Source organism: Thermobia domestica, chromosome 9, assembly GCF_964235325.1.
Source record: "Thermobia domestica chromosome 9, izTheDome1.hap1.1, whole genome shotgun sequence".
NCBI lineage: Eukaryota > Metazoa > Arthropoda > Insecta > Zygentoma > Lepismatidae > Thermobia > Thermobia domestica.
Genome location: NC_137462.1, coordinates 284,076,382 through 284,187,751, shown reverse-complemented (window position 1 = coordinate 284,187,751; position 111,370 = coordinate 284,076,382). Strand labels below are relative to the sequence as shown.

The window sequence follows — 111,370 nt, the reverse complement described above, 5'->3', positions numbered from 1 at the left end:
TGGAACCATTTAATAACTGATTCCGAGAAATTGTAATATTTCATTTTGGCCAGAAGGAGATCATGATTTACCAGATCGAGAGCCTTCGAAAGATCCAATAAGACCAAAACTGTTACCATTGAATTTTCTATTGAATTCAAAATTGAATCTCTAATTTCTAAAAGAGCTGTGGTTGTGCTATGTTCTTTACGGAAGCCGGATTGAGTAACAGGCAATATTTCATTTTTATTGATGTAAGTTGTTAATTGCTGAAATGCTACCTTTTCTAGTACTTTGGAGATAATTGGAAGTATACTGATGGGACGAAGTTCGTCAAGCGACTGTACAACTGTCTTCTTGGGCAGTGGAACCACCTTCGCTCGCTTCCACAATTCTGGAAAACAACCTTGAGTTAATGAGTAATTTACTATGTGAGTCAGTGGAGTTAAAATAAACGGAACAGACAGTCGAAGCAGTTTTCCTGTTATTCCATCAAGCGCACATGTGCTGGACTTAATACTGTGTATTGCAGTTTTAACTTCTGTTTCGTTTACAGTGTGAAACTTAAACATTTCAATATTGCTATTTAGTTTACGCGATGAAAACCAATGCTTTTGTTGATCAAGTACTTCAGTGCTTGTCTCAGACATTTTATAGACACTTGTGAAATGTGAATTTATAGCTTCAATGTCATTTACATCGTCCGGAAGAATCAAGCATGAATCGCTTTTACCTACACCAAGATCACGCAAAGTTCTCCATATGTTACGTGCATCATTGGTAGATCTAATACGTCTTTTCTTGTCGAACAACAGTAGTTGTGAAGTTACGCAAGCGTCTGTAATCCTCCCAATGCAAATGATTCTTCGTTCTTTTATATTTTCTGTAAGCACGGTCATGCAACTCAATTAAAAGTTTTGTGTTACTTAAGATAAAGTGAAGAGTGTTGTTAGATAGCCTTTTTGTTTTGAGCGGTGCATGGTTATCAAAAATATCGACTATACACTTTTGCAAAAATTCAACTTTATTATCTATTGTTTCCATTTGAATAATCTTATCCCAGTTGTAATTTTGTGCATCATGATAAAACGATTCGGTATTAAATGAAGCGTAAGTGCGACAGTGAATTACTCTACTGGGAGTTTTGGATATTGTATGAAGCTTGAGAGTGACGTGAATTACGCTGTGGTCTGATGTTCCAATGGGTGGACTAACTCCAAATGAGTGTATCTGTTCCGTGTTGTCAGTAATAATTAAATCTAGCAAAGACTCGGTAGTTTCAGTGACTCTCATGGGTTCATTTATTAACTGTGAAACCCAATATGTCAATAATAGATTTCAAGTAAATAGTTTCTTTTTTATCTGGAGAGAGTTGATCGCAATTGAAGTCACCAACAACGAATATTTGGTCAACTTGTGGATATAGATTCAATACGGCATCTTCGATCGCTGACAATTCCCTATACGGTATGTTGGGAGATCTATATACAGCAGTAATACCAATTGACAAGTGGTTCACATTAACAACAAGATTTAAAATTTCTATATCTTGATAAACATCGTTAGATTGAAAGTCAACAACTTTCACTTTAATATGTTTTAAGTAGTAAATCAGCATTCCTCCACCCCTCCCTTTGTCACTGCGAATGATTGAATATCCTGGAATCTCAATTTGCCTTGTACTTATAGAATCGTCCAACCCAGGTAAAACAAACCGGACCATGAACGTCTTTTTTTGGGGTTCGAATTTAAAATGACGTCTTTTGAAAATTTGGAACGTCTTTATCACGTACCAAAATGGTAGTAAAAATGACGTGTCAAACATGACCGAAATTGTACGTGTTTATCACATGCCAGAATGGTAGTAAAAATGACGTGTCAAACATGACGGAAATTGTATGTGTTTATCACGTGCCAGAATGGTTGAAAGAACTGACGTCTCAAACATCACCTAAAAAGGACGTCTTTTTGAGGTGCTAAAACCGCGGACGTTCTTAGAACAGTGCATGCTTGGAGTCGTGCTTGATAGAATCACATGATAGAATAGCGCGCGTCCATCATTTAGAAAGTCGCGTAGTGTTAATTTAATTTTTAGTAGTAAAAGTACTCGTTTTACAGCAAGATTGTCATAACAGACCACTGTGCTACTATACCGGAGGAGAAGGTAAATTATCTCATCTTATCTTTTCAGAACATTGCATTTAATTAGGGTGAAGAAGAACTATGTATTGTGTCATTGAGGAAGAACCGGAGATACAGTTGCCTGAAGGCAATTCAGTTATTATTGCCAACGAAATTTGGCTCACTCCACGAAAATGTGAACTTCTATGGCCTCCATATAAAGTGTCTACTCGTTTCGAACGCGCGCTTAAAACAGGGGAACAATCACAAGAAAATTAGCTTCCTGTGAAAATAAAAAAAACATCAGATTTAAGACAAGTGAGTATTTGCATTGAATTTCTCGTACAGGTTTACTTTTGGCACATGACTTGAAATAATTGTTGATAAATTATAAATCTTTCATTAGTTTCCTTCTTATTGTTTCCTAAAAGCTTTCCACTTTCGCATAGATACAATTCAAGGGTGCCACCGGAATTGTTTTAAAAATTACAATTAGATATATGTCTAGCAGAACAGGTACAACAATTTTTTCTAAGAAAAATGTTACAATTTTGGTGATTTCTTTTCACATTAGCTTAGGTTAGATTAGTTTGTTAGATTGTTACTTTAGGGTCCAGCATAATTTTCGAATAAATCATAGAATTTCACTTATTTCTGTTAATAATAGGTTTGGTTAGGGTTATGTGAGGTCTAAGTACTTGCATCAACCCATTTGTATAAATTTTATATTTTTTACGTACCTCTGGAACCCTTCTGCTAAACATACCCCAACGATTGTTTTACGATTTACTTATTAATGCGGCTTCTAGATGTGTAGCATAAAACTTTAAAACTAAACTAACCTTTGCTATGTTGCCACTAAGAAGCACGAATACTATCTAATCAAGTCAGGGCAGTGCGAACGCGCGGGAATGCGTCCGAAGGGAGCAGGCACGTCAGCGATTATGGGTATACGCGCTAGTAAGGGTAGTGGAAAGAAGTGGGTTTTTGGCAGTGATACGAGTTTTACTAGCACTGGTCATGGTTTCATAGGAACGCTCCAATTGTAAACTTAAAAACACAATTGGCATTACTTGAACACGCGGTTCTACCAAATTTTGACATCTCTCTTACATGATTACCAATGGGTACCAGGATAACCAAAAGGGTACCTCAAGTAGGTACCAGGATGACGTGATTGAGGTTAAAAAGATGACGTACCATGATGGTACCATATAGGTCATCAGTAGACGTCTACGGACGACGAAATCGAGGTGAAAGAAATGACGGTGCACAAATAGTCCTCTGTAGACGTCTACTGCACCTTACAGAAGACGTCGCAGATCACGTGATATTTGATGACATTATCACCAAAAAAATGACGTCATGTGATACCTTTTTAAAAACGTCTTCTGTTCCAATTTGTGTTACCTGGGAACCATGTTTCCGATATAATCAAAATGGAAAATTTCGTGGAGGCAGCGAGTAGCCGTACTTCGTCAATTTTAGGAAAAAGAGAACGGACATTTGCATGCATAATCTTAAAATTTGACGAAGCAGCAGATTGAGTAAGGATCTGAAACCCCGCATTGTTTATGTTTGTACTACCCATATTCAAATACAAAGGCTATAACTAAAATGTATGTAAAAAACACCATTAAAGTAGTAATTGAGCACTGAAGAAACTGAAAGCTTACACTGACACACATGATATGATGACTGCCTTTTCTACCAATAAATATAAAATAAAATACCATACAACATAGATGACTGAACTTACGGTAAAGAAGAAATAACAAGATGGGAAAAAATCGCCTTATAAATGCAGTTCTAACATAGGCGTTTTTGAATTTATCACTTAACGCACACTTAATAAAACAGTGCTTAAAATTTAGCATTTTCTGGCTTGTTAACTTCATCGTGTCCAGTTGAGATTTGTAACGTGATGAGTAACTTGCAACATTGGTACAATTTCAACTTTTATATCCACTAATATGTTACAAATTTGTCAACTCCGGCACGCAGATAACAAAAGAGCAAAATTGATTTCAACTTACCATAGTTGTCCTTTAAAGTATAAAATATATTTCTAACATAAAACAGAACAGATAACTGTAACATAACTACACTTTTGCACTACCTGCATGTTACATACTTTTGCACTACACACGAGGTCATCATTCTCACACTGTAGAGTGCAAACTTTACAGCTCCTGTAATTCAGAAGCGTTCGTAACGTAGTTCTTTTTGCCATTGATGATGCCAACGATTTTTCCGCCCCTTGTATACACATTCTTGGGGCCAAACTTCTTAAGTGCCTTTTGCAGTAGCTGTAATCGTGCACTACATAAATCTTCTCTTATCACAATTCCAGAGTTCTTTAGCTTCCGTTTCTGATTAAACACTTCAGCCCGTGAGCGATAACTAACAAATTTAACAATAATTGGCCGAGTACTATCAGGCTTCTTCTGTCCTACTCTATGAGAACGGCAAATGTCCGTTGTACTTAAATTTACACCCAGTCTCTTTTCAAAGATTTCCAGTGCGAGGTTGTCTGTGTTTTCATTTATTTTCTCAGGTACACCGAAGATCCTTAAGCTGTTTCTACGCTGATATTGTTCTAACTCATCTATATTTTCCTGCAGATCACTTATTTTCTTGTCTCTTTGTACCAACTCTTTCCGTAAGTCCTCAATCACTTCACTATTGAAATTCAGCGTTTCTTCCAAACGTTCTATCACAACACGCGTCACAGATTCAATTATTGAATCGACGATTAGTTTCATGACTTCAGGTGTCTGCACAGTACGTTTCACTTCATCACATATATCCTTTATAACAGGGGTGCCCATCCCCCCCAAAGCTGATGGCGCACTCCCCCCAAAACTAATAATATCTTCCCTCCTCAAAACTCAAGTCCTCTAAAAACAATTGCCCAGTGTAGCAGTAGTTTTTATAGTACTAGTAATTGTTATTTTAGTTGTTGTTTTTATTTCCTGTAGTAGTATTCTAGAATGCTTATAGTAGTAGAAGGAGCAGTAGTAATTATAAAAATGGCATTACTTTTATTAGTAGTCTTGGTAGTGTACAATACTAAATATATTCTATAAGGATATTGAAGGGTATAAAAACTTCTACACACTGTGTATGGCACAGGTATTCTTTTTTTTACAATTAGTAGTATTATTTTTTTTCTTTACAAAATATTGATATAATTCCCTTGTACATGAAAAGTAAAACGCAAGTTACAAGTTACTGAGTTTGATACCAAAAGAAAATGTTGTCCTCGAAATTAGCCTACAAAAAGAAGTGATATCCAACAAAAAACATTCCTGTAAAAGAGCCAAGTCCGAGTGGCCTTAAAAAGAATTGAAATCACAAAAATAGGCGCCAAGTTCTGGTGGACAACAGTTAAAAACACTCACTGGCTCACTTCAAATTTAGATTTGAAACTTGGCTGTTGTCTGTATGGTTACCACTAGCTCACAATTATGTCAAACTAGTTTATAATTTTCAACAGACAACATAGGCAAGTTTCAAATCTAAATTTGAAAGTGATTCCTTGAGTGTTTGTAACTGTTGTTCACCAGAACTTGGCGCCATCCTTTCATATAGCAACTTGCGCGGTACTTCATTCATAGAGTTTCTAAGCAAGGGGGAGGGGGATTCATTCTCGAGATTTAAAAAAAAATCTCATCGTGTTCCAATGTTATTCTGACGACAGCAAAATTTCTTCTTCGACATTAGAGTAAAATTCTTCCCCAATTTTTTTATTCCCCCCAATTTTTTTCTCGATGACACAACTTGCGCCATTCATCCCTCCTGTGGGCAGCAATTCTCTCTTAAAACGAACCAACCTTTCCTTTCATACGGCTACTTGCGCGGTACTTCATTCATCGAGTATCGAAGCAGGGGGTACGGGGGTTCACCCCGGAAAATTTTTGAAAATTAGCTTCTCAAAATCGTGTTTTAATGCTATTCCGACAGTAAAATTGCTAGTTCGAAAGTAGAGTAAAATCCCCCCCAAAATTTTTCTCAATGGCGCAGCTTGCGCCATACATCCCCCTTGTGGGCGGCCCTGCTTTATAATTTCTGACCTACTTGAAGCTGCCACCTATGACTTCAGTCCATTGTTTCTGCTGTTATAACGAGTGTTGTAGCCATTTTGCACAATAATTCTATTAAACTGATTATAATTACTAAGATTATATGTTCTGTGTGTTTCTTCTTGATTAAAACACTGACTAATTTTATTCACGCTACATTAGATGCGAATATATGAATATAAATAAATTATTTTACTGGAGACGATGATATCAAACTTTCACTACGCCGCCATCTTGATAGAAATAAAAGTCATAGTAAATACCTAGGTACATGATCACTATGAAGTTAAATAGTTGTTCCGAGTGGATATACATGAAAGTACACGTACGAACCATTGTAAGTGACATGAAAATCGAGGTGAAGAATGTTGCGAGCTTCGTGCTGAACGTGTAATATTCATGGTTGTGCAAAAGAAGAACGTTTTGAAGAGTGCGGGTTTAGTTTATGAAAATAAAGAAATTGATTAGTCTCACGTGAAGTCTTACCTTTTCGATTATCAACATAATAAGTCAATATGGTACTACAAATTTCGACTTGAATTCTTCTGGAGCAAGCCGAGACTTACACTTCTAGCTGTATGTCGCAGGCGGGAATTGATACCAAGTGTTGTAGATTAGAACTTGTTACAGATTCGGACAGCTTTTCATAGGAAGAGGAAAAGTGTGCACCTCTTCGTAGGATAACAGCTTCATAGGATGCACCTGTTAGCAGGATGTTATTTGTATTCTTGACAGCGTTTACCTTGGAGAGGAATTGGTTGTAATGAGCAGGATTGTTCAAATCGGCGTCTCTTCTTGAAAATGAAGATTTGTTTATGCAAAAGGTCGTTGATAGTATCCTGTGATGTTCTCAGAATTTGAACTATGTAATTTGGTCCCTGATTGTTCCAAATACCGATGCATTTTTAAAGGTGTATCCCACTTCAGGAACTTCAGCTTATACATCGTCAAGTGTTATAGATGGAGGGACCCCTCGTACTACTGTTGACATGGTATGTGGCTGAGGTTGCTAGTGTCGGATGTTATTGAGAGAAGTTAAAGTTGCAACCTTCCTGAACATTTCAAAACTGGATTGTCACGAATTATTTTGCGAAGTCTGCCGACTGTGATTTAATGATGAATCCATTTTTTGTTTCTACCATTTGCGAAATATCTTTACGTTGCCGATACTGGAGAAGTTACAGAAGTAAAACCTTCGAACTAAAGTACTTTGGATTGTAGTTTTGCTGTAGCAACTTGTAGACAGGCTGCAGAGGAGGATAAGCCGGTTGGAGTCAGAGTCGGAGCTCGAGATGCTAAGTGCATTTGTATGCTTCTTAAATAGTTTTGAACTCGTTGATGCTTGGTGGAAGCCACTGATTGGAGAACGAGAACTCTGAGAACTTGTTTCAATGTATGCTCTGTCTCGTCGATTTCTCCGCATCTCGTTTATCTTCAAATGAATACATGAAATGAAATTTTGAGTTTTACGTCCCACGGATATTCCGGCTAGGCTAAGGGAGACAGTGATGATGAAATTGTAGAATGAAGAAAGTGGGAGGAAACTGGAGAACTCTGAGGAAATCGACGCACACGGTGTTTGTCCACAACAAAGTTCACTTGGCGGGAGAAGAGTTTGTACCCGTGGCCCCATCCATCAGAGGTGAACGCTTTACAACTGAGCGACCCCGGCAATTTTATCTTCAAAGGATGTATGAAAGACTTTCCATCGTCAATTATCATATGCGATAAAATAACCAAACTGAAACAGTATCCAAAACTATGAGATGAGATCAGCATAAGAGTGAAAATGATCATAATGATGATCAAAAATTATACTACTTGTGTACTCCAGCTTGATTCCGCTCGTGAAATCTCTCAATTTCTTGCAAACTGTCGCCTGTTAATGAATTAGCATCACTGTGTGCCCACACGAGTGCAATAAACGTAGCCTAGACTTGGCAGCTACGCCTCACTACATGTGCGCCAGCTGGGAAAGTATGCGAATGCACTACTTTTTATCGGTCAGCCAAAGTAGCTAGCAACCTATGAGAAGGTTACGCCTCTGTAACGTGAGTGATGAAATGAATTTACGTACAAAATGTAAGTGGTGGTCTGTGCTCTATCGAAATTTTACAATTATACGGTATAACAACTAACAAAAAATAAAAAAAAGAAAAAATGGGCGTATGGAACTTTGATCCTAAGCATAATGAAGTAGGTAAACATATATACACACAACTTAATATAGACAGATTGTTTCAATAGAAATGCAATACAATTAGAGAAAATGAAAAATTTGTAAAGTGATAGCGAGGATGGAGAATGAGGGGAGGTGCGAAGCACAAGTTAACATATGGGTATTGTTAATCATACAAATGAATGCGTCTTCTGCGTAGGGTCATCTCTATCTGATGATGGGAACCGGGGAAGCCAAACCGAGCAGAAAGTGATTATTGTGCAGGATATGATGGATGAAAGAGTGGAAGATGCTAATGAATAACATAATCAGATATAACCTTCGGCCCCAAATTAGCCTTAATTCGTGACTTTTTTTATTTGTAAACAACTGCAACAAGAATTTTCTTAATTGGTATGTTAGCAACTTTGGATGAGACACTTGTCGGTTTCCGGGGAAGATGTGGATTTCGTATGTATATGCCCAAAAGACCTCCAAAATATGGAATTAAAATTTTTAGTCTTGTTGGGGAAGCATTATACTACAGAACAAATATGGAAGTATACATGGGGACCAGTGGCGTAGCAGCCTCCCCCCAACCCCGCGTTGCGGGGGGCCCCGAGGTCCTGCGATGAATAAAGATTTAAAGAAGTAGAGCTTCATTGAACCTTACTTCTGTCGGCTTTACAACTAGGGCTCCTTCCCTATACTTTTCGGGGGGGGGGGGGGGCGCAAAAGTGTGCTACGTCACTGATGGGGACCCAACCAGAAGGTCCGTTCCAGATAGATAACAAATGAGGAAGTAGTAAAGAGATTGTCAACCGATTTATGGTTCATTTCGCAAAGTGACCTTTGACGATAATCGGTTTACAAGCTGCAATTTGGTAAAATCAATGGAATGGGACAATAAGTTAACAATTATATGGACAAATCGTAAAAACAAGAAATAGTTGTCCTTGCGTTTGTGAATGCCAAAAGGAGGAAAGAATACAGTAGTGTATTTGTTTTTCATTAGAACTGTACCATTGTCTCCTACGCATCTAAGAAAAATTGGTGTTTAGTGCTGATCTCAAATATGTACAATCACATCAAATTAGATGAGAATACCGGAGATAACAGGAAGCCAGAGATCGTCACATTTTACAATGATACTAAAGGTGGGGTGGACACAGTAGACCAGATACGTACTGAATATGACGAAGACAGAAACAGTACACGATGGCCAATGACGTTATTTTATCACTTCTAAAATGTAGAACAGATGAATGGTAACGTTATACATTCAGCGAACACAGCGACTAAATTCCAACAGCGAAAATACGTAAAGTAACTGGGAAAAGTTGACTGAAACAGAGCACTGAATAAACGAAATCCCATAGAGCTTCGAAAATCGGAGGCAAAGTTGTTTGGATTGACTCGAGAAGAAGATGCTCCTGTACCTCCTCAAGTAGGAAAACGAGGACTATGTTACATGTATGAACACAGTAAGACCAGATATTTTGCCAAAAGTGTTCTAAGTGGATTTGCCTAAGTCACGCAAAAATGATGCCTGGAGACTGCTGCTGAATTGAAACGTGAATTTCCCTATGTGTAATATACGGCTATTACGAGAAATCCTGGTTTACTTCTTTCTAGTTGATAAATATTTTATTTTGAATGCCGGTTTTAACCAATTAAATAGTCACATAGGTATCGAACTTAATTATAACAAGAAAAATATTGCTTTAATAAAAATGAATGTACAGTTTCGCTTAAAGCGTATCCGCTGTCTGGTGTTTGTATTTACTATTGTAAATGTAATAAAAATTTAAATCCTAGTTCACATCTTATCAGGCAAAAGTTTTCCTGGATCCAGGAGGCAAAATTTTACCATTCATGAAATTTTCTTTCACGTTACCACTCTAGGGTTAAGAAAGATTAATCTCACGAGGTTAAAATGTAGTGACAGAGCGTAAACGTTAAGGACAAGGGGTATGCTGATAGCGATTTGGTGTGGGGTCTAAATTGAGGTACTATATATTGCATGAATAAAGGGTGATGAGTTTGCAAGCGTTTGCCGATATAGGTGAGATTTAGTTTTTCGGTATAGTACTGTAATATGGGGATATTTATGCGTTGGTATAGCTCCAGAGTGGGACTAGGTAATCGGACAAGGAAAGCTATGTTGAAAGCTTTTGGTTAGAGGAACAAATGCGGCAATCCAGGCCGTAAATCTGTATGTTGTAAGGTTGAATACATACACATACAACCGTGGTCCCGCGATTAACTTACCTACAGGTAAAAGACAAACCTTGCCTAACTACTAGACACAATTCCTCCCTTTACCTGCATACAAATCAATCACAAGCACACTTTGACGGGATAGCCGTTCCCCGATTCTTGTTTTGGCATGCAGAGTAAATTCACTGAAAAATAAAATCACTTTTTTTTCCTCGTAGCGATTAGGCTTAATTTTGGAACCAGGAAATACAGGTAAAACTCTCAAATTTCAACTGGAACAATTTATTACAAACCAAATATATATCCAACAATAACAATAAATATCCAAAACCCGAAGTAATTCGATTAAATTTCCCAACTTGTTCAAAAACTTTCAACTCGAAAGATTAACATTAATTTTCCAAATATTCAAGATATCTCCAAAATAGTAAAACATTAATTTACCCGAAAAGTATTATTACTTCCAAAGATTTAATTTTTCCCGTACACATTGACTTACTGATCCCAAATACTGAAATTAACCTCTTTACGGTACTCATTGACGAACTGTTTCCAAGTATTGAAAATTAACTTCTTTATCGTACTCATTGACAAACTGTTTCCAAATATTGAAAATTAACTATTTTCTTTCCCAAAACTTACAATATTTCTCTGGTAGGTTAGGAATTACCAGTAATACGTCCACTCTTGTATTAACTCGAATATTCATTTCTGTTAAATCCCAACATTATTAATGCGCTCTGAAAAAGGTTAAGCTCTACCATACTGAATGATTATTGGGATTCGAACCCACATGGGAAATCCGAACCAATATGATGTGATCCAAACCAAAGAATTGGGGATCTTATGCACTATAATGGAAAATAATGAGAGGGCGAATAAATTTCAAATCTCCTTCCACTGCCAAAAGAGGTTAAATAATTCGTCCTCCCTTCATTCCCCAACACAGTACCAAGTTCAAGCCCAATTCTTCAAATAGGTAGAATATAGCACTCTACTTACCAAACCAGCATAAAAAAGATCACACATAATCTATTCTTCAAAATATACTGTTAACACTATATTCAAAGCCACTAAATTCACATAACATTATGTCAATCATCAGATAATTCCAAAACGCGTTTTTCAAATAGAATTTCAATGTTAAACCCACGAAACAAAATTTAGATTAATTTCCATACTACTCTCTTATAACTATCCCTTACCTTTTCGAATCTTCAAGTGGCCGAGCCACCATCCGCTTCCACCTAGCAAGCTGCCGCTGGCTGCCATCTCTTGACATTCGAGGGAACTCCTCGTAACTAGCACTTATAACTGAAGTGGAAGGGCATCTAGCAAGTAGAAGCCGTATCACTTAACTCCTACCTTTACATTCAATATACAATATTTCAGTTCCATCACAAATCTCTTTTTTCTTTTTTTTCTTCGACGAAAACGCTAATATACGTTACATATAGATCCGTCTGCCCAAAAATTTAATTGACAACCTTCTAAATATATGCGTTCAGGAGAAGAACCCTGATCTTAATTATAATTACAAATTCCACGCTTTGCATGCTTATACAAAAAATTTTATAACTTACAGTCTCCATCCATCTATACCTTGAGGACATGCTCTATTACAAAGGCTAGATAAATCCGCGTACATATGTGTATCCAAATTCGGGTAAATGTTGGAAGATCGTGTAATCTCGTTCAATCGGACATACCCACAAAATACATTAGGACCAAGACCACGGACAGCTCTTGAGGGTACAAAAATTAAGCGACACAAACAATTCATACAAACATATCATATACACAAACAAAATAAAATAATCTTCCTTACATTTTTTTCCTTTACGGGTTATCTAACACATTAACCTTTAATCTCTAACTTGAATCACGGGTTGCGCATTTCTTGGCAAAATATAACTCTTACAATGCTGAACGCGTCTCTTTATCTTAACCTGGGGGTAGTCCACCTTCTCCAACCACAAGGTATTCATAGTCGGTTGACCAACTACAAAATAAGGACCCTCCCAAATTTCAGCAAGTTTAGGGTTAAAGTGTTTTTCCAATGATGCTTTCATAAACTTTTGATTAAAACTTGATCTCCAACCTTAAAGTTAACTGGCAAATGCCTCTTAGAGTAAGTTTTTTCACATCTTTTCCAGGCGTTCTCTAAATTTCTTTTTATGATTTCATACTTCGTATTCTTGTCTACTTCGTCGTCTAAAATTCCCAGATCTACTAGCCACTTGACATCAAGCGGGCTATACATGGTTCTTCCATAGTAGACCTCACATGGAGACACACCCGTAGTCTCATTAAGACACATTGATAGAGAAAGCGATTTTCGGTAATAATTGGTCCCAATTTATTTGATTCCTATCAATGTATGCCTTCAATATCCTTTCAAACTACGTATAGTTCTCTCACAGGTATTCGGTGATGGGTTATATAGCGAGGTTTTAATGGCTTGTATCCCTAGGCTATACAAGGAAATGTGTAAAATACCCTGATACGAAGTATGTCGCACAATCGTGAACCACCTTAGAGACAAACCCAGTTCTTAAAAATATATCCATCAATTCTTACATATAGCTTGACTAGATAGTTTCCTTAAAGGTTCTAGAAATACAAATTTACTACAGGCATCAACAACAACTAATACATACTCATACCCCTGACTACTTGGCCATTTTCCGGCAATATCAATAAAAAAGTGTTATTTGGGGCTTTTACATATCTTGTATAATAGTTCCCTTGAGGCAAGGTGTTCCTATCGCGTATCCTTTGGCATTTAGGACACGATCTTACAAATTCTTTGATATCTTTAAACATAGTCGGCCATGTCATACGTTTAGCTATGGCGGCCGTTGTCTTTCTTACCCCTCTATGTGTGCCACTAATCAATTGAGAATGGAAATAGCCAAGTATAGTTGGTACTAAACTCTGTGGAACTACTATTCTATAACCATCCCCAATCTGGCTCTTCGTTTTCTTTAATAAGATACCATCTGTTAAAATATAAGAGTACACTTTCTTTCTTTTTTATTTTACCTATGATTTTCTGAAGATCTTTATCTGATTGCTGATGAGATTTTAATGGTTCGTTTAACAACGGCAATTTCCAAAAAATTACAAAACTTAAGTTGACATTTTTACCATTATCCTTTATTACCTCAGCTGTATTAGGTCCATTTGTATAAAACTCCAGATGACTTCCTATACGTGACAGAAAATCTGCTGCTATGTTAGTACTCGTCCTAATATGCAGAATTTTGAAATTAACTGTGAAAATTTTTCCATTAATATAACATATTTCCTTTGGCGTTTGTGATTATGTAATAACCAAGATAAAGCCTTCGAATCAGTGTAAACTACAAAGAAATTATGCAAATAGTATTCAAAGCGTTCTAAAGCCAAAGATAAAGCCTTTGCCTCCAACTCATAAACATTCTTGCTCCAATCTGATGGTGGTATGGCCTTTGAAAACATGTGTACCGGCATTAATTCGCCGTCTTTATTATACTGAGACAATATAGCACTGTAGTTTTTCAAAGAAGAATCACAATGAATAACAAAACTCGAGTTCATATCAGGAACCTTAAGGATTTCCTTATCACAAAACGCATCTTTAGGTTTTTGAAAGGCATCATCGTGTTCTCTAGTCCATTTAAATGGAACCTTTCCGGAACGCATCTCCTGTAATGGTGCAATGAGTTCAGCAAAATTATGTACAAATTTAGTAAAGAACTGAAAAAACGCACACACCCTATTCAAGCCCTTTCTATTCTTAGGCTTTGGTAGTTTTTAATAGTTTCAAATCGGTCCTCATCTATGGTCATTGTCCCACGTTCGAATTGAAACCCTAGATATTTTATTTTGGTTTGAAACAAGAGTTTTTGAAGGTGATACAGTTAATCCAGCTTCCCGGAACCTACTTAGTACTTCCTCAACCAGTTTTTTATGTGATTCCAAATCAGGTGTAAATATTAACACGTCATCATAAAATATCTCTAAGTTATCCCCAATCAAGCCGTCTAATATTTTTGACATCAAATAACTCAAAGCATGTGGTGAAGTTGATAGACCCATCGGCAGGCGCCGAAATTGATACATTTTATTTTTAGTTACAAAAGCTGTTACCTTTTTACTATTCTCAGTGAGCAAGCACTGATAAAAACTTTTCTTGAGGTCAATTTTTGAAAATATATGGTTATTTGATATACTAGAGATAACATTTTCAAGATTGGGTGACGGAAAATTACGTGAAATTATTTTCTTATTCACAAATCCATAAGCCACAACTAATCTCTTACTGTGGTCTTTATTTTCTACTAAAAAACACGGGCTGGAAAATGGAGAGGCATTAATCTCTTCTACCGCCCCCTCTTCAATCAAATCTTGAATAAAATTATCCAATTCCTTTTCTTTATAGTTTGGTACACTATATGGTTGTAACTTAACAGGAGTATTTTCTACTAATTCAATTTGATAATAGAAACCCTTCACACACCTTAAACGATCCGTATTAACGTCTGAAAAAGAAGTTACTAAATTATTTACATAAGTTTGTAACTCAGGATCTTTATCTAAAAGTTCCGAAGAAACTTTATAATTACCTTCTGAAGATGCTGCATTCTGCTGGAATCAGTAACCTGGAGCACCTCATGATCGACATAGGTTTCCAATTCTGCAGCCAATTGTTGCTCTCCTAGCGCCTGCTGTCTTGATCTGCATGTCCGATTTTGCATGGTTCTAGGGAATCGAGCAGCCACCTCAACCCCATTCAAGCGTGCTGGAGTGGGATGGACTACGCTATCCCTAAAAGGTAAAAAGTTCGTCCGAGGAGTAGACTGTTGCAGGTTAGATGTGGGATTTATGGGAATTATTAACTTCCTAGATTGAATTTTGTAAAGTCTGTTGGACACATCTATCACTGCTTGATATTTTCGATGGAAACTATTTCCCAATAAAAGGTCAAACTCTGAAGATGGAACTATATAAAAGTTTTCAGAAAACTGTTCAAAACCCATACGAAAATATAAGCGGACACGTGATTTAACTGTCACTTGTTGTTCTCCAAGACCTACAACTTGTAAACTAACGTCTACTTCTCTGATTTTACACTGTTTTTGCAGATTTCTAAAGAATATCTCACTCACAAAGCAGGACTCACTCCCCGTATCTAGGATGGTGTTGACTAATATTTCTTTTATATATGCAGGCACGACTAGAAGATCTCTATTGTTTTTATTATATTGTGAAGAATTTACAGTTTGGAAACCAGATTTATTCCCCAGTGACCCATGTTCCGAATTTCTACCTGTTCCTTTTTTGAAAATGTTTATTTGAACCCGAAGAACTAGTCACAATATTTTTCCGAATGTCACCTGTTTTACCTTGAAATTGTTCACTACCTGATGACGTATGAGTATTGTCACTAGAAACTATTACATTTTGATTCAGTTCAGGATTTCCGTCTGAATATCTACTTTCTACCAAATTTACGGGTTTACAATTTATACTAGGTTGACTAATAACGTTACAAATAGCCGTTTTATTCGTTATTCCCTTATGGGGATTTTTATTTACACTACCCATTACCGATCCGACAGCATTCCGCAGTTTGTAATAATCATTACTATATCTATACATGTTACCAAAATGTAAAGCTGCGTTCTCAAGTTGTTCAAAAGTCATCGGTACCCCCTACAGTTGAAAAATTTATGAACTATTGGACTAACCATATTACAAATTAAATTACAAACAACTGGTTCCTCGAAATTCATATCCAAAACATGTATCAATGCTAATTTCTCTTCCACAAATTCATACAGTGTTTGATTTTCCCTCATAACTCGGTAAAATTCCAATCGCATAAACTGCGTTCAAGCCAAAGGTGAGATGAATTTAATAACAAGTTGTCTACAAATGTCTCCGCAAACTGAACCTGTACCAATCATTGACTGTAAAAGGTAATTAAATTCCCCTTTAGTACGCGCTAAACTAGCTATTAAAATTACATCACACGGTAAATCCTTACTTCCCACAATTTTATCTAGTTTCAAAATGAACTGGAATGACATCTCCGTATTTGTTCCGTCTACCAAAGGTAATTTATTAGTCTCAGCCAATAACAATTTATACACCCCTTCGGTTGCTAATTTATTAAAATCAAAATTTAAAGGCTCAGACCGCATATTATGTCTGTATACATTTCGTCTATCTAAGCCTGGAACAGAGGAAGAACGTATCCGTGGTCTCCCACGATTAGGTTCGACAAAGTTACCATCTAAATTTGATTCAAAATTCCGAAAACAGGGATTTTCAAAAGCTACATACCCTAGAAATCCTTCTTCACTGCTTGAACTACTACGTTCAAAATTATCATTATTTTCATAATTCTGCATATTATCCATCTTTCCTGTAGCCAGAATTCAAAATTATCCGTAAATTCTTCTCCTTTTACAAACAACAAAAAAATGCGCAACAACTCGTGCCAACTTATGCTAGATGCACCCTCAAAACTTTTTCTCTCTCAAATCTCGTTTCTTCCATATATTTCCTGTATATTACTCTGCGTTTTTTTTATTAACATTACATTCAAATTTAAACAAGTATATGGCCAAAACAAGTAGCACTTGAAGATTCGAAAGTTGTAACGTTGCATGCATACACACACAACCGTGGTCCCGCGATTAACTTACCTACAGGTAAAAGACAAACCTTGCCTAACTACTAGACACAATTCCTCCCTTTACCTGCATACAAATCAATCACAAGCACACTTTGACGGGATAGCCGTTCCCCGATTCTTGTTTTGGCATGCAGAGTAAATTCACTGAAAAATAAAATCACTTTTTTTTCCTCGTAGCGATTAGACTTAATTTTGGAACCAGGAAATACAGGTAAAACTCTCAAATTTCAACTGGAACAATTTATTACAAACCAAATATATATCCAACAATAACAATAAATATCCAAAACCCGAAGTAATTCGATTAAATTTCCCAACTTCTTCAAAAACTTTTAAACAAGTAATAACTCGAAAGATTAACATTAATTTTCCAAATATTCAAGATATCTCCAAAATAGTAAAACATTAATTTACCCGAAAAGTATTATTACTTCCAAAGATCCAATTTTTCCCGTACACATTGACTTACTGATCCCAAATACTGAAATTAACCTCTTTACGGTACTCATTGACGAACTGTTTCCAAGTATTGAAAATTAACTTCTTTATGGTACTTATTGACGAACTGTTTCCAAATATTGAAAATTAACTATTTTCTTTCCCAAAACTTACAATATTTCTCTGGTAGGTTAGGAATTACCAGTAATACGTCCACTCTTGTATTAACTCGAATATTCATTTCTGTTAAATCCCAACATTAAAAATGCGCTCTGAAAAAGGTTGGGCTCTACCATACTCAATGATTATTGGGATTCGAACCCACATGGGAAATCCGAACCAATATGATGTGATCCAAACCAAAGAATTGGGGATCTTATGCACTATAATGGAAAATAATGAGAGGGCGAATAAATTTCAAATCTCCTTCCACTGCCAAAAGAGGTTAAATAATTCGTCCTCCCTTCATTCCCCAACACAGTACCAAGTTCAAGCCCAATTCTTCAAATAGGTAGAATATAGCACTCTACTTACCAAACCAGCATAAAAAAAGATCACACATAATCTATTCTTCAAAATATACGGTTAACACTATATTCAAAGCCACTAAGTTCATATAACATTATGTCAATCATCAGATAATTCCAAAACGCGTTTTCCAAATAGAATTTCAATGTTAAACCCACGAAACAAAATTTAGATTAATTTCCATACTACTCTCTTATAACTATCCCTTACACTTTCGAATCTTCAAGTGGCCGAGCCACCATCCGCTTCCACCTAGCAAGCTGCCGCTGGCTGCCATCTCTTGACATTCGAGGGAACTCCTCGTAACTAGCACTTATAACTGAAGTGGAAGGGCATCTAGGGAGTAGAAGCCGTATTACTTAACTCCTACCTTTACATTCAATATACAATATTTCAGTTCCATCACAAATCTCTTTTTTCTTTTTTTTTCTTCTACGAAAACGCTAATATACGTTACAATGTTAAGTTTGGCAGTAATAAATCTTTGTATGTACTTAGGATCGTCTATGCATAAAGTTCAAAAATATGGCATCAAACCGTAGAAAAGTTAAAGTTCGTGCTCCTGCTTCGGGAAAAATATTGGTGCTATCTCTGTGCTTTATCATTTCCATTGTGAACCCAGTAGTAAGGTTGCGGCTAGAGTCTGCGTTCGATAGTATCTCCAGTTGGAAATGGAGTGAAATATCGTTATCATTTATTGCTATAGAACACTCAATTAATATAATTTCAATGTTCAACACAGATGGCAAGAAGTGAGTAAGAGTGATCCCACGCTAGAAATGTGTGCCAAATCAGGTGCTCCATACTCTGCGTTTAATGTGGTGATATACAGAAGAATGCTGCTCAAAAGTGCAGTGAACAGAAAACCTCCTTTAAACTATACTACCAAAATATGCAAAGCATTAAAAACAATTTTGCGGACTGTGCCGTAATTATGCCTGTTTAGTGGTGAGTGAAACATGTCTGAAAGTATCGGTAAGAAACAGTGGAATGGTTTCTCAACCAATTCTCTACATAGAAAAACGACCGCAAGACCATAGAGGCAGATTGTTTGTAGTATTAAAATAAATGGAGCGGCAGAGCACAGAATGATCTCGTACGTGACTGTGAAAGTATTTGAGCAGAGGTAAGTCTGTCCAAAAACAAGCTTCGTCGGGTGTTTCTGCAGACCATATAAGAACATTCCTCAAAGTTTACTTGAAACGTGCCACAAATTTTTTCCAGATGATGTCACAAGATGACAAAGTTGCTCATTTTGGTGACTATAACTTGGGCTTAGATATGGATCTACAGTAAAAATGGGATAACATCAGACGCAAATGACATCCCTTTGTCGAATATTCTACTCAAGCACTCGATGTGGGATAGTACAATTTTAATAACGCGCGTAAAATAATAGCTTAGATTTTGTCATCTCTATTTTTCCGACAGAATGCGTCATCTCATATAGAATTCCTTCTCCCAGACAGCGAGTTCACCGTTCTTTATCTTACTCCCAATTCCAGAAGCCAGCAATGCAACTCAAAAAGAAAGTTTGTACCTGACTGAAGGAAAGCCGCATTGTGTAAAATTTGTAAAATACAACAGGTGTTACAATGGACACTTTTACTAGATGGAACAATAGACCATGCATTGGATTCTTTCGCTCATGTTTTTAATGCAACAATAAATATTATGTACTGTTCAAAAAGGAAAAACAATGAAATTTAAAACAAGTCGCGGCGAACAGAGTCGCCACACATTACCAAATAAAAAAAAAGCTATGGGAACTATGGTGTACATTTCCAAATGAATACATATCTTAAAAGAATTTCTAATGTAGGACTTAATATTAAAAAAGCTTTTGAGATGCAGCAAATACCTAGACTAAATTTTAAGAAAACTCAGACACCAGCATCAACAAAAGTCTAAAACTTTTAGCATACCTCTTTTAAAGTACAATGATGTATCAGGTGCACAACTTGAGGAAAGAACAGAAAATTTTAATGAATTCTTTTGTAATAAATTCTCAACAACATAATCAACGTACTTCCCTGTTGAATGCGTTTACTGGTCCACTATATCTCATTTATCTATTACTCTTCCAGAGGATGATTAACTCTTATTTTCTCTCCGGCCTGAGAGCCTCTGGCCAGGACAAAATAAACTAGACCTTTCTGCGTTCAACATCATACATTATTTGTTTTCTACTTTCGCTCATTTTTAATAGATGTTTCAGGAAAACCTGTTTTCCTTGTTCTTAGAAAACAGCCCGTTTATCTCCCGCCTCTAAATGTGGATTAGAAAGTTATGTCATTTTAAAGCAACATCTCGCTACTCTGAAACATATCAATCCTCTGCGAGAAAATTATCAAACACATTACTTCCCGTTCAGTACAATCCCAAAGTTGGTAGTGTTGGGTGGACGGCCAATCTGCCGATAGAGGGAGCCAAAACGTGATTTTTTCTTGTTTCGCCTTTACATAAAAATGTAAATAAAAGTTTCATTATCTTTCAACTGCTGTTTCGTTTTTAACTGCCCTAACATCAAAAATAATTCAAGAAGACCATATCTGTCCGAGTTAGCATTAGAACTGTTAAATGAAAACCTGAAAGCTCCTCCTAAGATATCAACTTTGCAAAAAAATTGCTAGTGTGCTTGGCACAATACAGAAAACAAACTACCGATGATGAACCAGTCTAACCAATCTGAGGAGATATTTGCTACATCTGCGGGTAAATGGAAAACAACAGAACTCGCCTTGAATGTAATGATTGTGGAAAAAACGTGTTCAAAAAGCAGTCAACAATTACCACTACTTGCAATACATGCCAGCAATCTCAGAAAGAGGACAGTGACGTGGATGTTAATTAACTTTGAACCCACCTTGAGTTTACATATTGTGGAAAAACATATGCAAAAAGCACTCAATCATTACTGCCCCCTCAATAAGTAGCCTATCAGCATTATCACAAGCTCAGTAACATGGATGTTGATTAGGTTAGATGCTGTTTTTTTGTGTTTTGTTCAGTGTGTTCACTCATATTTAGCAGTGTTGCAATTTAATTTAAACGTATACTTTTGGTCAACAATGATTTGTCTTTACTAAACCTAAATGCTTCAAAACATACAATTTGCATCTTGCACAATGCCGGAAAATGTGAATAATCGATCACGGCCGAATTGCCGTCGTCGCGAGCGGAAACGTGAATTGGCAGTACGTGAGATTGATAGGAGATATTGAACGAATTATTTCGCACTTTTGACAACTAAGATGTTTAGCATTCGTATATTTTATCACGTGTGTAACTTGAATATAACTTTTTATGTACAAACATGAATTTTCAGTAACTAGTTTCACATATCTTACAATGTCTTTTCACTAACATAATATTGACTTCATGTAAACGCTTTTCACAATTATGCACAGCCATCTTTTACTTGTATGAGATAGCATGTTTCCTCAAAATTGAACTTCGATTATATCATTCTTCATAGTCTTGACACGAGCAGTTCCTCGCCATCTGTATTAAAATATCTGTTGCGAAATATAAACTTTAATTAAGTCCTTTCTACACACTTAGAACGCTTTAATTTGTTCCTTAGTATTTAATTATATTTTTTTCCCCTGTATGTTTTAACATGTGCATTGCAAAACGTGAGCTCCATATAAATCTTCTTTTCACTTGTGTGTTTTCATATGTGTGAGAGTTTCATCTGTGTATTAAAATGTCCTGCCAAACTTGAACATAGACCAAATACTTTTCCACAATCGTCGTATGTGTGAAGTTTTCCACTTGTGTATATTAATATTTGTCTTGCCAAGCTTGAACGCGAATCAAATGACACACTAGAATCGGAAGTTGCTAACTCATTATTGCTAGATTTTACAGGATCGCGCTTTTAATTTTATAGAAGTATTCAAATACCGATATATTAGTACAATGGTCTAAAATTTTGTATGCTGGTTCGTTTCGACAGGTGTGACGTTGTCTTACAGTACCAGATACTTATAACGTAAACAGTAGGTTTTTGAATAAAACTTAAAACCTGATTTAACAACTTTTCTTATAAAACGAGTGAAAAGTTGGTAAGTCAGTATACTCAACTTCTGAGCACACAATAAAGAATAGGTAAGGAATACGAAACATAAGTACGAACTTTATTTTTAACAACCCACATGCACATTCACTTTACATAATCATCCCGCGCTTCAGTAACGACTGTGAGCGAGAGGGAATAGAAGATAGTGTGTGACGAACTTTTGGTACACACCCTCTTTCCGAACATACAGCACGATTTCCGGTGATGTCACTAACACTTTGAATAAGAGTGCCATTATTGTCGCTTTGAAATCAAAGACGTCAACAACTGGTGTGCAATCATGTTCGCTATTATTAGTGAGTCATTTTTTGACACATACACCCTTAATACGATTTTAACCTAAAGTTTGTCTGATCAGCTTAACCGATTTGGAGGAGACGAAGACTTGATTTTTTGATCGCTTCTTATTTTCAATTTGTCCACAGTTGCTGTGAGTGAGCATGAAAGAATGTCATGGAAACGGGTAATATAAATATATAAGGTGAAAACAGAACTCCGCAACCATGCATCGGCCAGCAAGATGCAGCCAAAACGCAGATGGTCCAGAGTCCTAGTGTTGGAATAGACATGGAACAAGTTTTTCCGCTGGATCTACACTTGTAGCTCATAAGGAAGGTGCACCCTCATTCTCGATGTTCCTAACTCCCTTCCATATAAGAAGTCTCAGGAAGGGTAATATTCGGAGATTTTATCTTTAGATAAACATTCACTTGTGAAATCGTCAGTGGAATTTTCCTGGGCGTCAGCCATCTTTTCACTATGCAGCAAACCCTGTGGAGGAAAGCAGAAGCGCCGTTCGTAGGGTACATGCGGAACCAATTTCCCGTAACACCTGCCCCAAAAATACAAACTTAACAACTTGTCTTCCAAAACTCACATTCCATTACAAAGGGCAGGTAGGACATTTCAACAACTTAATGTAGTCTGATTCCTTTAACATTTAATTCTATTGTAGACGTCTTTAGCAAGGGTATTTATAGTGCACTTAGCATTCCTTTCAAAAATTGACTTAATAACCTGTGAGTGCGTCAAATTCTTTTGTGTTTACTATGCCTACTTACGTGTCTTACCAAAGCTGAATAGAAACTAAATCCTATTGAACACCCTATGCTTTACTTTTGTTATTGAACTGTGCTTCAACATGCGATTTGCGAAATGTGAACTACCAGCAAATGTCTTTGTACACTCTCAGCGCGTGAGATTTTTGTCCTCTGTAGATTAGCATTTAATTTGCTATATGTGAACGTTGAGTAAATACCATGCTACGCTCTTTGGTTTTTCACTTGTGTATTGAAATGCCTTGCAAGTTTTGAGCGTAGACTATATTCTTTGCTACATCATTCACGTGTGAGATTTTTGTCCTGTGTGGATCAACACGTTAGAACGTTGAATAAATTCCATTCCAGGTTCTTTGCAGGTGAGATTTTCTCCTGTGGATGTGTCCAGCCAAACTTGAACGTCGATTAAACGTCTTACCACACTCTTGGCATGTGTGTTTTTTTTTCTGCGTGGATTAACATGTGTTTAGCCAATGTTGAACGATGATTAAATGCCTTACCACACTCGTGGCAAGTGTGAGATTTCTCTCCTGAGTGGACTAACATGTGTGTGTTCAAACTTGAACGTCGATTAAATGCTTTACCACACTCTTGGCACGTGTGACGTTTCTCTCCTGAGTGGATTAAGATGTGTGTGGCCAAATATGAACGTCGAGTAAATGTTTTACCACACTCTTGGCATGTGTAAACCTTTTCTCTTGTGTGGATTAACATGTGTGTGTCCAAACTTGAACGGTGCCTATATGCCTTACCACACTCTTGGCAAGTGTAAGGTTTCTCTCCTGAGTGGTTTTGCATGTGTCCAGCCAAACTTGAACTTCGTTTAAATGCCTCACCACACTCTTGGCAAGTGTGAGGTTTTTCTCCTGTGTGGATTATCATGTGTGTGACCAAACCTGTACGTTGATTAAATGCCTTACCACACTCTTGGCATGTGTAACTTTTTTCTCCTGTGTGGAATAACATGTGTCTAGCCAAACTAGAACGGTGAATAAATGCCTTACCACACTCTTGGCACGTGTGAGTTTTCTCTCCTGAGTGGATTAAGATGTGTGTAGTCAAACTTGAACGTTGATTAAATGCCTTACCACACTCTTGGCACGTGTGAGGTTTCTCTCCTGAGTGGATTAAGATGTGTGTAGTCAAATTTGAACGTTGATTAAATGCCTTACCACACTCGTGGCAAATGTGAGGTTTTTCTCCTGTGTGGATTAACATGTGTGTGACCAAATTTGAACGTCGAGTAAATGCTTTACCACACTCTTGGCATGTGTAACTTTTTTCTCCTGTGTGGATTAACATGTGTGTGTCCAAACTTGAACGGCGCTTATATGCCTTACCACACTCTTGGCAAGTGTAAGGTTTCTCTCCTGAGTGGATTAAGGTGTGTCCAGCCAAATTTGAACTTCGTTTAAATGCCCTACCACTCTCTTGGCAAGTGTGAGGTTTTTCTCCTGTGTGGATTATCATGTGTTTAGCGAAAGTTGAACGTTTATTAAATGCCTTACCACACTCTTGGCATGAGTGCAATTTTCCTCCTGTATGAATTAACATGTGCGTAGCCAAACTTGAAAATACACTAAATTCCATTCCACATACTCCGCAGATGTGGGATTTTTCACCTATATGCATTAACTTACCGCTTGACAAAGTTGAACTTTGACTAAAGCGTTTATCACTCTTTTGGTACGTATCACGCTTTTCACTTTCCTGTGGCAGCATATGTCTTGACAAACGTGATGGGTGAAATCCTTTGCCAAACTGCATCGGAGTATGTGATTCCACATCTGAATGAGAAATTGTTCCCTTTAATGTAATAAACGTATCCTCTTCTCCGCGGAAAGCTAATACGTTAGAGTGCCTGTAACAAGTTCAACCAACAAGGAAATGTGAATGGAGATAATGATTAAGTAGCAACAAAAAAATATAATCATTCGCTATATTTCATGATAAGATTACACTTAATTTGTTTTATTACGTAAAATATTGTAGAAATATGAAATGGAGTACCACAGAGAAGTCTCCATATCTCTCTATTCCCAAAATAAGAGGCTGTAGTTCGTTTCACTATATCAAATTGAACCATCATTTATATCGTGCCGGTCATAAGTCTTTGACCAGGTAATGGCACCTGCTTTTAAACAAATGCGCAGTATGAGAAATAAATCTCTGTTATCTGTGTTTCACTTGGAGAAAATATAAACTTGCGATCCAAAGGTTTAAGAGCAAGTCAACTTACTAATATAAAGTATACCGAAGATCTTTCACTTATATCATCATAAGAGGAACATGAAAATCTTTTTGAAACGAAGAAAAAGAATAACATACAACATTCCAAGCTGAGGCAGAGAAACTTAACGTAACCAGACTAAAGACGAAACATTAACAGCGAATTGATCGTGGTTAAATGTTCTAGGCGGTTGACCAGCAATCTCGAGCATTTTTTTTTTTTTACTTTAGGAATTTTGATGGCGATTGATCGGAGATAACACACGCTTTATTACATTCAAATATCTGAATACTCGTTTGTTTCAACACTTGAACTATCAAATTTTCAGGAATAATACTAGTAATAATAACAATTATCTCGAACAATTAAAAACTTATTATCGCTCAGATCATACCATTACAAGCAGAAATGTGATATTAGGCAAAATAGATTTCGGTTTAGTGTAATGTTGCCCATGAAAAGACGATTTTCTCATCTCGATTCTAAAACAAACAAAACAAAATCGTGATGAGACGTAACATTTTAATGCTAGACGGGACAAGGTTAACTCACACTATCGTCACGCTTTGGAGATGAGAACCGAGACGTGACGAAAAATATCGTAAATATTTCTCGTCTTATCTCGATTCTCGAAATTGTGCTTCTTCAAGCAACAATTGCTATGTAGACTGAATCTTATATATTATTTTGTTACTTTGTATTTCAGAGCTCACTGAATTATGGTCTGTGTGTATATTTTCGTAGCAAAGCTTTTATAATTACATCTGCAAACTCCACAAGTTAGTTTATTACAAGCATTAGTGTTGAATTATATTCAGTTCTTTTTATTACAGTTAATTTCCTGAAAACGTACAGTATAATTTTTTCTACACGAAATATTAGAGGAAAATTTTGTTTAAATTTGAGTAGCTGTAGAGGTGTCTCAGGAAGGTACGGAACCCCTTCCACGAAGACCCTACGTTTAAGTAAGTTTTGACAAATTTTAGGGGAACTTAAACATTTTTAATATCATTATTATTATTACTGAAGTGTTTTAAATTTAATGGTACAACATGTTTCACCCTGCTCCCACCTAGTGGGCATTGTGCTGAAAAAATAACGTGTTCATAGGCTTTCTCCGTGTTGTGCCTCCTCCCACTTTCTTTATTCCAATATTTCTTTCATTCTCATCATCGACGTCTTCTGTAGGTTAGCCGCCAATACCATTACTTAAAAACAAATTTTCTTACGGCTCTTGTGAGTTCAGAATCCGTACTTTCTACACGAAATTTGCCTCGAAATGTTCAGTTATAACATTTAACTAGTTGTAGGGAAAATTTCCGTTATAGCATTTAGCTAGTTGTAGGGAAAAATTTCCGTCATAACATTTAGCTAGTTGTACGAACGTATGGAGAGGGTATGTGCCTTTGGTCCTGACACTCCTCTCCAATCCCGATTATTTTGTAACTTCTGGCTTACGCTACGGGTGATTTTTCAGGCTTTAATACAATGTCTCCTCATACGGAATTTGTTATCTATATTATTATTATTATTGTTATTACTGAATATTTGAGACCTCACTATTACGTCCTACTGCAATGCAACAAACATACTGATGTTACGAAAATGAAAATAAATTCTTTGGACCCTATATAAGGATGAATTGAGTTATGAGAGATACTTTGCAAAGAAAAGATAGGTAAAAGGTGTCAGCTATTCCATAATGTGAAAATCGAACCTTCGGATGCCTTAACAGAAGGTAAGTAGGATTTGTCTTCATCACAATACCCTTTCGAAGTAACACCATTTCTTTGGGTAAAAGGCATTGGACTATGTATGCGTTATATTGATATCTTCCCAAAATATAAAAACAGAATAATTATTATTAATCATTTTTTTCTTGAAGGAATATATGGAACGTGTTGTAAATGCCGAACGAAAACACTATTATTATTTCTAGTAAGAGTGGAAGAACAGTTAGCAACAATTACACAATGACGTTTCAGGCAAATTTATGGCTCATACTAGGCCTAAAGAATGACCCGTTTGTTTTCATGAATTGTTTGCGAAACAAGCGAACTTTACAGAGAGTAGAAATCGAGATTGTAGACTGTGAAGTCATGTAATTACTTTTTGAAGGAAGTCGTTTCAACTCTAACTTCTAAGAACTAGAGAAATTGACATTTCTTCATTTTATTATACACCAGAAATAAGATAATTCCAAAATATATTTTTTTCTGAATATACTTGGAGAATCGAACCGTGAACCCCTAACACACGAAGCGAATGTTCAAGCCACTACCCTAAGACCGCTCTTTTAAGTAAGAGTCAAGAATCACTCGTCTATATAGGAAATTGCAAACGTTTACGATTCCAATATTTTATTAACCATGAATCACTGATTTTGGTCATGAAAAAATAGTGCAGTCTAGAGAATTCAAGATTAAATTTTAAAAAAACGGGAAGTATATCTGTAACTTATCTCTATTAAATTTGGTTATTCTCGTTTTACAGGTAATTTAAATAACCTTGAACGACAGGGACACGAACAAAGATTCATCGAGGGCATTTTATATTTCAAAGGCTTATCCATCGGGAATCGAAAGTGAGACCCCGCCTACTAAACAATCTGATGGGTGTGGTGCCTGGTTCGTTCAAAAGGCAATTAAGGTTGAGACGGACAACATAGTGCTCGTGGGTTTTCTCGGGACACTTCCGATTCTTCATTCCACCAATTCGTCCATCATAATTCACTTGCTTCAATCATCGTCTTCCTTAACCTAACAGGTATAATCATTGGACATTAAGCGATTTCATTTTCAAGCTGTTAACCCAAAATAATCCGAATCGAAAAACAGTTGTATATTCTATTGATCATTAACGTTTTCTCACAAAACAATATGTAGAAAAAGTCATGGCCAATCATAATTGCATTCAGAAATGAAACAGCACACTAGAAATACTTTAACCTAGAATGTAACCATTACATATCATTTGGTACTCTGTACGGATATTCTGGAAGGAGCCACAATTAGAATCAGTCATTGAGTTGGTGGGTCAGTCGATCGTAAGTCAACAGCACGCGACCCACTGCGACCCACCAACACCATGACCCACTACGACTCACCACTCACCATGACCCACTGCGATCATGACCCAGAAGTATGTATCTTCTTCACACGAAACTACATATATGACAGATTTAATTATCATACTCTGCATTTTTTTCAAAGCAGTCGCCATTACCTGGTCAATGACTTATGTCCGTCACGATAAATACGATATCAAAGTTAACTCAGGTACATACAAAAATACTTATATTGTGCTATGTGGAATAAACATTTCATTATTATAAATGAAAATAGAAACCCGTTGTCACTAACATAATTTATATATCGTTACTTTTTGTGTCAGATAATTTAAAAATCGGAAGAACATTTTGCAATTGCAGCTACAACAAACTGTTACTATGATTACAAAGAAAAAAAAAGGGACGATATAACATCATTTAAAATTTTGCAGAAGATACGTGATTTCATTAAGTATACCAATTACTAGTTGCGATTTTATATAGTATGATACCTTGAGATAGTAAAATTTACGTATATTGATATGCAGCAACGTAGTTACATCTGATATATTCTAATAAAATAATTACTTTTGAGAAGCAGAGACTTTTTAATTTCTTGTAATCTTTATGTACTTACTTGAAATACATGATATAATGATTCCAGAATTTCACGTTAAGGTAATATGGACAACCATTAGCACCCTCGTTACTCTTAGATTATTACTAGTGCTTTTATATTTGTGCTCTCAACATAAAATTTATCATAACCTACTGTAATGCTCTATGCAGAAATCGAAATATATACTAGGTTTGGAATCCTGCTATTACAGGATTTTTGCAAACAATGCCCCACGAGTGTTATTAGCATCGTGAAACACTCTAGACATTACTGTTCTTTTACGCTAAAAGTAAAAAAGGCAGAAGATAAATGCTACACTCTGAATACCGAAAAACTGAAGAAATATGTTATGCATCACATTAGAAAATACAGGGAGCTGAACTGTTTGAAATATATAATTTAATATGTTGAGCGTGTTTATTTAAGGGGCATTTTATTACGTTACGTTCATTCAAATGGGTACCATAAAGACGGGAAAAGGATTAAAATTGTACGTCAAATATTATAATCTGAGTGCTCTCTTTTGTTAGAGAAAGGACAGCTGGAACACTAGCTTTTTTTGCTTTTAAAAAAGTCGCGTACAGCAGAGTTTTCGGAAATAAACATTCAAGGGAGAGAAGACGAACAATCTGCATACAATACCACAGTACAAAAAAATTTGACATCAACCTAATCTTGTATCAGCTACATAAATAGCTGAAACGATTGAAATTAAATTTTACCTGTCTGCAATTGGCCAGGCATGTATCTCATTTAGAGAACTTTTTATCTTTTATTACGTTACTGTCACTAAAATGAAGATCCTAAGAGTAAGAGAACAGATTTACATTTTACGCTAAAAGTTGTGAGTGGATTATCCTTAGCAGGTGTCTTTACGCTATACCAGTGAGCAAGTGATCTACGACTTACGAGATGAAAACGGGCATATTCCGCAGATTTCATAATACATAAATTTACCATATGATATAAAATTAATAGGCAATGTACAGAGCTTCATCACGCATTGCCTGATTCATTCAAGTGATCACAATTTTGCTAGCATAAAAATAATTATAGAAAACTACGTTTACAAGGGGATATTGTAAAACTAAGCTGTAAACTTCAAATCAACTTATAGACTTCTTTAGATCTTTTATCAATAGCTACGTCAAAAACAGCAATAGGCTTGTAGTATACGACTTAAAAAATTATTTGCTGGGAAACAGTATTTTCATCATTTCTGTTTCAAACAACGCCTTTATCCGTTCCGAACGTGCTTCTACTTATATGGAAAAATATATCTACGTACTTCTTGGGAAAAATATCGAAGAATCACTTTTTCTTCCTCCGTAATTCACATTAATATTATGTTTTATTGCCGCGATACTACAATACAATACGCAAGGAAGAACACTTACGGACACTCTTCACGAAGTATATCTACGTACCTTTAACGGAGGAATAAAATCACGTAATACTATATGTCTAATGTTGTAATGAACACTGGACACTTATAAACACTTACAACGTAAAAACTAGAAAATAATAATAATAATAATAATAATAATTAACATTTAAAATAAATTTTCAAGAAAATCTTTTTCCCGATTTTATCATCGCATTTCGAAGAAAGGATACATTTTATGTAATACTATTTCAGACAAACTGTATTTTCTTCGCATAGTTACGTCTTGAAACTAGTCCACATCTCATTAAAGTACGATCAAGATCCTGCACAAATTCTGAACCAGGGACAATAAGCATAAGCTTGGTCCTGGTTGTATTTACTGTACCATCTGTGAAATTTAAAAGTTGAAGTTAAGCATTGGTTTTCTGCACATTCCTTTCCACAGGTGTTTGTTTCCGTCGTGATCAGATGTTTGTTTCGCTGGTTACAAGGAAGTACAACATACTGAGCATACTTTCGCGAAATTGTGAATGAAGGCCGAAAGAGTCAATTAATTGCATTAAACGTGACATTCCTTTGAAGTTTTCATAGTAATTTTCACTGTGTAATTTTAGCAGCAAATATTAAAAGCTTAGAAACTAAAATATATACTTCACTTTAAACCTTAGTATACATTCAAGAATATACGAAACTCATTCACCCAGTGATTAACAAATCCCAAATCCAACACCTCATAAATTTAACTTCTGAACTGGATATCATCTTACGCTAAACCATGCCAACTTGGATTATTATTGCCCATTCTTAGAGTATTGTATTGTATAATATTATCTTATTGCTTTTGACACACCAACCTCTCACAAAAGTTTTATAGTTCACATGCATATTATTGACGCAAGCGACGTGACCCGCCTATGGTAGACAAATCGATGTCATTATTTGTGTAAAAATATGTGATGTCTTCCTAATGTAAATGCTAACTGTATATATAGCACGTAAACTTTCTTTCGTTCATCTCACGCTAAGTAAGATATTCAAAATTTAACGTCTTTTTGCTGATTGTTAAGCATTTTTAACCTTTTCAGCACCCATTCAGCCATGACTTAAAAAATTGTGCAGGTAGATAGAATCACCAATATATACAAAAAAGGCCGAACATGCACCTCCCTAAGTTGGCCACCTGCTTATCTTGGCCTAGTTCGTCTTGAACCTGTATTTTCCCACGACATTCGTCACTTACTACTCTGTAAGTTGGCCACCTGTCTATTTTGGAAGTTGGCCACACTGAAGCAATGTTTACCCTATGATGATAATGATAAATTTACCTGAGTATCTTGGCCACGCAAAATAGTTTTATTTTTCTTAACTCTTTCGAATTCCCATATGAGAGACAGATGTTCTGTATTTGTGACTGGACACAAAGAAGCATAGATTCGCACGATTTGTTTTTCGAGGTCATTGGCCAGAACACTGCCCTCATATAGGGGTGGTGAAGGAAGGTGTGAATAAGAAAAAGCACGTACAGGAATTCAGGAAATGGTTGTACGTATTTGTTTACCCTGTCTCTTTTGGTAAAACCATTAGCTATATCAACTCCTTTCGTCAGTGGAGAGCTTTAGTAATTCCGGAAAATTCTCAAGGTTAAAACTAACCATCTCAATTGTCAACTATTGGCACCTGTCAGCTTGTCGAAAGATAGCGGAGTGTTTGAGATATCAATTCCCTGACGATTTTCTTAAAACATCTTTTGTTCCTAGGGAAACACTTCTAGCTCATTAAGAAGAGGTAGTTAACTACAATATTAGAAATGAAATGAAATCTTTGAGTTTTACATCCCACGGTTATGCCGGTTAGGCTAAAGGAGACGGTGATGATGAGTAATGAATGAAATGGTGGAATGAAGAAAGTGGGAGGAAACGGGAGAACCACGAGAAAACCCACGCACACGTACAATATTAGAACGTGCATATCTGCCAAAAAGAATAAAACAAATACGTCTAGAGTGAACCACCATTCAGTAACTACTAAAAAGGTGTCATAAATTGCATGTGATTTTCTCAATTTATAACTTAGCTTTTCTTGTTTTCAATCAGTGTGCTATATCAATTTCAATAAACTGCGTACATACGCTTCTATTTCATGGTTGTTTGTGTTATTGTGTTTTCAATCCGAATAGTCCAATGTACCAGACTAGTTTTCAGGAAGAGAAAGGTATGCACATATGTTAAACATACTATAGTAATATTTTCTAGTACTGTATATTTTTGATTGCTCTATATACATTATTTATAAGTAGCTGTCGTGCCACTGCTTATTAAAATTTTACGATCAAAAATACTAGAAATCCTATTTTAACATACACAAATCTCACTTATTTTCTGTAACTTGGCCACCTGTGTAAGTTGGCCACTTTTCGATGAAACCGATGGTGGCCAACATAGACAGGTTTCACTTATCCGTTACTCTTTCACTTCTATAGAGATAAATGTTCAAAAAATTGTTAATTTGAAGCATTTCTAATTTGAATACAAAGTTAAGGAAAAAGGTGGAAGGTATCGTTGGGCCGCTGATCCGATTGTAGAAGAGCTGCTCGACATCTTATACACTTTTTCCCTATGAAAATTAAATAGCAGGATTATTAATCACTTACTAAACAACAGCTGCTACATACCTGTTACCATTTTCGTTTTGTAGCGATAAATGTTGAAACCGGAGACGGATAATTTTAACCACGTGCAGTTTGAATGTAATTTCAACGGAAAAAATAAACATACTATTTGAATGCAGAATCGATTACAGGAAACTACAACGTGATAGATTTTAGCATCCACCCCTACGAAAATAAGTATTGAAATTGGAAGTAATAGTAAATTTGAAGTACTTCCGTATTTGACGGTGTCGTGAATAGTCATTATATATTGTATACAGACGCTGAGTCGCGCGCAGAAAACAGATTCTGGTTATCTGCTTGTTCTATGGCAACGGAAGTTGAAAACTATATCGAATCGGATGTAAGAGTAAACCGTTCGTTTTTGGGAGAGCTCTGTGGTAATCACGATATGTATAATTTAAAAATTGAAATGTTTCCAGAAAGCCGCACTTCGCTGTCTGTTACCTTCTCAGTTCTGTAGGGATAAATGCTGAAATCAGAAATGGCTAATTTGAAACCCTCACGGTTTGAATAGAGGGTGGACGGAAGAGATGGACGTATTATTGAGAAGCTGAATCGATTGTACGAAACCGTATCTCGATATCTCTAATCGTCTTTACTCTACACAAATCAGTATTGAAATTACCAGTTTAGAAAATTTCAGTAACTTACGATTTCGTAACGTACTGTTGGTTATGATATGCCCACTACAGACCCTCAATCAGTTGCACAAACCATTTGTTAATGTCTGTTACGGTTTCCATCCTACAATGACAAATATCCACACCACAAATGGTTAATTTAAACCGCTCCGCCCTCAATAGGGCTTAGTGGAAAATGTGGAACCTTATCTTAGAACGCTCAGCTGATTGTAAAAACGCACCTGCATAACTCTTATCGCGATTGTCATATAGAAATAATTATTGAAACCAAAATTAATGTTGAATTTGAGCTATTTCTTCTTTTGGTAGAGTGTTGTAGTCATTTTATGCTCAAAGCTCAATTGTTTTTTGAAAGACGTCTCCTTGCTATGTTTCCGTACTCTGGCGATAAAATTTAAAATTGGAAGTGGCTAGTATAACCTGGTTTGGTTTGATTAAGAATTCAACGCAGAAGATGGAACCTATGCTTGTGATGCATCATCTCATGCAAATGTCGCTTCCTGATAGCTTTTACAGTGTTCTTTCTACGGAGATCAATTTTGAAACCAGTAGTACTAGTAATATCCAGGATAATAGCGATATGTTGTTTTGAGACGCTGAATTCTTGGCAGCAAACCGCTTCCACTTCCCTTTTACCGTCTTCGTTCTACAGCAATAAACGATGAAACCGGTACTGAAAGTGGGAGCAATACAGAATTTGGAAAATAGCCCATTTTGGCAGAGGGTCTACTCAGTCATTATGTGTTGTGTATAGACACAGGATCATTTGGAAGAATCACTTCTCGTTTTCGTTTACCGTTCCGTTCTATGGTTTCGTTAGCTAAGTCTGAAACTAACGGCTAGTCTGAAGAAAATTCGGTTTGAGTATACGGTTAACCGAGAAAATTGATTCTACCCGAGGGACGCTGAAATATTTATAAGAAAAAACATCATGAAAGCTTTTACCGTTTATTCTACACAAAAATTACTTTTGAGATTGGATGCAATAGTAAATTTGCACCATGTTCGTTCTCGAAAAGGTACATTGGATAGTAGTGAAATTGTGTTAAGACGCTGAATGGTTTGCAAACAAATTATTCTCGCTATCTTGCAATATTCACTGTACAGCGATAAACGCTGAAATTCGAAATGGTTAACTTGAACCAATTGCAAGAAACGTTTCTCTATATTTTCTAACCATCTTGCTCTGATATTCGTTGACAGACGCATGGACGAGCAAATTCGTTCTAGAAGATTGCCGTCACACAGCATAGTTTCAGTCTAAAAACCTTTGTTTGTATTCATGTACATTATGAACAATAGTACACCACTGAGATTTATGTATATAGTTAAAATATAGTCGTGATATTACGCCAGACTCGACACCAGTTTTGGAATGAATGTTTTAAAAGATAGTGTAAAAATGTATGCGTGTTCAAATAAAACCAATACAATTTTAACACATATACTTTATATTTTTTTATCAGAATAATAATCTATGGATCATTTTTGAAGAAAAAGAACTATTTGACAATGCGTGTACGTCCGAAAAACTGATACCACCGGCACTAACAGTGAGTGGAAGGCATAGCACACACTCGCAGTAACTTTATGAATAAAGGAAAAATAACGCATAGCTGTGTAAAAAAGTGTGCTTTGGCATCGTTCTATATTTTCTGCAAACATATCCTTACCTAATCACCGCTAACTTATGAACACTAAAATTGAAATATATAAATAACTATTAACAAATGTGAACATATAGAAATCCATTTTGAAGAAAAGATAGAAAACTGTAAGTATATATAACGAAACCTGAACGCATGACCTAAGATAACATACGTGAAACGCAAGAAAAGAAATATTAATATTATATGTGAATATATGGAAACATATTTAGAATGAAAAAAGTTAAAACTGCTCTGACTTGAACCCACGACCAGTTATTCCAGACATCAACGCGTTAACCATCTGACTACCGAATCAACCTTGGGAGTATTGGTTTGTCCGTTTTATTTACTGTGCAAAAATGCGAAATTACATCAAAATGTAAATTGTTTCGTACAAAATTTAAGTACTATACACAGCATAACCCCTTAAGGAAAACGTTTCGGCTATCACCGACCTGAGGCTCGTTTTTTTGAATTTAAAAATAGGACAACTTTAATTTTAAACTTTATTAACCAAGCCTCGTATAGGGGGAAGCAATCTTGAATCTTTTTCCAGCAGTTTGGTTTTTTGTATACACGAATCCAAAAGTGCATTACCACCTGCAATTCTCCTTTTCCTGCAATAGCAGGCGACCCAAAAAGCTCGGCGCTTCGGTTGGCTGCGAATTCAAAAGGCGTTGGACCAAACCTCAATTTTGTAATAATTATATCAGTGTAGCAAACTGCAAATAAGAGAATAAAACAAATTGTTAAAAATGACAAATTTATTATTGTGACGGAGTTGGATGACATGTTGGATGAAAAGTTACAAAATGATCTTACTTAAGCAGTTCGAACAAGATGAACGGCAAGAGACAGATATCAGAGGAAACCGTTTCTCTCCTTCCATCCTGGAAGATAAGTTTCATAAAAAAGAAAAAATACATAATGTAAAGGTTTAATATTAAAGCCAATCCCAAAATTTTCAAAGCTGACACCCGAAAGGCAAGAACAACTGAACCAAAGTAAATGAAACTGTGCAGAGATATTGCAGACGTAAAATGACGGAATCCGGGTTTCGAATTTTAACGGAGAAAACGGTTGGTTGGGGCACGGACTCCTCCAAACATTTGATCACGAAATATCAAACATGCGAGGAACAGTATGTAAGATGTGTGTAAAGGACATGAAGAATTGCAACGAAACTTTATGTATGGACAATACGCAAAAATAAACGAATACGTTTTTTTTATTTTCTCCGGAAAAAGTTTTAGGGGCAAAAGGCCCAACCAAAAATTTAGAAAGTTGACGTCCGGAAGGCGAATACAAGTAAATCGAAATCAATGAAATTGTGCACAGATATTGTCAACGTAAAATGAGGCAATACGGGTTTCGAATATTTCTGAAAAGACCGGTTGGGTGGGGAAAGGACCCGTCCAAAACTTTGATCACGAAATATCAAAAGTGCTTGTAACAGTATATCAGATGCGTGTACAGGACATAAAGATTGCAACATGACTTAGTGTATGGACAATACGCAAAAAATAAAAGAAAACGGTTTTCTTATGTTTTGCGGAGGCACGGTTTTAGGGGGCAAAAGCCCCAATCCAAAGTTTTGAAAGTTGACGCTCGAAAGGCAAGAAGTGAACCGAAGTAATGAAATTGAGCACAGATATTTTAGACATAAAATGAGGATACGGGTTTCGTATTTTCCTGGAAAAAGGGTTCGGTGGGGCAGGGACCCCTCCAAACCTTTGATCAAGGAATATCAAAAGTGCTAGTAACATTATGTCATATGTGTGTAAAGGACATGAAGAGTTGCAACATAGCTTTGTGTATGAACAAGACGCCAAAAAAATAAACGAATACTGGTTTTTTATGTTCTGCGGAAAAACTGTTTTAGAGGGCAAAATCCCACTCCCAAAATTTTGAAAATTGGTGAGCGAAATGCAAAAAGAAATGAACCGAAATGAGTGAAATTGTGCACAGATACTGTAGACAAAAAGGAGGGAATGCGGGTTTCTTATTTTAATCAGTTAGGTGGTCCACCGACCCCTCAAAACCTTTGATTACGAAAAATCAAAAATGCTGGTAACAGTGTCACATGTGTGTAAAGGACATGAAGAATTGCAACGAAACTTTGTGTATGGGCAATGCGCAAAAAATTAACTAATACTGATTTTTATTTTCTGCGGAAAAAACTGTTTAGGGGCAAAAAAGCTCCTATCCAAAATTTTGAAAATTGACGCCCGAAAGGCAAAATGAAGTGAACCGAAGTGAATAAAATTCAGCGCAGATATTGTAGAGATAAAATTGGGGAATAAGGGTTTCGCATTTTCCTGAAAAAAAAAAATGGTTGGGTGGTCCTCGGACCTCTCCAAACCTTTGATCACGAAAAATTAAACGTGCCAGTAACAGTATGTCAGATGTGTGTAAAGGGCATGAAGAATTGCAACATAACTTTGCGTATGGACAATACGAAAAGAAATAAACAAATACGGGTTTTTTTATGTTCTGCATAAGAACGGTTTTAGGTTTGAAAAGCCCACACCCAAAATTTTGAAATTTGACGCCCGAAAGGCAAGAAGATATGAACCCAAGTGGATGAAATTGTCCACAGATACTGCAGACGTCAAATGAGGATACCGGTTTGATGTTTTCCTGGAGAAAACGGTTGGGTGAGGCACCGACCTCTCCAAACTTTTGATCACGAAAAATCAAAAGTGCTAGTAACAGTATGTCAGATGTGTGTAAAGGACATGTAGAATTGCAACATAACTTTGTGTATTAACAATAGGCAAAAAAAAAACGAATAGGCGTTTTTTATTTTAGGGGGGAAAACGCTTTTTAGGGAAAAAGCCCCCGTCCAAAATTTTGGAATTTGACCCCGAAAGGCAAAATGAAGTGGACCGAAGTGCATGAAATGTGCACAAATATTGTAGAGATAAGATGAGGGAATACGTGTTTCGTATTTTCCTCAAAGAAAAAAAAACTGTTGAGTGGACAGAGGCGTTGAGTGGCGTGAGGAGTAAACCGAAGCGAATGAAGTTGTATGTAGATATTGGATATGTAAGATATTGCCTTTCGTGTTTCGCAAGTGTCGTGTCTTCATACGATTTCTTCAAATTTAGCAGATCACCTATACGCACAAACATTATAGCGTATTTTATAGTATTTCAGGAGGCACGTTTAACCCTTAGAATGTTTATGCGCATAAACAAAAAGGCGTGACGATTTATTTCCAGTTTGCTCCTGTCATGAAGTTGTATGTAGATATTGGATATGTAAGATATTGCCTTTCGTGTTTCGCAAGTGTCGTGTCTTCATACGATTTCTTCAAATTTAGCAGATCACCTATACGCACAAACATTATAGCGTATTTTATAGTATTTCAGGAGGCACGTTTAACCCTTAGAATGTTTATGCGCATAAACAAAAAGGCGTGACGATTTATTTCCAGTTTGCTCCTGTCTGTCAAATTTGAAGCAAAACTGATAGGGTTACTTCAGAAAGACGAAAGGGCTTATTTTACATAGGGTCTATACAGGGCGGTCGTGCATCAATGACGGAAAATTCGGGAGATGAATCTACAGGTAAAAGCAAGCAAAAAATGTATGAACATTGGGTGAATGGGGCTTCGTTTGGAAACTAGAGGTGTCTGAAATGTCGCCTTCCGAGGCGGCAATTTGCAATATCATAAGAAATTCAATAGAGAAAAATACGAATGTCGGGTCAAAAGATATCAAAGGAAACCCTATCCGAAGAATCCAATTATGCACAAATGATAGCGAAAAAGTGGCGGCGCTAGAGGGGGGCACAAAGAAAGTGAATGTAACATGGAGAAAAGTGAGCAATTTACACTGAAAAATTGTAGGAGGGAATGTTACTTGAAACATGCAGCAACAAATGTTAGTGAACAAAGGCAACAATTTCTACGCTGTAGGGACTCTATGGAAGGCGGAATATAGGAATAAAGTATCTTTGTAACGGAGAGAAATAAGAATGTCGGGTCAAAAGATATCAAAGGAAACCCCATCTGAAGGATCCAATTATGCGCACGTACTGCGGAACAGTGGCGGCGCATGGGAGCCACAAAGAAACTGTTACACACCCTTAGTGTTCATACGTGCAAATCGTACAAAACTCGTACGGAAGATGAGGCCCAGTGTACTCTAAAAACAAGAGGTATTGTACTTACCGTGGTCAACATAATGCTGTCTTAAAGAAGGTGTTCAATATGTCCTCCTTGTTCTTCGAGACAGACAGTTACACGATGGCGTAAGGATTCTCTGACTTTTGGCAATAACGCTGGAGTTTTCTGTAGTGTAGCAAATGCAGTTCATACGCGCTAGCGAAGATTTTCAATGCCAAGCACGAGCCATGTATACACAAGACTCTTCATGTAACCCCACAGGTAAAAAGTCTAGGGTAATCAGGTCTGGTGAACGTGGGGGCCATACTCCTTTGCTTCCACGATCTATCTACCTGCGTTTAATTTTTTCGTTCAGATATGCACGAATAGTGGGACATGAATGGAAAGAACGCCACCATGCATAAACTACATATACTGCCGTGTCCTCACTGGCACATCTTTAACTAGAATAGTTAGGCCCTAGGTTAAAAACTAGAGATACGATATTGCATGCGTTCAATCGCTGTGGTAAGAAGTGTTGTTTCACGTCGTCATCAATAATACCAACCAAAACACGGAATTGGAAACGCTGATGATGCTTTGTTTCTACAATTGCATGCGGGTTGTTGGATGTCCATCGATGGTCATGGCGGACATTTGTGATGCCACCCCATATGAATGCCTCATTCGAGAACATCTGTGGTAGAACTTTTCTCAGCGTTTCATTCACTTTCCTTGTGCTCCTTGGGCCACCACTGCTTTGCCATTACTTTTGCATAATTGGATTCTTCGGATGGGTATTCCTTTGAAATCTTCTTACCCGACATTCCTATTTCTCTCCGTTGTACAGATACTGCATTCCCACATTCCGCCTTCCATAATGTCCCTATAGCGTACCAATGTTGCCTTTGTTCACTAACATTTGTTGCTGCATGTTCCACGTAATATCCCCTCCTAAAGTTTGTCAGTGTAAATTGTTCAGTTTTCTCCGCGTTGCATTCACTTCGTTTGTGCCACCTGGCGCCGCCACTGTTCCGCCATAACTTATGCATAACTGAATTCTTTGAACGGGGTTTCCTTTGCCAACTTTTGACCCGACATTCCTATTTCTTTCCATTACAAAGATACTGTATTCTACATTCCGCCTCCCATAGTGTCCCTACAGCGTAGCCATTGTTGCCTTCGTTCATTAACATTTGTTGTTGCATGTTACAAGTAACATCCCCTCCTACAATTTGTCAGTGTAAATTGTTCACTTTTCTCCATGTTACATTCACTTTCTTTGTGCCCCCTCTAACGCCGCCACTCTTTCGCCATCACTTATGCATAATTGGATTCATCGGATGGGGTTTCCTTTGATATCTTTTGACTCGACATTCGTATTTCTTTCCGTTCTTGTGATATTACAAATTGCCGCCTTGGAAGGTGACATTTCAGACGCCTATAGCGTCCAAATGAAGCCGCATTTACCCACTGTTCATATGACATTTTTTGCTTGTTTTTCCCTGTAGATTCATCTCCCGAATTTTCCGTCATTGATGCACGACCACCCTGCATAATATCTACACAAAATCATTTCCTTCGGTCCACTCCTTCCTTCGCTATTACGGTATTATTAATTCTTTTTTCGGATGGGGCTAGACCCCAACATTGTTTTTCCGCAAAAATTAAAACACGATTTATTTATTGTTTTGCAAATAGTCCCAATACGAAGTTTCGTTGCAATTTTCCATATTGTTTAGGGACTTCTGACGTATGCGTATTTTTATCCTCGTCACCAAAAGTACCGTTACATCGCCGTGACGGGTATATGACCGCGCGGTACTCCAAGGAAGGAATAGTTGTATAAGAATTTATGATTAATTTTGAAGAGTTTTTATTTTGACTAGGGAATTACCATAGGTATAGGGAGTAAAGACACAAATTTGAAGCATCAGTGCACTGTCATCTCTGTAAAGATTCGTATTCTCAGCTTTTCTATTTATTGTTTTATATGTTAAGTTAAACACCACAACATGTATCACTGATATCGTAGATCGTATGGTTTTTTTTGTAAATCTTGTCTGTAACGTGTTGTCAAAACATTTATCTCCAGACATGTAGAGAGAAGAGAAAGAGATACATCTGCAATATATGTATATGTGATTTATTAAATAAGTGTAGGAATTACGTAGTTAAAAGACACGTAAGACAGCGAAAAGGAGATATAGAAGTCTGAACTTTTAGAAACGTCCTAGATAGGTGAAAATATTGTTAACAATTCCAAAGATATCACGTAATTTATCTTTCTTTTCTTATATTCTAGTATCTTTTTTCACATCCAAACATCTCTATCCAGAATTACGAGATAAAAGTAAATAGAGAAACATTTCCATCTGAAGGATTAAATCAGAAAAAAATCTTTTCACTCGGAATAGTTTCGAACTCACAACCCTTGAATATATGAGTCAGCGCTCTAGCGATTGAGCTAACAACTGTTGTAAAAGACTCATTTCTACAACTACCCGTTGATGAATGGTGTGTATTAACCAAATTGGCCGAAATGAAATCTTTGAGTTTTACGTCCCGCGGTTATGCCGGTTAGGATAAAGGAGACGGAGATGATGATGAGTAATGAATTAAATGGTGGAATGAAGAAAGTGGAAGGAAACGGGGAACCCCGAGAAAACCCACGCACACGGTGTTTGTCAACCACAAAGTTCACTTGGCGGGGTTGGGATCGAACCCGGGACCCCAAGCACCAGAGGTGAACGCTCTACCACTGAGCCACCGCGGCCAAACCAAGTTGGCCGAGATAATTGCTTCATATAGCTATTGCTATAATAATAATAATAATAATAATAATAATAATAATAATAATAATAATAATAAGAAGAAGAAGAAGAAGAAGAAGTACAGAATTTTAAAAGGCGCATTTGTTAAAAGTTTGTATTGCGGAGTAAGTCCTAATATGACATTTTAATAAATATAAATGTAAGTGTGGTTTATCCGTGCGTATTGCTCAAACTGCGCAACTCACTACCATAGTCCCATAGGGGTTGTGCGCGTATGATACAGCAGCCTTGCATATTCCTCCATTTGGAGGGAAATGTATTGCTATCTGAGAGTATCACTTAGAGAAACAACCACGAGATAAATCTGCAGAAATTTCATTCACTTTAAGTCCTAAGAGAGAGAAATTAATGCAAAGAAAACGAAAATAATAATACGCATCATGCAGAGACCGAAAAAGTGTACAAAGCTAAACAAAATTGGAAAAAAGGAAAGAGGGAAAAGAAAAAGACATGGGAATAAATTAAATTTTAACATACAGTCTGCGTCTTTCCCCCTGCCCCTGCACCTGTCTTGGGTTTTCTTCCTTCATAGGATAAATCTCTTTCAGCACCGAACGCGAACATCATTTATAGTGTTTAATTCCTTGAAAGGAAATGTAATTCACTCTAGGGTGCGACTCGAACACAGAATTTTTACAACAACTGTTACACACGCTACTCACTTATCTACAGGTATACACGCTATATCAACTCCGTATAAATCAGCTATTACACGCGCTGTTATCAAACGTGTTAAATCAGTCATTGTCAGTGAGTTGGTGGGGTATGACACACGATGTTCTCCACCACAAAGTTCACTGCGAGGGGGCTGGGATCGAACCAGGGACCCCAAGCACCAGAGGAGAACGCTCTACCACTGAGCCACCGCGGCTCCAGCTGTATTTAGAGGCTAACGCCTTTGAAAGAATCACCATTCATCTCAGCGACCGTGAAAACTAGGGATTTGACACGAATATAGGTCATTTTGGATTTTTTTTACGTGTTTCGGTACCCCCACTCACCGGTGACCCCGGCCCGCAAACAATGGTAGCCGATTTTGAGTTATTGCTAATGGAGGTATCACCATTGATTTCAGCGATCGTGAAAACTATGGATTTGACACAAAATCGGCCATTTTCTAATGTCATTACATGTCCTGGTAAATGCACTCCTCCCCTGAGAACCGTGGTTCGAATTTAAAAAAAAAACGCTTCGTCCTAGTCTGGGGCCTGGACAAAAGTATCCGTGATCAAAATTTAGTAACTTTATGTCAACTCATCTGATCCCCAGGACGCACACAGACAGACATACAAGCAAACTCGTGCTTCATACACACAACAGATAGAACTAACAGCGTTCTTTTGCATAGAACGTTGCTATGTTGCTTCCACCCAGCTAAGCCTTCTACTAAGTGCCGGAGGGCATTAGTCTTTTATACGTAAATACGTTTGTTGAATTTGCCTCTTCTATGGAATAAAGGGTCGCGTGTACTCTTAGTATTAGCAATTTTGTTGTTATTGACCTTGAAGAAGCAACAAATGGTTTTTCTTGAAGACACAAGTCGCTTTGGTCCGTGATGTTGATATACAGTAGAAATGACCTATGCATTACTCACCCGTTGTGAAAGAGAAAGATTATGTTAATTTTATCTGAACATCCACAAATCTGTTATAGCAAGAGGCCTTTCCACAACTACTTCCAATCTGGATTAAATTTCTCGGCTAACTTTTTGAATTATACACAAGAGTATCATTGATATGTTAGTGTTAATAATATTTATGGGACCATGGACAGGTTTTAAACTTCCAAACTATGCTGTGCGTAAAATTAGGAATAGTTCCAGAGCCCTGTGAACCCAGGCCCAAAGACCAGCCCGGCCCGACCCGGCCCGGCCCGGCCTGGATGGATCTATATTCAGTGCCCGGCTCGACCCGACCCGGCCCGGCCCGAATCTCGAGCCGGGCCCAAACGGGCCGGAAACTAAACTGGCCGGGAACGAAAGAGCCGGGCATAACCGGCCTGGGAACAACCATGTTGATAAGTTAAGTCAATCCTTCAATATGCAATGGGAAATGAGAAATGTGTCGTCATATTATTGCAATGTCTATTTGTTTTCGAATAGGAAAATCGTGTGAAAAGTTACCCAAGGTTTTCTTTCTATGTCCCTATTCTGTCTGTATATTTGTTATCTGTGCTTGCTCTGTCCAGCCATGTTTATTATACAATAATACAGCTCATGAACGTAAAAGTCTTATACTACGCTCATTAGTGCATTACGAATAACAGAGAAGATATGTAAAACTGTTACACAGTATGTCATACTAATACTACAACTACTACAGCTGATACTACTATTACTATTACGATTACGAATGCTAGTGTTAATTGCACTATTGCTGCCACTGCTACACTATTAATACTATCACTACTGTTACTACTCATTACTATACTAATGCGACAGCGAATACCACTACTGCTATTACTAGTAATATGAAAACAAAACAATGAAAACGAAATCTTTGAGTTTTACGTCCCACAGTTATGCCGGCTAGGCTAAAGGAGGCGGTGATGATGAGAAATAAATGAAATGGTGGGATGAATAAAGTGGGAGGAAACGGGAGAACGCCGAGGAATCCCCCACACGGTGTTTGTCCACCACAAAGTTCACTTGGCGAGAGCTGGCATCGAGCCAGGGACCCTATCAACTAGAGATGAACGTTCAACCACTGAGCCACCATTCCAGGAACACCTAATCGACCCTGGCATCTTGGTGATTTATTTGATCATTATATTTTGTTATATTTGTAGTATCATACCATAAACAATACAGAAAGATGTAACACTATTTGAGATTCGCCTTGCTAATTGAACATTACTACAAATTGTACTGATGTTATGAGCGAGCCAGTTCACGGTTTTGGCCTCCGTGGTCTTATGGTAGTGTACCAAATTCTACTTAGTAGGTCAAGTACTTAACTTTGTTATACGTTCTTTAGGTAACTACGGCTCAGGCCGTATGGATGATGATGGGATGAATTGGTGGAATGAAAACAGTGGGAGGAAGCGGGACCACCCCGGAAACTCCCAAGCACACGGTGTTTGTCCACCACAAAGCTCACATAGCACAAGCAGTGATTGATCCGACTACCTCTAGCACCTGATGTGAGTGTTTTTCCTACTGAGCCAGCGTTGTCCCTCGTAGATCAAGCATCGGTTCACATTCTACGCAGACCGGCCATAATAACTAGCATTTCTCCATTTTATTCTGTACTTAGGTAAATTCGGTACCACCAAATATGTCAACTCTGACGCGAAGTCGTAGCAGTTGTAGCAGTATTAGCAGTGGCCCTAGTAATAATAGTAAAATAGTAGTAGTAGAAGTAGTAATAGTGGTAGTATTACAGTACTTTGCAGTATTGAATAAAGAGTCAGCTTCCCAAACACATTACGATTAGCATAGACTGACAGTAAGACCGTACGATCACGGCAAAGGCAGGGGTAGTGGAGGACATTTAAGAAAAAGGCTGACAAGATTAGTTTCCGATCCGTCTTTCAGAGTGGCCGGGCCCGGTTCGGCCCTATAGCATTTGTGCTCGGCCGGGAATGTGCCTGATCCGGTTCGGCCCGGAATATGTCTGGCCCGGTTCGGCCCGGTTAGGGTCCGGTCCAGTTTGATATTATTTGAAACGGGCAGGCAGGGCCGGGACGGGCATACTCTGTTCCGAACCAGGCGCTCCCGGCCCGTGCAGGGTTCTGCTGTCGACAGATACCAGAGCAAAGACAGTAATATAGAGAAATGGTTTTCTGCTATTGATTCTGCATCCAACGAAGAGGTTCCATCTTATCCGTTAACTCTATATTCAAGCCAGAAGTGGTTCAAATTTGCAGCTTGCGGTTCTAACATTTAACGGCAACACACAGAGAGAAGACTTTTTTGTAAACTATTGCGCATCTAGAGGCAACATATCATGGTCATCCACAATACTTTACTAAAATTGAAAAGGATTTAAATTTATTATTACTTCCGGTTTCAACAACAGTTTCAACTTTTATCGTCATAGCATGAAACGGTAACATAGCGAGAACTGATTTTTGAAAACGAGTTACCATCTAGAGCCAATATCAAGAGTATCCAATATATTCTACCGAAACCACAAATGGTTGAAATTTACTATCATTTCCGGTTTCAATCTCTAATTTCCGCCTAGTAGAAATAGTAAATTCTTCAAGGTGTGGTCTTTTGCAATTAATTCAGTGTCCAAAGAATAGATTTTATTTCCTTCGTTAACCTTCTACTCAAACCGGAATTGGTTCAAATTAGCAATTTCCGGTTTGAACGTTTGTCAATATATAAAGAAGATGATAACGGATATTGAGAAGTGGTTTCTGCAAATGATTTAGAGTCTAAAGAGACATATCATGACTATCTACAATACTCCAATAAATTCGGCTGTAGTTAGAAGTTACTATAGCTGGTTTCAATAACGGTTTTAACGTTTATCGCTATAGAACGAAAACGGCAGCAGAGAGCGAGAAGCAGTTTGAAGCAAACAATTCAGCCTCTCAACAAACATATAGTTACTTTCCATATAACTCTACCAAACCTGGTAATTGTTCAAATTTACTAGTACTTTCGGTCCCAATACTGATTTCCGCAGAGCAAAAATGTTAAAAGATATTAAAAAGTAGCTTTTTGCAATCGATTCATCGTCTCAAGAATAGCTTCCTCCTTCTCCATGGCAGCTTTGATCAAAGCAGAATTTGTTAAAATTAGCCATATTCTGTTTGAACGTTCCTCGCCATAGAACGAAAAAAGTAACAGATAGCTAGAACATCATTGTCCAAACGATTTAGCGTCTCAAGGCAATATACCATAATTATTGTCAACACCCTACCGGAAGAGGAAGTGGTTCAAATACTTCTTATTTCAATTCTTTTTTCCGTAGATCAAAACAATAGGATACACCAGGCTCGGCTTTTTTTTACGATCAACAGGAAGTGTTTCAAATTAACTATTATTTGCTATTTCAATTCTTGTTTCCAGGAATCAAAACAATAAGAGATATCAAGATACGGCTTTTTTACAATCAACTCAGGGCCATAGGAAAGTGTTCCTCCAAGAATTCAGCTTCACTAGAATATTTTCCACCAATTTCTATTCAAACCAGATGTAGCTGAAGTTAGCCAAGTACGAAATGAAATCTTTGAGTTTTACGTCCCACTATTATGCCGGTTAGGCTAAAAGGATACGGTGATGATGAGTAATGAATGAAATGGTGGAATGAAGAAAGTGGGAGGAAACGGGAGAACCCCGAGAAAACCCACGCACACGGTGTTTGTCCACCACAAAGTTCACTTGGAGGGGGCTGGGATCGAACCCGGGACCCCAAGCACCAGAGGTGAACGCTCTACCACTGAGCCACCGCGGCCCCCTTAGCCAAGTACGGTTTCAGCGTGTATTGCTACAAGTTTCTAATCTATGACTAAGTGTGTCAACTTGTTGCATATATTAGACGAGTTACCAGTACCAATACCAAACTAAAAGAAGTGAGTATCGTTTCACAGTGTGAAACGAAGATTTCCAAACTATATGAATTCAATAGTCAAACTTGTAGTAGTATTCTCATCTGTCACAAAAGGAAATGCATGTTTTTCGAAGGATAGTATCTATCACCTCTCGAAATAATTAAATGTTTTAAAGGACCAATCCCTAACCATAAATCGACAAATGTATTATCTTTCGTTTTGCAACTCAGACAAGATGCGATAGAAATATCGTAAAACTTAATAGAAAGAAAAAAACAGCTACGTTCTTTTACAAGCTTGAAACTTACGAATATTAGCAATATATATTTACAGAGTAGGGAGTTTCTACTACATTATTCCGTAGTTCATTGGATCCGTACAGAACTACCACCCAGATGACCCGTGTTCGAAACTTCGTGCTTTGCTTGTGTTAAAAGAAAAAGAAGATTACAGTTGTAATTAAACTCAAAATCAAGTCAAGTTAGAGACGTGAACGAGACGAGTCGAGACAGAATTTTCCTGACAAAATTCGAGTCGAGATACAGCTTTTTTAATAGAAAAATATACATTTTACGAGTCGAGATATTCCTTTTACAGCACATTTTCGAGACGAGACAGCCTCAAATCTTGTCTCGTGCGCATCCCTAAGTCAAGTCTATGATGGAGCTCAGGAAATTAGCACTTATAATTACTTTACTGTTAGGATACAGCTGAGTTGATTCATTATGTTCTATGCTATCAAATGAAGTATAAATATTACATTGAAGTTTTCCAGACAAGATTATTGGCGTGGACAGCAAACTGTATAGCGAAAAGGAAGATAGATAGTGAAGGGTTAACTTTAAACGGCCCGCTCCAGTTGAAGTGCTTATAGACACAGACATACAATGAATGACACGGAGAATCAGTCGTATTAGCAAATGCTAAAACAAATCTTATGCTCTTACTCACTTTCACTAACGTGTCTGCTCACTACGTACGCATCGTAAGTATATACACTAACATATAGCTACGAGAGAATATATAGGCCGAACTCAGATTTTGAGTACAGTTTCAAAAGTTCATTTCCGTAAACTGTAAAAGGCAGTGATGCTCAAGCAATAATAGTCCACTTATGTTCTATTAAATCCACTTGTTCTATTTATTGAATATTACAAATATTATGCAAACTTGCGAACTAAAATGATATATAACAAATTAAAACAAGATGGTAATCGATACAAATGTAGAGGATGGATATGACATGCCCGAGTATGATGGAGGAAGCTATTTGTTTACTTCTTGGCCAACCACTAAGAGCATTTATAAATCCATATCCTACTTTGTTATGCGCAATTAGTACATTCAATATTCACGAACGACGACGACCTGAAGACTGAGGATACCGTTGCAAGTAACAAATGTAGTCATAATATTATAGTTAAACTAAGCAACGGTGAAAATAGTGGGGAAATTAGAATGACCAATACTGAACAGTTTACATCGCTCATTTTGAAATAAGGCTAGCAAATAAAACTTACAAGAAATTACAAAAATCAGTGAAATTTGGCGTTATACTAAGCATGGTTTTTGGGGGAAAAGCGAGGATCTCCGGTGGGGATATTTCAGTTGTTATCTTGTGGAGACAAATCCCCCTCATCCCCCCGGTAATTCGCACCCTGAAAACAAGGGTACCATAATTAACGATATACAGTAAGGGTTTAATATGAATAAACTTTGTTCTGATGAGCAGGCCTACTGTACTACTAGAAAATAGTTTGTTGATGGTATGTAATATTGGAGTTCTTTCAGATCAGTTTGCATATCCTGCGCTTCTCTATATTCTGTATTTTTAATTTTAAATAACAACATTGTTATTATTATATAATTAGTTTAACAGAATAATAATAAGCTGTCATTTTTTCTAATGCCTTGGGATGGGCACGAGTCGAGCTAAAACACGACTCGATTTCACTTCGAGTTTCGAGTCGAATCAAAAGTAATTTTCTCGAATCGAGTTCCGAGACTACGAGTCAGTTTTTACGCCGAGCTGTTTGATAAATGGCTCGCTCGTTCCGCTCGTTTTAGAAAGACTTCCAGATTTTTACGCAGCATAGGTTGGAAGGTCATTTCTATATCAACTTCATGAATTAAAGGGAACTTGTGTTCCTCGAAAGGCATTTGTTTTGTCCTTCAAGGTCAATAGAAGAATGAAAACGCTGACACTAGGAGTATTTTAAAATGCGACTCACTACAACGATCTAACAGAATGCTGCCTCCGGCTGTTAATAAAAGGCTAACTAGCTGGAACTCGCTAGTATGGTAGCAACGTTCTATGCCAAACAACCATGTGTTGTGTAAGAAATGCTAGGGGTTGTTCTGTCCATGCGAGCCGACTACGTGGAGCTCCCTGGCTCCAGCACTCACACAAATAATCTTGTCTGGGCGCTGCAGGCAAGGTTTTTAGGTTCATAGAAACATAATAAAACAAATATTTCTCACTTGCCACTATCAAAAAATAAACAATTAAAACATCGAGATGCAAGTTAAAATTTCTAACCTCTAAAGCATAATTGTTTGTTTCAAGTTTGTTTCTGCAAAGGCGACCAAAAAACACATTAAATTAGTCACTTTATACTTTATGTCCGCAACAAAATCCTTGCAATTTCTTTCTGCAATAACAATAAAAGTTGTTTTTCTTTTACGATGATTTTTTCATTTTAATTTGTATGAAAGTAGTATTTTCTTTTAGTAACGTATTGATAATATCACTGCTTCTTGCACTTATTTTGCATCATGTAAGTTGTTGAAAATATACACTAAATATCACGATTGTATATGCTAGGAATATGCATTACAGTAATTAAACTTGATCACGGGTTTAAACCTGTTTCTTTACGTTTAAGTCAGCCATGTTACCGACTTATACTTTATCACAGCACAGCCCTTTATGACAGCGTTCATAAAAGATTTTAACTGAAAAGAAATCAATCATATATCGAGACTCCCCTGAAAACATATAACACGCCCCGCCATTGATATGCACTTACATACATTTCGGAAAGTCGGCACCGTTGGTTCTATCTGTTGTGTTTGAAATCAGTGTTTCTTTCAGAAACTATGTTCCCGGGGGGCACATTTCGTATTCCGGGGGAAACTTGATATTCTATTTTTTATTATATTATACACGTATTATTTTGGTCTCTTCCGGGGATACTCTCACAGCTCCGGGCGAGCAGTGCCCCCTAAAAACACTTCTGGAAGAAAACTGTTTGAAATACAATTAATCTAATATAAATAAAATACAAAGTTTGTTTATGTATCTGTCTGTCTGTATGTATGTATCTAGGCATGAGCACGAGACAAGATTTGTGGCTGTCTGGTCTCGAAAATGTGCTGTAAAAGTGATGTCTCCACTCGAAAAATGTATATTTAACTATTGGAAGAGCCGTGTCTCGACTCGAATTTTGTCAGGAAAATCCTGTCTCGACTCGTCTCGTGCGCATCCCTATATGTATCTGTGTGCTGCCTGGAGACCAGACAAAAGGACCGAGAGTTACCAAATTTTGATGTCGGGTACCTTCATCAAGGCCCCAGATCAAGATGAAGCGTTCTTTTTTTAAAAAAAATCGAACCAAGGGGTTTCAGGAGACATTTACAGGGACATGTAAAAGTAGTAGAAAATGACCGATATTACTGTCAAATTCATAGTTTTGGCGGTCTCTGAGATCAATGGTAAAACTCCGATTGCATTAACTTCCAAATTCACAGCATTTGGTTGCGGGTCGGGATACCGGAGGCGATACCCACACATGTAAAAGTAATCCAAATTGACCAATATTAATGTCAAATCCATAGTTTTTGCACTCGCTGAAATCAACGGTGATACTACTACAGGCGTTGACTTCCAAATACAGCCACCATGCGAATAATGGTTTTTCAGATAGTTATTAATATATGCAAGAAATAAATTATTAATAATAAATGGGAATAGTTAGGAATACATTTTGAAAGAAAGAAACGAAAGTGTAAATATACATAACCGTATCTGACTTTGGATAGTCTATCCTAAACAATAATCACTAATCTAATAAGAAGAAAGTAGACTTTGTTAATTTAACTTCGGTGTCATTTTTCGTGAGGTAGTATTCAACATTTAAAATATGAATATTTAGGGATGCGCACGAGTCGACATGTCTCGAATCTCCACTGGAATTCGAGTTGACACACTTTGTAAATTCGAGACGTGTCGAGACAAACGTATTTCTCGACTCTAATTTTCGAGTCGAGTCGAGACTGTTCGTAAAAATCTCGACTCGACTCGAATGTCTCGAAAATCTTTCTATAATTTTTAATATTATTTTGAAGAAAGTATTCACTCAGAAACAGCCTTGAAACCAATTCCAGCATTTATTACTTTAGAAAGGTACAGAACGGATAAACTAAATAGTTAATCTTTCGAAATCAAGATTTAATTTTCAGCTCAATTCAGTTAATTAAATATAATAATTAATGTCGTGATATTTGATTTTAATAATAATAATAATAATAATAATAATAATAATAATAATAATAATAATAATGCTTTGGGAAACATTCACGTGAGCATCCATGTGTCTAGTGGAGCTCGAGCAAGGCACAATGATGGCCGAAACGTACCGCACACTGCTTGCAGACTACGTACACCCCTTCATGACAACCATGTTTCCCAACGGAAGTGCCATTTTTCGACAAGAAAATGCACTATGTCACAAGGCCAGGAGTGTCATGAAGTGGTTCGAGAAATGTTCAACAATGTTCTATATCTGTTGACGGTGTGCGAATTACAAGGGGGATGAGGGAAATTCTCATTGGTAATACTGGATGTTGCTATAACCAAAGATTTCCCTGTATGTCAAAGAACTATGTGCTGTGTAATTGAAATGCTATGAGTAGTTCTATCGGTAGTGTATATGAAATAAATTATTAAGAAATGAAACCTATGTGGCTTTCCGATTCCAAAAATGGTTTTGGTTCGAATAACATCATAAAACAATAAAAAGAAATTAAATTTTATTGTCAAACCAGCATCCTTTCAAACTCAGACAGAAAAAGCCTGACACGTTTGTGTCTTTGTTCGGAACGAGAAAACTCATGAAACAATGGTTAGTCACTGATGAAACTGACATTAAGAGAACTTGTATTTCTAGAAAGGATTTCTACACATACATATAACCACCAGCCCTCGGAATGAAATCTTCTGAAACACTGATCTCGATGCATGGTTTAACATTTTACTTGAATCTGGAAAACTATCACAAAATCTTAAACTTGAATCGATTGGAAAATGGAAATGAAACCTGTTTGTAAGAATCATTTTTTAAAAAACTTTAGGATTTCCTCGTTTTTAGGATAGTCATCATTTGAAATAATAAACGCTCGTATACTTTCGAAGGCAATAATTCATTCCGAGTTAATAAATTTTTAAACACTTTCAAAAACTGTGTTTACACTTTTGAGAGATGAGACGAGACGAGGCATTACAAGAGACATCTCGTCTCGTCTCGGAAACCTAGCCGCCGAACCAGGATATGATCAAGGTAGGGACTAAAGCATAGTTGCCAACTTTATCCAGTGTAAATAAAATAGGATTGAAACCCATTTTATCCAGTGTATACCAGAGCGTCAAGGGAAGGACGATAATTATTTCATAAGTTCACACACGGCACGATCAAGCACTGAATCTATTGAAATCTTACTACGTAATAATTATCGAGTGTCTGCACTTTTTCTATTAAAATTCATAGTATATTCTATCATAATATAAATTGTCACTCATGTACTGTATGCTAATGTAACTCATGACAAAAGTGTTTTGTTTTCAAACAAAATGAAACGGTTGAGGTGGACTCTGGCGAGTAGAAGACATGCAATTTATTAAATCGCCTCGCAACCTACTTGGCCACACACTTAGGTTACACTCTTTAACTTTTTTCCATGTTATCTAAAGTATCGACTAATCTTAAATTCACATTGCCAATTCGGGTTTTCTAACAATTAATCTTTTCCAACTTAATTTGGATGCAAAATCCTGACTTAATTAGCATTTAAAAACTTTACAGTGTGCATTAAAAATATGACAGAAATATAGTGAAATCTCAGTTTCAAATTTCATGTCTACCTTGAATCTAAATACCTGTGCCGTCATTTCCTTCAATGTTGAAAGGAGCCGAAATTTGCAATAGATCTAAATTTTTCGCTTATATAATCGTTAATTCCCACTATTTGTTCATAAAATTTTAAAGAAAAAAATCAGATGAAATCTTTAACATCCCACGTTTATGGCGGTTAGGCTAAAGGAGTCGGTGATGATGAGAGATGAGTGAATTGGTGGAATGAAAAATGTGGGAGGAAACGGGAGAACCCCGAGAAAACACACAAGCACGGTATTTGTCCACCACAAAGTCCACACAGCGCGAGCTGGGATCGAATATGACCCCAAGCACCGGAGGTGAACGCTTTACCACTGAGCCACCGCGCCTCCAAATTTTAAAGAAATATTAGTTACTAACAAGTAACACTTCGATTTTGATAAAATTTGGCAGGTAGATATTACACATTAAATAAACGAATACGTGTCTCCTATTTTCTGCGGGAAAAAAGTTTTAGAGGGCAAAAGCCCCCACGCAAAATTTTGAAAGTTGACGCCCGCAAGGCAAAGAAATTGAACAGAAGTAAACGAAATTTTACACACATATTGCAGACAAAATTAGGGAATACGTGCTTCGTATTTTCCTAAAAAACGGTCAGGTGGGGTTCCAAACTTTCATCACGAAATGTTGAAAGTGCTAGTAACAGTATGTCAGATGTGTGTAAAGGACATGAAGAATTGAAACGAAACTTTGTGTAAGAAGAATACGCAAAGAATAAAGGAATACGGTTTTTTTATATTCTGCGGAAAAACGGTTTTAGGGGGCAAAAGCCCCACCCAATGTTTTTTAAATTGAGGCCCGAAAGGCCAGAGGAAGTTAACCGAAGTCAATGAAATTGAGCACAGATATTGTAGACAGAAAATGAGGGAATACGGGTTCTTTATTTTCTGAAAAAAAAAAAGAAAACCGTTTAGGTGGGACACAGACCCCTCCAAACTTTGATCGTGAAATATCAAAAGTGCTAATAACAGTATGTCAGAAGTGCTTCAAGGACATGAAAAATTGGAACAACACATTGTGTAGGGACAGTATGGAAAAAGTATACGAATACGGGTTTTCTATTTTCTGCGGAGAAAACGTTTTAGGGGCAAAAGCTCCCACCCAAAATTTTGAAAATTGAGGCCGAATGGCCAGAGGATGTGAACTGAAGTGAATGAAATTGTGCATAGATACTGTAGACATAAAATTAGGGAATACATGTTTCTTGTTGTCCTGAAAAAAAAGAAACCAGTTTAGATGATACAGAGACCACTCCAAAACTTTCACCGTAAAATATCAAAAGTGCTAATAACAGTATGTCTCAAGTGCTTGAAGGACATGAAGAATTGAAACAACACATTGTGTAGGGACAATACGCAAAAAAAAAAAAAAAAAATAAAATAAAAATAAAAATAAAAAAATAAACGAATACGGCTTCTTATTCTGCGGAAAAATGGTTTTCAGGGGGCGAAAGCAACAACCAAAAGGCAAGAAGAATTGCACCGAATTGAATTACATTGTGCATAGATATTGTAGACGTAAGATGAGATAATTGGGTTTCGTATTATCCTGGAAAAAAGCGGTTGAGTGAGGCACGGACCTTACAAACCGCTGATTACTAAATATCAAAATTGCAAATAAGCATATGTCGGACGTTCCTAAAGAATATTTCGAATTGCAACGAAACTTCGTATATTCCAGAACAAAAAATGAACCGTTTTAAAATTTTTGCGGAAAAACAGTGTTGGGGCCTAGGCCCCGTCCGAAAAAAAGTAAACATTTCCGTAATAGCGCAGGAAGGAGTGTACCGAAGCAAATCAAATTGTGTGTAGATTTTATATACACCCTATGTGAAATAAGCCCTTTCGTGTTTCTCAAGTTTCCCTAGCCGTTTTGCTTCAAATTTGGCAGATCAAGAGCAAACTGGAAATAAATCGACACGTATTTTTGTTTATGCGTAAAAACATTATAAGGGTTAAAAGTGCCTCCTGAAATACTATAAAAAACGCTATACTGTTTGTGCTTGTAGTTGATCTGAAAAATTTAAAGAAATCGGATGGAGTGGCGACACATGTGAAACACGAAGGACCATAGTTTACACACCCAATATCTACATACAATTCCATTCGCTTTGGTCCCCCCCTCTCGCCCTTCAAAGTCTCGGTCCACTCAACAGTTTTTTGTTTCAGGAAGAATACGAAACACATATTTCCTCATCTTACCACTGCAATACTTGTGCACATTTCATTCATTTCGGTCCATTTCTTCGTGTCTTTCTTGCGTCAAATTTCAAATTTTTGAGTGGGAACTTTTGCACCCTAAAACCATTTATCCACAGTAAATAAAAAAAACGCCTATTCGTTTATTTTTTGCCTATACAAAAAGTTTCGTTCATGTTTTTCATGCCCTTTACAAACATCTGACATACTGTTACTAGCACTTTTGATATTTCGTGATCAAAGATTTCGAGGGGTCCGTGCCCCACCTAACCGTTTCTTACAGGAAGATACGAAACTCGTATTCTCTCAGATTATATCTGCAATATCTGTGCAAGATTTCATTCACTTAGGTTCACTTCTTCTAACCTTTCGGGAGCCAACTTTAAAAGTTTTGGGGTGGGCTCTTTAGCCCCCTAAAACCGTTTTTTTCGCAGAAAATAAAAACAACAGTATTCGTTTGTTTTTAGCGTATTGTCCATACAAAAAGTTATGTTGCAATTCTTCATGTCCTTTACACACATCTGACATACTGTTACTAGCACATTCGATATTTCGTGATCAAAGGTTCGGTGCCCCAAACAACCCTTTTCTCCAGGAATATGCTTAACCCGTATTCCCTCATTTTATGTCTACAAAATCTGTGCACAACCTTATTCATTTTGGTTCATTCTTTTTGCCTTTTGGGTGTCAACTTTCAAAACTTTTGGTGGGGGATTTTGCCCCCTAAAACCGATTTTCCTCAGAAAATAATAAACAGTATATGTTTATTTTTTGCGTATTGTCCATACACAAAGTTATGTTGAAATTCTTCATGTCCTTAACACACATCTGAAATACTGTTACTGGCACGTTTGATTTTTCGTGATCAAAGGTTTGGATGGTTCGGTGCCCCACCCAACCGTTTTCTGAAGGAAAATCCGAAACCCGTACAATCATTTTACGTCTACAATGTCTGTGCAAAATTACATTCACTTTGGTTCACTTCCTCTTAGCATTCAGCATCAACTTTCAAAATTTTCTGGTGAGTTTTTTTGCAACCTAAAAACCGTATCCCCGCAGAAAATAAAATAACTGTATGCGTTTATATTTGGCGTTTTGTCCATACACAAAGTTATGCTGCAATTCTTCATGTCCTTTACACACATATCTGACATGCCGTTACTAGTACTTTCGATATTTCGTGATCAAAGGTTTGGAGGGGTCGGTGCCCCAAACAATCTTTTTTTTCCAGGAATATACTAAACCCGTATTCTCTCATTTTATGTCTATAACATCTAAGCACAACTTTTTCACTTTGGTTCATTTCTTCCTGCCTTTCAGGCGTCAACACTCAAAACCGTTTTTTTTTTTCAGAAAGTAAAACGCAGTATATGTTTACTTTTTTGCGTATTGTCCATATACAAAGTTTCGTTGCAAGTCTTCATGTGCTTTACACACATCTGACATACTGTTACTAGCACTTTCGTCATTTCGCGATCAAAGGTTTGGAGGGTTCTTTGCCTTACTCAACCCTTTTTTGCAGGAGTATACGAAACCCATTTTTTTGTCATTTTACATCTACAATATCTGTGCACAACTTAATACACTTTTGTTCACTTGTTTTTGCCTTTCGAGTGTCAATTTTCAAAATTTTGTGTTGGGGATTTTGACCCCTGAAATGTTTTTCCGCAGAACATAAATAACCCGTGTTCGTTTATTTTTGCGTATTGTCCATACACAAAATTATGGTTCAATTCCTCATGTCCTTTACAAACATCTGACATACTGTTACTAGCACTTCTGATATTTTGTGATCAAAGTTTGGAGGGGTTCGTGCCTCACCCAACCGTTTTTTCAAGTAAAATACGAAACTCTTTTTTTGTCATTTTACGTCTACAATATCTGTCCACAATATCGTTTACTTCGGTTCATTTCTTTTTGCCTTTTGGGAGTCAACTTTCAAAATTTTGGGTTAGGGCTTTTGCCCCCTAAAACAGTTTTTCCGCAGAAAATAAAAAAACGTATTCGTTTGCTTTTTCGTATTGTCGATACGTAAATTTTCGCTGCAATTCTTCATGTTCTTTATACACATCTGACATACTGTTACCAACACTTTTGATGTTTCGTGATCAAATGTTCGGAGGGGCCCATGCCCCACCCAACCGTTTTTTTATTAAAATACGAAACCCGTATTCCTTCATTTTACGTCTGCAATATCTCTGCACAATTGCACTCATTTCGTTTCAGTTGTTCTTGCCTTTCGGGTGTCAACTTTTTAAATTTTGATTTGGGCTTTTATATTAAACCTTTGCATTATATAACACTTTTTCTTATGAGATTCTTTTTTGGGGGGCGAAGGACAGGAATGGTTTCCTCTGCTATCTGTTTCTTGCCATTCATGTTGTTTGAACTGCTTAAGTAAGAACATTTTGTAACTTTTGATGTCATCCAACTCCGTTACGATAATAAAATTGTCATTCTTAACAATTGGTTTTATTCTCTTATTTGCAGTTTGCCACACTGATATATTTGTTACAAAATTGAGGTTTGGTCCAACGCCTTTCCAATTCGCAACCAACCGAAGCGCCGAGCTTTTTGGGTTGCCTGTTATTGCAGGAAAAGGAGAATTGCAGGTGGTAATGCACTTTTGGAGTCGTGTATACATTTGTGTTAGTAAGCATAGCTGCGGTCTTACGGCCATATATGGTCAAGAAACAGGAACCCTGATCACGTGACTCCTGCATTTCTGGTGAATGTTTCTTTATATCTGACTTTCGGGACAATCATCCTCTACTTACGCACTGTTATAACTAAAAGCTAATTGGACGATAATTCTGGTCCCGATGGTACGGGCGAAAATCGGGATTTTCCGGGATGACCATATATAAGCTTTGATTTGCTAAAAGAACCTTCAGCGCTTCGAACGCCTGGTCATTACTCGGAAGGTGCGCCAAGAAGGCGAGTGGGGTGCATTATTCTAAAGTAAACAGACGTTATACTCTTTGAGTGCTCTAATTGCACGGATTGAGCTTCGCAAGCTAAATCGCCGTTTGCATACGTAAGAGCCAATTTTTTTTTTCTAGTTTATCATCAGTGATTGTACGATACTTGCATACGCTCCGAGTAAAATATTTTTTTCTAATATTGTGCAGAAATCAGCAGTGAAGTGACTAATACATATATGTTATCACCCTAACATTCGTTTGTAATCTCAGTTTTGTGTGACAAACTCTGGCTCCAAATCATTGAAAAGGAAGGAATAATTATGCCGGCTTGGACGATCGCTGATTACTATCAGCAGAGGACTCCAGCGGACCCTTGGGATTATCCGACGTGGAACGCCTGAGATCCTTATAACCGCAACTCCCCTAAAGGAGTTGACCGGTCGAAGATTATTGTGAGTAAGTGAAATCTTAATTTATCAATTGTGCCACATGTATTAAAAGAAAAGAAAATAAGATAAAGAGGGAAATAAAAGAAGTTAAAACGGCCGTAAACATATGCAGTAAAAGCTACTTGTTCATTTGTAATCTTTTGATGTTCTTTTAATTTGTATGAATTACATTCAGTATTATTACATTTTCTATAGAGTTTAACCAGGTTTTGTGATTTGCACCGCAAAATAATTTTAGTTTGTTAATATCTGATCTTAATTTGATCATTTGCTCACTTTTCCGTTTTTACGGTATCTATGTTTTGTGTACCGTTCTCCCCAGCTTCGGTTTATGACAAAACGTAGATACGGAAGAAATCGTGATTTACCGTACCAAAGCTGGGAGAAACGCAATAAACAAGTGACAGAGAGAGAGAGAGAGAGAGAGAGAGAGAGAGAGAGAGAGAGAGAGAGATGTAAGCTATTGGGAAAAAGACGAAAATCAATGTGAAGGTTACGATTATATTTATAAGATTTTAACTACTACCAAAAAAATCGATTTCAACCAAATGGCGACCACTTTCCGGATTAAATTATAATAATCTTCCTACAACTGCTTTTACAATACCATTAGTTATACAGATAACGTGTTGAGTTTTGAATCTGATTAGCTTAGTGTCGACAGTCAATTTTCATCAGTTCATGCGCGAGCACTATTAATTAAAAATAAAGAACAGGGATAGATAAAAACAAAAAGTGATGTAGATTTTTCATGTAAGTTAAGTAAATAGGTTTTGACTTGGAGAGCGACAGAGAGATTAATGTAGCTCAAAAAATTTTCTTGTTGATTTTTAATGCTACATAGATGTGAGTGGATAGCAAACAGCTGATTGAGTACACACACACACACACACATACATGTTTTGTATATGGTACTAGTTTATATCTGTGTTAATTTTATATTGAAGCATTTCGCAAAGTGAAACCTGAGTTGTGAATAAAAGAAGGATTGGTTGTTAATAGTCGTAATATCAAAATTCTTAGTGTTTTGTTTTCTAAGTACACGTTTCTTATTTTCATATTAAACTTAGACATTTATATTTTTGTACTTTGAATTAGTTGCTCGTAATTCATAACAATATGGAGGCTAGTGTTTTAGAACAATTTCAAGCAATGTTGACAGAGGAATTAGGGAAACAATTAGAAACCATTGCTCAGAAAATGGAAATGAATATTGGACGTGTAGGACAAAAAATAGCTGAAACAGTACGTAAATTTCAACAGTCTGTAACAGAAGCGATTTGGGAGCGTAGGAAAGAGCGAATTGAATGCAAAAAGCAGACAGTTTACGTAATAATATCAAAGTAGCCAATAACTTCTTAACGGAGGTACGCTCTGAAATAATTAACGCGGCCAATCATGTTTAGTCACTGCCGAGTTTAAAAATCGTGTAGTGGAATGAAAAAAAGGTCTCACTGGTTTCTATGAATACACGAGAAGGGCACAGGTTAAGTGTAGGCAAGCCAACAAAATACAACAGTGCAAGGAAGTGCAAGGCGGAAAAGAAACCGTAAATACTCTTGAATTCGAGCCGGCCCACTTTGTGGAACATATGTGCCAAATAAACCAGAACGTCGATTACAATCAGGAAAAGAAAATGTGCAATGTAGAGATAACGAGAAAGGAAGAATCGTTGTGTGTACCTGTAGACAATTATGCTTCTAGTGTAATTGTTTTGCCGGCAAGGGATGCCAATATTTCACACATGATAAGCGCTAGCGTTGAGGTTGCGCGTATCCGCCCTCTCGAAGAAGCCAGGGAAGGCTTGAGAGATCAATTGTTGGTATTGTGTGATAACGAAGTTACAATGTTGTCGGTTTTGTGTCGCAGGCATATGGTTTTGCACGACTTAACAAATTCAAATTTGTCTTTGTAACCGTGTATGTCTAACGTGAGTTGCATTTTAGTGCTGCAAATCCATTCCGACTTTATCAGGTTTGAGTATTGTAGAAGGAAACGACTTTAAATTCACAGTTTAGAGTGTAGGCCCGCAAGTGAATTGTGTTTTACGTAGTGAACGTCTCGTACATAATCAATCGGTCGGAAATGTTTACCGTAAACAAGCGTGAAAGTAACACTTCCAATAAAGCGCACGCAGTCAAAAGTATATTTCCGTTACAGAGCCGAAATGTAACACCAAGGTTAAGAAGAAAAATGAGATAGCCAATGATACCCAGCTGAGTTTTCGTAATACATTAGTTAACGTAAACTCGATTTCGAGGAGCATAATCAGCAGAATTAAAATGAGCAGACGTGATCATAATATCAATACATCAGATGCAATTTTCATTACTTTTCAGTTGCCGAAATGTGTGAATTTTCAAGCTAGTACTTCACTATTGCGAAATTGTAAAGAGCGAAAATTTAAGTGTAGGTCTACTAAAAATGTAGAACAGTTGATTGCTCGTGATGATAACAGTGTTCGTCGACCTCCACGTACAGCGTACTCTCAGCGCGCACAACCACGCATTAGGCGTGCAGTAGGAAATAAGTTGAGAATAAAAGAAAAGTGCTTTGGTAAGCGCAACTCGGAACGAACTAAACTCGGTCAAAGACGAACTACATGCAAATTAAAGTCGAGCTATGGGCGAGCTTATTTTGAGGCAAACATGCGGAAAAAGTATACATCGACTCCGAAGAGTACTAAAAAGCTTAAGCGAGAACACGTACGAACATTGTATAGTAAACTACATGGCAAATGTAGTACTAGTAAGTGCAAACATAAAAAGAAATTTATGACAGGTATCGCAATGCAGCGTAAATCCAATCGTTGTAAACGAAGGCGTGTCATTACGTGGAAATTTAATAAATGCTCTGTAAAAAGGAGAAAAGTTCCGCAAATTAAAGAAACTAACTGGAAAAGTACACGCAAACGTGCTAAATTACAGCTTCAAGCGTAACCGGCACAGATGGAAAATTAAAATCTTAGCGCAGAAAAAGCGTGAACTTCACCCGAACTCGGACTAAGCCCGGGAAGAGATGAGAAATTTAGAAATACTGCATTTGACCTTTAAAATTTTTAGAGAATGAAAAAAGGATTATTGTTTATTTATTTGATTATTCCCTCGAATTTCGAAGGTTACTTTTCAAAGTATGTGCACACCGCCACTGACGCGCGTCCAAGGAACCATCAGTATCGCTCTACAATCTGGTATGTTCACATAGATGTCATGTTTTATGATTTCCTTACAGCTTTTGGAGATGAAAGATGAATGTGGAAAGCAGAGGAAGGACAGCATTGGAAATTTTAAACAGCTAATTTATTTAGGACGCAATTTCAAACTTAGAAATTGTAATAATACCCCAGCACTTTAAATCTTTCTCTCATAAAACCTTGAATTCATAGCCACCATCATGCTTTCTTAATGGAAACCTGCATTCAAGAATGAAATGCAGCATAGACCATGTAGTTGTCTATGCTACTAAAAAATTTTGTTTGAAAGGCGGGATGTACTTGATAATATCGTATTTACGATAATATTCATAATCTGGACAGTACAGGGCTAATTTATAAATAACGCTTCGCTGTCATTTTATGAGTACATCTTATTAACGGACAATGAAATCCGACGTAACATCGCTTTGAAATGAATCTAAAAAATAATGATGATGTCAGCATACAGGAGTTCTATATAGAAGAACGAAAATCGTTTATAAAATACCCTTTTCAAAGGTACAACGAGAACATTATCTGATAAAATGCTGTTGCCCCATAACAAAAACTGAAGCTAACGTTACTTAGAAATCGATTTGTAGTCATAATGACAACCACTTTAAAGAAAACCCAAAAAGAAGAAACTAACGTCGGGCACATTTTTTAAAGATAATCAGATTCTATTTTGTAAAAAAAAAAAGATACTTTGCATAGTTATTTTGTATTGATAAATCTATTCTTAATCTTCTATTCCAAAGCTTTTCTTAAATAAAAAATACAAAATCCTGCGGGACTTGTATCTATGGCCATTCTCACTTCTGTCTAAAATCTAAAAGCAGAGTGACAAAATTTGTTTCACTCACCTAATAAGAAAGACGTGATATCAAATTACATTCACTGCAGTTAGAAGCAAAATAACTGGCAATAGCTGTTGAAGTTCGAAAGATGTTTCAAATAGAATGGATGGGAAATTTTTCATTGTTTGTACCTGAGATATTCTTACATTCCTTTATATTCTCAAATAAGATATCAATTCATTTCACTCGCCTAAAATAAATGAAACGATCTCAAATTATATCATCCGCAGAGTAGGAGCCGTTCTGATCACCAAGTTTGAAACAAGTTTAATGCTACGATCAAAATTAATTTCATTGTTTGTCAGTACGGACATTAAAACTTTCCTTCTTCATTAAAATAAATACTCACGAGTTACATGCCTTTTCTACTAGGAATAGAAGGATGTCAAATACATACTTCTGCGATAGGCTCTATTACCGACCTAAAGGGTGCAACTCTGACGCTTTCTTCATCGGTTTGGTATTTCGTACATTAGTGTTTGAAGGCCTCACTTCAATTTTTACGGCCATATATGGCCGAGGAACAAGGACTGTTCATGTGATAATAACGTGGTTAGTGAATGTTCCTTTGAGTCTGATTTTCGGGACAATCACCACTATCCACCTACGCACTTTTGTAACTAAAAGCTTATTGGATAATAATTCTGGTCCGGACGCTAGGAGTGAACATCGGGTTTTTCACGGTTGGCCATATACAAGCTTTGGTTGCTAACTAGAACGTTCAGTGTGTGTGTAGTACGCGTGACTGTTTGGCACTTTGCAGAGCACCCACCAAGGCGAGTGGGGTGCGTTATTTTTCAAAAGTAAGAGAAGGAAGCGCTCCCCTTGGAAGGGTTGAGCTAAAGTGAAAGTTCAATTTTGCGAGTTATCTCAAATGAAGTAATATATACATATATAATACGTGCTAACATTCTCAAGTTTGTCCGTAATATCAGTTTTCACGTAATGAACGTTTGAGTTCGAATCGTCGAGTAACAGGAACTACATGCATCAGTTAAGACTATCACTTACTTCTACCAGCGAAATTAACCTCCGTAGCTCCAAACTTATCCTAGCCTCCGCCCAAGGAACCTTCTGTGAACCTGTTATCTAGTGAGTTCTACCCCAGGGCCCGAGTGATATCAGCTGACCGGTCGAAGATTAACTGTGAGTAGTTAAAACATTGATTCGTTAATACATTTAAACGCCAACACTTCGTTGAACGTACTCAAACAGAATTAAGAGAGGAAAGATTAAAATAATCAAAGAATGTCAATAATAGTTTCTTGATTGCTTGTAATTTTCTGTGTCATTTTAATTGTATATTTCGTATCTAGGAATATTATATTTTTACATAGGTCTTGTGATTTATATTGTATAATAATTCTTGTCCGTTGATACTTTTGTCAAAATCCACCGTTTATACATATTTTAATTTACGGTACTTATGTTTTATTGATTTGTGTGCCCAGTTTCGGTTTCAATAAGATATAAGTGAGAAAGTGATCGTGACCTGCCGTGGTAAAGCTGGGGTAAATGCAAATGCATATTTAGGTTTACAGAATTACAACACCGGCAGGGAAAAACACGATCACAGCTCAGAGGAGCGCAACAAAAATTTGAATTGAAAAGGGCTTGAAATAGAACGAATTGAAACTTTTTTTATAGTCTCCAGCTAGGGATATTCTTACAAATTTCTAAATTGTACAAAGAACAAACTCCTAATTTGTTAAACTTAACTACTAAAAATGAAAATAAATAAATATTTTTTTTCGTAAAGGTGGTTGTAGAATAGTTGCAAGTAAACGGTAAAATCCGAAACAAGTTAGGAAAATATTTCCAATCCTTAGCTCCTAAAAATTTTTTGAGGATTATACAGAACGAATGGGCCTAGATATGAATCAAACAATTTCTTACTTTTTTATTTATTTGGGACGTGTTTCCAAATTGTAGTGATTATTGATGTCATTTTCGATTTCAAGTGGTGAATGTTTTAAAAATTGTCATAAATATTTTTATACATCAATGGAATCATTATCTATTGTTCTGGATTACTCAATAGGTTATGATTATTAATATATATTTTTCGTTTATATCTTTTGTATGCTATATTAAACAAATGATACACAATACGAATTTTTTGCGCAGTATTAGATAAAAATTCTTATTATAATACTGTACAAACTTGTATTTTACCAGATGCCAGGCGAAATAACACTAGCTTCAGGGGAAAAAAATGCATATACAAAGAATTTTGAAATAAGAAACTAATAAGAATAAATAAAAAAAACACATTCTTGCGATTTCCATGTCTTTTTCCGGAACATTTGTAATTCCTTATCATAATTATAATAATAATTATTATTATAAAAATTAAGCAAAATAAATACTAATTAGCCACACCTACTACGCCAGAAGACTATGGATTCGATACTGATAGTGGCCCCATTTGATCATATTCTCATCTCTACTCCTCCTAATACTTTGGGGTCTTTAACGTCTATAGTACCCTTCTCCATAATGTTACTTATAAGTGTATATTAGCTTGCTGTTATAAATTAGTATACGAATCGAGCTTGATACTCCTAACGTGATGACAGAGAGAGAGAAAGAGTAAATTAATAGCATCTTTTTAGCACTTCCTCTTCCCCAGTTAAGGTTAACCAAATAATGATATATAATCTACTGTTTATTAAAAACTATGATGTCTTGCATAAAACTATTTTGAACTACCATAAGACGGGGTTACATTGCACATCGGGCGTTACTTTGCACAAAATTTTAAAAGAGTTTCAGTTTTCTGTTGGGAAAACCATGAGCAGTAAAGAGGAAGTTTCAACTGCCACCGTAAGATAGAACATGTAACTGTATTTTGGCTATAATTTTGGCGGTTAAATTCAGTTCCAATTACCGAGAAAGTTTGTTCTTGTAGAGGTATTGAAAGCAGTCACTCTAAAGGCTGATAAAATTTGAAAGATATCATCGATAAGAATTTGCATCAAAGTTAAGTTAGTTTCGTAGAATACTATAATGTGTAGTGGAACGTTGAGGCTGAAGTTGAAATTGAAATGTGTAACGTTTTAGTCATAAGAAACGTAAAACTGGGTGGTGTTTCAGCCTCTACTCACGGTTACTTTTCACCGGTCCAAGATAACACATAGATAGGAAATTATTATCACTGGAGCCTCCTGTGTTTTAAATTTAGGTAAATTTCCTATTTACGTAGCCGCCGGAATGAATTTGTTGTTAGAAAATAAATGGTGAACACTAGCGTATCCAGAAAACTAGTTTGACAGGTGCTTGATTCAAAAAGACTGTTTTTTTCGGGGGGGGGGGGGTGGGCTTGCAGCTTATACATGTAGGAATCACTAACAAGAGATTTTTAGGCAAATCTTTACTTTCAGTCAAACAGTGACTGCAATCGATTCATCTGATCCGGTTACCGGAGCAGTTTACGAATCATTCCTAAACTGCTCCCGGAACTGGATCAGATGAACCGGTAACAGTTGCTGTCCGAGTCAAAGTAATGTACAAAGTTAAGAATTATCCTGTAAGTACAAGGGCCAAAACGTTACTAAACACTATACCTAATCAATCCAGGTGAAGCGGTGACTATCAATAATGAAATCTAAATCTACTGCTTCCCCAACACCCTACTCAAGTACCTTTAAAACATCCCAAAAACCAATATTTAGTCAAACCAGTACTATAAAGCTAACGTAAGAAGGAATTAAAAAAGACACCCATCACTAATTATAAATCAGTGCAGCATGCCGAGGAAAAATAAATTACATCTCACCAAGATAATGGAACCACCAGGAACAAAAAAAAAATACTTTGCCAAATACTCAAATCCAAAGCAAATCAAGAACAAAAATAATATCAACTAAAAATGGAAAGCACTCACCGTTTCGCCATACCAGAACACTCAGGAATAATGAACTCATAATTGATGATTCACGAAAAAATAAGATAGCAAGAACACATGCGCAATACTCAAGTTCACATTACTGAAAAATGTTCCTTTCCGCACAGACGTCGATTTATTAAAGCGAGCACACTTGTTATTATTACAAACATGACTTACAAATAAACACCCACTTTTACCATACGTCGGAAATATTTTCAGTTTTCGGCCATAACCATGACAGGTTTTCTCTAACTCAAATAAACCAGACAATACTGCAAAGCGATATGAGTTAATATCCGAATCTAATACAAACTTATTTAAAAACGACAAGTTCAAATTAAATTCATGTTACGGTTTCTCAATCGCACTTGCTAACTCGATCGTCGCTATGAAACGAAAATTCAATTACCCGCTCACTGCATTCCACACATACAAGCAGACAGAACATGAGACGTCACAGTAACAAATAATTATATGACTACAGAGACACCTAGTGAGAAAAATATGAACTACCACCAATTTTTTAAAAAGGATGTCACACAAAAAGCACGAACAGTTCCAACAAGTGACTCAAGCAGAAAGTTCCAGCAAGTGACTGAACCGATAAGAACCGATTAAAGTCACTGTTTGAGTCTAATTAAGTACTTGCCTTTAAAAAAAAATCATGCAATTTTGGGTCATGCAATCATGCAGCCTAAAAGTTACAAACCCCGTAAATCTTCCACTGATTACGGTTCAAATGATAAATTTGGACAAAAGGAATAACCAAATCAAATCAATTCACGAAGATCAATTTTCCTGTCCGTGAGTTGGCACTTCTGTGGGACATATGCTAAGCTATTAGAATGTGGTTCCTGAATCGGTACCAGAAAATGCACAATTTTCTTTACAAATATCGATAATTCAAACTAAGTACTGATACCGGTACCATCATTCTAATATCAATTTTATAAAATTCATGCAGTTTTGTGTAGAAAGTAAAATGTTTAAATACTGAAGGGAAAACATAGCACAGAAACGTATATTCAACATACTTTTTGTATGTTGTGCAAAGTAACCCCACCATTGAAACATTACAATTTCAACAATTACATCAAAGTCCCATTATGCACACTAGTAGTCTACGAAACTGACTTAACATTGACGGAAATTCTTTTAAAATTTAGCGGTCTTTACAGTGACTGCTTTCCATACCAGTTCAACAACAAACCCTCCCGGTAATTAGAACTGATGCTGACCCCCAACATTAACGCCAAAACACAGTTACAGGTTCTATCTTACAGGGTAGTTGAAACTTCATGTTTACAGTTCATGGTTTTACCGACAGAGGACTGTGAAACTCTTTTCATATTTTGTAGGTAGTAATGCCCGATGTGCAAAGTAACCCCTTGTTACGGTAGCTAGTAACAACTAGTGATGGGTAAATTCCCGGGAAGATATTTTTAAGGAATATTCCCGAGAAGGTTCCCAAAATGGGAATTTATCCGAGAATTTATGTAGAATCAGAAAGAAAATTGCATTCTATTACTATATTATAATTTCAAAGCTGAATTAATTTTTATATCACAGTATATTATTACTGTTGTCCACAGAAGATTCTTTAAAATATATATTCTGAACGGTACTATGTTACTTTATTAACAGTTTATTATATTTAAAGAGTAGGCATAAATGTATATTTATTTACAATATGTTGTATCAATTAAATATGTGTGAAAAAATTATATAGTAATAATTTAAATTTATATGTAAGTGGATTTGCTCAACTTGACTCTATTACTGATATTATAACACTTTAAATTTATAAATGTTATAAACCAATTAGGTTGGGTAAATGCTAGAAGATACATGTCTCACCAATTAATCAACATTTGCGCATACATATTTATGTTCACAAAATTTGCAAGATACTTACTTATCTTTATATTTTAACACGTAACATTGCCTTACACGACCTTTCATTCTACCTATTTCTCGAAATTCCATACGTTAATTCACATGTAAAAGAAGTCCGAGTATCTTTTCAGAAAATCGAAAAAATGAAATGAAATCTTTAAGTTTTACGTCCCACGGTTATGCCGGTTAGGCTAAAGGAGACGGTGATAATGAGAGATGAGTGAAATGGTGGAATGAAGAAAGTGGGAGGAAACGGGAGAACCCCGAGAAAACCCACGAGCACGGTGATTGTCCACCACAAAGTTCACTTGGCGGGGGCTGGGATCGAACCCGGGACCCCAAGCACCAGAGGTGAACGCTCTACCACTGAGCCACCGCGCCCCCCTTCAGAAAATCGAGTTACAGAGAAGAGACAGACAGACGTCTATTATTAACGGTGGTTTAGGGTTTATTAATAGTACTTCATCTCTATTTCCACATAATTCTAAATTACTTTACAAAATGGTTCTTTTTCATCATTTGTAAATTAATACTTTGCTAATTTTGGCTGTTCTTTAGCATTGGGGGCCAGCTTTTGCACCTACTTTTTTGCGATATTCTATTCCGATGCTGCTGTTTTATAGTTTCATACGTTAAATTACGTTTCCTTGTCAGTCTTCGATACTAAATTAGGAATTAAACTTGAGCCTACGGATATCTGCAGATCTCATAGAATTGGTCCTAAAGTTCGTGGGAAAACAAGACCTATTATTGTTAAGTTCACGAGCTACAGAAGCAGAGCTTTGGTCTTCAGAAACAAAAGGAAACTAAACTCCAGCGGAATCACCATAAGAGAAGATCTGTGCCAGTCAGGATTACAACTCCTTAAGATGACGACAACGAAATTCGGTACAAGGGACGTATATACACAGGATGGGAAAATCGTCATCATAAAAGACAAGGTAAAGCATTTCATAACCACAGCTAAGGAACTTCAGTCGGTGTAATTACACAGAAGAACAAAACTGGGAAGTGCTTTTATGTTTTTTCTATTATTATTATATTTTTATTTCACTAATATTTTTTTAACCAATGGTTAGTGCCGTCCTTCTTATAAAGTGCAAGGCAGAAGTACTACCTCTGTGTGTAAAAACTGGCTCCCCCTTTGTACATTATCTCATTTCGACTGCTTTTATTACCAGCAACTTTCTGTGCAAAATAACTTACTCTTTAATATTCATTATGTGCAGACAATCATGCCTAAAACATTATTATGATGATGTTTGCTTGAAAATGGACAATAAACTGGAGCGTGTTTCCTATATAGTGAATATCTTATACGTTGTGTGCTTATATTCGTTATTTAGTGAGTGTGTTGCATTGTATCTAAAATGCTATAGTGTTTTTTGTTGCTTGTGGTTTCCATGATCTGTGCCCCTTTTCTCAATCTAAGCCACCGATGGAAGCCCTTGTTCATTTGCAGCCTGACTGCAACTGTACTGTAGATACTCACAAAATGTCTCATTACTGCTTTTTACGTTCTTACTATGTAATATCGTTTAAATGGTTTTATTGTGTCTTAAGCTTACTAAGTATGAATTCTCGGGAAATTGTAAGAAGTTCAAAATATCCTACAAACTTTTGTCTCATATCTGAGGTAAGTGCCAGGAGGATAATCACTGGGTTAGATATTATAATATACATAATACAAACCGTATATCATAAATGTAACTATGAGTACGACTATGGGTAACTCTACTGGACATTTTCATATTCTTGACCTCTCTGTTATCAACAGAAACCGTGCTGTGGTATGCACAATACCTGCAGATGTCAAAAGAAAATTTACCGTTATGCATGCTAATGTTCGCTCACTTCTTCCGAAAATTGATGAAGTAAGATCTCTTATCGCTACGAATGAATGTGCTATATTTATTGTAACTGAATCATGGTTAGATAAATCTGTTAATATGGAACAAATTGATGTAGAAGGGTATTCCATTTTACGACAAGACACGGGCAGGGGTGGGGGATAGTAGTATATTAACTTAATATCTTAGAACTTATCTTATTCAAATAATTAATAAGCCTACTAGGATAACTGAAACAAGTGAATCTTTGTTAGATGTTATTGTTACTGATAACAGAGAGAGACTGGCGTTGTATGGTGTTAGTCCCCCTATTGGAAATTCTGATCACTGTGTTATATACATGGTTCTTGATATTAATAAACCGCCTAGCCTGAAACCTGAAATTCTTAGCTGTCGAGATTATGGTACTTTTGATGAAAATCTTTTCTTTAGCGATGCTCAATACATACACTGGGAAAACATTGAGTCATTTGAAACAATAGACAAGGTTTCCTTTGTACAGGACGCATTAACACATATATTCGATGTACATGCTCCTATTAAAAAGATCAAGCTTTTTAAAACTAAACTCCCATATCTCTCAAGTAATACCAAGCTATTAATTAAATTGCGTGATCGAGCACATCTCAAGTTCAAGCGTACCAAAACCCAACAAGATTATGAAGAGTTTAAAAGATTAAGGAACTTTACAACGTCAGTGGTTCGACAAGAAAAAATTGCTTACTTCTCTTATCGTATTAAAAAGTGCACTGCAGTTAAAGACAAATGGAAAGTAATACAAGAGCTGGGTCTTTGTAACAGGAAAAATGATGTAGCACTTTCCAGTGAAATCAACGATCCAGATATTATTAATTATAATTTCGTCAGTCTTCCTGGTTTGCCTCCTATTAATTCTGAGAGAGGTGACAGTCAAACTAAAAAATTTCTGTCTAAAAAACATCCACAGCTACAGAAAACATTTCTATTCAACCCAATAAATGAATCCGATGTGAGAAAAGCGGTACACAGCATAAAATCTAACTCAGCTGGCCTTGATGCAATAAGCACTAAAATGATCAAATTAGCGTTGCCATTCATACTATCACCTCTAACAAAAATAATTAATTATTCACTAGTTAACGGCTGCTTTCCTACTGCCTGGAAAACAGCGAAAGTGGTACCGCTACCAAAGAAACCCCGCGTAACTTCATTAAACGAGCTACGTCCAATTAGTATCTTACCAATAATGTCAAAGGTTGTAGAAAAGTTAGTAAACCAGCAATTATACGATTATGTAAATCATAATAATATCATCCCTATTATTCAATTCGGTTTTCGTAAGCATCATAGTACTGTCAGTGCGATGCTCCAGGTAACGGATGGGATATTAAACGCAGTTGATAACTCTCAAGTTGCAATCATAGTCCTCTTAGACCTAACCAAGGCCTTCGATCTAGTTAATCATAACCTGTTGTTGGCTAAACTAAGGTATTATAAATTTTCTGATACCGTCATAAACTGGATTAAAAGCTACTTACTAGGCAGGAAGCAACAAGTATATCTTAGGACAGCTGAAAATCCCTTATCTTCGTCACATGTTATAAACAAAGGAGTACCTCAAGGATCAATCTTGGGTCCCCTTTTATTTTCTATTTACATTGCTGACCTCATAGATTCCATAAATACTTTACTGTGCATTGCTACGCGGATGACACACAACATTGCATCATGTCATCACCACAAAATATTAAACAAACTGTAGAACTTGTTAATAGAGATTTGACCTCTGTATCCGAATGGTGTACCGATAACGGTCTTGTCATCAACCCAAGTAAGTGTACATTTACGATTAGAGGAACCTCACAACAGTTGAGTAAAATCAAGGCAGCGGATCTAAAAATAAAAATTATGGATACTTATGTTTCTTACTCTACCCATGTGAAAAGCTTAGGACTCATATTGCATAAGGAACTAAATAACAATCATAACAATCATATTACAAAGCCAAAGACTTTCTATCTCAGTCTATGAAATTATCTCATACAAGTTCTTGTTTTACCGTTATTAGACTACTGTGACGCTGTATATGGACCATCTCTCTCCGTTTACAATTCTAGAACTATACAGAAAATACAGAACTCGTGCATTAGGTTTGCCTTTAACTTAAAGAAATCGGAACATATCCTACCAGTGCTAAATAGAAACGACATTTTAACAATGTCGAGAAGAAGATACCTACACTATAGTTGTCTGCTATATAAAATCCTTATAACTCAATCCCCACAATATTTATATTGTAAATTTACAAAGCGGTCACAAATTCACTCTCACGTTACGTGTAACAGTGAGAAATTCAATGTACAAAGACTTAAACTGAAGATAGTGCAAGGATCATTTTCTAGAGCAGGTCCGAGAGTATGGAATGCGATACCAAAAGCTCTCACGGAAATAAAGTCATTTAATTCATTTCGAAATTCATTAAAATCACATTTGATAAAATCCCAGCGACTGGCCTCTGGCACTTACGACATGTACAGTTTTATGTCACTTGTTTATTTTCTGATTTATTCTTTTACTTGTATTTTTTTTAGTTTTTTTTCTGTTCCTTTTGATGTGTAATGTTTAATATTGTATTCTTTTGACAAGGTTAGGTGGTAGAGCAGCCATGGTTGAACCTCGCCCGCTTCAATAAAGACATTTTCATTTCATTTCATCTTTGCAGACCGAGCGTTAGCGAATGAAGGCGGATTAGAGCCCCGCATAGTACGTTGTTTTCTATCTTTGTTACCAACAATTTACGTTCTTTCCTCCCGTAAATCATTAACACTTACCTTACTGTTTTGTATAAATCCCCTACTGCCTTAAAAAAAATGCGTTCGATTTATCTTTTGACTACCTGAACATCACTATCAACTCATTTCTTCCGTAAATCATACAATTTTTTGCTAGATTTGGCCCCCCAATACTAAACAATTACTTTACCTTTTAGTGAAAATGGAAATGGAAAAATCATATTATAAGTTATATAAAGTACGTCAAATAATTTTAATTTTTTAGCCTCCAAATTCTTTAAAACCTAGAATTAAATCATAATATATTAAAACAAAGTAATTAGTCATGTGGTTCTTATAATTTGGAAAATAAAGTAAAGAAATGGAAATAAATTCCTTCCCGGGAATTTATAGACCAGGGAAAAAACCGGGAATATTCCCATTTTTTAAATTTCTTCCCACCGGGAATATTCAAACTGCCCATCACTAGTAAACACTGTAAGCGAAATGAAGTATCAAATTTCAATGTGGCAAATCATAACACGGAACTAGAAAAATGTTCGGGAATGAAGTAATCTATATAATTAAGAAGTTACGTCCATAATATATTGTGTTACTTTGGAACACAAATATACAAGCAAAGAAAGTATTTCAGGATGTTACCTATAAAATAATTAGGAACGTACAAGAACGCATTCAACACGTAATTCATATAAGTTATCCTAAATACAGAATTTTGAGTATCCTCGTTTACCCACATTCTGCGTAATGCCCCAATCTACGTAGCAATCTTATTTTTACCGGCCATCTAGCACATGCTGGTTAGCGTTGTTTTTACAATAATTTATATATCATATACGTTCCCTAAGCCCCTAAAGTGATCCTATATTGAGAAATGGAGGTCCATACCCTAGAAATGATTCCTGGGAATGTAAAAACTCGACTTCCTTGAAAGAAATGAATGCAGCTATGAAGTGGATTGATGTATGGACCTCCACAATTAATGAACATTCATTGTTGGTTAAAATACTCTTTATCTTGTATTTTGCTTATGTCTTTCGAAGCCCTCCGGAAAAATGAGACTAGACCCATTTGAGCTAAATCCTAAGTAAAAATACAAACGTCCATAGCTTTTGTTCCAATATAATACATTCCACGTTTAGATTTGGAAAATTTTAGGATAATTACCATTCTCACGATTTGTTATTTTACATAAGTCTCTACACAAATAAAAAAATATCGTCGAGCAAACATATTTTAAATATGTGCAACAATTAATGAGAAATGTGTAATCAATAATAAAGAAATAATTATTTTATCAAGCTACGAACTACATAAAATTTGTATGAGTGGTATCGGTCTTACTATTACTTTTATTTGGTATACAGCTAGTCTATGTGTGCCATGCCATTTCCAAATTGTAGGTTACTTACTTACGTTCGAGATATCTCGTATACCTAAATATTTCTCGTGAAGTATTGCTTTTAACCAACAAAGTTTCCGAACGCATGTAACCATATTATCAATCTGAACCAGTTAGTATATGCAAAATTGAACATTACCTTTCTGGCCGAACTGAATTTAAACTTTTTTTTGTTAATTGTTGGGAGTCATTAGAGTACGACGCGCAAGTCTCCTGAACCACCATTTTTCTTAGCGTTTCTATATTACTTTCAAATGCAGGATCTTCTTCTACTGCTAATTCTGATTTCACCCTCTCAACGTTTAGTTTCACATCCAAAGAACACATAGCTGTATCCTTTTCCATTGTTTCCTCTCCTTCCGTTGTAGATAATATTAACTCTTTGTTGTCAGTCATCAGTTCGTAGGTCCACCCTTTCCCTTCGAGTGGATCTTCCTGAGGTAAGTCATAAGCAATTTCTTCTTTGCACATCAATTCCACCTTAAAAGACGCCTCACCAGCCATTGTGAATTGAAATATAATAAGAATTTAACACTGTTCTTATACCTCCCTTATATTTTATGTTGCCAGTGTTAACGAAATGATTTACAAAAATGTTCACAACAGCGTTGCCAGACTCACAGTTCGGAATTATTCAAAAACTGATCGAAATTATGCTAGATTCGGTCAAATTATGCTAGATCCTCATAATTACTAATTCAGGAGTTTTAAAAGGAAAAAAAACGAAGTTGAGATACGATAACGTAACGTAAACTACGCAGAGCGCAAGAATGCGTGGATAGAACTCAATACTTCACGCAACAAAGCTTTAACTCAATAAACTAACGCAGTCGTTGCCAGACTCAATGGCGTATATACCGGTATCGTATAAATGAATTCAAAGTGTTCGTTCACATATTTTGAAAGAAAATTACCTCGCAGCATAAGCGGAGATGGGAATTGTCTGCTGGGGGGCAGATTTTTGGTTAGTCTCGGGCCTTTCATTTCAGGAATAATGATGGTCATGAAGTCAGAAATAAAGATGGTGAAGTTGTCAAAAAGTTGGGGAGAGAATGGCTCCCATAGCTACGCTCATGTCTCGCAGTTAAAGGATTAGAAACCCCTGGGTGGAGCCAAAAAAAGGAAAAAAGAAAAGAAAAAGCCCAAAGGCGTTTCTAACTTCGGAAAATAATACTGCCTGTATGGTTTACCGACTGTATGAATCAATGGGAGAGTGTACATTTCTGCCATTCTTTTTCTTCCCACGACCAACTTCTTTCACATTTCCAGGTTTTACGGCTTTCTAATAAACTTGCTCAAATTATGCTAGATTTGGACAGGATGCTAAAAGCAAGATGCTAGATGCTAAAGATATGCAAAATATGCTAGATCTAGCATCATTATGCTAGATCTGGCAACGCTGGTTCACAAAAGCAACTTTATATTTCCAATCTTCTTCTTCTGCAGTTGCTTATTTCCTTATCCACGACGCTCTCCCGGCAATTGTTTGTTTGTTTGTAGCAAGCATCACAAAAGTTGTGCATAATATCATTATCACTGTATTGAACAAGAATATCGGCAATTTAGAAAGGTAATTAAACGTGTAAAATGTAAAGATTTTAATAGTTGAAAAATGATAAAAAAGTAACAAGATGAGTACAAAGTCATAAAACAGATAGAAAGTAGTTAGTATGATAATGTAAAAATACGTGAAAAAAGTGGGCATGCGCCACAGGATCGACACGGGATACGACCGACAATTCAGCTCAGAAACCTGTTTCGGTGCTGTGCCGTGTCGAACCTGTGCCGTTTCGGTCCTATGCCGTGTCGATCTTATGCCGTTTCGGTCCTGTGCCGTTTTGCTCTTACGCTGCTGCTCTGAAATAATTTAACTTTTAATCATGTGCCTAAAAAAATAATATTTTTATTATCTGTTTAATCTTTGCTCTTACAAATTATAAACTCCTGTCGATTCTATGCCCGTGCAAGTTATATGCATAGAATACGTACGATCGAAACGCTATAGAACCGAAACGGCACAGGATCGACGCGGCATAGGACCGAAACGGCACAGGATCGACACGGCACAGGATCGACACGGCGCAGGACCGAAACGCCATAGGACCGAAATGACACACGATCATCGCCACAGCGTAGGATCTATAAAACCAAAGATTTATTTCTCATAAAAGCAATCAGAGCCCTGTCAGTTGATTTTAAAATATAAGAATTATAAGATATTTACTATATGAATATTAATAATTGTGAGTGACAAAAGAATGATAGTGCTAAATGGACAAAATGTAATTTCTTGTGTGCTTGGTCAAAAGCATTTCTATATGAATTAAATAATTATATTTACTATTATTATTATTATTATTATTATTATTATTATTATTATTATTACGTTTTAACTCGTTTTGAAATCATGGCTTGATTACACTGGAAAGCGAAAGCCATGAGAAATGTAAGCTAAGTAGTAATATAGAAAACTTTTAACCCTTTGGGGATCCTATGGTACAGCGGGGGACATTTCTAAATGGTACAGCCATATGGAGATTTACGGCTAAGGTGCAGGGTGCGATTTGGCGGGGGGATGCCAGGGATTTCCCCCCTGACAAAAATCTTTCCCACCCTGGAGAAGAAAAATTTTATCTCCGGCAGGGATAACTTTTTCCCCCTCTGGAGTATTTTTAAATGGACATAAAGATAAGACAGAAAAGGGTACAATTCTTACTTTGCGTAGCTAACCTAAATATTACTTGAGTGAAAATTTATGAAAGATCTCACATCTCAACTGTTTTGTACTTGTTAGTGTATATCTATATCTATATCTATATCTATCTATCTATCTATCTATCTATCTATATATATATATATATATATATATATATATATATATATATATATATATATATATATATGTGTGTGTGTGTGTGTGTGTGTGGGAGGACTGGGTGCGCATATGGGTGAATTTCATCCCGCCCTGGGAAAATTTTTCAATTCGCACACTGCTAAGGTGTACCATTTAGAAGTGCCCCCGCTGTACAATTTGTACGATACGGGTGTTTCATGGTACACTGCGTTATAACTCTTCTATTTGAGCTTTTTCGCCCGTTTTTTTTTTGTTTTTTGTTTTTGTTTTTCAAATCCAGAGGAATTGTAGAAGACATTACGTATGGTTTCACACCTTCCTGCGTCCAGACATAGGAGGTGATGACGTCATAATTTTAAAATATATATTTTCTCTTATGAAGCCTATGTTCATGATTTTTTGGCGGGCTTATTTTTGCACGTAGAAGATTGAAATTTTGCACAAACATTCAGTCCACCGAGTAGTATTTCCCAGATTTTTTTCTCAGATTTCTGCGTTAAAACGGGGGGATCCAGAGGGGTAAAGAGTTGAAAAAAGGGATATTTTAACCCCAAAAAGTCCCTTTTTTCGGCATTTTTCTGCCTTAGATACATGATGGAGACACGTGAATTATACCCTCTGAAAGGCAGTTCTATTCTGAAGAAAATGATGTGCAAACCATGATCCTAGGGTAATTAGGGATGTCTCAGAGATTTTTTACAAAATATCCCTCTGTATACAGGAATATGGTTCATTGTCGGTATATATATTTTTGGCGGGCTTATTTTTGCACATAGAAGATTGAAATTGTGCACAAACATTCAGCCTACCTAGTAGTATTTATCAAATTTTCTTCACATCTCTGCGTTAAAACAGGGGGGTCCAGAGGGGCTAAAAGTTGAAAAAAGGGATATTTTACCAAAAGATCCCGTTTTTCGTCATTTTCCCGCATTAGATACATGACGGAGACACGTGAGTCATACCATCTGAAAGGCAGTTCTATTCTAAAGAGAATGATGTGCAAATGATGGTCCTAGGGTAATTAGGGATGTGTCAGGGAATTTCTATCAAAATATACTTCTGTATAGGGAAATATGGGGCATTTTCTGATTTTTGGCGGGCTTATTTTTGCACGTAGAAGATTGAATTTATGCACATACATTCAGTCCACCGAGTAGTATTTACCTGATTTTTTTCAGATTTCTGCGTTAAAACAGGGGGTCCAGAGGGGCTAAAAGTTGAAAAAAGGGATATTTTACCCAAAAATCCCGTTTTTCGTCATTTACCCACATTAGGTACATGACGGAGACATATGAGTCATACCGTCTGAAAGGCAGTTCTATTCTAAAGAAAATGATGTGCAAACCATGATCCTAGAGTAATTACGGATGTCTCAGGATTTTTTTTTTTTACCTGAGATCGTGGTGTTTTGCGGTAATTTGGGGCATTGTGGAGATTCTTGATAAAATTTCTCCCGACCTTACTATTCAAGATAGAAGCTTGAAATTTGGCACACACATTCAGTCTACCAAGTAATATTTATCAGATTTTTGGAAGATCTCTACGTTTACACAGGGTCGCTCCAGAGGAGCCCAAAATGTGAAAAAAAGTTCCCTCCGAAATTTTCCTTTGACATCAATTTTCCCTCTTCTGATATATGATATGGGCATGCAAGTGGTACCATTTGAAAGCCAGCTTCATTCTAAAGAGAATGAACCATGATCCTAGAATAAATAGTGACGATGCAGTAGCTGCTTGACTGAAAGTCTAAAACATACCCCAAAAACCCAGGTTCCCTTAAGGGTTAATGTTGCTCACGAGAGGAAACACTGCTCGCATGTCTTCTCGTCTCGATATCGAGACCACAATAGATTTTTTAATAAGCAGCTCAGTTGGGAAGTAATAACTGAGCCGATGGCTCGAGCCGGCTCGCTTGGGGCGAACCATCAGCTCGAGCTGGCATGGTTGGGATGAGCCATCTGCTCGGTTCGGCTCATCTGGGTCGAAGGCTTTAGCTGACTCGGTTCGGTGAGCTGTTGGTTCGGCTCACTTCTCGGTTCGGGTCGATAGTGAGTGAGCTGTGAGCCGAGCTGCTCAAGTTGTTGACAATTGTAAACCCGCCGAACAGTTTTGAAGATATTTGGCCAGTGTCCTATAACTTTTAACAATGTTTGGCTCGAGCCCGAATACTCGACCTAAACTCTCAACCCAAATTCAGAAGCTCGTGAACAATATCCTTGACTCCTAGACTTCACGACTACCGAGGTTGGCAATCAACTAGTTTTTTAGTATTCAAATACAGACCGCGTATCTTTCATGTTTAAACACAGTGTTGTTATAATTATTATTTATTAATAATAATAATAATAATAATAATAATAATAATAATAATAAAAGTTGTACTAGTATCATTGATAACCTATATTGTCTATGCAAGATACTTGAAGAGAATACTCGAAACTACAAACCAGATTTGGCTCGTATCGACCCGAATTCGAGTCGAGTTGGAGGAAATTTTTCGAATCGAGTTCAAAGATGTCTGTTTTTAGTCGAATTGAGTTTCAAAGAATATTCGCTCGTACTCGCTCGTACCCATCGTAGGATGACCACATTCTAACAATCGAAAAGTAGGACACAAGTACAATAGTATATGATATCTTACTGCGTCGGCAATACGCATATCATTATTTCATTTACTGTTAACCTTAAGTTAATAAACATTTTTGTTAAAAAGAAGCACTGAACAAAAGTATTAAAGGAATTAAACACAACTCCAAATGCTTTGATGAATAACAAATTGGTTTATTTTATGAACGTACAGTCAAAGTTCGTGTTGGGCTAAAAAAAAAAAATAATAAATTTCGAAGCGTGGTATTATTTTAAGAAATGAGAGAAAATTTAGACCGGCACAAGGGAACTTCTATTTAACTAGGTTAGCATCACTGTCATAAGTTCAAAAAGAAACCTTTCCTACTTTACCGATATCTCAACAAGCCCTTCTCAGTAAAAACAATGTATTGTAAAAAATGGTTTGTTGATTGTTCTCCATCCCTAGTCTTTTGAGGAGTGTTAAAAAACACAGCGGTTCATCATTCAGGAAAATAGTGTGTTTGATTCAAAATATTGTGAATAAAGAATGAAACATTAAGATATTGCAAATAAATTAACTCTGGACATTTCGCAGGATATTTTAAAGAAGAAGGATTTTTCTCGATTTCCTAGGCATCTTCGTAACACGCAGGACAGCTCTTTGAAAAACAGTACTGTACTGCGAAAATCAGTACGTCTGGTTACCCTAGCCCATCCCTACGAGTAACGCAGTATGGCATTTTAGCCAATGTTACATTATATGAAAATATTCATAATTTATAGCTGTCAAGTAAAAATTTGTCCTTGCATTTACATAAAGCGATTCAGAACGTTCAATAATAATAATAATAATAATAATAATAATAAAAGCGATAGTAATAGTAGTACGAAAAATTGAAGTGATAACATTTTTTCACATATTCTAAGTTTCGGACCTAAAAGTAACGCGTTACTTTCGAAGTAAAGTAACAGTTACTTTTGGGGGCAAGTAACGCGTTACATTTTAGGAAAAAGTAAAGTAACTTGTAACGCGTTACATTTTTACATGTAACTTACCCAACACTGTCCATAGGAAAATTGTTCACTGCTCGAGCCAAGGATTGTTTCTGACTGTCGACAGATGGATGCCGTTTATGGCAGACCTTTGCCTGAAGGACTGCCCAAAGTTTGTAGTCCAAAGGGTTAAGGTCCGGGCTGCTAGAAGCTCAATCAGTGGTAGAAATGAAGTGAGGGACGTTCCGTGCCAGCCAGTCCTAAGTTGTTTCCGCTATGTGGCCTGGAGCGGAATCCTGTTGGAAGGTCACCTTTCTCCAGGGAACATGGTAGCAGACAGTTGTTACACTATAGATGTTAGCACTGTGTCCCGGTATACCTTGGTAGATGTTTTAACACATTGTTCGCAAAAATACAGCTGGGTTGTGCTTGAGTAGCTCACTCCCCACAAACCATCACTGAGGCAGCATGATGTGCCGGGTGTCATCCAGAAGTCTTAAAAATATAGACACTAGACCTAAATTTTAGGACTTCTGCAGTTTAGGACTTCTGCCGCGGTATGATTTTTAGGACTTCTGCCGTTTAGGACTTTTGTCGTTTAGAACTTGTGCCGCGATATGATTTTTAGGACTTGTGCCTTTTTCATTCACTTACTTTAGTTCTGAAATTCGCCACCACCACACGAAATTGCGACGATGCAGCAACTAGTTGGCAATAATGTTACGAACGTAGCTAATTCCAACAATAACAGCTATATTTGTACTACTAAGATTATTATTATCACTATCTGTTCTTCACTTATACACGAATTACATAATACAACCTATTTCATTCTAAGAATTAATTACATAATTAGTTAAGAAATTCGTTTCTTTCGAATGGAGATACGAGAATCCCAAGACAAACTCCTAAAACAAAAATAAATAAATTAAAAATTTAAAAAAATGTTTAAAAAGCATTTTTTACCAGCCTTCTGAAACCAAGCAAACATTCAGAATTGCAATATATACTATGCGGAGCGTATTTTATTAAGAGTAGAACAAAAATCCACCAAAGTTTATTTAATTAGAACAAAAGCTCACTAGACATTTCACGAATGAACATTAAATTCCAACTGTGTACATAAAGAACGCAGTAAATTTAAAACTGAACAAAGAACATTTATTATGCAATACAGTGAAGTGGCGGAACAAGGGTGGGCCTGGGGGGCCAGGCCCCCTTGCTCAAAATCTTGGCCTCCCTAGCGGCCCCTCCCCCCACACACACTGAGTGATGCTGCTATATGTCGACAAGCGATGAGTGAATAGTGGCCGCAAGTTAAACTTCTACCGAAACATATCTCGACAACAAAGTTACCAATTGCAGAATATCGTATGTTGCAATAGTCTGCGTTCCGAACAAAAAATCTTCAGGCTCCTTTTTGTTTGTAGTACAGCAAGATCAAATTTATCTAAATCTGTAAGGTGCATGCATTGACCTCAGCATCTGAACGTTCCTTTTAACCTCTGTCCTTTATCTGGTTGTCTTCTTTGTTTTCGACAGAACAACAACAAAAAAAAGAAAAGAAAGAAAAATCAGTCTGCATTCTGATTTGCTTGAATGTTGAAAATCATACTAAAATAAGAGATGCTTACTTACAAATAGCACTGCAGCAATAATACACTGCAGTAAAACGACTCGTGTTGTACGAAAGAAGTCTTCGTACACTAAGTAATTAATTTCCATCGATTATGGCGACATAGAACAAATGCATAGCATCCATTAAATAATTTGGTATTATTATTATAATTATTATCATCAAATAATATCGAGAGGCCTTGTTTAATATACAGTAAAAGAGGAGAGCAGAAGTTTTTATTATTTCTGTCATTCTCTCTGCTGTTCGTATCCCAATAGTTCGAGAAAATTAAGATACTGAATATTACCAACACCTACTATTTCTACTGGTACTGGTTCTCCTTCTCGTCTACCTTCTGGTCTTGTCTCTAGTACGTCTAATTTCCTAACGCTCTTAGCCGTGGCAACTAAGTAGAAACCTTCTGCAGCGATGTTAATAAGCGATACTAGTGATCTTCAAGGAAAACGGAGTCAGCATTTGGTGGACCTATTCTACTAACTAAAGCCTGGGGAAATGAGGCTAACAAAAATCAGTGATTCTTTATAAATAAATCTTTCAGAAGTATTTTCTTTTAAACTATTTTAACTGTAGCTTAATCCCAAAAGTGCTACTACTAGAGAAATTTCGAAATTTATCACAGAGCCAGTGCTACAATCTCCTGATTACTAACCATCAGGTAAGATACCGAGATGATACAACTTGGTCGCGGCAGTAATGCTGTTTTGTGTAAAAGTGTAGTTACTTCCATGACCAGGTTGTATCATCCTGTTATCTGATGTTTGTGGGACTGGTCTACAGTTATTCCATTCAATAAGTTCAGTCAGTGAATACCAATTTTAATCACAGATTTATATTAATTCTGCGTCAAAATATGCATTTCTGAGAAAATTAAGCATTAAGTATTTCTCAGAAAATTACATTGTAGGAATTATGCAGAAGAGTAAATCAGTGGTGACATGGATTTTCAACAGGATATACTGATGAATGCCCCTCCTTCAAATCTAGTCTCAAAACTTACAATATTAATTTAGCATCGACTACAGGATAGTAGCGTTATTTCAAGTACATTTGAATTTATTTTAAGGCTTTGAAACATCCGAGATTCAGAGAATATAAATAAGGGAAATTAGTCAATAGGGCCACCAAGGAAGAATCTTGGTAATCTCCTCAGTCGAAATATTTATCCACGAGGGATCAGTGTTTGTGTATTTGAATTCACGTCAAATTCTAAAAGGTAGTGAAGGTAAACAAACGAAAGGAAGAAAAGGACCATGTATACTTCTTTTGCTGTAAGAAATCCCGATTTAAATGTCTGTTCTAACACTGTTTGATATTAGTGAAAGAAAAACATATTTCCTCTTTTTGCTTCAAAGAGTGCTCACTTCATCATTTTAATAATGTAAAGGCACATTCATTACTCAGTTTTAGAGCTGAAGGGTAAAAGTAACCAAAAGTAATTGAACTACGGCCAGATCAAAACAAGATCCTGGAACCGGGGCAGTTGCCTGGGCGCCAGCAAACTAATATGTGTGTTTATTGGTGTGGATGTAGATGAAAGGGATACTAATCGCAAAATTTGCCCTGGGCACCAAATGTCTAGTTTCGTCACTGATTAAGCTACCATTTTTTATAGCGTGAAATTTTAACATTTTTCTGAAATATTAAGAATACATGATAATTATTGGCAGTTTACTTTAGAGTGAAACTTAAGCTTCAAGAGCAAGGCTTATAATTTAAAGTGGGGTGGAACGGCAAATCACTGTCCTGTTATAGTTCAGTTCCTGTTTTTATGTGACGTTTGTCTCGTAAGCACTTTTGTCCTCGTACATCACATTTTACTTTATTATTATCATTAATAATACAGTTTATCTACCAAACAACTATTTATATTATGTGGTATTAAACCAAATCTGGTACTTGTGATATTTATTTACTTCCATCATTCCATTCGGGAAATAAATGTCATCTATACGACATGGAATATTTTCGGGTAAAATTTAACATTATTACTGCTGCCATGCTGTAACTTTGAGCTTTGCCTTATTTTAAGTAGATGCAGACATGTCGGAAGGTCTGATTCTTGTAGATTCACTAGTTCAAACTATGTAGTAGTAAAGTTTTTGTGTGAGTGTTGGTGCCAATTACGGCGAACTGGAATGGAAAACTTTAAGTCCGTAAGTAGTAAGCATTCATTGACATAAATCTGAATCTATTGCGGTTTCTTTACAAATGCCTATAACTCTGCTCTCCCGTCTGAATATCTGATTTAGGCTAGGTGTTGTTTTCAGTCCGTCACTAATCAAATTTTTTTTAGAAACTAAATTACAAATTAGATTCATTTTAGTAAACAAAGGTACTCGCATTGAGCCTTACACATTACCTTTGCTATTAATGAATGTTTCCTTTGGCTCACAATTTCCTCCACGAAATTTGTGTACCTTTCATTTACTCTAATAATCTGCCTCTTAAAATAAACATGAGGATACGTTCTAGATTTGTAGGTATTGAAACCTCATCTGGAAAAGAGCGTTTAGTGTGCGCTGTGCCTCTGAGCCCAGGTAAGCCTCAGTAGCATAGGCACACAACGTGGTGCCGAAACCTAGTCCCACCCTAGTGGTCCTAAGCACACACAACGTGATACCGACCCCCTCTCCCCAGGCCCACATATCACGTGGTGTCGAAAACGTCGTACCGACTCGAACCAGTGGCCCTCCACACTTGATGTTACAACCCGATTATTTCGACAGGAATCGAACACAGACCTTTAGGCGCGGTCTCTGTGATGGTGTCCATGAATACACACTCTGTTGACGTTCTAAGCTTTTATCACACGGTACCCTTACTCCTTTTGGTAGTGTACTCAACCTTTTTATTACCGCTTCATGTGGTCACTTAATGTTTAGCTCATTGTACATATGTTTTGTAATCACATTGTGATTATAGCAGCGGCGGATCTGTTTAAGGGGCACCCGGTCACGTGCCCTGCCATTCATGATCTAAATAGAACTGCAATTATTAAATCAGTACTAATACATTAACAGAAACTTTTCTCTTTCTTTCTTTTCCTTTTTTTCTTTTGTAATGTTTGGATTTGTTCCGCCACAGCCGTGCTTGCGAGTGAAGGAGGCTGTGGTTAAGCGCTCTCGTAGAATAGACGAAACTTGGCAACACAGCGACGGTTGTTTTTTGGCTGCGGACTTACAATTCTATGCTTTGACAGTAGCCCTATCATCAGAGGTGGCAGGGGATCTTATGGCTATGTCCATTGAAAATGGGCACAGTAATGTTGAGACCTGTCGCATGAGGCGCTATGCTCTGTCTTATGGAACATACAGCGGTAAGAAGGTCGCGACAAGGAAACTCAACTCTGTACAGAGTGGAACGAAAGGAGGGGAAGGGGAAGGTGGGTCAAGCCATTTTCAGAATTTGGTGATGAAAAAGGGGGTGTAGCGAATGACATATTAAGGGTTGCCACCATGGTGCAGTTAATTTACAATACATTGACCTAAAATTTACACGCATAAGTTACCAATCGGCATCTGCAATCGTATTTTCAAATAGTGAGCTACACTTTACGTATATAATGTTTCCCAGAAAAGTAATTAAGAAATCACACATAATTGAAGGAAATGGACATATAGTAGTTCAAACAAATTGTTGTTGAAAACAAATAAATGATTCGTTACCCAAAATATCAATCAGGGGCGTTTTTACACATGGGGCCAACATGGGTCATGGTCTGGGACGGCGAGTTTTCTGAGATCATTTTTTTTAGTACCAGCTTTGGAAATTTCAGGTATTTATTTATTATGCTTAGTTATGGTGATATGACACGGGATTATTGCATTTGTAAATATCAAAAAAATAAATAAATAAATAAATAAATCTAATTGGTAAGAAGTAAGTAATTAACATTCTAGTTATTAATTTACATAAATTATTTCCACTGTCGTATTGTTGACACCTTATTCTTTTATCGTAATTTTAAAACACTTCCATTGTTGATAAACTTCCAGAATTACCTACAGTTTTCAAACATCAACCGAGCCGCCAACGCAAGAAATTGAATGTTTCAATGTTGTATTATTATTCTTGAACTTGGCTGATCTCATTAACTTGGTTTCATAATCAGCAACTGTCTCAGAATTTCTATACTGCAAGGGCGCCCATCAGGGGGAGCAAGATGGGGCGCTCGCCCCCAGAGGAAATTGTACTTCAAACTATTGAAAATCGAATAGAATTTTTACATTAGTTACAGCAAAATTTGAAACTATTTTTGAAACGTCGCTTATACTTGCCCTCCCTTGGAAACCACAACATGGGCGCCCTTGCTATACTGGTATTTAATTTATTGTTATTGACGGGGCGGTATTTTTACAATGGCTCGAAGGCGGCAAAAATGTTAAATACGTCCCTGAATATCACTCTACTGATCTTCAACGATGGCAGGATTCAAAAGAATGGTCGCTCTGTTTTCTGTTAAAAATTTAGTATTCGTTTACTGTTGCAGTAGTTTTCTTCTTTTCTTTATCCCCCATCTTAACAATTGTTCATAATATGGCAAGCCTTAACCTGCCTTGAAATGTGTTCACGAAGGCTTGCACCCGACCGAATGAAACTGCCAGCCCCTTAACAATGAAATAGACAGCGCGGGCACTGGCGAGCGGGCTTTAAAAAAACGAGAAAAAGAAAAAAACTCTATGGTCTTATTAGCGCTTATTCCGGCCTAGTCAGTGTGAGTAGTGTGCTTAGTTTGTGTAGTGTCATAATTCGTGTGAGATGAATCAGGTAAGATACTTACAAACTAAAAACCTAGATTATCAAGATCGTCTTTCAGCAAAAGAATTAGGCCCATCAAGACCAGAGCTATCCATAAACCAAGTGTTCAAAGATAAAAATAGAACGTACAATAGACGTTTCAGTAAAAGCGTGTACGAAAAGTGGGAATGGATGTGTGGGTGTCCTGTAACTATTTTGCTTTCCGTGCATTTTGTTCGGTAGAGAAGATATGTGGACTAAAATTGGTGTACGGGACTTGAAACATTTGCCTGAAAAAAGCAAAAAAAACATAGCTTGTCAAAATGTCATTTGGATAACAAAATGAGTTTCGCTGTGTTGGGGAAGACGTATATGAGGGTACAGCTTGATGATGGTTACAGGGTGTCTGTACGCAGACATAACGAACTTGTTAGTAAAAATAGATACATTTTGTCACGCATTATTGATGCAATTAAATTTTGTGGGGAATTTGAATTGGCTTTGCGTGGACATGATGAAACAGAGAACTCAAATAACTTATTCTGTGTTTCACCTTATCAGCGTTGCCAGACTCACAGCTCGGAATTATTCCAAAACCTTATCGAAATTATGCTAGATTCGGTCAAATTATGCTAGATCCTCATAATTACTAATTCAGAAGTTTTTAGAGAAAAGAAAACCAAAGTTGAGATGCAATAACGTACCTTAAAATACGCAGAGTACAAAAATACGAGGATAGAACTCAATACTTCACGCACCAAATCTTTGTAACTCAACTAAACTAGTGCAGTCATAGCCAGACTCACAGATTTTGGCTTCTAAGAAGAATAAAGAAAGAAAAATATGTCGTATAAATGAGTGTTTATTTACATACTTTGAAAAAAAATGACCTCGCAGTCAAAGGATTAGAAAACCCTCGGTGGAGCTACCAAAAAAAATGCATCTCTGGAGTGGACTGGGTCAAAAACGTGCCGAAAGGCATTTGGGTCACCTGCATTTGTGTGCTATATGTTTCATCAAGAAGCTACCGTCTGCAATAAATCTCATTTTCAGAAGGTAGCGACTGCATCCACACCCAGGTACGATATTATTGTGAAAACTAAGCCGAGGTTTTTGCATTTCTAGCCATTAGCTACTCGTACATCAGTTTTAGTGACGTCAAAAGGGAGAACGTCATAAACAATTTGTAACATGGTTTCTTATTGGGTAAGGAGATTAAGTAGTGACCGTCTGCTATGTGTTGAAATCTAAATTAGCGCACGAAAGAAACTGACGACGCGTTTGTGCGTTTGAGTGATCTGTGGTTTGAGTATGAGTCGGTTGAATTTCATGGTAAGCAAGTAAAATTCGAAGTTCCGCTTAGTAGTAGTAGTTTTTTTTTTTTTTTTTTTTTTTTTAAATCTAGGTGAATTTGAGACAAGAAACTATCAAGATGTGGATAGTATTTCGTATATGATGTCATTATAACTTTAGCCAATGAAATTTGTTGTATGATAGAGATAAGTTTCGGCATGGTTTCAGCGGAAAATTTATAATTGAACGCCTTGATTGAACGCCATTTTTTATTGTTTGTATTGGGTGTGAATTTAATTTTCAGTTCTTTTTTCGAAAAATTATTTGTCGAGACTGAGTGAAGCATGTTGCAAACCACGCTGTATAGTTTATGTTCAGGTGTAGTTCTAATTTTGATAGTTATAATTTTTTCTAAACATTTTTTGAAATTATTTATGTAACTGGATTTACCAAGAAACGTGACTAGGCCTCTTAGAAATTCACTATTGTGTAGTGTGTAAAAGCTAATATGCATGTTTTAGTTAAGTAATTACTTATTAACATGAATTGCCTGTTATTGTTTTAAGAATGAAATAGTTTAAGAATTAAACATTCGGGATATTTTAGGAACTGGGGGATCTTTCCTGTATTATTTTATGGTTTGGGTAGGTTAGTTTAGGTCAGGTTAGAATAGGATATTTGGGGCATTACTCGAGCAGACGGTTCTACCAAATTTTCACACATTTATTGCAGCCACGAACCAACTAAAGAGCACGAATGCTGTCTAACCTCAAACCCCGAGCAGAGCGAGGGTGTTTGTCCGTAGGGAGCAGGCGCGTCAGCGACAGGTAGGGTTCATACTCTTAAACAAGAATAGTGGAGAAATACATAAAATATCCGCAATAATTTTTACGTGGTGATTTTATCTGAATTCGTACTTTTTTCCTATATTTTCTGTGTTTTTGATGGTTTAGGCTAGGCTAGGCTCGGTTAGGTTATGTTATGTTAGTAATTACACTTACGTAACATCAACTCATTTCTCCTGTAAACATGGTGATTTTACCCGATTTTGGCCTCCTAGTTCCAAAATTATCCCAAACATTCGTGTCTAGGACACGCGTACAGGTTTATAGAGAGCATTAGAAAGAATTGTTGAAAATCTAACAAAAAATATTTAAACAATTCCCTACTCTTACAAACATTGTGCATGGTAACATGATATGCAATCGGCATTACTTGAGCAGACTGTTCTGTCAATTTACATTTTAAGGTTAGCTTAGATTAGGACGAAAAATGTTTCGGCATTTGTGCTGTATCGCGAGACCATATAACATTCGAAGAAAGAACAGGCCTATGTTTAGCAGAAGGGGTCCAGCTCTTTTTTCTAAAAAATGTTACAATTTTGGTAATTTCTGTTCGCATTAGGTTAGGTTAGTTTGTTATGTTAGTGTAGGGGTCCAGCATAATTTTCCAAAAAATGATGGAATTTTGCTGATTTCCACTAATATTAGGTTAGTTCAGGTTACCTTACATTAGTTTAGGTTAGATTTGGTTACGTTGTGTTACGTCTAAGTACTTGTATCATCCATTTCTCCTGTGTTTTGTACGTGCTTCTGGACCCCTTCTGCTAATCATACTCCAAAAAAATTACCAAAATGTTCCGTTGGTTAGATTATATTACATTACGTTACATTAGCCTAGGTTAGGTTCAATTACCTTCTAAAATAGATGCGTGGAAAAGTTTACGATTTGTAATAGAAAATTACTATTTGCAAATAAATAGGGGTCTTTGTTTAGCGATGGGAGAGCCAGCTTTTCATCTTCTTCTTTTTTGCTATACTCTACTCAGATTCGGTCGTTGGCAAATTTTTACTTTGACTCCAACTGTGACTTCAACCGATTCATGTGATCCGGTTCCCTAAGCAGTTTAGGAATCATTCCTAAACTGCTCCCGGAACCGGATCACATGAATCGATTACAATTACTAACACAGTGAAAGTAATGTACGATGTTAAGAATTATACTATAAGTACAAGGGCCACAATGTTACTATACGAAGTTAAGAATTATACTATAAGTACAAGGGCCACAATGTTACTATACGAAGTTAAGAATTATACTATAAGTACAAGGGCCACAATGTTACTAAACATCAATTCAGGTGAAGCGGTGACTATGAATTTTGAGGTCTAAATGGGGGGCTACCGCCCCCCAACCCTCCCGCTCAAGTACCATAAAAACATCCAAAATAATAATAAATAATCACACCACTACTATAAAGCTAAGATAAGAAGGGAAAAATTAAAAAAAAAAAAAAACACGTCTCTAATCATAAATCAGTGCATGACAAAGAAAAAAAAAATTACATCTCAACAAGACAATAGGACAAGCAGCAGCAAACCAAATACTTTGCCTAATACTCAAATGCAAAACAAATCAAGAATAAAAATAATATGAATTAAAAAAAGAAAACACACACCATTTCGCCATAGGAGAAATCTCGTGAATAATGAACTCATAACTGCTGATTCCACACACGAAAGAATAAGATACCAAGAACACATGCACAATACTCAACATTACTGAAAAATGTTCCCTTCCGCACACACGTCGTTTTATTAAACCGAGCACACTTGCTATTATTACAAACAAGAAACCAATAAACGTCCACTTTTAGAATACGTCGAAAATATCTTCAGTTTAGACCACAACTATGATAGGTTTTCTCTAACTCAATTCAACCAATTCAATTACGCGCTCCCGCATTCCACAAACAGCAGCACACACATACATGCACACAGAACATGTGACTACTAACCAACTACCATATGACTACACACACACCTAGTGGGAAAAATATGAACTAAGACGTCACACCAAAGACACGATCAGTTCTAACAAGTGACTCACGCACAAACAGTTCCAGGAAGTAACTGAACCTATAAGAACCGATTGAAGTCACAGTTGGAGTCAAAGTAAAGACTTACCCGGTCGTTTTATGGTTCCATACGATAAATTAGGTTAAGTTACCAATCTTTAATTCACATAGTATTGCCGAGCGAGCGGTAGTGAGTCAAGGCGTGTTAGGGCCCCACAGGCACGTTGTTTTGTGTCTTCGTTACGAAGAGTTCACTTTCTTTTCCCACATAAGTCACTATAAAGTTCAAGTTCGGTAAACTAGAAGTAAATTATTTAAATAGTTAAAATTTTCATAACACTTTACTCAAACATCGATTGCCAGTCAACACTATCAACATTTCTGTAAACCATCCTTTTATTTATTTTTGCCAGTTTCCCCCTCCCCCCCCATCTCTAAACTGTTACCAAATACGGCGTTCGGATACGGCCTTCGACAAAAACTAAGGTGCAAAAAACAAACCATCTTGTGCTACATAACCACTAAAAAGCACGAATGCTATCTAACCGAGCAGTCAATCCAGGGCGAAGCTAGTGGTCCCGCACGGGGGTGCGTCCGAATAGAGTAGGCGCATTAACAATGCTGGTTACGCGCGTGAGCGAGGGTAGTGAAAATAGAAGGCTTTTGCAATAATATTTGTTATGGTTTCATACAGTATGAGTTTTTAATTATTGGAATTGATTAAGAATAGTCCGTCATGAAAATTACGGTAGTTGTATGGATGAAATGAATGAGTACATATGACAAAGGGTTGTATAGGATATTAAATTCCACTATCGGAGTAAGTTTTCAGAATGTAGGAAACCAGTATTTCATGTTTACAAGTTTGAAGCAATTACAACTAGGATTAAAATGATTGCGTACATATCAAAGACGACTGTGTAACAAACTAAACCATCTGCGAAGTATTTCTGTAACGATGTAGGAAACTTAGAGCTCCCTCGTGATTAAGCGGTTAGCGTACACGCCTTTGGTGTGGGAGACCCGAGTTCGATTTCCGCGCGAGCTCATGTGATTCGGATTACACGTTAAATTGCAGGTCCACGTTTCATATAGCCTCGCTGCTCAAAGGGACGCTAAACTAAAATCGATTCGAATCGATGTAGGAAACTTGTAGTTTTTTTTTACAACAATAGAGTTACTAGTGTGAAACCAGTACAGGTACTCTAGCCTATGAGATTCTAGGCGATATCAAGTGTGTTTTGCGCTGTCTTTGATTATGTGCATTCCCCGTCGTTGGCGCGCCTGCTTCCTGCAGATGCACTTTTTCGTTACCCCCGCAGGCCACCTAGCACAAGTTAGCGTGTGCTGTTTCCGCGATCGCATTTGTCGCATACTTTCGAACGCGTGTTTATGTCCATAAGGGAAAATTGTCGTAAAGTGAGTCTTCACCCATGAATGCAAATCCTACTTAAGAAACGGTTTTTAAGATACTATAGTGAATTTCATGATGAAATAATTAAATATAGTAAGATATTAGGTACTAGGATAGCGCATAGTCATTTCTAGGGCACATTAGTTTGTACGCACATTGTGTTTGGAATTTATACACGGAAATGAACGTTTTAATTTTACGTCGCATGTTTATGCTCTTTGGGCTAAAGGAGACATATAATTAGAAAACAGTGTGTGGAATGGCAATATGGGAGTAACCAAAATAACCCGGAGAAAACCCACGGACACGGTGCTGTCCACCACATCGAAACAGATTTGGCGCACCAGAGCTATACCGCCAATCCACCATGCCTTCCTCGTTATGTACTAAGTATTAAATATTACCTATGAGTTTTACAAATTCTGCTATCCTTAAACTTAGTGCCCGCCGATATAGTTATCATATATAGGATTTTACCGTATATTTCTTGCAGCTACATTTACTGTTCCTTGCAAAAGTGTGAAAGAACGCTAGATTTGGTGTGCCCTCTCATTCTAAATAGTTAACATGTTTAGCTTAATACCATGTTTTAAATTTTTGTGTTCCACCTCTTGCAAACCAAGTTTATGAACAATATGGCCTATTGTAGTGCGAATCACTACGGAGGTTTAAAATCAGTGCACTAGGTGGGTACGCAGACAATCATGCAGGATAAATCCTTACAATATTGGCCATTTCTACCAACTTTTTCAGCTCGAGGAGAGTGGAATTACTGGACCATACCACCAGTTTTGGCTATTTTGCTTTTATTTAAAACTGTTCTTGGTATTGATACTCTACATTGATTTGTTTTAAAGTGTACCGCCCACGATAATAATCTGAGGCTAAGGAAGACGCTAATCATGATCACAAACGAAATAATGCTATGATGAAAGTAGGAGAAACCCGACAAAACCTACCCACACGGTGTTTGACTACCACTAAGCCCACTTGACGCGAGCTGGGTTCAAACCAAACATCCACGCACGAGAAGTGAGCACTCTGGTGTACATTGATTAACTTGCTCTGGTTCGTTTGCATGTGCAAGGATATATAATCACTTACGGAATAGTAACGACAGTCCATAATAACAACTCTTTTTACGAATTCAGTAGTCTGTTTCAGATGTAATTCAACTATGAACGGTCTTATCTTGTATCCCGAATGTTTCGAGACTTTCTATGTTTGAGTTGTTTACTATATATCGTAAAGCATCGATCAACAATTATTTCATTCTACTTTACTTCCTAATTATTTGCATACACTGTTCTACTTTGTACGCTCGGTCGTTCCAAAGGGACTCTTAGTAATGCACGTGTTACTAAACAATTCATCCGTATCTCACGGAATAGGTATTTTAACTACACGAAGCTAAATTTAGTCAATACCTATAGGTGAATTGTAGGAAATCTGTATAAATCCTTCCACGGAAACTTAAGTTTTGCTATAATTTAGCTCCAGCCCAAAAGTATAGGGGCTACAGTGGCTTAGTGGTAGAGCTCTCACCTACGGTGCGTGGGGCCCTGGTATATTATAAATTATAAAAATGAAATTACGGGTAGATCTAGATGCAAGGAACACTTTAGTTGCATATATTATTACTATTTTAATCAAGAATTTCTACATATATAAATGACCTTCATACATGTAGATTCAGTTCCGTGGGGAATGATTGATTATTTGGTTAAATTAAAATCTAGCACAAAACAGTAATTTACTAAAAGAATGTATTGATGGAGACCTCAAGACCTTACATTGTGTAAGAGAAGTAGTAGTTGTATCTGTAAGTAGATTGGACATATTTTTCGATAATGTAAAATTTAAATTTCACTATGTGAGTTTATGCGGGTCAGATGTTCGTAATGCACGATCATACACATTCATCTCGTATATTTGGAAAACGTAATCAGACTAGGTTAGTTTAATTCTTTTTTAATAATTTTCTGCTTTAAATTTTGAAGTATAAAAGTAGGTAGTTGCTCTTCCCACTGGTGTAGCGGCTAGCACGCGCCTTTGCTTACACTGGGGTTAATCTTTAAAATCGCGTACCATTGACTTTTTTTGTGTTGCTTCTCATCTGGAAAGAGGTGTAATCTCATTAACTAACTGGAACGGAGTGGGGGGGGGGTGCACGGTGGCTCAGTGTTAGAGCGTTTAACTCTGGTACGTAGGGTCCCTGTATTAATTCCTGTCCCAAGTAAGTTTGTGGTAGACATGTCCGTGGGTTTTCTCGGGTACTCCAGTTTCCTCGCAAAATCCCATTTCATCAATTTTTTAATTCATTATTCACTTGTGTTAATCATCCATCTCCTTTAGCTTCAAGAGCATAATCGTGGAAAGTTAAACTGAAAGATTTTCGTGAACTGAACTCAATAACCAGCTGATTCAGACCACAGAGTCATCCCAATAGACAATTGGATTATTATTATTTCAATTTTTACTGAAAACGTTACTTGCTGGTACCTTGGAAAAGTTAAGAAAATAACACGTCGACATTTTTAACGTAACTTGGAGTAATGTCACTCGTATATCTATAATTGGATTTATTTCTCATTCTAAGCAAATTTACCGTTTAAATTCAATAAATGTACCAAAAACTATGGATTCAGTCAATTATAGATCCCCTTTGAGTATTGATAAAACACTCGTACAGGGTTCGTACTGGTCAAGGAAGTGAGGGAAATTTTATAAAATATATTTTTTTCATTTTTCTAACATTACTTTTACATCAGTTTCAGCTTAGCCAACAATTAATGATCACGGTATGGAACGTTGCTCACATTTTTATGGGTGCTAAATGAAGTGTACGTATGAGCAATTGAATACTATTTGTCTTTATAGAATATATAAATATTCACCGTTATTTATTCCTTATTTATATATCAACATCATCCGACACCTGTCATGAAAGTCAGGTAATTTGCTGCCGAAGATCAGGGAAATAGATTTCTCCAGATCAGTAGGAACCCTGTAATAGGTTATAAAGATTAATTCGTGTATTATTTGGTGCATTCTGGAGTATATGAGACGAAATGCAAATACAAGAATGCGTACATAATAATTTCAAAAAGGAATATTCTAACCAGAGTAACCTTAAGATGAAGTTCATATGAATACTTGTAAAACAAATTTTAAGTTATGCTCAATCCATATAACAAGTCTGGTAATAGCTGTTATGAGTGAAAAACACTTTTTCTTTCCTGGTTCATTTTTGAGCCTTTGCTTGACCTCTTGGCATCTGTATAAAATTGTGTACCAAAGTTCTGTTTTTCTTCACTGAGTTGAATAATAATATAACGATTCTCCACTAATTCTAGAAATAAATATAATATGTATCAGATATAACATAAAAATTAACAGTTCGTACAAGAGGTATATCACTATGAATTAAAAGATATATTCAGGAAGTAGTAAAGATTTTGAAACTTATAGGGAGGATCGTTCGAAAAACAGTTGTAGTTAAACTATACTCCTACATCCATATATACATATGAGAATTAAAAGAACTATCAGTACTATCTCCTAGTTGTCAATTTGAAGTGATAGCAAATAGTCAGCTCCATGTGACCAAATTTCAAGCAACCCCTAATAATGATTTATAATTGAACTATAAAATCTTACCTTGTGCAACTACTTCCTTTCGTGTTTAAGTCGTTATCCCCACAATATTTCGATCTTTTCTGGTATCATTCCTGAAGCTCAGACGTAATGTTAGCAGAAATCTACGTTTTGATAACATTGTTATATCACTTCAAAAGCTGTAAATAGAAAAATCTGCACAAAGTGTTCTACAGTACACTTCTGTAAATTATATTCACCACTCCTGAGCTTTTGTGCAAACTGTTGCTTTAATTTCTGGAGCTTCCTAGTGTCCACCGCTGTTGTTACTTAAACCTGTTTGCGAGCTTGCAAAATAATAGAATAAATGTTACTTTTTGTGCACTCAGAACGCTCTAAGCATCATTTGAGTAACTTTGTTTGAAACCATGTTTGTACAATAGTCACACTTGCTTACTTACTCCTTCCTTCCTGTAATTCAGAAATTCCTTCCTTCCTGTAATTATTTTATTGGTTTTTGTTTTAATTTTGTAATTCAGTTTAAAAGTCGCACTAATTCTTTCCCATTTTCTTCCCGAAAACGTCTTCCCAAATTATGGCTTCCATATTGATTATGAAGATCAATGTTGCCTCATCAATATTATTTGTTTCCTGTATGAGAAAACTGTGTTTATTATCTGTTCAAAACTTCTATGTACTTTATTTACAGTTGAAAAAATGACAATAATGAAATAAAAAGTGCTTGTATTCAGTTGTAGCTAAGCAGTGTATTACATTGTTCAACCGATGATCTAGGTCTCCGCTATCAAAGTTGTTTGAGCGAGAGTGGAAGACTTCGAATCAATCTGCTTCATGGTCTCTTGTTTCAAGATGGCTGACTCCTGATGTGGGAGCTCTTCAATTCTCGAATCCCTTACGTGCTCTCTCATTCTTGTCGTGATATTCCTTTTGGTAATTCCTATGTAGTATTTTTCGCTAGTGCGAAGTCCTGCGTAATCCTAGCTGAAGACAACTGATTTACATAATAATTTTTGTAAACAGAAGACAAATTTTTACAACTAGTCCTTGATTTGAGTGAAAATTTGATACCAAATTATTTCCTCATCCTTTCTGAAACTCCCGCCAAAGAGGTAAAGATACCCACTTATATTCCCCTTTACTCTATTTTCCTGTCTTTTATGTTGTTCCAAAGCCGATTTCTTTATCTGTTGAGAGTGCTTTACCATATGAAATAATTGCTCTGAATAGTTTTCTGAATCCCTTTCATTTGTGGAGTATCTAAACGCCTGTAGAAAGAAATTATTCTAAACGTTCGCTTGAATGAGGTAGGATTATGCCAATTCTTTGGGAAAAAATCTGTTTCTTTCCTATAAAGAGATGTGCAGAACCGTGGAACACTTCATGCCGACTTTTTCCTTCACAGATTTTGAAGTGATGTAGTAATGTACTCAGAAAGTATATTCAGGCTAGCATCACCCCTGCATTTTGAGGATGGTTCCAGAGAGGATCGAAATGTTGTGAGAATAATGAATTGAATATGAATAAAAGTTATGGGTACAAAGTAAGATGTTGAGTTTTAAACCATGTACCCAAGAGCACAGTTTAGTAACTATAGCTACTTTAAGTATTGTAATTTCAAAAGATTTCAGTGCCATGCCTAATTTTGGGAAGTAGGTAAATAATACGTCTTACTCATTGTCGAAAACAGTGAAAAAATTCAAACTCGAGACTACATTTTTCATAAATGTAGATAATTTACGTGTGATTTGTAATATTACGAATATGTAGTGCTGATAACTATAAATCGTTCTTTGCTTTCTTCCTGGTGTAGTAGCAGCACGCGTGTTTTTGGCAAGCGAGATATCGAGTCGTGGGAGAGCATCGAACGCCAGTGCAGTGGTTCCAGATGCTACTTTAAATTGTAGGTCTCGCCTATATAATCGAGCTGCTGATAAAAGGCATAAATACAAATTAAGTAACCAATCAATTTAGATTGTTTGTATTTTTCCGGAGATAGAAACAACACACAATAGTACTGTTAGAAAAAAAGTACAAAATTAAGTGCTTATAGTTATAAAATTACTTTGAATTTTAATGTGGTCTTCCCCTTCATGGTGATGTATGGGAATGCGTTTTCTTTTTTTTTTTCTTTCTGTTCTTAACTAATGTTTTCTAGAAATATCTAGCTTCGTTGCAACCTAAATGAGTTTTATATTTTAGTTTAAATGTCTGTCTGTTATGTGAGTAAACTGGGCTATTTATAGCTAAGCTAAAAACTGATGTGGTAACAAAGAAGCGAAACATATATATTACAATACGATCCATACTACTACTTAGATTTGTGTTCAAAACATTACTATACTGGTTTTTAATGTGTATCCTGACGCTATATCCTAGAAGTGTTATTGTGTTCCAGATGGAACATATTTCTGTGTAATGCCTGTGAAGCGTACGGACTTCGAATGCAGTAACTTCTGTTTTTCTACATCATAGCTCCCTGTGTTTTAATGCAATTTGTTTCTTTTTGTTTCCTGATGTAGGTCAACGCTGAGAATTGCGCCTTTATCGGGGACAGAATCTGGGTATTCAAATTATGTGGGTACCTGAAGGATTAATATAGCATATCGGGTTTAGACAAGTACAGGGTGCGGCACATAAAACCGGCCCGTAAAGTGAACACATAAAATGAAATGTAATGTATTGAATATGACTACTCACCTTCACAGCAGGTGCTGAAAGTGTCCTCCGCCCACTTCAACACACATGTGAGCACGATTGAGGAGATTCATATATACCCTTGTCAGTTCTTGTGTTGTAATGCTATTGGTGAAATCCTGGATCCTGGTCTTGAGTTCTTCAATTGTGTGTGGATTTGATTCGTATACTCTTCCCTTTAATAGTCCCCATAAGTAAAAGTCACACGTGGACAAGTCTGGTGACCGAGGAGGCCACAAGCCTTTGCTGATTGTCCTCTCTGGTGTAAACATCTCATGCACAAGGGACAATGATGCAGCTGATGTGTGGCATGTTGCACCGTCCTGCTGAAAGTAACATAACTGACGCTCCTCTTCGGTCAAGTGTGTATAAAACTCCTCCAGGATTCCCATATACACGTCACTGTTCACTGTTGACTTTCGAGGACTTCTTGTCATTATCTCCTCCACCTGCATCTTTAATTCAGGTGTGCAGACAGATGGTCGTCTGTTCCTGGGAGCATTTTGAACCGATCCTGTACGCCGCCATTTTTCAATCAATTCCTGAATGGTGCGTTTTGCTGGCACAGAACGTCCTGGAAATTTCTCCCGAAACAAATTCTTTGTTTTCATAAAAGATCCAGTGAGAATGAACCCCTCATCAATGGCAACACGCTCGGGTATCGAATACGGCATTATCACACACTGACACTCACCCGGCTTAACACAACGAGGCCTTTTTCTCGACTGGTTTCGACAAGTTTCATTGGCTGCGGCTGCACGTGACTGCTGCAGGTCACGTAAGTCGACCCGACCTCGACACGCCATCTCTTGGTAGGAAGGTAGATTATTTAAGTGTTGCCAAAAACACAATATACCAGAATATTACGACGGACCGGTTTTACGTGCCGCACCCTGTACTTATCTAGTTTCCCCCTTCATGTAATGGAATTATGTTTTGTTTTCCAGTGGTTTCTGTCTCTGCGCTCTGACCTTCATCTAGAAAAGATCCGTTAGGTTGAAACTTCTACAAAGTTTGAAACTCACATTAAACTTCTATAAAGTAACAATTTAAAAAGGAATTTGTACACGGTATAGTTTTATTTGAGAGTAGATAATTTTTGCATTTGTTACTAAGTAAATCTAATAATTAATGTTTTTTACAGGTGTAAGAAGAGAAACGTATTTACAAAGGAGCTAGCAAATCATCTTGTGTATGAATAACTGCTTCAAAGAATCTTAATACATGATACTTTATGAATATTAATTTTGAATACTAATTTTGAGTACTCAGTGATTTTAGTGATAAAGGCTCTTCGGCTTCAAGAGCAGGCGATGTTCCCTCTTCCATTTAAAATTCATCTTTTTATGTGGATCATATCGAAATTATCGGAGAATGAAAGCGTCTAGGATCCATAAAATGTATCTTGATTAATAAAATGTGTTCCCTGACGTCATCTCAAATATATATATTTTGTGTTTTATCTGATCGTTGTTGACTAACCTGTTTGTCAAAACACAAATTATTTTCTATTTAGTAGTTCTGTCGATCATTGAGTGTTGACTATTTGTTTGTTTACCTCTCCGTGAGTACGTTACTAATTTTTTCTTTCCACATTTTAACTTTTTCATATACCACTATTTTCTGAATAGATCGTGGATTGTTTTAACTGTTGGAAACTAAGTTTTGTAGGCGAATCGTAGGGCAAAAATCGTCACGTTCTTAACGTGTTGTAAGGTTCAGGAAATGAAGAACGTTTCAGCTGTTATTGGAAGAAGTGCATTTGTACAAGTAAATGGGAAATTTAAAAAAAAAAAAAAACTATATAATAAACTAAATTTTCAAACAGGACATAAAGATTATAATTTTAAATTAGTTAAGATATAGGATGGTCGGGGACCCGTTAAACTATTTTTTTGATAAGTATGTCGGTGTCAGGATTAGAAATTCTAAGTCGGGAAGTTTCCACCTGATCTTAGCCTTTGCACTAACATGTATCGAATTTCTCAAGTATCTCGCAATAACTAGGTTATTTAGTCAAATAGATATCAAAAGACTTCTTTTGACTACAAACTTCAACCTGGCAGAAGATATTGCAGTACCAGCTCTTCCGTGTGTAAGAGCTTCCTTAGAATAAGTAATAAAAATTATTGCTCACTTGATGTCATCTATTTATCGTTTATTGCATTTTGTTTATGTGTAGGCAAATAACTAAACAAGTAGCTTCCGTTGTATGTGATTTTTAAAATTAAAAAAAAAAAAAAAAAAAAAAAAAAAACTTTTAATAGAGTATATTCTGAGTTTAGAACTAAGAAATCAGTCATACTGAGAGTATACGTCTTGAAATGACGTAAGTAGTTCTCTATGATGCAAAATATATCAAACTTCATGTGGCTGGTTAAATGGAAAACCATAAATTTGGTAAATGTAGTATCTAAAAGTGTATTATTCTTAAAAAATAAAGTGCTTTTCCTAGCTAGTGTTTGTGAACTCATTTTATTTCTTCATTTATTTATTTTTGTCCATATATTACGTTTTTATCTGATTCTTTTAAGAAATTTTGTTTGGAAGGAGTTTCAGACGTCACAGTACTCTTGAGAAACCGATGAATCATGCTCACTGAGAAGATACTCTCTCAAAATTCCGTGTGTGTATGTTAGAATAACTGGAATTGTTAGAAATGTATGTATGATTTGCACACGCTTCACAGAGAAAATGGAGCCAGTTGGATATCATTTTGTGGTGCTTGCGATCAGATTCTAGCATCCATTTTGATATCTTGCTGCGGTCTATTAATATCGTCGAATTTTTCCAAGCTGATTTGGAAGTTTGTTAAACAATTCATCTATTTTTCTTGTTAGTTCATTGACTTATATGTAAATGAATATTACAATCAATGAATATGTATTTACATCTTTTGCATTGTAACACTGTGTATGATGCATGTATATAGTCTACAAAGGTCTGATCATGTATTGAAAAAAAAAATATATAATAGTGTTTATCTTCAAGTAAATGGCAAACAGGTGTCTATAAATTTTCTCAGAGACTCAATGATCAGCCAAAAAGAAAGATAAAATAGTAAGCATTTGATATTAAAGTTATCTAAGAGTATTATCAAAATTATTTTTCCCATTTTGATACTGAAATGACTATTTTGTTCGAGGTAAAGAAGGTAAAATTATAGTTGTCTAATATTTCTTAGCCTGGATGCACATCAGTAAAAAGTGTAGTGAAAATACAAAATTACCTAACTTGTCTTATATACATTCAGCTGAAATTATGAAATGTGAATGTGATTGAAATACAGTAAATTGTAAATTAAAGTAAATTATTTGTATTGTTAGGTGAATAACAAGTAAATCTAATAGACTATGATTAGAGGTCTGCGCGGATACAAAATATCGCATCCGCAGCATTTCTATCCGCATCTGCAACATCTCTATCCGCATCCGCACATAATGAGGTAGCAAATATATACAACTTACATATTCTTTAATACACGTAGTTTTCTGAATCAAACGAAACAATATATTATATAAGTTTCCTCGTGATCAAATACCAACTACGATAAATAAAATGCAATATAAACCGTGCGGATATAAATTAGAAATTAATGAACAATTTATGTACTTACCCAAGATCTTCAAATGCAGATATCGGACCAAAATAATGCCACGTAGGTAATATCCCCTCAATCGACTAATTTTAGAGCACGTCACAAGTTTTTAAACTTCATTATTACTCATAACAAAAGGGGCATTTGTTCTAAACACAAAGGCGAAATAGAAATAATCGTTATTAAGAAATAAAAATTAATCACAGGACCGCAAACACATCCACATATCCCGAACTGACATTAGCACCAGTAATTGCAGTAAACTTAAAAAATAAGTGACGAAACTAACAACGCAATACAATGCATGCTTTCACGACTAAGCACCTTCGAGGCTAAGCGGTTAGCGTACGTGCCTTTGGCGTAGGAGACCCGGGTTCAATTCCCATCGGGAGCTCATGTGGTTCGGATTCCACGTTAATCAGTAGGTCCACGTGTCATATAGCCTCGCTGCTGAACGGGACGTTAAACTCAAAATCAACTCAAGCTTTCACGACCACGCTTTTACTGAAACAAGAGGTGAAAATAACTTCGAATACAAATAGGAAGTCTATACCGTTAACTTCCGGAAGAGGCAATAGAGGAAATTTAGAATTTACTGCTTTTCTTTGCAGCCCCCACTCATTGTTGGACACATTTAGAGTAGGAGAAACAACGCATTGGTTGTTCTTTCTTTCTTTACCAAAGGCCCAGAACATACATATATATACACATACACACAAGAAGAAAGACAGAGAGAGAAACAATTGCTGTTATAAAACTCCAATCCCTCGGAATGTACATTGAGGTCCGTGGCACCTCTCCGAAGAGAGAAATCTGTGGGGTCGCAAATGTGCATTCAGCATCTGCTGTATTTCAAAGGAAACAGTAAAGATTTTTTCTTTTTTTTTTAAGAGAGAGGGAGAGAAAGATGAGCGTATGATGTGATTTGTTTACTATTTCGGTGACCTACGTGCTTCTCCAGTTTGTCACAAAAGGCAAAGATAATTCTGCTTACCAGTTTTCAGTTTATGGAAGGGGATGTGGTGTTTTAAATTAGGGTTTTGGTTCCTGACCTCTCAGGCTAGAAAAACAATTTTAAAACATTTCTTCCTCTTCAATGCTAATGGTCTGAAAATTTTCAGCTTTATCGGAGGGCTTTGGCGGCAATTATTTTTCTTTTTTACAGCAAATAGCGGTACTTGAGGAGTAGCGATGGGGCCTGTCGTTTCTTTCTGTTTAGGTTAGAGATGTCATTCACCTACAAAATGGCTGCTAAAAATATTGAAAACAGCAATAAAAGGACAACTCTCTCGTGTCATTTTTTGTTCTTTTACTGTCACTGAGTCACAAGCTTCAAACACACTTGTATTTTGATTTTAGTATTTTTCAACTGGTTTTAAAACTTTTAATTCAAAACGAACGTTGTAGGAAACATTATCCGCAACTTGAACCGCTATCCGCACAGAAAAGAGATATATATCCGCAAATACCCATTTTGATGCGGATATCCGCATCCGCGCAGACCTCTAACTATGATAGAAGAACAATAGAAATAAATGTGGAGCTTTTAATAAATGCTTGCAGGAACATGGATTTAAAAGTAAATGCAGAGAAAACTAAATAAATAAAAATTCGCCGGGATCGTAATACTACAAATTATAGATACGTCAATATAACAAAAAAATACTGTAGACAAAGTGATACTTTCAAATATCTAGAATTGATATTAACAGACCATATCTACCAAGAAATTAAAATGTCGACTGTAAGCAGAGAATTCGTATTTTATTCAGTTCAAAATCTTTTGTCGATGATTTTTAAGCTTAAAATATATAAAATGACGCTCATACCTGTTGTCCTGTTTAGTTGCAGAACATGGTCGCTAACTCTGGAAGAACGCAAACTGAAAGTACTTGAGTACAAAATACTGAGGCAAATATTCGGACGCAAGGGGAACGGAAATGCGGAAACTTCAGAACGAGGAACTGCGTAACCTACCCCGTTTGCTAAACGTTGTTAGTCAAGTTTAGAAGGCTCACGTGATGTAGCAAGAATGAAATTAGGAACTATCTCAAAACTTTAACAGCAAATCCAGTCGGAAAACGTCCAGTAGGAAGATCTAGATGCAGATAGAAGGACAATATCAAGATGGATCTCACAAAAATAGGAATACAAAATAGAAACTGAATCCAGTTTGCTTAAGAACAAAAGTCAATGGAGAGCTTTTGTGAATGTGGTATTGAACCTCCGGGTTCCGTAGGTTGTAGAGATAGTTTAAGTGAATAATAATGGTAAAAATTCAAGTGTTAAGCCTTTATTTATGAATATTACATAAGTTAATTACTTTGGATGTTTCTCTCAAGAGTATTCTAACATACATAGTACTGTGTCTGTTTAGAAGAAAGAAAGAAATGGAATGAGGTATACAAACTCTACATGTCTTTTCGACAAAAACTTCCAAATGGTTTGGAATGCAGTTTTTTGTACTATAAAGTGAAATGAGTGTACTGATCATGTATTGAAAAAAAATTTTTCATCCACGTACTTTTGTTAAGTGCATTTATATCATGTAATTTCTACTTATATCAAAATAAAATTTTAAAAAAGTTCAAAATGCTGCAAGAGCATTGCCAGATAGAACTTAAAAGAATAGAGAGATGAAGCGGAAATCATAATTATGATTGTTCCTACATGTAAAAGTAAATCTTTTATCCGCGCTTTCTTCTGTTTCTCGCAAAAATTCGCAAAACATAATCTCTCTATGACTTACGGTTCCCGAGAAATGGCTTCTTAAATTTGCGAAATTCGAACTTTTTTGGCCAATATTTCGGGAACGGTGACCAGTTGACCAGTGGCCACCTGTTACTATTTGGTACCAAAATGTTCACCATCCTCATAGGTGTTGATCAACACCAATATGATCTCTCTATGACTTACGGTGCCCGATATATGGCACCTTAAATCTCCCAAAATCGGTACTATTTTTTGACCAATATCTCGGTAACGGGAAGACATAAAGAGATGATAATTGTGTTAATCAAAACATAAGAGGATGGTAAACATTTTTGTACCGATGTTAACTGGTGGACAATGGCTACCGGTTACTATTTGGTACTCACCATCTCTTAGGTATTGATCATCACCAATATCATCTCTCTCTAACCCATCGTTCCCGAGATATAGCTCCTTAAATCTCCGGAAACGGCAACTTTTTGGCCAATATGTCGAGAACAGTAAGATTAACGCGAGAAATTCCATCACTTCCTCAGATAGTTTCTGTTACTCGATCGATTGGAGAGCTCAAAATTGAAAAAACACAAATAACAGACACACCCACACACACACAAACATAGGGAATTTAGTAACTAACTTTTCAAGTTCGTTGAAAAATATAATAATTAGCTCATTCTCTGAGGTTATTGACGAAGGACCATTTAACTCGTACCCACTTTTGGCTGGTAGCTGTCAGTATTACAGTGTTTTGTATTACGACTTCAATATTTATGTTCTTTAGTTGCATTGCTTAATTGAAGTACAGATTCGTGAGAAACAAGCAAAATACTGTAATGGTTTTAGATTTCTTCATCCCATCCTATGTTTAGAGTCACGGCATAGGAAATATACTTCTCAGTTAAGTCCATACAGCCTTGCAGCACGGCCTCCGATTGCAACATTTTCTACACTGATCGAATTTTTTCCCCTCTGCGACTCGCGCCCTACAGTGGTCGGGTGGAAAAAAGTTTCATAAATGGTCGGGCTGGGTCTGAGACCCAAGAAAATAAAACTGCATAATTAATTTGTAACCGAAATTTTTTTAAAATAAAAGCATATTCTTGTGTAATTACAAGTATTTTTAAAACAGAAAAAAAAAAACATTTCAGATCAAAACTGGTGTTTTGCTTATTTTTTAAAAATGTTTTTGTTTACGTATTTTTTTTTTTTTAGTAAATTATAGAGCTTTTCTAGAAAATTATAAAAAATGAATACTTGCTTAAATGTTGTTATGGATAAGTAATATTGTAAAGGACACTTACAAGTTTATTTAATATAACCTAATGCACCACTTATGTTGAAATGTACTGAATACCAGGGGGTAAAGGGGGTAAAGTTTTTTTTTTCATTATTGGCAAGATAATTATCTAATGGCGGAGTGGGTGGAGTTTTCTCAGCAGCGGCAGCAGATAACAATTCTTCACTCTTATCATCTTCTTCACCAAGTTCACTGTTACTATCATGGTCAGTAAACAATTAAAAATCAGGATCTGCATCGGAATCATCCAGTTCAGTTTCATCATATAAAATTCTATGAATTTCTCTCACAGAAAGTGTTTCACCTTCTACTATGTTCTAAAATTGCTCAAAATACCAACTGAAATGTTCTTCGTATATACACAATCAAAAGATGTCGAATAGGTCATCACAATAAAAAAGTATACTTCCTACAAAAATCCCACTGTGATTAATTCCAGTTTCAGGTTTATTGAAACGTGGACTCCTTCCAATTTGGTTGTTCGAAGTTCTTAATAACTAGCTAAAATACTGTTTTTCGCACTGGGGGGGGAGGGATAAGGTATATACAATGTATCATTTTTGATGGCAAACAAATGAATGAAATAAATTAGGAAGAGTTGCCCCTGCCGATATGAATTTTACACATATATATATATATATATATATATAATATCGACAGGGGCAGCTCCCTTATTTCCTTAAAAAATGAAATATTGGATATATATATATATATATATATATATATATATATATATATATATATATACAGTAATTGTACGAAGAGCAATGCATACCCTGTTGTTGCCCTTGTCAGTTCTCGAAGAAGTTGCTATGTCAGCGTGTCTACTAAAATCCCAAAATGAAATTTCGTGACCTTTTCTTTACCAAATCATAAAATTTCGTAATATTTTCAAGAGTGAATTTGGGTGCGGATTACGCCGAATTTTCATCCATGCGATAGAAACATGCTTTGCTTGCGATTTGGTAGCGTCTAAAGCTGATCATAGACATTTTTGGTGGTGAACTTTGACGTTTTATAGAATAAAATTTTCCAATCTGTACTTACATTTGAACAGTTAAAAAAAAAATCGTGACCCAAAAGCTAAATTTCGTGACTTTCATGACCATTTTCTGATTTCGTGACTTTCGTGATTGATAGACATCCTGTATGTCCCTGTCTGCCTAAACTTGAGTTCAAATGTCGTAAGGACTGTTGTCATTCAGTTTAGCAGTCCCAAACACTATGGATTCGACACAAATATCGGTCATTTTGGACGTGATTTTTCAGGCCCCTAACCCTCTATGATTGATGAGTGCTGAAGTTGGACTTGAATGGTGTCAGGAGTGTTACTATTGATCTCAGTGACCCCAGGAAGTACGAATTTGACAATAATATTCGGTATCCCAGTCATTTATAATCTTTCGTGTATATTCCCCAGTGGTGAAATTTAATTAAAGGAGCTTCGTAGGTGATTAGATCTGGTGAAGGGATGCCTGTGTACAAAAATGTTGTGCTCCAAGTCACTCCTTTCTATGCGAAAACTGAGATCACACACTATTTCAAAGATAGAACTGAATACCGATTCATACTACCAACCTTCAACAAATGATCAGTTTCTATCTGTAATAAGATTCCAGAGAGGTTAGTCGATTGGCACGTGAACAGAAAATTTGTCAATCATTATGTAGTTTCACAGTATTCCAAAAGTCCACGGCGTGATTTATTTATTCCATGTGTTCAAGCCAAGAGCAATACTACATAAGTCATACAACTCTTGGCTCTCTTTTGTTTGAATAGTAAACTTACTTTAGTAAGGCTTAAATGCTATATTTTTGTAATTAAGAATTACATATATTTAAGTAAAATATGTGACAAAAGTAAACAGAATATTTTAAGTACTTAGTAATTCTTTGTCAACACACTGTTTAATTTAGGGATTATGGAAGTAAGGTTATTATGGCAATATGGCCTTGTGTCCATCTTGAATAAAAAAAACAGCTTTTTTTTTACAAGGCTGGTTAGAATATTTATAAAAAAAATTAAACTAGAAATGTAACAGTTTCCGAAGTATAGCACTACCTTCCTCAGACTACACTCTACAACTGAAATCAGAAATAAAATTATTTACAATAAAGAAAGGAGATCAATCTGGAAAAAAGTACTTTGGGGGTAAGACCCCTATTCTCCCTAAAGGGGGCGGAATGGATGAGTAATGTAATCTAAACCATGTAAAAGTAATCTAAACCATCCGTATTAGTATCAAATCCATAGTTTCCGGGGCCGTGAAATGAATAGTGACACTTCCGATTCTATTTAGATCCAAGCTCAGTTCCCATCAATATAGGCAGGAGAAGTGGTGAAAAATAAGATATCTAAAATGACCGGGATTAGTATCGAAACCGTAGCCTAGACAGGGTTTTTGCGACATGTCTGAAAATAGGCGGAAGTATCAGTTTTACATCCTACAGACTAACACACAGAGAAAAAGATTCCAACAACCTATATTTTATAGTACATTATTAAAATCCATTTGATGCTGAGATATTTTATATAAAGGAGGTATTTCCACTTAATTGTCTGTCTGTTACCAGAATTATCGTCATTTAACGAATTATACAGTGCCGTGTTTTATTCATTTCAATTGACCCAAAAGTTGTAAACTAACTTCTACTTCATCTAGGCATAAAGGAGGTTAGTTTATCCGAAATAGAGATAAATTTGTGAAATTTCCCAACAAAATGTCTTTCTTCATTATTCTGACACAATAGAAAGGTATTCATGGATTTTAGATTGCCTTACATAAATACTGTTTTACCATCAAAATATGGAAAGTTCCGTAAACCTCGAATGAATTAGAATATTAAAGAAAAATGGAAAACTTTTTCGTTTTGAAATATCCCAAATGGAAACACTACTTGATGTTCGTTATATGAATATAACAAAGATGAAACGTTAACAAATTTGAAGACTTACACGCAGTGGTGCTATTCTATTTTTTACAACCGGTTTTCTCTCGCTCGCTATATATATGAGAGAAATAATAGATGGATAGATATAATTTCCTTAGGAAACTAACCATACAAGGTAGACAAAAGATTTTTTGATACCACAAATGACTAGTAGCAACCTGCAGAGTATCCTAATACAAGGTGACGTGACGAAATTATGTAGCACTGCGAATATCTTGGAACCGTGTTATCCAAGATAGATTGTTGTCAAAATTATTGGAGAGACCTTCATCCAGCAATGGATTGACGATTACTGATAATGATGTTTCAAATTAAATAATGGTGTTTCAGATATAAATGCCCTCACCATTTTACTCATATGACCACAGTTCCATTCTTGATATGCGTGCGTGCGCGTATTTATATCTGGGTATAATAAACGGTTCTGCAAACAAAATATTTTAACAACCAGTTCTAGCGAACCGGTACGAACCGGCTGAATAGCAGCACTG

The 111,370-nt window shown here is 36.4% G+C and overlaps 2 protein-coding genes and 1 long non-coding RNA gene across 4 annotated transcripts; 1 reads left to right on the top strand and 2 right to left on the bottom strand.

The window, feature by feature from the left end:
• Positions 1–4,283: 4,283 nt before the first annotated feature.
• Positions 4,284–4,931, bottom strand: LOC145661232 (uncharacterized). The gene has a single exon (XM_081726689.1). It carries the CDS (start codon positions 4,929–4,931, stop codon positions 4,284–4,286), a length of 648 nt encoding a protein of 215 aa, XP_081582815.1.
• Positions 4,932–16,624: 11,693 nt separating this feature from the next.
• Positions 16,625–76,291, bottom strand: LOC145660737 (uncharacterized). Of its 2 annotated transcripts, none has more exons than XM_081726143.1 (2): positions 75,794–76,287; positions 16,625–25,220 (listed from the first exon to the last, which is right to left on the bottom strand). In XM_081726143.1, exons 1-2 carry the CDS (start codon positions 76,156–76,158, stop codon positions 23,774–23,776), a joined length of 1,812 nt encoding a protein of 603 aa, XP_081582269.1. In that variant the 5' UTR covers positions 76,159–76,287; the 3' UTR covers positions 16,625–23,773. The 2 variants fall into 2 exon arrangements, with proteins under 2 accessions (XP_081582269.1, XP_081582270.1); XM_081726144.1 differs by lacking the exon at positions 16,625–25,220 and adding an exon at positions 36,198–36,327 and having other exon boundaries at positions 75,794–76,291.
• A 13,701-nt stretch (positions 76,292–89,992) lies between these two features.
• Positions 89,993–101,672, top strand: LOC145694269 (uncharacterized). The gene is made up of 2 exons (XR_014132992.1): positions 89,993–90,116; positions 101,466–101,672. It is a non-coding gene; the product is annotated as an uncharacterized LOC145694269 (long non-coding RNA).
• The last annotated feature ends 9,698 nt before the right edge of the window (positions 101,673–111,370 follow it).

Excerpts from the sequence above, each read along its gene's own strand:
- LOC145661232 (XM_081726689.1), bottom strand. The coding sequence starts at position 4,931 with ATGGGCACCCCTGTTATAAAGGATATATGTGATGAAGTGAAACGTACT.
- LOC145660737 (XM_081726143.1), bottom strand. The coding sequence starts at position 76,158 with ATGGCTGGTGAGGCGTCTTTTAAGGTGGAATTGATGTGCAAAGAAGAA. Across the intron at positions 25,221-75,793 it reads AATTCAGTTCGGCCAGAAAG|GCACTCTAACGTATTAGCTT; the intron begins GTAATGTTCAAT and ends AACTTGTTACAG.